This window comes from Copadichromis virginalis, linkage group LG18 (genome assembly GCF_057382275.1).
Source record: "Copadichromis virginalis isolate Kocher_CV1m ecotype Utaka linkage group LG18, C_Virginalis_male_GT1.1, whole genome shotgun sequence".
Taxonomy (NCBI): domain Eukaryota; kingdom Metazoa; phylum Chordata; class Actinopteri; order Cichliformes; family Cichlidae; genus Copadichromis; species Copadichromis virginalis.
This window is the reverse complement of record NC_140635.1, coordinates 18,252,292-18,371,138: the sequence shown is the minus strand read 5'-3', so window position 1 is coordinate 18,371,138 and position 118,847 is coordinate 18,252,292. Positions and strand designations below refer to the sequence as shown.

The window sequence follows — 118,847 nt, the reverse complement described above, 5'->3', positions numbered from 1 at the left end:
TATATATATATATATATATATATATATATATATATATATATATATATATATATATATATTTATATAGTGTGTGTGTGTGTGTGTGTGTGTGTGTGTGTGTATAACCTTAGAATATATCAGATATGCAACAGCAGTCTGAAGAAAGTGCTTGCAGATGGATAAACATCAACATTTCCCATCATAGTTTTTAGATCAATTTTTTGGTTTACCTTTAACTTTGAGTTTCAGTCCGCCTCGTTTTCTTGTGCAATGAGTAATTATTGACATGTTTAGTGTCACATGTGTGGCTATTATTCCATCCAGGATTGCGTTCTGGTCTTTGTAGACATGACAGGCACTTCAATACACTGCAGGACTGTGGATTCTATTTCCAGCAAGACGGCCACAGGCAATTTGGATCTCCTACTAGCCAAGTAGTGTGCTTGGTGTGGGCGCACATGGAAAGCCTAAGTAGGTAACTCTGTCAGGCTTTCATGCAGGCCCAGTGGCCAGTGAAGGTTGGCACATAGTGCCCTCCTCACCGCAAACACTGCCGCAGGTAATGTTTTCCTGAAGTCACGCCAGTCTTTTAAGAATTTCCATGCACTGAGGAAAAAGCCCCAGGCCTGACTTCTGAAATACAAGTAGTCTTTTCAGCCAAGACCAGCACTAATGTAGTCTGCCGTTACAGACAGCAAGCAGACTAAAGCGCCTCCTGTCTTGAAACCAAAGAGGTGAGAGGATTAGGGCTTGCCACAACATTTAACGACACTGAACCTTGTTTGATTCAATCAAGCGTGGTAAAAAACAGGCACAGGCAAATCTGACCTAAACCTCCTGTTTTTGACCCTGCCATCCAATGTGTGGTTGTGTTTGGGCTTCTGTAAGCATGCGTCTGTTTATGTGTGTGTGTGTGTGTGTCTGTGTGTGCCTGCTGAGGCTTCTGGCACCTCGCCACACCATGAGCAAGTTGAGAAGACAGATTTATCTTGAAGCAAATTTCATCATGTTATCCCCTGACAAATCTGACAAATTTACAGGAAAAGCCCATCATTTGTAATCAACACGCACTTTAGGTGTGATTAAAGGTGAGGCACGGTTCTTTTCAAAAAGGGAACCACTCAGAAAAAGTTTTTCTTCCTTTTTTTTTAACTCTCTGCTTAATCTATAAATGTCATCTCCACGATTTCTAAAACCATGTCAGTGGCATTCAGTGCCTGAATGACATGCTATCATTCCCACCATAGCCAAAAGCTAGACCTCAGCTAGACACCAACCAATTCCACTTGCTCCTTTGGAGCGTTGTTCAGTGATTTTACAGGGTCTAAAACTCAATCTGGTCATTCCAGAGATAGGAATGACATATGATAAATGGACCTTATCTGGAAGTTGTGGTGTTGGGAAGCTGACTCTGTTTCCCTCCGATTACATTAGCAGGCAGGAAAATGGGACACTGGGGAAAGACTGGAATTCCATAGAACGAGGGGCAGACACCCATTTTTACTTGTTTGCCGATTGATAAAGAGACCAGAAGGAGGCATCGGGAGTACTAGACACCTTCTGGGTGTATAATAAGTCTGTTTAATATGTCAGTATTATTTATCTGACAAACCACAGTCTAAAGTGTCACAAGTAAAGGCTAAATGGCAGTTCAAGTCCACGTTAACAATTCAACAATTAACAATTCAACTGATGTTCATCTGCAGGATGGTGGTGCACCATATGTGTTGTTATCTATCTGACCTTCCTGGAAAAACAAACTGTTTTAGGCCAAAATACTGGTGCCTGCACTGGTCCATACTGGGTGATTGATTGCTTGATACACCTGCACCACTTGACTACACTTGACTGGAGTGTTTCCTGTTCGCAAACCTTTTCAGGGAGACCAGAAGTGTCAGAAAGTGAATCTGCAGTATGATGCTCAGGAATAAAATAACCCAGTTATTTTTAACAGTTTGGTTCAAATGTTGATAACGCAGCACATTTTGACACTAATAGCAATATTTACCAGCAGATGCATATTACTTTAATTACTGTAGATACTAAAGAGAGCTGTTGTTATATTCTTAAAACATTTTATTCAGTAAAGTTTCATTATTTTGCTATCACTATGTTCAATTGGCTTTTTCTGTTTCAAAATATAAGTCTTGAAGATAAAGTATTTGCCCAAAACTAGATAAACTCCTTAGAAACTGTTTGGGGAACAACATCTGAGGTGTCCCCCCAAAGAATGATGAACAACTGTGCACGTTCCCTCAATATACAATATGTTTTTAGCTACTACTTGTAATATATCACAACCCAGTCTACTTTTATCAATAAAATGTAATGTCTCTACAAACTGGGAGTGTAGATCATTTCATTCCATGTAATTTAATCCATTATCTGTGTGTCAGAGCACCTTTGTAGACATGCCTGACGCCGCAATAGCACAAAGAATAAATTGTGGAATTTTATATATATAAATGACACAGTCAGGTAGTGAATGTGGGCATCTTGACCACATGAAGTCTTCTTTTCTGCCTACCCAGATTTAAAAAGGTCCACAGTTTTCAGTGTAAAACTCGGTCAGCAAAAATATCAGATTTGTGTGTGGACACAATGTGTAAACATAGCACAAGTTTCACATTTTGTGTGGAAAAAGCCAAAGATAGTTATCTGGTGGAAATACTGTGGCTCTTTGTAAACCCACAGCTCAGATTAGTCAGGGTCCATGAGTTGCTAAGTATAATGCAAAGTTATCCCTTATCAGTCATATGTATACAGTATATGCACAAGCTTTTTACAAATGAGGCAGCGGAGCTGAATATTTCTTTTTAAACATTTTATAGCAGTGTTTTGCTTTTAAATATTTCTCTGTTTTTCTTTTTAACATTTTATTACCAAGTGTCCTGCACTTTTTATATTTATGCCCATGAAGGAGTGACAGTTTCCAGGCTTTCCAGATTTTTTGAAACATAGATAACACAGAGATATAATAATATGATATTGAGGCTGAGCTCAAAAAAGGAAGAGAAAGAAACTGAGATAAGAAGTAGGCAGCAGCCCAGACGAACATGGCGTGGCCCTTCCTTACTGACATCCTGAGGAGGAAGCTATGTTGCTCCGGCCCCTCGGCTGCAATCCCAGAGAGACGAGCTCCTCCAACGGGTCATCGGAGTGAGCCAAATAATGCTTATTAACACTTTCCCTTCCGCTTTTCCTCCAGTTCCAACTCACTTTTGTTATTTATTTTTATATTGAACTCAATAGAGAGCAGCCTACCAAAAAGGCTTTCTGTCTGTCTAGATATCTTGGTATCTATACTATATCTATTCAGTTTTCCTGCCTTTTTTGCTCCCACCATTGTCTCTTTTCTACAGTCTGGCTCTTTTTCCACAATTTCAATCAACCTTTCCCCTTTCCCTTCCTTTCCACTCGCCACATCACTTATTCCCCACACCTGCTTGTCATGATTTTATGTGGATATCATATACCAAACAACTGCAGATATCCACCAGACATGCAGGAGAGCAAGCATAGGGAAAATCTTGCTCCCAGCTCCATAAATCACTATTCAGTCAATCAAGCTAATTGCTGCCCAAATGGCTTCTAACGAAGCTCTAATTGAATAAGGTGGCTGATGCAGTTAAGCAGCACAGTGAGTTGAACTGGAAAGAATATTTTGTAGTGTGTGTGTGTGTGTGTGTGTGTGTGTGTGTGTGTATGTGTGTGTGTGTGTGTGTGTGTGCACCAGGCCTGCTGGCACCAGACACACAGTGGTAAACGGCTCAGTTTAGCATTACAGTGGTGACTCCCCACGGGCCTGTCCTCCACTGCAGCAGCAACCTGAGGAATTGCAGGCTCTTAAAGAAAAAAGGCTGGAAAATAAAGAGTGAGACCAGAAGAGAACCAGACTGTGCCAGTAAAATATGTACTCTGCAAACACACAAAAGCAAGCAATATACACATTAATCCAGCAAGTTGTTGTGCAGTTTAAGTCATAGTTTATAGATTTCATTTTATTACATAGACACACCAGGCAGAAAGTAAGTGTTTGTCCAATCCTGTGTTGGCAAAGCACATCTGACCATGTCTGACATGGGTGTGCAACTTCTGGGGTGGGCCTCGGGTTTTTGACACCAGGACTTTGACACAAATTGTTTTGGTCTTGAGACTTGTTAGGTTCTGCATCCACAGATGCTCAAGCACATTGGGTTCTGGAGGTTGGATCCAGATTCCTTGAGCCATTCAAAAGTCGGCTTTGCAGTGTGGCATTGCACATTGTCCTTCTGCGGGCTGTCAGGACATGCAGCTTTATTTTAGGAACCATTCATGGTCTTAACCATGTTTAGGTGGGTGTTAGGCGTCAAAGTAGGACCGCATGAATGCTTGGAGCCGGTGTAATATTGCATTTTAATGAGATAATCAGTGTTATTCACTTAACTTGTCGCTGTTGTGGCTGATGAGTGTATTTCTATCTTGTTTTGAAATGTGTTCCCAGCTATCAAGGATTGGAGTCCACAGACATGTTTTCAACAAGGTGTGGTCGTCCAAGCATACGCCAAAAAACAATGGGAGAGTCACTCTTTTTTTTAAAAAAAAAAAATACCATATTGGGTAAGTATGACTGCCATGGATTGTTATTCCCCTTTCATTTTTTTCTCACATCTATTCATCCTCTATCATGGTTATCGGTTCTCTGCATGCCTGTTCAGCACAGCAGGGTTTCCCCGGGAGAACAAACCCAAACTCAAGGGTATGGAGCAGTCACACAGTCACCCCTCTCCCTCCTCCTCTCTCCCACTCTGTCTCCCACTGTGTCCCTGCCCATAAGCCCCATCAGTCTGCCTTATGACTGCATTGCTGATAAGACCAGGGGCCCCCACAGTGCCCAGCTCCTGGTGCCAGCACTTTCCTCTCATACAAAGTCAGTCCCGCTGTGTCACAGATGTTATGGGTGATCAAAAGCAGCAGCCCTCCTTAGCAAAGACCAAATACTGTAAAACAATAGGGTTTTGCTGATATGGCAGCATGTAGCAACTTTCTCACCAGAAGAGATTTCAGTTTCATTTTATCCAATAGTTCCTTTGGTTTGTGACCAAGTGTAAGCACAGTTAATTACATTCTCATGTGCCACAGCTATACTCCATGCTTAATGCTAAATGGCACTTGTTAGCATGATGCAATGCTAAACTATTATTGTTAACATGGCAAATATTATATTTGACTAAATGTGCAACAGCTGTTTTGTTCGCCAGTGTGGAGCAGAAACAAGATGCAAACAGACATTAGCATGGCACTGAAGAACTGTATCAGAGTATTTCTACTCATTGCCCAAAGGATCTGCTGTGAGAACATAACAAAACTTTCTTTAACCTGCCAGGTGTGCCCATACCCAATTCAGTCATCATCAGTGTTGGGGTCATTACTCAAAAAAAGAAACGTGTTATACATTACTCGTTACTTGTCTTAAAAGCAATATAGTATGTTACGTAATTATTTACCAGAGAAAGTAATTAGTTACACTACTCATTACATTACTTTGTCATTACTACATAAAATAACTTGCAACACACTGTCTCATAATTACCAGTTATACAATAGACCGTCAGCATCACAGCAAAACGTGTAATGCACACACCGGTCTAGGGTCTCGGGCTATAGTTCCACACACCAACACAAATCCATATCCAAAGAGGACACATACAATCTTTCTGTTAGGTTAAACACAAAGTCGAAAACACAAAGCATGAAACCAGCCCTCAGAGCAATCACCACAGTGATTCTACTGTAGAAACATGAATAAGTACAAACAGAGGCTTCTAGTCTGCTTGCACATCACTGCTTTTGTTATCTGTTGAGGATCAGGCTCAGGCTGCTGGGCTGGGTCAAGCTTAAAATCACTCTGGGTTCTTAGCTAGCTTAGCGTTAGCATGCTGTCTGTGCAGACGCTCGCAAAGAGCCAAAGTTCTGTTAGCAGTATAACTGTTTCTGACTTGGATGAAGTTTCTGTGCTCTAGTCCTTTTGGCAATAAAAACAAAAGTCATGTCCATATCTCCACTCCTGAAAAGTTCTAGACCGCTCCACCATTGTCCTCCTCCTGCACACAAGCTGTTGCAGAAGTGCCCAGGAAGAAAAAAGCATCCTTGTTCTATCTGCCCAGTGTGCAGATAACTAAAGAACTTCTTAAATGAAAGTAGCAACTGTAATGTAATTACTGAATTTACTACAGTAGCATGTTGCATTACTGAGTTACTGAAAAAAGTGATTACACCAACCAGTGGTCATGATCAACCTACCATGGATGTACAACTGCAGCAGTGCGAGAACAGCACATTCACAATGAGTGAGTGTGTATCTTGTGACTTTTATCAAGCACCAAACCCTTCTAGGCCTAACAGAGCAGGCCTATTTCCAACTGGGAACATGTGTGAAGCAGACAATCTCCTGTTATGCACTACATGCTAGGAAAGCTGTTTGGAACCAGCACTGTCTTGAGTTCATGTGCTAAAAGGTTATTGTCACCATGTTAACATGATTAAGTTTGCTTTTAGCTCAATTATGCAGCAGTTGCAGCAGTTCATCACTCAAATTCTTTTCCTTTCTCTATTTTGGATTTTTAATGAAGTTGCTTGACCTGAGACAGTGAGTAAAATCTATTTGTCTCCTTGCTGCCACAGGCCAACGCTTAAACAAGGAGGCACACGCCCTCCAGCTTCTCCAAAAGATACATACAACCCATAACTCATCCTCTCACTGATTCAGCCAATAATTCACTTAAGAGCACACCTATTGAAAGAACGTGTGTGTGTGTGTGTGTGTGTGTGTGTGTGTGTGTGTGTGTGTGTGTGTTTGCTGTCTGGCACAGCTGAGTGTAGTCCCTGTTACTATTTGTCTGGACATATATAACAAGGCTCATCAATCTTCTTCAGGGACTGTTCGGAGTTTGGATTAAAAACACCTGGGTCTCGCCAGACTGACTCATGAGGTGGAAACATGCTCCTATACCCTGTCAGAAACCAAATAGTGGTCAGTTTAACACAGCCTCACACAGATGGGCACACATGGGCAGGGTAAGACTGGTGGTGTGGTGCTCTGGGAGATGTCTGAAATATTATATCTTCTTCCAGAGCAACTAATGGAAAGAATAGACAGAGAAAGACAGCATGTGAACCTCTTTGTTAAAACTCATAATAAATCTCTGGGGGGGGGGGAACTATATACCAGGAACAACCAAAACCTTTGCTCATTGATGATAAGTTGATGACTCAGTATGCATTCAGCCTCCTACTGGCTGAAAGTAGAAGAAAAACATCAAAACGCCCAGCAGTGAGAAGGATATTGGCTTGCTTTGTGGCCTGTTTGCCTTTCTTAGCTGTTCTTGGCACTCAGAGAGATTAAGTCAACTATGAAACAAGAAAGGTGAGACCTGAGGTGAGGTAGACTTTAAAGTGCACCCTTATTGAAAGACTGGTATAATCCACAAGAGGAAGGAAGAACAGGCAATCTGAGGGTGTTTCATAAATACATTCCTGTTCAAAGCTGAGGCAGTGCAGACAATAAATTTGTCTAAGTTGACATTCAAGTCTTTCCCTGAAAAGAAAAGATGATGGACAGTGTGTGTATCTGCATACGACTTTGAGTTCTTAGTCTGTGCGCATGCAATCATGGGTGTGTGGCTGACAGGGGTGCTATGACCCCGGTCAAGTCACTTGACTTCTCGGCACCTCAGCCTCCCCCAGCTGTAACAACACATCCCTGCTCTACCCGTACAGGCAGGCAGGCAGTGGGCCGGCAGTGTGTCAGGAGCCTGGCTTCAGCCCATCACATGGAGACTGACTGTTTGTGTGCATTGTAGGTGGAGGGGACCCTTCACCACAGCTCCACTCTGTGGAATTCTAATTATTCCTCTCCACCCTCACCCCCAACTGGCAACCATGCCCTGTGTAAACAAGCAGCTGGGGTCAGGGGCAAAGCAATCAGCACCACTGGGTAGCTCTTAATGGATTGCTGTGTTTGCTGACAGGTGGTTTGGTGGCACTTTGAAATCAATATGGACTCAGTAGAGGCAGGTTTTGGGATGTGTTGTAAGACCAATATGTATGTATGTTACGTGGCTCATGCTAATAACAATAACACTGTTATTGCTGTTATTGCAGGAGGTGCAGGTGGTGCAGTATTTAATAACAATATTAGACGTTAAAGTGTGATAAAAATCTTTGAATTTAATTCGCTATTTTCCACTGAGCCAAAATTTTCTCTAGTCTTGTTCTCTTATTCATCGTTATCCCTACATATGTGGATTTACATGGCTTACTTAGGTAACAGTGAATGACAAATGCATTTTCAAATGTAGGGACCACAAATTAATCAAATCTACATTTTGTGTTGATAATATGCTAATAGATGCATTTTCATCTGAATACATACCTGTAGCATTTTCCTATAAGTGAAGGTCAAAAATTTTATTGAAGTCTCTTGAGATGTAAAACGCGCAAGTGCTCGACCTATCATGGGACAAAGGGCAGTTAGCAAAGTGGAATCAAAAGCAGCCAACAGGATTCTAGAGGACAGTTAAGTTTATGGGGACCAGTGTCTACGAGAGAGAGGAGACGTGAGTTGATCTAGGTGAATCCTCAGATAAGGCTTCCACAGGAATGTATTGTGTATGTACACTCCTGAAATGTATTGTACACAGTATTGCGTTAGATGTGAGTAAAATTGTATATTTAGGTAATCGGAGGAGGATTCTTAGGAGGCGGGCTTTGGCTTCATTTAGTCCTGACAAAAGAGTCATAGGACGGTGGGTCAGCAAGTGAGTTGATGTGCTCTTCAATCCAAAGAGGAACAATAGGAAACAGAGAAATGCAGACATTAAACAAGAAAGGTTTACAGGAATATGATGGAAAGTCCTGATCACCACAGTAACGTAGCAGATGATCAGGTGTAGAATGGACTTAAGAGCTGGTCCTTAAATACTGGCTGACAGTGAGAGTTGATGATCAGTTGGTGTGACGACCAAAGAGCGGAAACTCAGGGAAACCTTCACCTGCGCAGCCCAACCAAGACTTTGGAGACTTCTGTATTGGGTCTTCATAGAGACTATGAGTCAAACATATTTGTCCCTCGAGTTTTTCCATTTCTTTGTACATTCCCTCGCATCCATTCCAATTACTTTTGTGCACAACATCTGTGAGTTCACTTCAAACACTACGGTGTAAAAGTATCCAGAAATACACAGGAGGACTCCATGATAGTGAGCATGCCAGTCACAATAGTTGTGGGCTGTGTTGATGCTACGTGTTGTTACATCTCCAGGGAGGTGTAGCTCAGGTTACAGGGTAGGTTTAACACAGGAGCATAAATCTCCTCTAACACTTGCTGTTGACCTTCTATTATACTTATGGTAACATAATACCTTGTTGTCAACATTGTAAAGTACTATTTCACTTCAGGTGACTGCTGTCAGCTCCACACCTGTGTGCAAGGAGGAGAAAAGGAGAAATCAGTCTTACTGTAAATTTTAGCAATTTGCAGCCTAACGACTCTCACTTTGATCCAAAGTAAGACCAGTGAAAATAAATGAGATGTATCGCACCAGCAAATTGTTTATTCGTTCCCCTTATTCTTCTTGGGCTTGTTTTCATTTATTATTTCACTAATAAATATCAACAGTTTGGTAACTTCATAATTTTTTTATCATCAGTGCTTCGCTTCCCTGCAAACATCTTGTGCAGCTGTAACTTGTGTATCTGTAGGTTCAGGCGCAAAGGTGAATCACTGCATTGTGTTATATGTTTAGCTTTAAGTAATGTGATAAACGTTTTAGGCCCCTTTGTTGTTGAATCCCATGTAATCCTTTCCACTTGCACAAAAAATCTGGAGAGCAAAGAGCCTGAGTTTAAAAAAAAAAATCCTGCTTTCATCCACCTGAGGTCATGGCAGTTTGTATATGTGTTCATATCATGCTTCACTTCAGGCTCACTACGGAAGGTAGCCGGAAGAGGATGTGGATATGGGTGGAGGGATAGAGTAGTCGAGCTACACACTGCAAAGGGTTGTTTGTGTGGACATTGATACGAATACCAGGAATGAGCATAGGGTGTATCTGACCCTGGGATACAAGTGCGGAGAGACGCGCTTTTAAAAGAAATAAACAAACAGGTGGTCTTGTTAACAGCTAAGATTTTTAACACCCTTTAACTATTTGTCTACCTCACTTGGATTTGAAATATTAAACTTCTATAATTATAACAATTATAATTACAGCTTACATTTATAAAATCCCCTATTGAAATGCACAAGGTGCTTAATGAGTAAAATCACAGCTTTAGGGAAAAACATGAAAATGTTTTCCATTTTCAAAGACACATAAGGAAGATTTTCTTTTTAAAATTGCAGCTCTCCTTACGCTGCTGTTAAAATTATAATGCATGGCTTTAAATGATGACGCGCATGATGCATGTTTAATTTCTGCCCATTGGTTTTTATGTGGATTAAAGGATGCTGGATGCCCTCGTAAGTGGCATTTAATTTAAAAAATAAATTAAAGTCTGCCACTTTACTAATCCTCTCTCAATCTCTAATATCATTACGTTGATAAATTCATCTTGGAGCGGGAAGAATGAATGGGCCTCTTGTGTTATTATTATTATTTCTGGCACGGAGCACCACACACACGCCTGTGTAGCACTGACTGAAGGTCTATGCCCAGATGGCAATGGTGCTACAACTTATTGTACAACAAACACAACTTTCAAGTCTCCAGCCAGCACTGGCCTCAATATGGGCTGGGACAAGGGCCAAACAATGCATTACCTCTCACCGCCTAACCTCCACCGCTTCCATTTCACATAGTTAGCCCTCCACTGAACAGGAGCATACCAATCCCCAGGTTGATTTACTGTCCGAGGGATGCTATGGGTTTCCCTGCTCCAGAGTAGCTGAGGAGCTGCTGTAGAACACAGCATGTAGACAAATAGCCTTTAACACAATGGCACAAATGAAGAATAAAAGGGAACATTCATACATTTAATTGGTTATCAAGTTTTGTATGGTTTCCACTGGATGACTAATGACTATTTGGAGTTGAAAGCCTTGGGGCCTTGAAAGCTTGGGTGTGTGGTTCTATACAGTCTGTGTTCTGACAGCTGGTAGAGGGGAAAAAAATAACTTGGCAGAAGTTTGCAATCCACAAAAAAAGTAGTCAATAACAGGAACTCAATCAAACTGCCCTGGTTTCCGGCAAGCTATGTACTCTGGACTGCCTGGTCTGACAGGGGCTGGCTTGCAGAAATACTGTTGGCAGCAGGTTGGCCCCCACCGCAGCACAGAGTGCACTCAGTTGGCTCTGTTGTGTGTGCCACACTCATTTGTACCTAATCTCAGTGAGGTTTTTGTGTTTTATGCCGTATACTGCAAAAGAAAGTCATTGTCAGAAACATATATGACTTGTCACAAGTCAATTTACTGTAACCTGATCTGAGTTATTCTGTTTGCAGGATAAACAACATGTGCTAGAAAAGGAACATTTGTGGAAACAGAAGTTTCACATAAATAGTGGTGTGAGTGTGTACAATACTGATCAGCAGAATGTCTCGAAACCATGGACGTCACGAGCTGATGCCTTTACCCCCTTGAGATGCGTTTACTGCAGCCATCTTTAATTGCTGCTGGTCTGTGGGTCTCTGCGTTTTATATTTAGGAATTGGAAAACATGTTGTGTTGGGTTGAGATCAGGTGACTGTCTTGGCAATTGAAGAATATCATATTTCTTTTCCGACTCTTGGGCTGCTTTTGCAATACGTGTTGGGTTATTATCCATTTGCACTGTGATACTCCACCCAATCAGTTTTACAGCATTTGGCTGAATCTGAGCAGCGAGTATAGCCCTGCACATGTCAGAGTTTATCCTGCTACTTCTATCAGCATTCAAATCATCAATAAACACTAGTGACCCACTTCCTCTGGCAGCCTTTCATGCCCATGTCATTAGCATTCCCTCTACCGTGTTTAACCAATGACGCTCTAGCATCTTCTCATTGACTGGCATCTAAGATTCCAGAGATGATTTCCTTTTATACCACATCCCTGACATAATATGTCATCTGAAACAAAGCTACATATTTATACAGATATAAATACAGTCTTAAAGATTTGGTTTAAAACTTTCCATACAGTTAAGGTTAGATCCAGTGAGCATGAATCATCGTTTAGTTATGCTGCTGTAGGTCTAGGCTACTTGGGCTTACCATGATGTACTTAGCGTTTCTTATTCAGTCGCCTTTTTTTACTCACTGTGTTTATATGCCACTTTGCATTTAATCATTAGTTATTATTTGACTCTGGCTCTCTTCCACAGCATGTGGTTTGTCCTGTCTTCCTTCCCTCACCACCAACTGGTCGTGGCAGATGGCTGCCCTCCGTGAGCCTGGTTCTGCTGAGAGAAAAGGGCGATAATGTTGATGCTCACATTGTATGATTTTGTGGTACACGTTGAAAATAATGTCATAGCGAGTAAACCTCCAGAGTGACATGCAGCGTTAGCTTTCCACACTTGGATTCCACAGCACCTGTCATCACCGCTACCTTGTTTAGTCTAAGTGTCTCTGTCTATCAGCTCACCTAACACAGAAGAGGCAATGCTTTGAAAATCAGATCCAGAAGTGAGAAATAAAAGAGATGTTTACAGGAGAATTTTTAGCATTAGACAGATTTTTATTTTCGTAATAATGGCCAAAATCACAAAATCATGGCTTCAAGTGTAATCTGTCTTGAACTGGTAGGGAGCGAATAGGTACAAATACTGTGCTTAATTTGTACTTTATTGTCGTATTTATCTTTCTGACAACTTTTTACTTTCACTCCCTACATTTTTAAACAAATATCTGTGCTTTCTACTCGTTACATTTTCAAAACACCCTTGTTGCTTTAGGGTCAACGTTCACAGCGTTTATACTCGGAAGTTAAAGTGGGCCGGATGGACTGCAGGTGTCCGTATATTGTGTTTGCGGTACTTATTTATCTAGCCAGCACTACAGAAGAGGTGGAGGGAGTGATGTTTTTTAAGTGGTAGGTAATTTAAAATTCAACATTTCTATCAGACTGAAAACTGTTTGTGTGCAGTTTGTCGCATAGTGTGTTGCTAGCTAAAGGTCTAGCTGCTGTATTTAACAGGAAGAGAAAAGAGTGCGACATAACTAAAGTGAGAGATGGAGAAAGATGTAGGAACACAGACAGGACAGGAAAGGAAGAAGAGAGGTTTGATTTAAAGGTAAGGTCTGCTCATTGACACCTGATAAACTCCAAATTTAAAGCTAAATAAACTAACACAAACTAAGCTGCGCTAACTTTGTGTTATTCAAATGTTGCATGAAAATACTGGGTAGCTTTGTCCAGGATAAACAGGTTAGCTTGCATTAATGTGGTGAGTTCACAGTAAAGCACTGTGTTGGATTGGTGCACGGTGCCTGTGGTGCTCATGACCAGAGGTAGGTTACATCAAGTGTAGCAGAGATGAATTTGGGTTTAAGCTGATGATGCTTAGATTAATTCACTGAATTCCAACTTTACACTGTGTAGTGTAAATACACAAGACAGTACAAACAGTATAGTGCCAGTGTAGGATAGACGTCAGCCATTATAGCTTGTGAAACTACTTGAATTCAGTTGTGTAAATCCACAAAGAGCAGCATCTTAGCGTTTTCCGACCTGCTGAATCTCAGGTTATAGGTTATAGGTGTGGAGGCAAGTCACCCTCTATAACATAGCCAACAGAAAATAGTTGTTTTTTTATTCTCTTTCACTGCTTTTGTCCTACATAACAGATTCAAGTGCAGTCATTAGAATTAGAATATAAATTTGAACATTTTTTCTTTTCATGTACTAATATTATTTTATTGTTATATTCATATAACCAAAGGGTTGCTTTGTACAAAAATTGTTAGAAGAATTGTCCTTCAAGGAGCTACTTTGTGCTTTCTTACTTTTTCACTTTTACTTGAGTAAAAGTTAATTCAGTACCTATGGTATTTTTTAACCTAGGTATTTCTATTTCTACTTAAGTAAAGAAAGTCTGTACTTTTGACACCTTTGTTCAAAGCAGCTTACTGATGACCCATCAGGAATGAGTCACAGCCTATTTTGTATCTTTAATCAAGCTCCTGTAGTTATTTACGCCTGCTTATGAGATGTCATATAGGCGCCACCCTCTGGCAGGAAGCCTCATCTACACTTAAGAAAAAATTAACATTATCCAGCGTTATCAGTCCTCTTTAAAGTTTGTGTCTTCTCCTGTCCTGTTTGGCAAAAAAACAAAAAAAACAAAAAAACATAATCATTGCCAGATCAGAAAACATTTGGGGTGGAGTTTTATCACATATGCCTCACACCACCACCTCCCGCATGTGCAGACCACCACAGTCTATCTGTACACTTTCTCACACTCTCTATTGCCCTACCCCATGTTTAGAGCCATGGCTTCAGACTAATTGAATAAGCAGCGACCCTGTGGACCGCCTCTCTGAGGGATTAGGATATGATCTCAAAAGAGCGCTCCTCTGAGGGCAAACATAGCCAATCTAGAGCCATTTCATGCTCTGGGCTCCAGCATATGAGAGGTCGGCATGGAGGCCCACACACACACCAGAGAAAAGTCATTCATGGGGTCTCAAATCAAACATGTTTTAAATTCTGGTCTTTCTCTTATGAAGCACAGATGTTCTTTATCTTTCTGTCAACCTCCCAAAATAATGGCAACTCTATTAAAAGTCAAAAACTACTCTGGCACTTAAATTCATCGCGTTCATATAGCACTAATTGTATTATAAAGAATTACAAAGGTAATATGTTTTGACACTTTTATTGATCAAGTGTTTGTGATGGCCTGCCTGAATTTCAGATGTCTGGATTTTTAAATCACTGCTGTCACACTTTTGCCTGCGTGCCATTCATCAAATTAACTGTATGAATCTTCTAATGACGCTTGCTTCAATTACAGTGATTAACGTTAGCTCTGTGGAGTGGTTCTCACACGTAACGTTGGCTACAAATCCTCCGATCCACCACTTTATTTTTGAGAAAATGCTGCAGTCTGCGAGCATTCACCTTGAGCAGCATTTCTGTGAGCTTAAGGGTTCAGAGGAAGCGAAGTCAAATAGTGTGGGTTTTATTACATGCCTCAGCAATCCAGGAAAGGGGAAGCACATGTCTCAGTGAAATATGATCAAATTTAGATTATCTGTGGATATTTTTGCCCCATTTTAACCTCTCACATAAAATGAATCATATAAAAGTCTACCCTAATTCTGTGTGCATTATTTGTTACATGGAGCGTCTTCTTTTCCCCGTGGGCAGCCAGTGTAGCAGTTTATTTCTACCTTTCTTTTTCCAGCTGCCTATTAGGATTGTGGCTTCCCTGTTGCCGGTGTATTTCTCCCCTATGGCAGAAAGAGAAGCATGCCATTGGTTCACCAGACCTGCCATTGCTGTCAAAATATGAGTGGGCAGTAAGCATATTAGATACCTATATTTCCTAGTAGAGCAGCCTCCATCGCTGCCTTCTCTTTTGGCACGTGGAAGAGAAAGACAAAACCCAGATGACTGGGTCCAAATCTATGAAAACATGAACTAAGTACACTGCTTTGGATGTGGATTCCGAAAGAAAATAATGAAAAAGCCACTGGTGAAAAAAAAAAAAATGCTTCTCAAATGACAATTCCCCTGAGAAGACAGTTTGCTGTCATGGTTAGCTACAATCCCAAGTGCATTGTCGTGCTTTGTTTACCTGCTTGCTCTTTTTTTTCACGAGTTTGTTTCATGCATTTTGTGCTGTACTGAAAGAAAACGTGTGTTTATTTACTTTTTTTCCAAACGCAATAATTCTATTTTTTTTTTTTTCAAACAGTGCCAGTTGCAAATGCTCACAGTGCTACTTCACCTCATCTATCTTCATCAAGGGACTCAAATAGTCGGAAGCCATTTTTTGCTATTTAGTACTGGGTTTCACTTCCATAGTGAAGCCAGTTTGATTCCTTAAGTAGCAGAGGGAATGGTGCAAGAAAGATTTGTAATAAAAGCCTGCACAGGTAAATCAATTTTCAACCTGTCATCACCCACAAGGGTAATATTATTGGAAACAGGCGGTGTGTATAGCATGTGGATGCTGGCAACTGATTTCATGGTCCCTTATGACTTGGGCACTGTTGAATTCAACACTTCTTTGTGAATTATCATCAAATATTGATGGTTTTTTTCCTCATTTTTTAAAGTTCACTTTTTTGTGCATAGACCCAACTAGCAAAGAAAATCCCACCTTGTAGTAAATGTCTCAGAAATGTCACTCAGAATTTTATATTAATCTTAAATTAAGCATATATACACAAACTAAGACACTGTTATACCTGCCCTGTTCTAACAACAAGCTAAACAAAACAGGAATGTGTTAATGATAAATCATCAATAATGATAATAAAAGTTTAAGATCAGATTATAGTTTAGTTGTGTTAATAATCAAACAGTAATATTTAAATATATATTGTTGTTAATTTAATACTGTATTAAGCAAAAATAATTTCAAATCAATGTATAATCTCAAGTAAAATAAAAACTTTGTAATAGTTCAGTTCAAAACAGAGAGATTTGAAGGTGACTAAATAATAAACTCATTTTCTGGATTGATTATCTTAAAAAAAGGTTAAATATATTTATGTAACTATATATAGTTTGCTTTAAATTAAAAAAAAATCTAATTATTGAGTTTGTAAAAAAAATTTAAAATGTATATTTTTTTCCCGTCACAGGATTATTAATTCTGCAGTTATTTGAATACTCCCTCTGTCTGGCCAAAGCCTTATCCACTAAGCTGAATCTCAGGGCAGTCCACAGTTTGTGTGAGCTCTGAATCTGCAGGCTTTGCAGGCTTTCCTCTTCCCCGGGCAGGGCGGAGAGGCTGCTGACTCCACATTCTCATCCCTCTATCCCTTTTCCTCCATCCCTCCATCCCCCAGTGTCCTGTTTACTCTCTGTAGCCCTGTGGCCATACCACCTCGGAGACTCTCCAGACCACCAAGGCCCTGGCGGCCTCCTTGGATTGGTTGGTGACGGCCCTCACCATGGGAACTGCAGGGAGAGGTGCTGGAGTGGGTGGGGGAGTGGCACGGACAGTGGCTTAGTGGTGGGGATTTTTCATGCTGCGGACCAGGCCAGAGGGTGAAGATATGATTACATGTGGCCGGTCCTTGACATTCAAAATATATAGGTAGGATGTTGCATTGTGTGGCCAGGTGACCTTTTATAATGCTCCTCTGCTGCACTGGAGATTTTTTTTAATCTTTACACTGGCTAATGACTATTTCAAAACCATAAAAACCATTATGAAAAAGAAAGGGGATTTCAGATTATCGTTGGAGAAACTATAAAGATGTTAAAAGTTCCAGTTCGAATGTCTTCTCTCAGATTCTACCATTACATTCAGTCTCGGCTCTGGTTGACAGGAGGTTTTCATACCATCCTTCTTAACTTTCCTCTATTGCCATGAAAGTAATAAGAGATGTTATTTTTGACACTCTGAGAAAACGGGAGGGAGTTATGCTGGCCTGCTAATGTCCTGGGATTCTTTCCAGAGCATTGGTCGCCCTCTGCTGGTCAGAGTCTACAATCTTGTCCTTGTCAGCAATAATGTGGTGTGTTTGCACAAAACCTACGGCCTACCACAAAAGCAGCCACAGCAAGCTCCATTATGACATTTATATTTGCATGGGTGGTCCCCTTTACATTGTTGAACTCAGTGACAGCAAGCTCTTACAAATCTAAAAAGACAGCTCGGGTCCAATTTTAGGCAGTAAAAAAACGGAGCTCCGCTTAGGTCAGTCCGTCAGCGACCCATTAAAGCAAACAGCACGGGCCAAACAGCATATTGAAGGTTTTCTCAAAACGTTCACTGGCAGGACATCGTATTCTCTTCAGGAAGGCCTGCCATGGTGGAATGATGAAGGAGTGAAGGAAATATGGGTTTCGATATATATGAGGTGTTCAGGGCTAGACTCTGGAATAGAAAGAGATGAAAAAAGGAGGCTGGAAGAGGATACAGGTGTGTGTGTGTGTGTGTGTGTGTGTGTGTGTGTGTGTGTGTGTGTGTGTGTGTGTGTGTGTGTGTGTGTGTGTGTGTGTGACATCAAGGCATTCTGCATTAATTTTCTGCTGAGGTTTTGGAAAGCAGGTCCCAGCTCTGAGTTAAAAGTGTGTGTTTTCCCCACACTGGTGTGCTGACGTGAGCTCTGTGGGCCTACAAGTTTCTTGTGGCCCCCTGAGTTCTTTCAGAAAAGAGGGGGAGGGTCTGCTGAGACAGCACATATAGGTAAAGAGTGTGGCTTGCAGTGGTCAGTGATTAAGCAAAATTTTAGGAAATGAAAAACTTGTTTGCGAATTATTGTAAGCAGCTTCTTAACTGGACAGTGCATATGTGTCGTTTCGTGTTCCCTTTACAGTCTGAAAGGGAAGCTCTAGTTATTGATTCTAAAAACAATTATTTGTTTCCAGCTATATTCCTGAAAAATCTCACCAAACCTGAAGCAGTTCTGGAAAATGCACTGGGGGGGGGGGGCTGACTCTAAAGTGTTTGTGTAGGGTCCTCAACATTTTGACAGCCACAGGATATGTGTGGGCCATTGTTAGTCACTCCAAGTGCTACCTCGGTGGTACAGCTTCCTCCTCTCCCACCAACTTCCATGCACCCACACACACTCAGACACACATTTACATGCCATTACACACAACTTTCCATATTACTATCACAAGTTGTTGTTTTTTACTTTTTGGTAAGTTTCAGATAAGGTTAAAGACTTTTCCTGCAGTTGCATTTCATTTACATTTACCCAACAGATACAAAGTGTTGATTCAGACAAGACTGAATAAATAACATAAGAGTAAAAGTACAAGAAATAAAAGCTAGGTTAGTGTTTCAATAAAAACCGTCACAAAATAATATAAAAAGGCATCGAACACGTCATTATTTCTTAAACTTTAGCTATATATGAATGATTTTTTGGGTGAATTTAACTGCTGGAAGAAAAGAGTGTCACCGTTGTCAGAAACATCCACCTGATAGTATTTTCCAGCTGCAATAAATCTCCAGCCTCTACCAGTAAGAGCATGAACATCATCCAAAACACCCCTGAATAGACACAGTAAATCTTTTTTCTGCTTGCGCTGCCTGCCACACAACACATAAAATGTCTCCCTCAAAATGGGCTCTTTGTGTGGTCAAGTGAATATAGCCCGAAGAATGAACCGCAGTGCTGTGATTCTTTTCCTGTTTCCCCCCGTCTAAAAGCAGACTGCCCTGAAAATGAAGGCAGGCACAAAAATGCCAAACCAAGAACAAACCAGGGAGGAATTTTTAGCTTAGGTCAGGTATCAGTGATCCCCCAGCAGTGACCGCCAATCTACGATCAACACCCAAATGGATGTTATTAAATGCAGTCAGCAGCGGTGGACAGTAATATGAGGATATCTGGCTGCTGTAGCTGTATAGTGTTTCTCAAAATATGCAGTATTGCAAATGTTGGATCCATCTTTTGCGCTGTACTAAATGTTTCAACAAGACACAAACTAAGCTGACACCCATTAAATCATTAAATCTTTTGCTTCACCTCAGAGTGACCCTTATCTCTCAGTTTCATTGTTGTGTCATCCATATAATTCTCCTGTCCCATCCTGAGCTTCATCGTGGGAAATATTTCATACTACAATAGGAGCGGCTGTACGGGTTGCCATTTGGTTGCCTCGTGCTGTGTTTTTGTTGGCCATGATGGCTGTTTTTGGGAGTCAGACGGAGAACAGGCTAAGGGTCTTTTCCCCTCTGTACGGTCCCTGCTGCAGAGAGTGCAGCTCATCGATCACTGTGCACTGGGAGGGAGGACAAACTCTGTGGGTGGGATGGGGGAACATAACAGAGACATGTACAATATGGATGTAAGAAGCTTACATACATCTAGTATGCTGTATCCTGTAACATATGAGAGCTCTACAAGTTTTATGTGTGCGCAGGCAAGTCACACACTCACACACACACAGTTCATTGGACTAGATGAAGAGGAATCCAATAAAACATGACAGGGGTATGTTGTGGGAAGGATAAGTAGAAGTTTGGGGGGGGTGAAAGGGTCAAGAAGGGAATCATTTGTGTCCCTGGAAAAATCCAAAGAGTTAAAACATGCGCACAAGCAGCGTGTTCAGACACCCACGCCTGCACACGAGCTCAAGTTAGCACACAAACCTCAGACACCAAGAACATGCGCCTTCGCCCTGCTTGAACAAGATGATCGGCTCCATTTAGTCACTTCAGCAAAAACTCCTCAGCAAGAGCTAAGGCATAAAAGCGCGAAACACATACATACAGAGGCCTGATAGATTGCGGCTCTTTCGGCCACAGAGGCCTCTCAGCGGGGCTGGCAGGATGAACAGAGACCCCATGCAGGCTGAGGGGTGAGTCGGAGGGATGAGTAAATACAAATCTGATGGAAAGGGACCGCCTAACCAGCAGTAGGGCCCAACCTGGAGATGACATGGAGCCAAGCTGATGACCCAACAGCGGGGAACCGCCAAGATCATTTAAGGTTTGAGCGTGACCATTTGATCGAAGCTGAAACCACTAAGTGAAAACACCGGACGCAGCAAGCTGCCATGTTTCTCCCTCGTCTGGAAATCAATCTGCCTGTGGGTGGGAGCTATTTTCATTCCAAGTCATGATGCACTCTCACTGAAAACAAAATTTTACTGTAAATATCTGTCAACCATATGGGACGTCAAGTTCCAAATAGTATCTGGAAAATTATTGTTAATATCAGACTAATTTGATTTTGGCATACTTTAGAACATCAACGTCCCTGATCATTTCTAGCTAAAGCTCTATTAACTGTAAGTGAACTTCTCATTGAAATTATAGCATTTTAGCTGCCTGTTAGAGATCCTGATCACTATTAGCAGCTCATTATCCAAAAGCATAGGCAACAAACCAGGTAAAATCAGGTTTCATTATTTTTGAGGGACATCGTCCATATTTTCTTGAATGTATTAATTATGTTTCTGCTAAGAGTGACCAAAGATGGCAATTAAAGAGCAACAGCAGATGATATAACACAGGATACTTCAGTGTCATTAGAGCTTTTAGAAAAGTCTCTAAAAGCATCTGGTCGTGCCAGATTTAAAGCAGTAGGTGTAAAACCACTGAGTGCACTGAACTAAAAATGAGTGTGTTTTATTGCTTGTGAGTTACACATTGCTTTTTTCTTTCAAACTTAGATCGTTTCGGTTTAACAGGAGAACAGTAGTTTGCAGGTGTGGCTGTTCAGGGTGAAAACTGTGAAGGAATAATTGGACATTGTGTTCTTATTGGTGTCAGACTTCAGCAGAGTAAAAAACAGATCACTCACCCAGCATGTTCCCACCGCTGGACGTGACGACACGTGTACTGCTATTAACTGAACATAAACATGGTCTGTTCCTCCCCTGCACAAATCAGAACCACCTGCCCTCGGGCCCTGAGAACTAGCTGGTCCTCTCTCCGGACCTCCTTTGAGAGAGCGAGAGAGAGAGCACCTCTTGTTTGGACAAACGTCAGAGCCGGTCCAGCGGCCTCCTACATGAAACGAATAGTGGAGAAAAGAGAATCTTAGCCTTCGTGTAGCCTCCTTCAACTCCAGGCTTCCTCTCCACCCCGTTGCACAGAGCCCAATATTTTTTAATTACATACAGGAAACTCCTGTTACAAAGGACACTTTCATAGTCAATCTAATGGCGGGCTGTGAGAAGTGCTGGGGTCACCTCTCCCTGTCTAATTGATTGTGTGTGGGTGGTATTGACTAACAAACTGGAGAGTGTGCAACCTAGAAATTCGGATCCACTTTCTCAAAGCCAAGAAGGCACCAGGTGCTTGAATGCAACATGCTTCTTAAAGACACCAACAGCAAAACTACATGTACAGCTATTGTCTTCACTTTTACAAGCACCTGATCTAGCAGAGAAAGCTGCCTCTGTAGCACCTTCTGTCTTATTTCCTTGTTCGTGTATCCTGGATTAAAATACTTGTCAGTCTTAACAATATTTTATATTGCCAGACAAAGAGTTAGACATGTCAATAAGCTTTTTCAATTCTCAGATTTTTTGCTCTGGTGGTCTCTAACTGACAGGAACTGAGGCGCTATTTGTTATCTTTAGGTCCAATAAGTACATCTGGTTTTGGTTTGGCTCCTCAAGATCGCCCCTGGAGATGTGGATGGAGGGGACTTAGGGGTGAGGTGGGGTAGTGGAGGGGCAGTTCTTGGAGCCTTTTTTCTTCTCCTAAATTGAATTTCTCACCATTCCAACCTGGGCCTTGGACCAGGGATAGAGCGAGAGCTTGCATTTGGCTTCCAGCCCTCAGGCTCCTGAAAAGCTATTCAAAAAAAGAGAAAAGGTAGGGAAAAATCCTTGGCCCAAATCAGTATCACCTGTTTTGCCAAATGACTCGCATGTTCAGAGTAATGGTTATTAAGCGACTCAGATTCTCTCTGCCTGTGTTTGCAATAGAGGAATGTATGAACTCTCTCTGAACCGTTCCTGACATGAAACTTTTAGTGGGATGAAATGATGTGTGAAAGTAAACAAATAGTAGACTAAACAAGACTGTCAGCCTCAGATTGGAAACTATTTGAAATGTATTTTTAGGACGCTTTATGTAAAAGTTTTTTTTATTTTCATTTTGATTTTTCCCCTCAAAATTGGTTATAAATCAGTTGCCAATATTCTAGTTCGGTTCAAGCATCTGTAATATTTATACAATACTGTCAATTGCACGTGTTCAGTAGCCCACAGGAAAACAGCTGTTGTTGGAAGAAAGATTATTATAATAACCCACTAAGGTGGCCTATGTAAGGAAGTGTGTGTTACAGTTTTTTATAATTATTGACTTTAATTATTATATAATTATCATTTCAGATTCAGGGGAGTTTAATGATATAATCAATTTTTTTTTCATTTATGTTCTGAACATTTATAATTGAAAATAAATTAGTCAATTCAGCTTAAAGGAGACATTTGTGCTTCTTGGTTTGTGTCTATTAAGTTTTTAAAAATCTGAAAAAGCAGAAAAAAGGCATCCAAACTGTTTTTCTCCCAGGTTGTTTAACTTTACTGTAAAATTGAGTGTCTGTGGGGTTGCCTTTAAAGCCAGCTTCAAATAGCCATTTAATGAAGTTCAGAAGTGACACTTGGTCACTCCAGACATTAGGATTGCAGTCCAATAGAATGCATAAAGAAATGTGTTCACTGAAAACAAAGCATACAAATACACTGCAGTGGTTTGTCATTTTTCATTTACAGAAATGCTCATAAACTTACTTCCTTAGACTCCATGTGCGACAATATGCTGCTTTATACATTATTTGTGCAGTTCAAAGTCAACCAAATCTTTACATTTAAGAGTATTTAATTGAATAAAAAGTGGATTTAATGGTTCTCTTTAACAAGTTTTATTTATGATTCTTATTGTTCTCTTTTGCAGAGTGCATATATTCAAGTTTTTGTCTTAAAGTTTAATTTATTTTAAGAACAAGAACAACAATAAGAACAATGATGAACATTTACCATCCTTAATATATATTATTGCCACATATTTACCTTATATACTCACTTTTCCAATATATATTGGAATAAAAAGCTTGAAAATTATTTGTTTTTCTTAGTGTTTGTTTTTGAAGTGCACTTATTCATGATAAAAAAAAAATTACATGTTTGGGTATGCTAACAAGCATAGTTTTGCATAAATGCATTTATTGATTGACTGATTTTGGTACAAATGGAGGTATGGGACATTATAGGGTCCCATATTGTAAAATGTTTATCTGCCAGTATTTACCATGTTTTTGACATATATTAGATATTCAGTCCAGCAGATTTTCATGAAGAAACCTGTCAAATAAAAAGCCATTTTAATATGCAAGAAATTTGCATAGGCCTGTTAATTCTGAGAGTCTGGTTTTATGGACAAAGCCAAACTGGAACTAAAGGATCAGGCTGTGGTGTAGAAAGGGCAGTTAAAGAACATCCTGAAATACCCGTTCTTAATGAAGAACAATAAGATTCACAAACTGAAGATAAATCATAGAATTTTCCAGCAAGATATCAAGAGTCGAACAAATATGAAAAATCTTCTTTTCCTATGGTTGTGCCTCATTCTTAAAAATCATCAAACCTTCCATTACAACTACAGAACATTTCATTATAGCTATCATGTTTTCTTTGTATTCAGTTTCGATATGAGATGATTTTTAGTTATTTTCCATGTTCAACTGCACTTTTCACATCATGTTCATTTCCTAAGAAGAAATTCAACCAAAATAATTCAAGCTTCAGCAGATTCCAGGTTTTACAGATGGAAGAAAACCCGTAGCTGTCTAATGCATGCTACGCAAAGCAGAATTGCTATATAAATCAAAATAGTTTATTTTCTCAACTCTTACGATTCTGTAGCATAACAATTTCACACTGTAATTGTACTCAAATACTGGGTTCCTAAGGCTTTGGGGGCAGTTTGCATTTCTGGTATTTCTCTACAACTGAATACATGTTTTCCTGTTGTACTCTCCCATAAAGTCTTTACTTATCCCTGATTAAACCCCTGGGTTCTGTACAATAAGTGCGTATAATGCTTGCTTTGTGGGAAAGTTCTACTTTTCCTCACTGTCATTCTCCTTTTTTAAGACTCTTAGCCTGTTTTTTGTTGTCGGTACAATCCCTGATACCCTGAATCCCATTACTGCAACAGCATCGTCACCCCACACACTCAGTTTATTTTCTCAAGTGACTGTATTGCACAAACTGACCCCTTCAGATTCTCCTGATTTTGCTCCTGGAATCTGCTCTACTTTCATTCTGAGTGAAAGTGTGTGCTCCTGTGTTTCACTTTTTATGTTTATTACATAAACTGAGCCAAGGTTTAAAAAAAAATAACTCTGCCAAAAATAGAATATTGCAAAGTTTATAAACACACAAAGAAAGCTATAAAGGTCTCTGTAATATTATCTTACTAAATGGATTTAGTTTTTGACAACATGCAGTATACTTAAAATTCAAAAGAAGAAAGGACAACAAACGCTTGAAGATACAATTTCAGTTTAATGAGTGTGTGCACACTTCAAAAATACATGCTAAATATGTTAGCAATCAGTGAGAACGACTTATTTTACCAGAACTACAATAATCTGGCATTTAACACGAAGGTAGATGAAAACGTAGCTCTAACTAGAGAGGCAGCAACAGGTAGACGGTGTGTCACTCTCAGTTAGTGAACCTTCACAGAAGGCGTTTCAAATAAACACTTGTTTTCTTTATTAGCGATTTTAGTGCGATGAATATGCAGAAAGAGAGGCTCTGAAGCACAAGGTACAGTTAAAAAAAACTAATGTAAATTATAACTACGTACCAAGTTCAAACTTTAGCTGCAAAGACATGCAAAAAAAAATGTATATACTTTGCTAATAAGACATATACTGTGTTGTCATGGTGTTTATTTTAAGGTGACATGTGTTGCCGACTAGTCTGTCCAGTGGAACCTCAGCAGCATTGTGTGATATTAGGTCATAAAGCGCACATACTACAGCTTGTTAAGCCAAACACACAAATTTCATTGTCTCCAATAAGCACAATGCACATCCAACAGATTCTAATTTGAATTATTAGCACCTATTTACAGCTTACCGTGTTTATAACCAAGAGGGCAGCGCACATAATTACATTTATATTACAACTGTTGCTGTAGCCTTCAAGCAGTAGCAGCTGAGGTATATTTCTAAATGCATAAAGTTGTTGTTCTCAAAAGGACAAAAAAAATCAGCAAGGAAAGGCAGTACAGTGTTTTTGGTTAGAGATAAATAAGGATGAGTCCAAGCGAGAATTTTATAGTGAAATAAAAGAGAAGAAAATGCGAATTTTTGTGCTTTCCACAAGCAAACACTATCATACAATATGTGTAATAGCAATTTGTAATAATAATAATAATAAGTATTAATATGTTTCTATTAAAACTACATCAGATTATGACTTCAGCACCATTTTGAAATGCCAAATAAAAGAATATTGCAAACCACCAGTTGAACATGTATACTTCCCCTGTCACAGTTTCAACAATAACTGAACAGTAGTAGCTTCACAATGATAGCACAGTAATCACACGTCACATAGTAATTCTACTGGATTTTTTAGTGTTATGTGATGGTCTGTTTTTTTTTTTATTTACCCTGTTTTTTTGTGACATCATCACCAGTATTTAACACACAGAACTAGCTACTGTTATACCTAAACTGAGCTATTTTCCTTTATATATTTCATCAGGGTGTTGCTTACAATAACACAACACAGTGGATCACATGTCAGGAAGAGGTTTGCGGTGTAGACAGATTTTCAGTCAGTGTCATGAGTACACTGACTAAAATCTAGGTAATTTACAGGGACAGAAGGGTTGGTCCAAGTGGCCACAGGTGGAGCGTCACCTCAGTGTAGCACCCTGGAAAGAAACATTGCGATGGTTTACTGTGAGAGAACCACATCTGTATCGCAGCATCCATTCTGCTACTCCAAACAAAATTTGAGACATGCTTCCCTCTTGTGGATGATTTGAAAGCATAACTCTGACACTGAATTTTTAAGATGTCGTCCCACAGCCCAAAAAAAACACGTCGGTTCAGTTAACTCATGATTCTAAATTGGGCGTGCATGTGAGGGTGTGTTTCTCTGTGTTTGCCCTGATACACTGGCATCCTGCCCAGGGTGAGTATAAGGAGGTGTGTGCATATAAGAAGGGAACAGATTTAAATATAGAGCAATACTTTCAGACCCACCTCAGCTTTCAGTATTGGGCACACATGATGATCTCCGTGATCTGCACATAGTTTTCTGTGAAACAGACAAAAAACAATAATCACCAGTACAACGGTAAGACAGGAATAAATATCCACAACAAATGTAAAGCACAATAAGATGCATTCAAATAATTTTCTTTACTAGGTTCACATATTTTACAAATTTAAGTACTTTTCCAGCATAAAAAGCCTTTACCCTCACAAACGCATGCTTTACCTTTGTGTGAAGACGATGATGAAGAGCAGGGTCGGCAAGCCAAGGATGCCTCAGAGCCTCACATGCCCCCATCCTCCAACTAATGGGAAACACAAAATCACAATATTTGTTTTTACACACTTCATGTATTATTAGCTTTTGTAAGATCAGAGGTCAGTGTATGTGTACAAAATCCAAATACCTTTTATTTACAATCAGGAGTCTGGAGATGAAGTCTTTGGCTTCTTCTGATGTATCTACAAACTCTTGTTCCTCAAAGTTCCACTGACAGGCCAAGATGTTATTCAGAGTCTCATTGTCATCATCGCCGAGGAAGGGACACAGACCGCTCAGACTAGCAGGGAAAAGGGAACGGATGATCAGCAAAGGTTTGTGGATGTGCATGCATGCTTCTGTGTGTTTACTTACAGCATATATGTAATTACACCAAGGCTCCACATGTCTGTGTTGAATGACACAAAGTCATAGTTGATGACTTCAGGAGCGAGAAACTCTGGAGTCCCAAAATTCACTCGGAGTTTCTCCCTTGGTTTATATCTAAGTTTGAAATATGATTGAAATTCACAAAAATGACATGTTGCATGTTGTACGACCACAGCAGTTCATCCAAGTGGGAATAAAACAGAAGTAAATACCAGTACTTACATCCTGGCAAGACCAAAGTCAATGATCTTGACCTTATTTGTGATTCTGCTCACACACAGGATGTTTTCTGGCTGAAATTCAGCAACAACAAAGTATTACCATTTGACTTTTTGAATGGGATAATCCTGTTATGCAATATATCTACAAAGTAATCACTGCAAACATGTGTGACTTTGTTACCTTCAAGTCGAGATGCAGGATGGACATTTTGTGCATGTGTTGCAGGCCATCGCAGATCTGCCTGATGAACAGCACAGCATCCAACTCCATCAAAGTGTGGTTTTCATCAATAATCCTGTCAAACAGCTCGCCTCCGGCAACGCTGAAGGCAAAGACGAGCACATGAAAAGCATTAAAAGAAATTTAAAAAAGAAAAAAAAAAGGCAGGTTAGATAAAATATGTAAGCAAAGTAAGCTGCATATGAAACCAAATTAGAAAAAAGGTAAATAATAAGCTATAAGTAAACCAAAATCCCTTCTGAAATAAATAAACATGTTTTTTAATAAAGGAACGTACTATTCAAGTACAAGGATGATGTCATTTCTTGACTCATAGGCCGCATACAGCTTGATCAGGTTGGCATGGTCGAGATTATTCATGACTTGGATCTCATTCTTCACGACCTCCTACCAAAGAGACAGAAACACAGACACACGGATGCGATGAGAGGTGTCAGCTGTTCTCTGCTAGGACAGACAATGCTTCTTCTCTTCTAGGTCAAATACTTGTCACCTCGGTGACAAGTATTTCCCTCTATCTCTGTTCCAAGAGCGATCTTGTTTTGTACTAGCGAGTGTTTAAAATTCGAAACCAGGACTCTGCTTTTTATATCATGTGATGTAGCTGTCACTGTACTTTGTAGTCGTGACAGTACATGAGAGGTGTCATACCCTTTCTTTCTGACTCCTGGCTTTGATGACTTTCGCTGCCAAAGTGAGACCGGATGAATTCTCCACACATTTGTGCACCTGGCCGAAACGACCCCTTTGAGGAGAGAAAGCAAAGACAAAAGTCAGATTTCTGTAGCTGGAGAGAAACGTGTCAGTTCCATTATCACATCAAGTCAGACGATCCAGCAGTTGGGAAAGATGGTGCTGTGATAGATGTATTTTCCCACGACGAATCAAAAACTGATCTTCCTTCATACGGGGATGTTTCTGGAGAGTCTTGTGCTTAATCTGTTATTTCATTAAATGTGAGCCAAGCTGTGTCTCCACTTTGAAGACTTGGATTAACACTTTGTGATTAGCTACCAGCTGGCACCGGGGATACAGTTTCACATGCCAGTCGGTTCTAAAGTAAAAATAACTGCCGTGACTCTGAAGTTATGAAACATCAGAAAGGCGGGGGTTGGGGGGACTTTACGCGGTTACATTTTACGGGTAATTAAAACCTGTTCTTACCATCTTTGATCTGTGATAGATCAACTTGTCGATATCTTTTACTTATTTTGCATTTCATGGAGATTTGAGGAGAAGTACAGCACTCACCCGCCCAGGATCTCCTGCCAGCTGATGGTATAGAAGTTTGTAATCAGGTTGGGCTTGGCTGACACAATGCGGTGATTAAAAGGAGCCACTGGAGGTGGAGCGGTGTCTAAAGTCGGATGGGGGCACAAGAAAAAAGATGTAATCTGTTTTAATAAGTTGAGGAATGTGAGAACATACAAGCTTCACTGATAATTAGCTACAGTGAGCCTTTGGAGAGTGTAGATAGCTGTCATAATCAAGTTAGCACATTGTGTACTAAAGTGCTATGATAATCAACAGCTACAGAGTTGCCGCTTTAATATAACAGGTTACCATTTCACTTCATTTTGTAGTATTCCATTTGTAATTATTTTTCTTTTTTTATCCTCCCTCCCCTCACCAAGAACCAGTCATACCAGATGGTCTGGCTGTACCTGCGGTTTCTTCCTGCTAAATGGGAGTTTGTCCTTCCCACTGTCGCCAAGTGCTTGCTCAGAAGTTCTTTTGATAACTGGGGTTTTATCTCTGTTATTGCAGTCTTTACCTTACAGTGTAAAGCAACTTGAGGTGACTGTGATTTGGCACTATATAAATAAACTGAACTGAATTGAATGAAGTCTGCGACTAACTATGCTCAGAGTCCCAATAAAAAGAGTGGGAACGCATATAAATGTATGTACTGATATATAAAGCTATATAAAGACTCTTTACAGATATTTGAGCAGTTCCAGTCAAGCCATTACAAAGACTTCTACTATACAGTGTACTATAAATGATACATACAGAATTTGTTGCTACCTTGAAAAAGCAAACACATTTTCAGTTTAAAAAATGTATAATGCTACAAAGATAAGTATATAATAATTTACTGGTGCTCTCACCGATAAAGTACTGCTCAGGACCATCGTCATCCTCCTTTCCTGCATCATCTTTTTCTCTCTCCTTCTCCACCTGTTGTTTCAGGTTCAGCTGGAGTTCAATTCCATCTGCCTTGAAGACACCCCAACCCTCTGACTCAGCCTTCTTCTCGTCCTTATTTTTGTTTTCTTCCTCCTCTTCCACCTTCTTTTCCAGCAGCTGGCTCTTTGGGTGTTCCTCTACAATAAAGTGTTCCTGGGTGACAAAGGACTTGGTGCTGCTGACCTGTGATATGGTGTCCTGTTCAGCCTCAGGAGATGGTGCTGCATCTTTGTGGTCATCTCTACTGAATGAAAGTCGATGTATTAGTATGTTTTTTGCATTTTTAAAAAAAAAAATTTGTTATGTTTTTGTGCATAAATTTGACCAAAAAATAGAAAAAACACAAACAAACAAAAATAATGTAATAACATATCTAACACTGTTATGAATTGTTATTGAATTAATGAAATGTTTTAGATCTTAAATATATACTATACAGTCGCAATGTGACACCATACAGGACGTTCATGAAATATCATGTTTTGTTCAGCAATTTTTAACAGACACTAAAATGTTTAGTATTATAATTGTAATAATAATAAATTATTACAGATTGTTTTAGTCCTTAAATGTAATAATGGACTACCTGATTGGAGTTGCTTCCTTCTTCTTGTCAGGGGAGGTAGAAAGACCTGAGTCTTCTTCAGCTGCAGAAACACCTTTTTCCTCTTTGTCCTCTTGGACTTCAAGCTTTTCTTCTTCTTTTTGCTTCCCTAGATTCTCCACACTAGGCTTGAGCTCCTTCTCTGTAACATCCTCAGGCACCTTCTCTCCACTTTCCTCCTCACTAACTGCCTCAACATCCTCATTTTTCTCAGCAATATCCACTTGGGAGTCTTCTTGCAGGTAGTCCACCAAGCTGCTGGCAGAGGCATCGGGTTCTTGATCTTTAAGGGGCACTCCAGCTTCTAGATCCCGAAAACCAAGGGTGATCTGCTGACCTGATTTCTCAGCGTTCTCCCTGTTGAGTTTCTGAACCTCCTCAAGGAGCAAAATCTGCTTCTTCAGTGAGATATGTTCTACAAGAATACCAAAGAGAAGTTAGATTTAGTCTCTTAGGATCTGGTTAATATTCATCACTTTAAGAAGAATTAACATTTTCACTCTGAAAAATTCCACTCCGATCTTTAAACGTAGTTTCTATCCCAATTAAACGCTAGCAAGCAACAGCTACGTGTAATAACACTGTAATACAGCCACATGTTCCACTCATAGAAGGTATTTTAGAGTATTTATTTACATTTTGCTGCTGCTGTGTCTCAGATTATTTTGACTTGCAAAGAGACACTGGAGTTTGTAGAAGTAACAGTGTGTTGATCTCAGCACCTGCTGTATCTGGAGGCTTCATCTTCTTTTGTGCTTTCAGACCCTTAGGGCTCAAACGGGGTGTATCTGTCCCATCTTTGCCTTTGTGGTCTTTCAACTGTGAAATGCAAAACAGAAACTGTCAAACCAGAGACCCAGACGAGTACATTAATATGAAATGAATGCATGATCAAAGCTTTATTAGAAAATAAACAAAGCAGTTGTGTCGCCCTGGTACTATTTCTTGTCCCAGAGCGATTATAAAATACAAATGGTCTTCTTTTTTTTCGTATCTCTGGAGTGGCGATGCAAATATTTCACATGTTCTCTAAGCACATAAACGTACAAAGTTTCCACATTTGCGAGAGGTGAGGAAATGCTTTAGTCCGTGAAGCTTTATCTTGGGAGAAGACTGCAGAGTACTGGGCTCGCATGCAGGCGTTATCTCTTGTTTCCCTTTTTTCCCTTTATTAGAGGTAGTTTTCTAGTAAAAAGACAAGAAGACAATGCTTAGAAGGGTTACATGAATGCACACAGAATTGGTGGCATTTTGGTAAGTTAGATTCACACGTTAATGCACAGGATGAATCAAAAATCAAAGACATGTTGGATTTAGTGTCACATGTAAAACGCAACAAGAAGTTAATAAAACGTTAAGTAATTTGATGACAGGTGAATGAAGGATAAAATACGAAGCATTTTCTCTGTTCTCAGCACACAAATTAGCACAGTTAGTGCACATCTTTATTGCACTGGTAGAATTGCATGCCTTTGATTATTTGTGGCAGACTTGGATAGACAGGAGCAGGGCAGTGAATTTATAGCTTATCACTGGTCACACTCAGCGATGGAATGCAATGTCGACCCTGAATGGAAAATATTGCAAGTGACTGCAGGCTGTAGTTCAAATTTCTCAGCTAAGGAAACTCACTAAACACTCTCTGATCACCTTAGCATGGAAAAAAGCCTGCCTTGAACATCAGGTGTCTCACATTTGTTTTCTGTATGCTGTTGGGACATAAACAACAGGGGAGCTATTTCAAGTGCAGCGTCTCCCCAGTGACCACGGTGATTGGAGGGTGAGGAAGTGAATGCAGATGCCGCAGTAGCCCGAATTACTTTCAAGTATGTCACACCTGTGGAGGTGGAGGAAGACGGAGCAGCCACCTGGCAAGTGCTCTGACAACAACAGAAATTCCCTGAAACGTGAGTCACGGTGAAAACATCACATTGGTATTTGGTCATTAATCATCAGGGTATAATTAAGCCATAAAATGTGACACAAACTTTTAACGGGCTTGATATCGTTGAGTCTGATTTTAACGTAACCAAGTATGGGCATATAAAACCTAAGAGTGCACCACTGCACAATGTGCACGTAGGTATTTTTTCCAAGTATGTGATATCGTTATCATGTTACGTCAGAGCCATTTAAGTGAGTTTGCGATTTGCTTGTACGTCATACATCAAGAGAGATACAAGCTGTGTGGCGAACTGATAGGAGTGTGGTGTAAGATGTCAAGCAGCACTCAGTGACCTTTAGTGAGGTTTAACTGGATGTGAGTGGATCCTAAGTTTTCAGTTGGTGAATTGTTTTTCCTTTAAAAAAAAGTCATATAAAAATGCATATTAGATTTTTTCTTTTTCTTCAATAAGTTCAACATTTTGAATCTTGGTAGACTTGGGGGCATTGCCTCAATGGGACTGTATTACTTCCATGAACTTGTAGCAGACTTCTGAAACACTATCTGCAGTTTAAAATAAAGACAATTACTGGAAGCTGTAATTCAAAAATACCTTGGCAGCATTGTAACAAGAACTCTCACCTAAGTTTTACATTTTATGTGCTGCAAGAAGTTTAGAAGATTGCAAGGAATCACAATGACAAAGACTTCAGACAATGACTGTTCATCAACAAAGCAATAATGGCAAAGATATGACTTGGATAGTAACACTAATAGGTCTGCACAAGAGAGCCGCAGAAATGAAATGGAAATGAAAGAAATGGACTGCATGACAGAAAAGGAAAGAAAACTCTACAGTTTGTTAACACCTGGTAAGCTGAAGGGATGCAAGACTATTTGGACCACAAACACTGTAGCCCGCATCCAAAGACAGCATTTCTAAACCAGGCCACTCGTATTTCACCGCAGACCTTGCACTGGCCCTCTCGTGCCCTGCTGGAGGTCCCCCCGCACGCTTCATGCGAAGGAGACCCTCAAGTTACACTCGGAGATCCAACATCGACACGTGTGAGTTAAACTGGGAGTTTATATATGGAATAAGTGACATACTGTCCAGTAGCTTACCCAACACTATAAAACTAGTCTTCTTGCTTACTTTACCTTTAATCAGCAGTTGGCAAGTTTGTACACGCCAAAACTCAGACACTACACCAGTCCATTATATGTGGAATTTCACACACAAGCCAAGTCGCATTTGCTGCTATGATCATTTTCATATGTCCTGCCAAGAACAACAAGATCCCAGTGAGATCTTAAAAATCAAAGTCAGCATGGAAAATACAAGACTTGATGCTCATGGTGATGCATGGGCTATGATGCCTGGGCCACCTTTATATACATCAAAACAAATGCTTGTGAATCTAAATTGGATCAGTAATAAAGGTTGTCCCCTTTTTCTCCAAAACCTCATTCATGACCAAACATCTTACAGTCCTTTTGCAGTATAGAGCAGGTGCACACTTCAGCCTATATGTGCAGTGTCTTACTTCAGCTTGTCTCACCTTGTCAGGCTTTTTCGATACAGTATCTGAAGATGATTTCCTCTTTATAGCTTGCTTCCCTTTACTGTCTTTTGACCTCGAGCCCTTCTTAGCCGTCGGGCCTTTGAGCATCAGCTCCATTATCTTCGAATGTTTCACCGTCTCCCCGATGAAGCTGATCACCTGTTGCATGCTTAGGACCAATTTTTCCATTCCTTCCAGCTTCTGAGCCTGCTGCTCGGACCGCTGGTTCACCACCGACATGATGGAGCTCATCTCCTGGCAAATCTGCCCCACCTCTCGTCCCATGACTTGGGTCTGATTCATTACCCTGGGCGGGAGATGGATCTCCTCCTTGTCGACCTTCAAATTCTCCATATCCTTCTCAATGTCGTCAATGTCGTGAGACATCCCATCTAGTCGGCTGAGGACTTTTTCCTGAATATTGATGAGCTTGTCCATCTTGCTGCTCAGTGTCTCTATGCGATTTTGGATGATATCAAAGCCTGCGTTCTCGCCATCACCCACTGCATTTATTACCAGGGAACTCATGGTTTCCAGTGATGTAAAATTCACGTTAAGACACCAACTTGAGACAAGAATAGGACCAAGAATGCCCTCAAAAATACTTCTGCAAAAATCTTAGCCAGCTCTACAGAAAATGAAATAAAATTCAGAAAAAATATTCTACATCGAAAACTGCCAGGTGACAGATCAAATAAACTATAAAGCTCAATTTGTGTTTATCTCAGTTACTACTGAGTCAGACTTCTGTTCCTCCCAAACCTTATCCCTGAGCGGCTGCTCCTCTCTTCTAGAATTGGTATCTAGAATGGAGTGAGCAGGTGTCCCTAAATGTAAACGGCCAGCCTACGTCAGCAGGGTTTAAGTGATTGGGGTGGGAGCTTGGCAATGCTTGGGACATATGAGACGTTTGAGAGTCTTTAAGTGTTAAGCCCACCACCGTCACTCGCCTGCTGGCTGTCAAAACGTTCACTGTACACATTTCTGCTTCTAAGGACAATGCTCATTAATTTGCACAATTTATCCTATTTAACTGACGGAGGTATTAACTTGTTCCAAGAGACGGATACATGTGGTTCACATTTTTGAATCAACTGCACTAAAAAAAGACAGAGAGCTGAATGTGAAGTCCATGTGTGGCTTTTTAGGCAACGCAAGAGTACGTTTGAGATCATTTCAAAAGAGAAAATGTTCCGTTCGAGTGTTTATTTGTTGTATTAAAATGTTTGTGACATCAAGGGAAGGACTGGGCTGTAAGATATTTGGCACTGATGTATGTGACTGTGCGTGTACTGTTGTGAATGAGAACCATGTTGCAATGCAGATTCCCTCCTTATCTTTTGAATGCCTAAAACTCGCATTCAGTGTCAGGGCAACCTGAAGAGGTCTGTGTTTCTTGGTTGGGTGGAGATAGATTAAAATGTTTATCCCTGACCTGAAATAAGAGATGGGTAACATGGGCGAGTTATATGATGCTTACTCACTGACAGAAACATCCACCGATAACCATCCTTAAGACAGCAAAGGATCCATTTTAACTGAGCTGCTGTAATATGACCGCAATCCAGGTTCACTATATATCAAAATAGGCATGATGTATTCTACCAACAAATCAGAGAAAAAAATATAAACACAAATGCAGCCTCGCTGTCGGTCGGGTTTTTGTTTCGTTTTGTTTTTTGCCTTTCTGAGTTCATTCTGTACCCATAAGTACACGGATGCCAAAATGAAGGAAGGATCCAGCTTTGCTCAAGCTACCATGAAATTCTTTTGACAACAGAGGCACAGAGCACAAATTGAGCCACGGTGACCTTAGCCAAACTCGTTGTGACTCGAGCCAAAGTCTGACCTCACTGGTGCAAAGGACCAGGGAAGGTTCTGAACTCTGCAAAGGAAAGTGCAAGCAAGTGAAGTGGGACAAAAAGAGTTTACCTGTCGGCTTATGTTTCATGACAAGTCACCACACCGGGTTGAACATTTGTCTAATTTTTTTTTTTTTTTTTTTTTTTTTGGTGTAGATACGCTATGTTGAACAAAGCCTTCACAAATCCTTCTACACCAGTGAGACCAGAGAGTGAACCGAACCACTGCTTCCCCTTGTATTTGTATTGTCTCGTGTCTCGCTAAAGCAAGACAGCTGCAGCGGGAAGACCAAGTAACTGTGACAGGGCAGAAACAGATGGAATGAAATGGACCATCAGTCACTCAGGGTAAGACACCAGTGCTCACACCTGTCTTTGAATGCCAGCAGATGACAGACAGCATGGGAATTAACAGCATGTTGTGTCAATTTAATGAGCTCGGACACTTTGCTTTCTTACAGTGTACATGTGCATGTAACAAACACAAATATTAAAGACAAGACAGAGCAAATGATTCTGCAACATGGTGTTGTTGTCATATCAGTGGACATTAAACGCAACCTTGCAACATCCTGGCACAATCTCGGTAGATCTGTCAGTGGTCAGCGGTGGGAGGTTACGAAACCCAGCAGGAGATATAAAGAGACATTAGACTTATGACATAAAGCAAATGTCAAGTTTATATCACTTACACTTTACAGTGAAACTAATACCAAAGAAAGTAACAGCATCACGGCCAGGGCTCAAAGTCGTCTCTCACCATCTCTGCCAAGAGCGAGTATGTGTACACACAATGTGGAAGCTGTGAAATCTTTGCCCGGTCTGCTGCTGCGTGGTTAAAAGTTGTTACGTTAATGTGACAGCAAAATCACTGGGATGTTTAGCGGCATTGTGTAATGCATAAATGATGAATGCTTTATAAATTATTCAAAATAATTCTTTGTTATATTTACGGGTGCGTATCCCAGTTGAACTTGTAGTTCTCGAGTGACTTCTAGAGTGGAAAACATGTGAAGGTAAATTGATATACAGCACAGGGGACAACACCTTTAAATAGTAGAACTTAGAACTTTTGAGATCACCGTGTACCCTTTGTATCCCCAAAGTCATACGTAATAAAAGCACTAAGAAGAATCAATCTAGTTTATGCCACAATCACTTGGTTGCAACTGATGAAGCTGATTTATCACTCAGTGAATAAGTTCTTTGCCGTGTTGCAAAAAAAACCCCAGAAAACAGATGATGTTTTTGAATGTCTTATTTCTTCTACAACCATTCAAAAGCCCAAATATATTTATTTTCCCTGGTAAATTGCAGAAAAATCCTCTGCGAATTCATAATTATGAACTAACTGTGCATAGATTTTTGTCACTGACCTCATTTTTTTAAGCTTCAATAAATTGTCACATTATTTTGGTTATTTATTATACATTCAAGGGACATGCTTTTGGAAAATGAATGCTTAGAGGCATTTTTCTGCACAAATAATTGCTGAAAGACTTACATGTTGCTTCAAATTTCCGATGAAACTATGTACCCCTCATTGTCCTCACCTGTATGCATACATCCATCTACACATACTGTGTACATGCAGCATAGTATGTTTTTTTTTGTTTGTCTGTTTATTCATTTAAGCTTCTGTTGACAGCAGTGGAAGAATATAAAAAATGAAAAGAAGATACAAAAATGTAAAAAAGTTTACCTAAATGCCCTACAAATGTGTTTGTTTGCTTGCTTGCTTGCTTGTTTAGACAGCATTTTTTAAAGGGTCAGTGTGTGAATATTGTGGCATGACCCTCTGCATTAGGTTATTTGTTTGGCACTGAGACAAGATTAAAAATGGGCTGCCCTTACAGAGAACACAATGTCCTGGGAAGCTCTGGGGATGTGTGCTATGGCCACCATCCAGTCACCTCTCCGTCTCCGCTCACACACCGCTTTGTCTGCCAGCTCTGGCTATACTTTCTCTTGGAAACTTGTGGGCTTAAATGTGACTGGCAACCATGAAACTCAACTCCTCATGCTAATGTCTAAGAAGCCTCTTCTTTTCTCCCGCTGTCATCTCAGATTTTGTCTTGGCATGCAAACACGTTTTGCTGCTGCACTTTGACAGACTTTCTGGTTCTGTTTATATAATGTCATGAAACCACACTACACAGCGTCCTGATGATTCAATATAGTGAGACGCACACACTCCAACTTCACCCTCACCCTCTCGTTGCATACAAATATGTCTGTCTTGTTAAATGCAATTGTCACGAGGACGCATTGTGTGCACATTTCTGTATGCAAACTGAAATATGTACATATTTTGAAAGCAGCTTTTGGATCCTCCATCCAATGACCATTTAAGAAAATACAGTCATTTTTTGGGTGCTTTCACTGGTTTAATTTTTCAAATAGAAGGTGTTGTGATTTCCCATTATATTGTTAGTCATATACCACAAGGAGTGCTTCAAATAAAACCAACAAAGTGCCAGAAAACTTTCATACACGACCACCTGAGGGTCACTCCAAAAAGGAAGCTAATCCTGATAGACTCCTGTGTTATAATTTCCAACATCAGGGTAGAAATAAACATACTTACAGCTTGGTACAAAAAATATTTTCCCTTTTATAGCATATTGTCCACGCCAATGACAACTGTACAGTGGTTCCATTTCTTCCTAATTCTACAAGCTGCAAATTCTACAAGCTGGATACATTTTTTTTACATCATCTTGTAATTTTCTTATATTGTGGTGACTTCTGCCTTATAGTGCATCACATAAAGTTACAGAGATTATAAAAAATGACTGACTGAATGCTGCTTCAATGTTCCTCCACATAACATATAATCAGACAATATACATCTACAACTGTATGCAAGTCTATAAACACAATACACCCTCAAAATTTCTGTATCTCTTGAAAATAATTTATTTTTTATCTTTAAACATTGCTTTAATTCCACATTTAAACTGCTTCCATATTTCACACAAAAACTTCTTATGGTTCAATATTGTGCATCTTTAGATTTAACGTATGCCTTAAATTGTACCCATCCAATTTAAAAATTCATAGGCAACGACCCATACAAAGAGAACAGTAAAATTACCTGCATACTGTCACAGTTGTTTGTTGTTGTTTTTTAATCTAAGCACTGCTCAGAATAATTTCATTCATTTGCTTCTACATAGCACAATAATCCTTATTGTAATCCTAATTCACTCCCATTAACATCAAGTGCAGTCCCACTGAGGAATATATTCCCTAAGGCACTATTATTACCAGTATGGAAATGTAAGGAGCGTTTTACACAAGAGATATCAACGTTAGTGACAGACTGCAAAGAAAGCTTGGTCAAATACGTGCCACTCTCCTAGAGTAAATGTCAGCGTGTGTCTCCTAAATGCCAAGGAATGGAAACAAGAGAGGGTGAGAAGTCTTCAGCTTGTCTCTATGGTATACTGCCACAGTATTAAAGATAACTAGAGGATGCGTGTATTTATAAGAAGCGGTGTATATAGGCAGTGTATATATTTACTCTCAGTCAGATTTCCCTCAGTATACATGAGCTTTCTTCAAAATAAAATGCCATGTAAGAGTTCTGATGGAAACAAAAACACATAGGAGACAAAGTGAACTGAACTGTTGAGCTGCAAACAACAAAAGACAAAACTGTTGAGTTGCAGAAAACATTTTTTGCTCTGATGTCAGCCCCTGAATGTACTACACTAAATCAAGGCTGCCAAAAATCACTAAGTCGCTAGATGGCAGCAAAGCCAGAATCTCCTGTCTGTTTCATCATTCAGCAGAGACACTACATTATTGTGTCTGTCATGCTCTGCCACTAGAGTACACTGTACCTTTACAGGTGATTCTCTAATGTGCTCCCACAAACGCCACCAGCTACAGTCCTAAATCAGTCCCAACAAACTGAATGTTGTGCAAAGAACTTTCCAACTTCTAATAAGCATAAGAGGAAGCCAAAGATTGTGCTGACATTCCCTTGTGGCAGTAACTGTTAAAACACAAGAAGAACAAAGCAAGTACTAAACTACACAAATAATCTAGCTCAACTATAAATTCTGCATTTACAAAGTTATTAATCTTCATCTGCTATTGACACTGACAGCGGATTTTTAGTTAAACTACTTACTTGTGATGTACTGTGGCATTGTATGTAACAGGATTTAGGCCAATTGGGTACATAAGTTTGTCTTGTTGTAATGAATTACAGGCAAATATAGTTTACATCTGTGGCACTTGTGTTGTCTGAAGTGTCATACAGACTTGCTGAGGCCAGACTTTCCATGAAACCTAAGGGTACAATAGAGCACAGCATCATTTTCCTGTGTAGTATACAACTTGAACTGGACTTCACCTGTAGAATAAAAACTTTTATTATGCATCAGGTAATATTTATGTATTTTGATCCCAGCAGTGAATCTTTAGTCTATTCCAAGGAACTGAAGACTAAGAGCAGAAGAGAGGTGATTATGTTCAAGTAAGGGGATATCTGCAGAAAACAGCGGTTCTTTTGACATAGTAAACTAAGTAAGTAAAGTTTATTTATACTTTATAGAGCTTTTCATAGACATAAAAGTCTCAATGCACTGTACAATAAAAAAAACAAAAAAAACCACACTTAATACCAATAGATACATGCAGCAAGACATAGCTGTAGGGTTAAAACACTGTATATCACTATCCAAGAATATTGATTTTAACACATACAGTGGTGTAATGTCCTTTCATTTAAATAATAATACTAATAATACTACTAACTTAAAAATCACCACTAGAAACATGAACACTCAAAAAGTGCAAACCTCCACCAAGGCAGCTCATTTTCTTTATGGTACATATATTTCATTTGTTCTTTTTAAACATACTTTGGAAATTGTACGTTTTTATTTCCGTAAAAAGAAGTGCAAAGTGCCGGCTTTTATTATTCACCCTGTGGAAACCCATTTTAATGTACTTGACATTATTTTGATTATAGTTATTGTTTATTTGTCTAACTGATTAGGCAGCTCATTCTCTTGCTCTTGACATACTTTCGTCAAAGATATAACACGTTTTGGGGCAAAATTGAAAAAAAAACAGACAGATATGACAGGTCAAATGTGACATGATATTTGGATGCAAACTATAATGTAATATTTAGAATCCCCATAAATCACTCTAATATTGCCAATATAAACATTTTTTTTAAAAGATAAAAGACATATTATGAAAGCTTGACCTAATTAAAGTTTACTTAAAGAAAACATCAGTGGTCCAAAGCAACATGACATTAAGAATCCTCATAAATCCTTCCCTATATGCCTATATGCTGTCGATATAAACAATGGAAGTAAGAAACACAATTTTAAATAGCTCTGTATAGCATTATTATCACTTTGACCTTCAGATCAATTTATTAACCTTGAAGGAGAGGTCAGAGGTCAGATGTAACATGATATCTTAAATCTTTATATGGTACTTTTTATATGTTAATGATACATACCACACATGTAGGACTCGTAGTTTATACGTTATAAGGGTTTTTTGGTCAATTTATGACTCATAAATCGTGAAGTTGACCTTGATGACTTTGGTGGATGTGCGCCAAATTTTCATAGGTTGTTAACATGCCCCCACTCGGCGACTCTTTAAAGTTTTAGCAGAATTCATTGAAAATTTCTCGAGCCATCGTGTTTACAGACAGAATGACACTCGTGCACGCACGCAAAACTGACAAAGCATAACTTCCTTAGTGGAGGGAATAATTCTATTCTGCAAGAAAAATACAGTCCTGATGTGACAGTAAACACTGTTCTGCCCTTCTTGAAGGACATAGCAATGTGGACGGTGATTACCAGGTAAGAGCTGGTATTAGATGTTGCTTTAAACGCTGCTGCTGTCACCTCTTCTTAACACAGAGTTTTTGGTAGGATTGATACTATTTGTTGTAGGCCCTTTTTAATGATTGCCAGCAAGCAAAAACACAATTAGTGTTTCAGAGTAAAAGAAAACATAACTCACAGTGCAACAGTATTGTTATATGTGTACGTAATAGGGCCATTAACATTCACTTATTAATACCTCAATAAATCAAAGATGTCTTCTTCTAATTAGATTTTAAAACAACATGGCATAGCATCTTACACAGATCCAAAAAAAATGCAATTAAACAAATATGTTTTAGTATTCTGTGCTGTCTCATTAGGACTTATAACAACAAAATGATCCCCATGATGAAAAGACTGGATCTGAATATAATGTTTTTGTTTGCAAAGGTAGAAAGTTTTCTTTGTCCCATCTGCTAGCTCATCAAAGCATTAAGACAATCAAACTCTTCACAGAACAACTGCTGACTATTCAAATGCTTACATTGAAACCCATACAATGAAAAAATGTAAAATACTGATAACCATTGTTTAAAAACACAAAGATATTTTAGCTTTTTACGATTAACGTGTAAATATTGTCCCACATATCAGAAGGTTTTGTATGTACCTGAATGGTGAATGCTCTTTGCTGCCTCCTGTAGTAGAATAAATCATACAGGCTGTGCCAGAGGTAGGAAAGAATCAGACACATTCTGTTGACTAGCCAGATATCCCAGAATGTGACAAAGTTGTCCATGGCTTTCACTTTACCCTTCATCCTTCCCTTTCCGCCTCGCTTTGCCTATATTTAACTACAAACGGCCTTTGAAAGCTCAAGGAGGAGTCTCTCAAGTGAAGCTGATGAGCGTATACTTTCTCAGGATAAGAGCTGGCAGGACATTAATGCTACTTTACCTCCCGCAGCCTCTTTTAATTCAGCCAAGGGTCCTACTTCAATCAGCACTTGCAGCTAAAGGAAGGGCAGTGTGTCCTCATGACAAAAGAGTGACAGGTGCCAGCAAAGGGTGTCTGGGAGATAAGCTCTCTCTCACGCTGTCCAGTCACTCCAGCTGTATTAGGAATCGACCTTTTTTAAATTTTCTATATCACTTTTGTCCCATTGATCTCCACTTTAAAACTGAGAATCACAGAATGAAGAAAAACTAAATTAAATCAGCACAGCATTGACTCTGAAGAGTGAGAGAATTGTTATGGGTTTCCAGCTCGCTGTCAACACAGACCCAGTGTAAACCAATAGCCTGTGCTATGCAATTCCCACTGCAAATGTCACAAAGACTATTACATGAAGGATTAGACTCAATGATTCCAGCTGTATCAGTTTCATATATAATAATTATTAAATGACACTACAAATGAACTTCTAATCAGTACTTCATGGTGGCTCTGAAGAGCTTTAAGCTCAGCACCATATCTTCAGTATATTGTGCAATAAAGACGTGTGTGAAAGGTGTGTGAATATATATAACCACAATCCCAAGAATGTATTATCTGGCTAAGAGTGGTCAGTCACAGCTACACAGCTATGTGTAGCATGTCTGGAAACCTCCTCTGACTTGACCAGTCATTCTGCCAAACACAACACAGAGCTCACTTTTGGCTTCTGGGTGGAGGCATGTCTAAGATTGCTTCTTACAGACAAGACAGAGAAGTGTTGAGGCACATTAGTTATTGGTTTGTTTTTTGGGTTTTTTTTTAAATATTATTACTATTATTAATATTGTGTTTTATTTTTAATATTTGATCAACTGGAATTCCTCAATTTACTGAGGTCAGATTTAAGTTTCTTTTTCCCCCAATGTATTTCAAATGTTTTGTAAAATTATAACAAGTGTTGCTGATTATGTTATTTCTGGATACTGATAGACATTGATCCTGAATATGAGATCTTAGAAGTTTATCATTTAAACTTATGAACTGTGAATTTTCGCAGTGGTGTATTTTTACTGATACAGTTCAATAAACATTTTCTCCATTATAGATATAAACAATTAGATAAAGATGAAGAACAGTTAAATGGGTCATTTAAAAGACATTTAACTGGAAATAAAGAAAGCACATTCAGAATTTACAATAGAGAAATTATTAGAGAATTATTTGAATAGCGAAAACTTGCTGAAAACTTAAAATGCTTGTTCCCACAGTCTTGCAAAACCACAGCCACAACTTGCATGCCTGGGGGCATACAGGTCCTCCCGACTTTTCAGAGGAATTCACACTTTCAAACAAACAGCTCCACAAGACTATAATTAACTTCACCGAGGTTCTTTTACTTTGACATAAAGCTACTTACAAACATCCTGGCACAGATACCTTTCACCCTGAACTCTTACAAAACAATTAAAAAATAATTAGAAATAAAGAGGGATAGAGAAGCTAAAAAAAACTGTGTGGTTCACCTTTTAAGTCCCAATTTTATTTTATTTTATTTTTTTTATAATTAGGTTCTGACTTTTTTTTTTAAACCTATCGACACAATGTGCTTTCCTGGTGACGGACTGTCTAATCGGCACGTAAACGCACACAGGAACGTAATCCGAAAACTCGTCTAGAAAGGCAAAATGTTCATTAAAAATGTTTTTAAATCTACACACCACACCACAGCTGGTTAAAAAGAAAAAATTAATCATTAAAAATGAAAACGTCAAAAGGTCAACGCCTTGTTTTGGTCACGTGATCAAAGGTCCAACGTTTAGCGGGAACCAACATGGCGAACGAGAAGACAGCTGCAGCACCAGACTCGGTGCAATGTCCCGTTTGTTTTAAAGACTTCACGTCCGCCACAATCAACGGACATCTGGATATATGTCTGCTGAAAGGCGTTACCGACAGCAGCCCGTCCACAGCAGACGAGAGCGGACCTCCCGTAAAGAAATCCCGCACTGGTCCCGAGGCTATCATCAAACCTGCAGCCAGCTCCTCCTCCGTGGCCAGCGCGCAGTCACCGGGGATGTTTTCGCTGTTTCAGAGCAACAGGGGGAAACCTCCGGTCCAGACTGAACGGAACGGTTTGTTTGTCGGTAAACAAAGTCCTGGCAGTGCTGCCAGCAAGGGGGTGAAACGTTTACTGAACGAGGAGGCGGATCTTGGAGCGGCAGGTACAGAGACTTTGAGGAGTCAGCAGCCCGCGCCTGCATCCAGCGGGCAGGGCTTGAAAACGGCGAAACGTCTGTCACCGCGGACGTTGCTTGCAGTAGACAAACCTCTGGCGGAGGTGCTGAGACCAGAAACACTGGAGGAATACTTTGGGCAAAATAAAGTTGTAGGAGAGCAAAGTCTCTTCCGGCCACTTCTTGACTCCCAGGAAATACCGTCGCTGATCCTCTGGGGACCCCCGGGATGCGGAAAGGTGTGGAGGTGACCCAGTATGATGCTGCATCTCTCCCCAGCTTTGCTTAGTATTTTCCTGCTGTTTGATATGTGATGGTTAAAACACCTTATTGCCACTGATTCAGCTCCCCTCACTTTATTTGTGGGGGACAAATTAAAGGAAAAACCTGTATCCTTCACCCCTAAGATGATAACCGGGCGGTATTATTGGGTCAATTCCAAAGGTCACTATAAATCAATGCAAAGTATTTCGGCATGATCACGTTTTATGTCTTATTGTAAAGGAGGCGATGAGTTTCAAAATTAAGTGAATCACGTGCTGTGCTGTTTTGTCCTTGTCCTATGCCACGCTCTCCAAACACCAACCGAGATGACTAAAGTCAGACGTGTCGCATCATTCATTAAAGTTTTCCTTTAATTTGTCATTAATGATATGCAGATGATGACAATAAGTCATCATCTGCTCTCGGCAACTAGTACTCAGAATTGAAGATGCTTGAACCGACTGAGTTCTAATTTCTAAAAAAAAAAGAAAATCAGGGATATTGAACAAAAACTTGTACTTTAAAAAATGTCATTATATAAAATTATCAAATGTTAATGTACAGTATAACCATATAAATATTTAACACTCTACCTCATCCATATAGTGCTTTAAAGGTGTTTTTTTAAATATAACTTATAAAGTTTCATCTATTCAGTGATTCTTAAAGCTCTACTCTGATTGTTCACACAAAAAATATTTTAATTTAAGAAGCTTTTATCAGTTTTCTTTTAGTAATATGGCAATTTTCTGTTGAATTAATAATCCACAAATTGCTGAAATTATTGTGGGTAAGAGAAAAAAAATGATTGTGATTAATTATTCGAGTGCAAATTTCTTATATTCTAATAATTACAGTCTCAGTTTTGGCATGAAACTTGGGGCTTGTCCATTTTGCACCTTTTTTCTTGTATGTTTTAAAATAATTATTGTCTAGATTAATGCTGAATATCCAATACAGTGGATTTAAGTGAATTTTCAGCTGTGGTACTCTTTGTTGTATTCAAGTAGAACTGTCGTGTTGAAAGAGTGAATGATGGCATCTGTGGCTGCTCGGTTGGTGGTACAGCTTGTTAATGACTCCTTAGGCATGTTGAGCTGCCAGCGTGGCTCATTGAGCAGTCACTAGCCATTCCCAGACTTTGTCGGCATGCTTTTCTGACACTTTATCTCTTCTTTGACCCTCCTGTCGACTGCTTTGCCGCAGTCAGGTTTCCTCATTGAATAGACGAGTCACAAAATCAGCTCATTTAACTTGATTACACATCACAGAAACTTCTCGATGAAAGCTGCATTACATGTTCTGCCTGTGAGTTTACGTTAAATTACTCTCCATGTGGCTCGCTGTATTTCAGACCACTCTAGCCCACATCATTGCCAGCACCAGTAAGAAGAAGGGGGCGGCTCGCTTTGTAACTCTGTCCGCCACCAGTACATCCACCAATGAGGTCAGAGAAGTGATAAAGCAAGCGCAAAACGAGCTCCGACTGTGCAAGAGGAAGACCATCCTGTTCATCGATGAAATTCACCGCTTCAATAAATCCCAACAGGTGAGGAGGTATTTTAGAGCAGAAAGTTGTACTCTGCTTGTTGCAAACTTTTTTTTATGTTCTTCCCCCTGCTAATAAGATTGTATATCAGCACCAGTGTATATGTATGTATAAACAGCTTACGGGACCATCTTTATCCCTTCAAAAACAGCACGAGTTCTCCAGCTCATGTCTTTGATCTATTGGAAACATACATTTTTGGGGTTTCGACTGATAATAATAAGTAGAAACTATTTATTTACATTTTGTCTCCTAATTCATTGGTAACTAAATGGTTCATGTTTATGTTTTACAGAAATCTTAAATGGTTCTATCAATCAATATAATCCATTGTCCTTTATTTGCAGTAGTTTATTCAGAGGTCTGCTTCACTACTGGTACCAAATATTGCCAAAAGTATTCACTTGTCTGCCTTCAGATGCATATGAACTTGAGTAGCATCCTATTCTTAATCTATAGGGTTTAACATGATAACGACTCAGCCTTGCAGCTTTCACAAATGTTTGTAGAAGCAGTCTGCATGCCTATGTGCTTGAATTTATAGACTTGTGGCCATGGAAGGGATTAGAACACATGAATTCAATGCTTTGGATGGGTGACATCCAATTACTACTTTTGGCACTATACTGTATTTATTCTGAAAACTGAAGCTTTAAATTCTAGCATCCTGTGAAATCCTGTATTATGTGTAACAGTAATATAACAGCCATGTCTAATAGAAACAAGGATTGGTCCAGATCCTTATTGAATGCCCAGTAAAATTAGTCTCACTTGAATCTGTATGTGTTTGCGTCTGTAGGACACCTTCCTTCCACATGTGGAGTGTGGCACAGTCACTTTGATTGGAGCGACCACTGAGAATCCATCCTTCCAGGTGAATGCTGCCCTACTGAGCAGGTGCAAGGTGCTGGTTCTGGAGAAGCTGTCTGTGGAGGCGATGGGCTCGATCCTGAACAGAGCTGTGGCCACACTTGGGATCAGAATCCAGGGACAAGATTCGACAAACCCCAAATATGAAGACCAAACAGATGGACACAGGTAGGTTCCCACAAGCTCCTCGACTGTAGTGTCACACGTGACCAAAAACCTCACTATCTTTGTAATCCTCACATAGTGGGTATCGGAAGATGGAGCCACAGCAATAGTCTCAGCTTTGGTTTTGTTTGATAGTTTGACAGATGAGGTTCAGCACGAGCTATAATCACCTGTTAGCTGCCAGCCGATGATTGCATATAATCTACTATCTGTTTAAGGTAGATTACACAAATCCATCGTTTTAGTTAATTATTTTTTTATGGGGGAAAATAAAAAACAACATTTTGACAAAACTGATGAAATCATTTTGCTGCCAGTCAGAGTGACTTATATCAAGATGTTTTTGAGATGAGTGCTGGTTAAAACGGAAGAGCATAAGACTGAGAATATTCATGATGAAAGGCATTTAAGCATTTATCTGTTTTTTATTTTTTCAATTTTATTCCATATTAAACAGTAGAGGCACTGATACAGTGTATATTTTTAATGTTTTTAGACCAAAGATTTACATTCAGCAAAAAGCCCTGGACACCATGGCCTACCTTTGTGATGGCGACGCAAGAGTCGGACTCAATAGTCTCCAGCTGGCTGTTCAGGCTCAGATGTCCAAAACAAACCTCTTAGCACCCGACGATTCTCCTCAAGAGATACTAGTGACAGAAGAGCATGTCAAAGAAGGTCTCCAAAGGTCCCACATTCTCTATGATAAAGCTGGTAAGCGCAGATGTACTCACATTGACGCTCCTTTCTTTTAAGTTCCTTTTATCAAAGCTGGTCTTTTGGGTGTCACTATGTGCAACTAGGCCTGAATAAATATTCCAGCTCATAACACTGTGACCCATGCTTGCATCATCCTCACCCTCTGTTTTCAATTGTATTTCCATTATTGAAACTGTTAATTTTTTACGTCTGTTTTGCTGGAAAACGTCACCAGAGGTCCTGGGATAACGGTTGTTTCAATAAAAGAAGAGGCTTTGTCTTTAAGGATGTGGGCAGCACTAGGCAGCACAAATCACTCCATACTTTACAAATCCACATTTTTTAAATTCCTCTCGGCAGCGTCATTTATAGCACTCGTCATGAGTACTTTCATGCTTTGAGCTTAACAGCTCTATCATATTACGCCCCAGTGTCTTTGATCACCGTTATATAACGGGGACAAACCTTATTTCTTGCGTTTCTTCACCCCTGCTAGGTATTTAAGTGTGCTGTGTGTTTCTTGTGAGTGCAGTGCAGGTATTTTAGCTGAGCGTCAGAGCAGCGTGTGCTATTCGTTCATACCAGATTCATAAAACGAAGCGCTTTGAGACTTTTTTTTTTTTTTTATTGCATTCATAGCTAACTGATATTTTAATGTTTTTGCTCATTACAATAACTTATAAGGCCCGCGTTTACCTATAATCAGTGCTTTTTTTTTTAGTCTGCTGTAGTTTTAGCTGTTCTTATCACCTTTGCTCATCATGCACAGAACTCCTCAGACTCATTAGTCCTCCACACTGTCCTGTTACACAACACGCAGCTGTCCCAAAAGATGGAGATTTACTGTTCCCTGCTTCACTGGGAGATGAAGCCATCATTCAGCTTGACTAATGACTTTAATGGAGACGGTATTCATCTATTTTTGCCTGATCAGTCTTTGTTTTTTTTAGATAAGGTCGTTTTTTTCAGTATGTAATGTCCTTCAATCTCTTGGTTTGAAAATTGCTGATGGAATGCCACCTGAAGAAAAATCTTCTTATCTGTTTGAAACATTTCGTGTGTGTGTGTGTGTGTGTGTGTGTGTGTGTGTGTGTGTGTGTGTGTGTTACTTAAAGGTGAAGAGCATTACAACTGCATATCAGCGTTACATAAGTCTATGAGAGGCTCCCATGAGAATGCGTCTCTATACTGGCTGGGCCGTATGCTTGAGGGTGGCGAGGATCCGCTCTACGTGGCTCGCAGATTGGTCCGCTTTGCCAGTGAAGATGTGGGTAGGTGAATTTAATTATTGCATTATCTCACCTCTACATTTATATATATATATATTTATATATTTTAGAATTTTCCAGCTGCAATCATCCGGTGTGTATTGACCTTTTTTTTTTTTTTCCCCTGGCACAAAGGGTTAATAAATAGCAAGAAAATCAAAATACACACAGAAAAAAAAAGATACGGGCACTGCTATCAGCCCAATAATTTTTTTAAACATTATCAGTTCATCCCTAAGTTAAAGGCTTCTTACACTTTTTTCCAGTTTTTCTTCTCTACAATCCTAACCACATTTGGCTTTATTATGTCAGTAGAGCTATTTATACTTTTTTATTGTACAATTTTAAGACAAAATAAGGCAATTTTGAATTTGGTGGCAACAATATGTCTCAGAAAAGTTGGGACATGGCAACAAAAGGCTGGAAAAGTAAGAGGTACTACAAAGAAACAGCTGGAGGAACATGTTGCAACTAATTAGTGTAATTGGCAATATTACAGCAACAAGATTAGATATAAAAAAGCATCTTAGAGAAGCAGAGAGTTTCTCAGAAGTAAAGCGCAGAGGTTCAGCAATCTGCCAAAAACTGCATCTACAAATTGTTAAAAAAATGAACTAATTTTCCTCAATGTAACAAAGACTTTAAATATCTCATCATCTATAGTACATAACATTATCAAAAGATTGATGATTAAAGAAATCTCTGTGCATAATGGAGAAGGCTGAAAATCAACATCAGATTCCCGTGATGCTGCATTAAAACCGGGCACGCCGTTGTCATGGAAACCACAGCACGAGCTCAGGAACACTTCTATAAATCGCTGTCTGCGAAAATAGTTCAGAAACTACTGACTGGACTGAAATGCCAGAGAGAGAGAGGAAGCTTGACAAAGTAGTCATAATGTTTTTTTAAAAAGTGCTTCTTATTCTGCAGCGTTGCATCCTTCTTGTCTTTCAGGTATGGCAGATCCCGCCGCTCTTACTCAGGCTGTTTCTGCCTTCCAAGCCTGTCATTTCATTGGGATGCCTGAATGTGAGGTAAGCTCAGTGGACCAATCAGTGACTGGAAGTCTCCTGTCTTGTCAACCCTAAAGTTGTCTTCACCTCAGTTTTCTTCCTTTTGTTTCATCTGCTGATCAACAGGTGATCCTCGCTCAGTGTGTGGTCTATCTGGCACGAGCACCCAAGTCTGTTTCGATCTACAAGGCCTATGATAATGTGAAGACCTGTTTGAGAAGCCACAAAGGTCCCCTGCCTCCCGTCCCCTTGCACCTCCGCAATGCCCCAACCAGGCTTATGAAACAGCTGGGATACTCGAAAGGCTACAAATACAACCCAGCCTTCAGCGACCCCGTAGAGCAGGAGTACTTACCTGAGGAGCTGCAAGGAATCAACTTCTTCACCTGGAAGCCCTCAGACTCATGAGTACTTTTGTAAAAACAAAAAACACAAAAGTAAACACAGCAAATTTATTTTCTCCACATAAGTTATATCCACTCAGCTCTGCTTCACTGCATATTATTCTGTAGTTGTCCAGCTACCCTGCTGTACTGACACACTGAACCACAGTTTGAAAACCACTGCTGTCATGTTCTTTAAAACTGAGGCTGCTACAAGGACCAGTTAAGGCTTATTATATAAGCTGTGTATTTACGCTGGCAGTTAAGATTTTTTGTTTGTGTCACAAACTTGTTAATTACAAAGGTTAGAAAAAAAGAATAAAAAACTGCACTCATTCTATAAACGGTCATTTCTCATGTTATAGTTTTTACATTTGCTTTGTAGTTATACAAATAGATCAATGACACAGTAACTAAATACACCCAACTCACCTTTGTATTTTCATAATGCTAATTCAGACTTTTTAAAACTGTCCATGTTTGGATTTATCTTTGTAAAACATGTATATATTGTTTAAAATGAATAAATGCATTTCCTTATCTGTTCAATCCTGCATGTTTCTTATAATGTGTAGATGCTTAAAGGAAATGCAAGTCAGACATAATACAAACATTTTATTATACACTTTAATGTTCAGTTTCTTCACATGTTATGAAGTCTAAATCAGTTTTGGGCCGTTGTCTGCAAAGAAACATCACCAGAGTTTGTACCTGTCTCGGAGAGAATTTTCTTTACAGGGCAGTGAAACAGATTCCTGTCATCGACTTCCTGATTTGTTCTTTTTCACATATGAAATATGAATATGAAATATTCCAGATAAAACAAAATTTAATGTCAGATAAAGATAACCCAGGTAAATACAGAATGCAGTTTTTAAATAATTTAAGGGAATAAAGCTATACAACCCTACCTGGCCCTGTGTGAAAAGGTAAATGGCCCACTTAAATTATGAATTAACTTAGAAAACAGAGTTCAATTTCACTAACCACACACTGACCTGATTACTGCCAGGCCTGTTGAATCAAAAAGATTACTTTAACAGAACCTGTATAACAAAGTGAAGTATGCTTAAAGATCATGCCACGATCTAAAGAAACTCGAGAACAAATGAGAAACTGTTAAGTTTCCAGATTGATACAAGTGGATGACATCTATCTGTCTGTAAAGGTTACGTCACATCTAAGGCTTTGGGACTCCAGAGAGTAGACAGCCTACCAAAATTACTCCCAAGAATACATCAGCACCTCATCCAGATCACAAATGAACGCAGGACAACATCTAAAAAACAGCAGGCTTCACTTGCCTCAGTTAAGGTCAGAGTTCATGATTCAATAATAAGAAAGAGGCCAGGCAAAAATGGCATCCATGGGGGAGTTCAAAGGTTAAAACCACTACTGGCCTCCAGAGTCACCCTGAACCGTAACACATACACTGAACAGTTTATTTTGCAAAAATATAACAAAGTTCTGTTGTTGTTTTTCACATGGCATGCTGACTTGCTTTCACCTCCTGCACAGACCATTGTTGTCTTTACTGAACCACCCCACCAGTCACTTTAACTGCAGACGCTGTGATCCACCACCTGCTGTGGTGTAGCAGGGGGCTAAAGATCACAACACCAATCAAATCGAATGCATAATAACTGAGTATTTAGAATTTAACAAAGATGTGCCACACTTGACAATAGCAGTGGGTCTTACTGTAGAGACGACCCCACCCTGTGATGTAGCAGGGCTGGTTGTGGGTGAGAGTAGCATCAGGCAAGCCAGCTGAACCTCATCCCTGATAGTGGTTCTCTTCTCCAGTTTTAGTAGGGCAATGTCATTCCTGTGAACAAGGATGAGGAAAAAAATAGACTGTGTCATTGTTTTCCTACAAGTTAAAGAGTAGAAAGCAACACCATATCCACACGACACACAGTTCCATTTGGGGTGTATGAATTTTTCAATGATAATGAACTATTCAGGTCCCTCCTCTTTGTTCATGTCATGCTCAGCAAGAACCACCCTGTATGTGTAGAAACTGGAATTGAAACGAAAAAGGCTTTCAGTTCATCTTCATGACACTTTTTTTAGTATTCAAAATGGCTGCTTATATGTGATCTGGCCACGAAAACACCAAGAACAAATTCGCTCTCGTGTGATGCAGTGTGCTGCTGTCAAGACCCAGTTAGGTGCAATTATTGTCCCTCCACAAGTGGGTTAGAAGGACCGCAAAGAAACCTGAAAGTAAAGGAAAACTTTGATTGATTTGGATCAGAAATCACATTCACAAGGCTCAGATCCTTCAGCGTTAGCAGCAAGATGCTCTATATGTTTTATCAGTCGGCTGTTGCAAGAACCGTCTTCTTTGCTGTAGCATGCTGGAGTCCAGGCATCAAGGCAAAGGACACAAACAGACTGTACAAACTCATCTGGAAGGCAGAGTCTGTTTTTGGCATGAAGCTCGCCACCCTGGAGGAGGTGAACAGTGACAGAATGCTGGCAAGACTGCTGGCAATCATGGACAATGACTCCCACCCCTCCATAACACACTGGACAATCTGAAGAGCAGTTTCAGTAATGGGTTCCTTCAACTTTGCTATCTGAGGGAACGTTACAGGAGGTTGTTCCTTCCTGTTGCTATCAGACTCTTTAATTTATCCCCGTGGGTCACTTTTGTGCACCACAACATATATTTTCACACATACTTGTCCTATTATATTTATATGTATATTTATATTTATACCTATATCTCTATATTTATCTATATGTCTTAATGTTTATTTATTAATATCGCCGTTTCTACACTCATTTTGTATGAGTGCTTGATGTTTGTTGTATATCTGCTGCTATGACAACTCAATTTCCCTCTGGGATTAATAAAGTTTTTCTGATTCTTATTCTGATCTGCTCATGTTTTTACGAGGCGCTCTAAAAGATGCAGTTATACTCCCTGCCACAAGAGGGCGTTTCATGAAAACAGCTTGTAGAGGAGCCGAAGAAGAAACTTTAATTTAAAGATGGCGCTACCCGGTGTTTTACTCGTGCGTTTGAGAGCGCTATGCAACATTGGCAAATGCGTTCACAGTGGCTGTAAAACGGCGTCTGACTTGAGTAAAGAAATGCGGTGGTATGGGACCAAATCTCCAAGCTTTCAGATGAATGCGACATCTTATTTCCAGAGTAAACGAGGTGAGTGAAGATGCCGGTTAGCTAACGGGTGACAGCTCGCCAGCAGCGGCGCTAAAAACTCAAGGGCACGTCATTTAAAAGGTTATGGTTTGTGCTTGTATTTCGCAGTCTTGCTTCTTTTATCTCATATTTGGACTCCCATGCATCCACTGCCGACAGTCACCTTTTACAATTTTTATTATATTTACTATTTAGTCGATAGCAGACGCCACCTCCTGAAGGAGTTTCCAGATCCTAAAAGCCTCCTGCACAACACCATCTCACGGTCACTGGGAGTCAGCGACCTCTCTCAGCTCATCCAGTACAGTTGCATGGAACATGCTGGTGTTAAGGTCAGCGCTAAAGTCAGAGCGAGACAGCATTATTGCTTTCACTGTACATGTGACAAAATCCGTTGATGGTGTTAAGCTTTGTGTTGTGGCTCCTCTGTAGAAGGCCACTGTCACGCTGCAGTGGCCCTGCAAGATAGAAGAGGAGGGTTACGGCTCAAAGAAGAGCGAGGCAGAGCAATTTGCAGCAGCTGCCGCTTGTCAGAAGCTCAGAGTAAGCTGAAAACCAGCATGTGAGTTTGCAGTATATGATATGTCTCTTTCTCCCCTCTCACCGTTCTTTGATTGTGTTTGTTTACAGGAAATGGGTGTGATAGGGCCAAACAACCAGCTCCCCAGGAGGAGAGCTGGCCGAGGGAGAGGAGGGCTGCATACACCTCTTCATGATAATGAGGATAATTCCTGGACAGGTGATATCTACAGAGGCAGAGCAAATGACCGGGCACCTGCTAAAGAGGATGACTCCAATGTGTCAGAAGCTCTTTCCTTGTTTCCACAACCTAAATCTCTGTTGAATAGGGTTATCCAGGTGGCCACATCGTCCAACAATATCTGGGTTTGTAGTTCACTTTGTTTTGGGCGGTAACAATCTATCCTCTTTAAACTCAATGTGCATTGTAAGCTACCATGTGACTTATTACTGCAGGAGCTACTGCAGTTCAGAACAACAGGAGGGAAGCTAAAGACGTGTGAACTGACTCTGCTCTGGCCCGAGGAGATGACATTCACAGCCAAAGCAGGCAGCCGGGCGGCAGCAGAGGCGAGAGCTGCTGCACTTGCCTGCATGAAGCTAAAGGTGAGTATTTGTCGAGAACTACTGTATCTTAACAAGTCAAGATTGTACTTAATATATGCATCTCACCTGCTGGTTACAGGAATTGGAGCTGCTGGATAAGGACAACAACCCACTGACACATGCCAAGTATCATCGAGAAAAGGTGAGGGAGGCTGGAGAGAGGGAGAGGCGCCCACTTCCATTGGAGATTCCAAAATATCTGGAGCAAAGCGTGAGAGAGTACCTCACCCAGGTGAGTCTTGGTACAAGGAGGATTAGTGGTGTTTGACTGAGTTTTGACAAAAATGTAAGTTTCTGAGTTTGCGCATTTTTCTAACAGTACCCAGTGACAACAGAGGTACAGAAACTATGGGAAGAGGAAGAGGCAAAAGAACAGCAGACAATAAACCGGAATGATGAGGAAGAGGAGGATTTTATAACAGATGCCATCACAGGCAGGCCGTACAGGCCTCTTTCTGAATCTGAGGCTCAGCAGCTCAGCATCCACCTGCAGGAGAGATGGAACAGAGCGAACCCCGAACTGAGCCTCGAGCTCCCGGTCGACGCCCACCGTCAGCGTGTGATCTCAGCTGTGCAGGCCTCCAGGGTAGTTGTGATTGCTGGAGAAACAGGATGTGGCAAGACAACTCGGGTCCCTCGTTTTCTGCTGGAGGATCGCGTGAGAGGGGGCAGCGGGGCTGAGTGCAACATCTTGGTAACCCAGCCTCGCCGGATCAGTGCTGTGTCGGTGGCCCACCGTGTTGCTCAGGAGATGGGTCCAGCTCTGAAACAGTCTGTAGGATATCAGGTTAGGACAGCTGCATAGATTATACAATATCTTAGTTGAACACAAAACGATTTGTTTTGATTTCTCTAATAAGAGAAATGTATTTGCACAACTTCAAAACTTCGTCTTGTGCTTTTAAAACTTTTTATTCAGTAAACGTATTTGAAATTCCTCTCGGCAAAGCTGTTTTAGGGCTCACACAACAAAGTGCTCTAACTTTAATTTCAGTCATCACCGGGACATAAAATTATGTCATAGGTGTTTTTGTTATTTTTGATTTTATGAAGCTATCTAGATTACAGTAAAATGTTTGATCTGCCTGCACCTCTCTCTAGAAAACTTGAGCGTTGCAGCTCATGCAATGACTACAGATTTATATTAAAGTTCTAATTTTTGAGGGCCTTCCTCATATCTATTGTTTTTAACTATTTTCTGACATAAAGAGTAAAAAGTAGAATAAAATAAACTGGCAGTTTTCTCATTCTACCACATTGGTTTTGTAACTGAACCCTTGAATTGTGGCTGGTAGCATCGCAAGGATATGAAGGGTTGAGTAATCTTTTCCATAGTAATGCATAATATTTGTATTATCTTTCTCCTGTAGGTGAGACTCGAGAGCCGACTCCCAGAGCACAGTGGAGGAGCGTTGCTCTTCCTCACAGTGGGTGTCCTGCTGAGGAAGCTGCAGTCAAACCCAACCCTGAAGGGAATCAGCCACGTGGTGGTTGACGAGGTCCACGAGAGAGACATAAACACAGACCTGCTGCTGGCTCTGCTGCGCACAAGCCTGAATGAGAACCCTGACCTGAGGGTCGTTCTCATGAGTGCCACTGGGGACAACCAGAGGCTGGCACAGTACTTTGGCGGCTGCCCGATCGTAAAGGTGCCAGGGTTCATGCACCCAGTACGAGACAAGTACCTGGAAGATGTACTAAAAGAGATGGGGCGTCGGTCTCAGGTCCCAGAAAGGGCGAAGACGGACAAAGAGGTGGAACTCACATCTGCCACATTTTTGTTTTTCACACATTTTCTTTTTCTTTTTTTTTTTTTTTTCCAAACTGATGAGTTGCTCTGCGTCTTCTTCTTGTTTAGAACGATGCCACACCGGATCTCGATTTAGTCGCTGATGTCATCGAACACATTGACAGATGTGGAGAACCAGGTGCCTATTTTACCAAGCTGTTAATTCACTTTAAATAATAGTGTTTGAAATTTTGGGCAGAGTCATATTTTACAACAACTCCTCTCCCCTCGTTCTTCAGGTGCAGTGCTGTGTTTCCTCCCGGGATGGCAGGACATAAAGGCTGTTCAAGAGAAGCTCGAGGAAAAACCGCGCTTCTCCTCTGGCTCCCAGATGATCCTGCCCTGTAAGTAAGGCGATGGATTTCCAGAGGCCAAAAAGGAGGCCTCTGGAAAAAGGTTCCCCACCTATAACCAGTTTATAATTGGTTCTGCTTTTCTTTTAGTGCACTCAAGTTTATCAGTGGCTGACCAGCAGGCTGTGTTCCAGCGCCCCCAAGTGGGACAAAGAAAGATTGTCCTGGCCACAAACATTGCTGAGACCTCAGTTACAATAGATGACATTGTTCACGTGGTGGATGCAGGAACTCACAAAGAACAGAATTATGACCCAAGGACTAAGGTTAGTATTGACATTTGATTTTATTCCAGGAAAATGTCAGCAAAAGTAATCTCATTTATTTATTTCGCCCCAGGTGTCCTGTCTGGATACAGTTTGGATTTCCCGTTCAAATGTTACACAAAGAAAAGGGAGAGCAGGCCGGTGTCAGCCGGGACAGTCCTACCACCTTTTCTCAAGAAAACAGCTGGAATCCATGCCTCCCTTTCCCATCCCTGAGATCCTGCGCATCCCACTTGAGAGTTTAGTAGTGCAGGCTAAAATCCACAGTCCAAACTCAAAGGTACAGGAATAATTTTTTCCCTGTTCTTTCTTGTATCTGTATTTACATTTTTCTTCTATTTTATATTTATTAATGGCTTATCATTTTTGGTGCTTGTAGGCTGTAGATTTCTTATCCCAAGTATTGGACAGCCCAGAGCCAGAGTCTGTGAGAGACGCTGTCCGTAATCTACAAGATATAGGTAAGCGCGTCTTTGCTCGTCTTTGCTCGTCTTTACTTGTCTTTACTCGTCATTTTGATGCACTTTTGTTTTGCAGGAGTCCTGGACAGGACCGAAACACTGACTCCATTAGGGGATCGTGTCGCCTGCATGTCATGTGACCCACGGCTGGGCAAAATATTAGTCCTGAGTAGCATGTTTAGATGTGTTATGCCTATGTTGTCTGTAGCTGCCTGTCTCACTAGAGACCCTTTCCACAACAGCTTGCAGAACAGAGCACTAGTCAACAAGGTGAGATGTCTTCACCATAATAAATTTTGCCATATTTTTGTTTGCTAAGCTGTTACTGAGTCGTCTGCTTTGTTTGTTCAGGCCAAAGAGGCTCTGAGTGGCTCAAGCTACAGTGACTATCTGGTGGTCAGTAGAGCTGTTCTGGGCTGGAGGAAAGTTCAGCACGACGGCAACCGAGAGGACAGGGATGACTTTCTGGAGAGACACACCCTGTCCAAGGCCAGCCTTCGTTTTATAAACGGTCAGTCTTTTACACCCTGTCTCAGTCCACTTTTGGAAGTTAAAAATCCCTGCCCTCTTGTTTTTTGCTAAATTCAAATATTTCTGTCATCTGATCCTATTGCAGGTCTTATATCTCAGTTCAGTGATAATCTGCATGACGCCGGGCTTGTTTCTCATCCCAGTGACTGCCAGCGTTACACCTCTCTCTACAATGAGCACAGCAACCAGGATGAGCTGCTTAAAGCTGTGCTGCTGGCTGGGCTGTATCCCAACCTCATTCAGGTACATGGCAGCTACCCAGACTGACTTTCATTGCCTATATCCTGCTATAATCCCCCCCAGGGACTCATAATTAACTCATAACAGTGATGTAACGGTTCTATAAATCTACTTGAGCTTTTCTAGGTTAAAGCTGTATAGGTGTTTGTGTTGAATCTGACATTGCATTGCATTTAAATTAGACCTGGTTTGTTTTGTTCTTTTGTTTTTAGGTGAAGAAAGGTGTTGTGACTAAAGGAGGACGCTTTCGTCCCAACAGCATTTCTTTGCGAACACTCAGTGGGCCAGTGCTGCTTCACCGCTCCTCAGTGAACCGGTCAGAGCATGCCCTAAATATTGAGTTGCATCACAAACAGACTTGATGTGCATGTAAAGTTTGTTTTCATTTTATATTGTAGTGGGAAAGAAGACCTCCCTAGTCGGTGGTTGACATTCTTCAGTGCCATCAAGTCCAACGGGAATGTTTTCATCAGAGACTCTTCTACAGTCCATCCACTCGCTCTGTTGCTGCTTACAGACTGCGATATCACAGAGATGGGTAAGATGTTTTCTGCTCTCCCTAAAGAATGCATTTGTAGCACAGGTTGGAGGATGGTAATCTGACTCAAGTCCGTTGTTTGTGCACGTCTCTGATCAGCTGAAAATCTTGTTGGTTTAGATGTGTTCAAGTGCTGACTAATGCTTTTGGACTGTTATGGAGTGCTACAGTAAAAATGAAATTATTTCAACTGTGCAAGTCTGTCTACATGTTTGTAGTTTGCATTTTAGACAAGCACCAAAAATGAAATCATCCCTCTGCATTAGTAGACTTGAATACTACTCTTCTTTTTCTTGTGACCAGTGCATGGCGACAAAATAGAAGTATCATTTTCTGGACGATCTCTGGTGCGCTGTGAGCTGCAGGTTGAGACGTGGGAGCTGCTCTGGGAGCTACGCACTTCCATTCAGACCATGCTGCACCGAAACCTCAACAGCCCCAGTAACACAAACGCTTCTCAAGATGGAAAGCTCATCTCTTTACTAGTACAGCTGCTGAACAATACAGATTCAAACCCTCTTGTTCACAGCAGTGACAGTGAGGTGGATTGATAAGACTGAGGGTTTTCTACATGTCTGCTGGCTCAGACAGATTAAGTGGCTAATGATTTGCTGTTTTGACATCACTTTTTTTCTTTTCTTTTTTTTTCCCCCCCCTATTTTAGTGCTGGATTCCATTGTGAAAGCACGGAATTTATCAGGAACTCTTTAAAGAACACACTACTATTTTTTTTTTATTTTTTTTTTTTTTAAATTTAATTTTTAATGATTGCTGATGTAAGGCCTCATTTGAATTTGGAACTTGTAATAGACGGTTAGTTGCTTTCTGAAAAGCTGAAGCTGTATCTTACTCTAATGGGTAGTGACAAAAGATGGCTGACCAAAGATTGTATGCAATAAATGTCATATTTATTAAAATCAACATCGCTGTTTCAAAAATTGGTTTGATTTTCTATATAGAGTTATGGGATTACAGAAAAAAGAGACTCCAATGGGAACTTTGTCTTTAAGAAAAATCCTTCATAAATGTCATGTGGAAGCTGCTCAGGCGTCTCAGTAATTCCTCCATGACGTCCTGAGGGACCGCGATGCAAAATCTGCAGAGACAAAAAAAAAAAAAAAAAAAAAAAAAAAGACTTTGAGACTTGGACCATGAAATGAATCCATCTGCAGTCTAAACACAGACTTCTTTTAACAATAGAAATTATTTTTTGTTTTATACCAAAAATAAAATTGCTTTATATAATATCTATAATTTCCTAATGATGTACTTTGAAGAGTGCCCGACTTGTGTTGTACCTGATGTGGTAGGTGCCCTCCTTTTGTCCGTACTCCCAACCAGGACCGGTAAACACTCCACCTTCTTCTAGCAGTCTCGTACAGTAGAATGTGTCTGGCTGCAGTCCTAATTCCTGAAATATCCAAGGAAAACAACAAACACATTTCAGGAAAATGAACCAGGAGAAAGTTCAAAGGGCTTCAACACAGATTATGTAATACATCCTCTTGCATTTCTGCTGTAACCTTGGCTTTCTGAATAGCTTTTGGTGTGAGGTGCAGTCTGGGGAACGCAAACAATCCTCCTTCAATGGGTGGGCAGCTGAATCCCGGTAGGCTGTTGACAACCTCGTGGACTTTCTTCACGTTATGAACCAGCACAGTCCTGATCTGCTCAATTTCCTGCAGAAGACATCAGCTTGTAGAAAATGGCAAATTCTTTATCAAAAACAGCTACAGCGCTACATGTAGTTGGTCATCCTCAGCTAAACAAGAGTACAGTTCTCAGGTCCAACCTGTTTATAGAGCAGGTACGAGGGGTCTCCTGGCTTTGGAGGGTCCGTCATCAGATCCAGGGCAATCTGACCTAAAACTGGTGAACAAGAATCTTTGGAGAACAGCGTGTGGATGTATTTCATGACAGCAGGATCCAGATTTACCAGCTCGACATATCCAGCACGGAGACCACACCTAATGAAAGAGACTTGCATGTAGAAACAACAAAAATGTAGCTGTTCTGGAGCTTTGCTTCTCATGATCACTCTCAGTGGATGACCAGTTTATCACTGAATTTCATTGTTTTGTTTTGTTTTTTTCATTTCACACTATTCCTACCAACCCTCTGCACGCCCTTCTTTACGACATCCTATGAAGATTTCTTCTTTACTTCTTGCCTGCCAGCTCAAGGGGACTGGTACATCAAAGCTCAGGTTGAGCAGGTTGGAGACATAGTTTGAGACCGAGATGGTTTGGACATGTGCAGAGGAAGGATAGTGGATATACTGGACACACAACCTTCCTTTTCACTCTTGCCATGAAATGCATCCCTATCCTCTCCACCCTGCTTGCACTCTTAAAAATATCACTGCTACACCTGTGATACTTTTAAGTTCTGCATTTTAGCTTGTATAAGAAGTGTTTAAACTTACAATGAGACTCTGGTCAATGATCTCTTTGTTCATACCAGTCTAAAGAAAATGTCCAAAGCTATTTTAGCACACTTGGCACTAATTTGCATGAATTTCAAAAAGACATTTCTACAATTAACACCGAAAATATATGTTAAACACAAAAGTGTAATTGTCACGATGCAAGTTGTGCAATGCAATCAACTTTGGAAGATTTTACCTGACAGCCATAAAAGACTGACAGACAACATGGGCACCCAAGTTTGTGAATGTGATAACTCGAGAACAAACTGATGTAGGAGTTTTAAATTACATCATAGGTGTATCTACTAGAAGGCTGAGAGGTGCCACTAACTGCCGCCAGTATCAGGGTAACCATTGCACTGGTTAGCATATTAACTTGGCTGCAAGGAGGTTCAGGGGTCAAACCTGCTGACCAGCTGGAGTCTCTCCCTGTGCATATGTGGGATTTGTCCAGGTTATCTGGCAACCTTTCAGAGTCCAAAGATTGCATGTTAGGTTAATTGGTGACTTTAAATGTGAATGTGTTTATAAATGACTGTCTCTCTGTGCTGGTCCAATAACAGCCTGCCAGCCTGACTAGGGTGTATCTCACGCAGTGACGCTAAGGTACCCAAAAATCTCCTCAGAACTTGTTTTTTTTTTCACTAGTATATCCAGTGTTCAGATTTCTCTTCTGAAAAAAGCATAAACTGTAGAGAGTAGCTTATGTCACATTTGTGTTTTTCAAGATAAGATTTCTTAAAACTCAACAATACAGAGAAATAATATTTGTAATGCAGTTAACAAACTTGAGAAGTTTGGTGTATAAGTTTTTAAAAATCCTGATCATCTTTGTAGTTGTGCAAATAATGCACAATAGCACTTATAAGTATCAGTGAGCAAACTAACGTCTTCATCTTTTTGATCTTGTAGTGAGATTGCTTATTTGACTGCTTTATTTCTTTAAATTTCAGTTAAATTTTTGCCTCAAGCTTTGTGAGAATCATCCATTACAAACCAGATACATATCTGGACTGAACACATACTCTCCCGAGAAGCCTTTGGACACTGAGTGAAAGGACGCCAGCTCCACTGTGCCTGAGAAAGGAGGCCCCATCTCGCTCACAGCCCTTTTGTAGGAGACAAACTCACAGTTTTCCCCATAAACACAGTCCTGATAGAGCTGCAATGCAACATGTAAACATCCATAAGTTCCTTTATACAGATGCATTTGGTTTTTAAAATATGCTTGCATGGATGATAATAGCTTCTCCACCTCATCAACCAGAAGAAAGAGCCTCTTTTCCCAAGCAAACCGGATCACCTCTAGCACTGATTTTTGACTCTGAACATAACCTACAGGCAGTGTGGCATAAAAACAAGTAAGGGTATAATATTCATCCTGTAACACAAAGAACAAACACTTACAGTAGATGATCCCCACACTGGCTGGAATAAATACCTGCTGGATTTCCGGGGTTGATGACGTACAGAGCCACAGGATTACAGACTCCCTTTGCAGATTCGTGCGCTCGCTGCAGCTCTTCCACCTGCAGCGCCCATCCCTGCTCCTCACTCAGGTAATAAGGGACGGCGACTGCACCCAACTGCGTTATGGACAACACGGTTTTGTTGTGGCATGGCACTGGAATCAACACACCTGTTCTTGGTGAAGCCTCACGGTTCACTAAGACATTGAGAATGTTCTAGAAAGCACAGAAAAGAGAGATTGTGATGATCCATTAGAAAGCACATACACATGGCCTTATGGCCTCTGACAGTGAACTCATCTCTGTGCTTGTCCTGGTAGACCTTAGTGCAGCGTTCAATACTGTTGACCATAATATCCTATTAGAGCGATTAGAACATGCTGTAGGTATTACAGGTACTGCACTGCAGTGGTTTGTATCATATCTATCTAATAGACTCCAATTTATGCATGTAAATGGAGAGTCCTCTTCACACACTGAGGTTAATTATGGAGTTCCACAGGGTTCAGTGCTAGGACCAATTCTGTTTACATTATACACGCTTCCCTTAGGCAGTATCATTAGAAGACATAGCATACATTTTCACTGCTATGCAGATGACACCCAGCTCTATCTGTCCATGAAGCCAGATAACACACACCAATTAGTTAAACTGCAGGAGTGTCTTAAAGACATAAAGACCTGGATGGCCGCTAACTTTCTGCTTCTTAATTCAGATAAAACTGAGGTTATTGTACTCGGCCCTGAAAAGCTTAGAAATATGGTATCTAACCAGATTCTTACTCTGGATGGCATTACCTTGGCCTCCAGTAACGCTGTGAGGAACCTTGGAGTCATTTTTGACCAGGATATGTCCTTCAACGCACATATTAAACAAATATGTAAGACTGCGTTCTTCCATTTGCGCAACATCTCTAAAATTAGAAATATCCTGTCTCAGAGTGACGCTGAAAAACTAGTTCATGCATTTATTACTTCCAGGCTGGACTACTGTAATTCATTATTATCAGGATGTCCAAAAAACTCACTGAAAAGCCTTCAGCTAATCCAAAATGCTGCAGCAAGAGTCCTGACAGGGACTAGAAAGAGAGAGCATATTTCTCTTGTTTTGGCTTCCCTTCATTGGCTTCCTGTTAAATCCAGAATTGAATTCAAAATCCTGCTCCTCACATACAAGGTCTTAAATAATCAGGCCCCATCTTATCTTAATGACCTTGTAGTACCATATCACCCTATTAGAGCACTTCGCTCTCACTCTGCAGGCCTACTTGCTGTTCCTAGAGTATTTAAAAGTAGAATGGGAGGGAGAGCCTTCAGTTTTCAGGCCCCTCTTCTGTGGAACCAGCTTCCAGTTTGGATTCGGGAGACAGACACTATCTCTACTTTTAAGATTAGGCTTAAAACTTTCCTTTTTGCTAAAGCATATAGTTAGGGCTGGACCAGGTGACCCTGAATCCTCCCTTAGTTATGCTGCAATAGACGTAGGCTGCTGGGAGATTCCCATGATGCATTGAGTTTTTCCTTTCCATTCACCTTTCTCGCTCACTATGTATTAACAGACCTCTCTCCATTGAATCATATCTGTTATTAACCTCTGTCTCTCTTCCACAGCATGTCTTTTATCCTGTCTTCCTTCTCTCACCCCAACCGGTCGCAGCAGATGGCCGCCCCTCCCTGAGCCTGGTTCTGCCGGAGGTTTCTTCCTGTTAAAAGGGAGTTTTTCCTTCCCACTGTTGCCAAAGTGCTTGCTCATAGGGGGTCATATGATTGTTGGGTTTTTCTCTGTATCTATGAAGCGCCTTGAGGCAACTTATGTTGTGATTTGGCGCTATATAAATAAAATTGAATTGAATTGAATTGAACATGTATGCAGGATGTCGGTAATCATGGAGTTACCGAGATTGACCACTGTGAGCCAGGGCTGATGTAAATGTTCTCGGGGTGAGATGGAATTCCTCCGTCTCGTCTCTTTATGAATTCAGAGATGCTGTGGATGATTTCTGGTATGCCAGGTACAGCAGAATATGAACCTGAAGAGATTGAAAACAGACTTTAACTCACATAAAACACACCAACAACTTGATCCTGCAAAACAAAGCAGACTTTCGGTATTATTATTTCTGCCTAGATTTGAATTCATAAAATGGCTTTTTTAAACCATTTTATAAGACATATACATTTCATTGTATTTATAATGTTTGTCTATATGAGCCTATAGTTCATTAAACACTATATTGGAATAATTTTTCTTTTTTATTATTGCTTCCTGCTTCTCGTATAGAGACTTTTATGTATATAATAAGCATAGATGCCAGAGTCTCGTCTCTTTATGAATTCAGAGATGCTGTGGATGATTTCTGGTATCCCAGGTGCAGCAGAATATGAACCTGAAGAGATTGAAAACAGACTTTAACTCACATACATTGGGGGCGATCGTGGCTCAAGAGTTGGCAGTTTGTCTTGTAATCGGAAGGTTGCCGGTTCGAGCCCCAGCTTGGACAGTCTCGGTTGTTGTGTCCTCAGTGTTGGGGAGTAACGGAATACATGTACCGCCGTTACGTATTTAAAATACAAAATATGAGTAACTATATTCCGTTACCGTTTAAAAAGGTGGTATTTAGAATACAGTTACTTTGTTGAAATAAATGGATTACACGGCGGTACTTCCCTATTTCATATTGTGGCGGGTCAGGACTGTTTGGGTTTTGTTTGACAGCTATGTTCTGTTGTTCCAGGCGGCAGCGTTACGGTTGCCATGGTTACAGGGTGACGCTCTCTCTGCTGTTTCCTGGGTGAGAGAGCGCCTTTTTGTTGTTGTGCTAAGCTAATAGGCAGAATGCTACAGGTACAGGGAGTGGAGAATTATTAGGCAAATGAGTATTTTGTCCACATCTTCCTCTTCATGCATGTTTTCCTACTCCAAGCTGTATAGGATTGAAAGCCTACTACCAATTAAGCATATTAGGTGATGTGCATCTCTGTAATGAGAAGGGGTGTGGTCTAATGACATCAACACCCTATATCAGGTGTGCATAATTATTAGGCAACGTCCTTTCCTTTGGCAAAATGGGTCAAAAGAAGGACTTGACAGGCTCAGAAAAGTCAAAAATAGTGAGATATCTTGCAGAGGGATGCAGCAGTCTCAAAATTGCAAAGCTTCTGAAGCGTGATCATCGAACAATCAAGCGTTTCATTCAAAATAGTCAACAGGGTCGCAAGAAGCGTGTGGAAAAACCAAGGCGCCAAATAACTGCCCATGAACTGAGAAAAGTCAAGCGTGCAGCTGCCAAGATGCCACTTGCCACCAGTTTGGCCATATTTCAGAGCTGCAACATCACTGAAGTGCCCAAAAGCACAAGGTGTGCAATACTCAGAGACATGGCCAAGGTAAGAAAGGCTGAAAGACGACCACCACTGAACAAGACACACAAGCTGAAACGTCAAGACTGGGCCAAGAAATATCTCAAGACTGATTTTTCTAAGGTTTTATGGACTGATGAAATGAGAGTGAGTCTTGATGGGCCAGATGGATGGGCCCGTGGCTGGATTGGTAAAGGGCAGAGAGCTCCAGTCCGACTCAGACGCCAGCAAGGTGGAGGTGGAGTACTGGTTTGGGCTGGTATCATCAAAGATGAGCTTGTGGGGCCTTTTCGGGTTGAGGATGGAGTCAAGCTCAACTCCCAGTCCTACTGCCAGTTTCTGGAAGACACCTTCTTCAAGCAGTGGTACAGGAAGAAGTCTGCATCCTTCAAGAAAAACATGATTTTCATGCAGGACAATGCTCCATCACACACGTCCAAGTACTCCACAGCGTGGCTGGCAAGAAAGGGTATAAAAGAAGAAAAACTAATGACATGGCCACCTTGTTCACCTGATCTGAACCCCATTGAGAACCTGTGGTCCATCATCAAATGTGAGATTTACAAGGAGGGAAAACAGTACACCTCTCTGAACAGTGTCTGGGAGGCTGTGGTTGCTGCTGCACACAATGTTTATGGTGAACAGATCAAAACACTGACAGAATCCATGGATGGCAGGCTTTTGAGTGTCCTTGCAAAGAAAGGTGGCTATATTGGTCGCTGATTTGTTTTTGTTTTGTTTTCGAATGTCAGAAATGTATATTTGTGAATGTGGAGATGTTATATTGGTTTCACTGGTAAAAATAAATAATTGAAATTGGTATATATTTGTTTTTTGTTAAGTTGCCTAATAATTATGCACAGTAATAGTCACCTGCACACACAGATATCCCCCTAAAATAGCTAAAACTAAAAACAAACTAAAAACTACTTCCAAAAACATTCAGCTTTGATATTAATGAGTTTTTTGGGTTCATTGAGAACATGGTTGTTGTTCAATAATAACATTATTCCTCAAAAATACCACTTTCCTAATAATTCTGCACTCCCTGTATAGCTCTAAAGAATGTAGCATCATGGGCAGTGTAGTCCGTGCTGCAGGGAGAATGGACTGCCATACACGTTATGTGTCTGTGAGCGAGGGAGGGAGAAAAAGGAAAAGTACGAGTTGTCATTGAGGAAAAACGGGAGTTGGAAGCATGTAAATATAATAACAACCACTGCAGCCAAGAAGAGTGCCTGACGAGCCAAGTTGTAAGTAAGCTATTAAGACTCGACTGTACACCGTGTTCGTGTTTTCCTCCAAAAACAACAAGTTCCGTTGGAGCAGTCTTTCAACGCCTCTCTCTGTCTCTCGCAAGCAAAGTTGACCCACACAACAAAGTAAAGCTATTTTTCGGCTACGAGCCCGACACAAACCTGACGTATTAGCCAGAGGTCTCTTTACTACGGTTCAGAGCCGCGAACCTTCAGTAACAGTAATAAATCACAGCAATAGTACATTCACGTAGTTGTAAACAGCATGATAATATATTAAGTAATCCAAAGTATTCAGAATACGTTACTCTCATTGAGTAACGTAACGGAATACGTTACAGAATACATTTTGGGGCATGTAATCTGTAATCTGTAATGGAATACATTTTAAAAGTAACCTTCCCAACACTGTGTGTCCTTGGGCAAGACACTTCACCTACCGCCTACTGGTGATGGCCAGAGGGGCCGATGTGCGATATGGCAGCCTCGCTTCTGTCAGTCTGCCCCAGGGCAGCTGTGGCTACAACTGTAGCTGCCTCCACCAGTGTATGAATGTGAGAGTGAATGAATAGTGGAATTGTAAAGCGCTTTGAGGGTCTCGAAAAGCGCTATATAAATGCAATCCATTATTATTATTATTATTATAAAACACACCTACAACTTGATCTGGCAAAACAAAGCAGACTTTTTGTATTTGTATTTCTGCCTAGATTTGAATTCATAAAATGGCTTTTTAAAAATGTTTTATAAGACATATACATTTCATTGTATTTATAATGTTTGTCTATATGAGCCTATAGTTTATTAAACACTTCTATTATTACATATGCTTCCTGTATAGAGACTTTTATGTATATGATAAACATGGAAGCCAGAGTATGACAGTATTTCTGCGCAGTTTATTTGTAATCTGTGGAGACCTGTTACTGTTGTTTTAAGTGAATTCAATTCAATTCAATTCAATTTTATTTATATAGCGCCAAATCACAACAAAAGTCGCCTCAAGGCGCTTCATAGATACAGAGAAAAACCCAACAATCATATGACCCCCTATGAGCAAGCACTTTGGCGACAGTGGGAAGGAAAAACTCCCTTTTAACAGGAAGAAACCTCCGGCAGAACCAGGCTCAGGGAGGGGCGGCCATCTGCTGCGACCGGTTGGGGTGAGAGAAGGAAGACAGGATAAAGACATGCTGTGGAAGAGAGACAGAGGTTAATAACAGATATGATTCAATGCAGAGAGGTCTATTAATACATAGTGAGTGAGAAAGGTGACTGGAAAGGAAAAACTCAATGCATCATGGGAATCCCCCGGCAGCCTACATCTATTGCAGCATAACAAAGGGAGGATTCAGGGTCACCTGGTCCAGCCCTAACTATATGCTTTAGAAAAAAGGAAAGTTTTAAGCCTAATCTTAAAAGTAGAGATAGTGTCTGTCTCCCGAATCCAAACTGGAAGCTGGTTCCACAGAAGAGGGGCCTGAAAACTGAAGGCTCTCCCTCCCATTCTACTTTTAAATACTCTAGGAACAACAAGTAGGCCTGCAGAGCGAGAGCGGAGCGCTCTAATAGGGTGATATGGTACTACAAGGTCATTAAGATAAGATGGGGCCTGATTATTTAAGACCTTGTATGTGAGGAGCAGGATTTTGAATTCAATTCTGGATTTAACAGGAAGCCAATGAAGGGAAGCCAAAACAGGAGAAATATGCTCTCTCTTTCTAGTCCCTGTCAGGACTCTTGCTGCAGCATTTTGGATTAGCTGAAGGCTTTTCAGTGAGTTTTTTGGACATCCTGATAATAATGAATTACAGTAGTCCAGCCTGGAAGTAATAAATGCATGAACTAGTTTTTCAGCGTCACTCTGAGACAGGATATTTCTAATTTTAGAGATGTTGCGCAAATGGAAGAAAGCAGTCTTACATATTTGTTTAATATGTGCATTGAAGGACATGTCCTGGTCAAAAATGACTCCAAGGTTCCTCACCGCGTTACTGGAGGCCAAGGTAATGCCATCCAGAGTAAGAATCTGGTTAGATACCATATTTCTAAGATTTTCAGGGCCGAGTACAATAACCTCAGTTTTATCTGAATTAAGAAGCAGAAAGTTAGCGGCCATCCAGGTCTTTATGTCTTTAAGACATTCCTGCAGTTTAACTAATTGGTGTGTGTTATCTGGCTTCATGGACAGATAGAGCTGGGTGTCATCTGCATAGCAGTGAAAATGTATGCTATGTCTTCTAATGATACTGCCTAAGGGAAGCATGTATAATGTAAACAGAATTGGTCCTAGCACTGAACCCTGTGGAACTCCATAATTAACCTCAGTGTGTGAAGAGGACTCTCCATTTACATGCACGAATTGGAGTCTATTAGATAGATATGATACAAACCACTGCAGTGCAGTACTTGTAATACCTACAGCATGTTCTAATCGCTCTAATAGGATATTATGATCAACAGTATCGAACGCTGCACTGAGGTCTAGCAGGACAAGCACAGAGATGAGTCCACTGTCAGAGGCCATAAGAAGATCATTTGTAACCTTCACTAAAGCTGTTTCTGTGCTGTGCTGAGCTCTGAAACCTGACTGAAACTCTTCAAATAAACCATTCCTCTGCAGATGATCTGTTAGCTGTTTGACAACTACTCTTTCAAGGAATCACTGAAAGTAAGATATTCTCACCCAACTTTATGAATTAAAAAACTTTTTTAAAAGAATTCTTGCAAACCTCATTTTTTTATACATAAACAGCTATCTTATTTTATTTTAGATTTGAATTGAATTTAGATTTTTTTTTCTATTGCACACAGTGGGCGAAACGCATTTCAGTGCTGTGTATGTCCTGTACATTGCAGAACTGACAATAAAGTTTGATTTGACTTGTTTGATTGTAGTAACCCTAAGAACCTTAAAGGTATTCTCCAGTTCCATTTTTACCAGTTGAAGCTCTCTAGATCTGTATCTGTAGATAGTTTTGATGCCATCTGCCCTGTTTTGGGGGTTTTAGTCTTTTGCTATTTCTGCCACCACACGGTTACTGCAGATAAAGCCTTTTGGCAGGGGCATGGTCTCTGGCCTGCTGCAGCGGAGAAAACGTCACAGTGAGCTCATGGGGCGGTGCTGAGGCGGGGAGAATAGGTGCGCAGGTGCATCAATTGACTGTGTGTCTGCTTTTTGTCAGGGAAAGCTAGCTGGGAAGGTGTGGCAGCGAGATGGGGTGCCTGTGTCCGGAGCCAAGGGCCGAAACCACAGTAGTAGTTGTCACACAATAAAGATTGTGTGACAACTACTACTGTGGTAGGTGGAGTTTATGCGCTCCACCTTGGGGGTCCTGCACTACAAGCATTTTCATTTTTTTCCACGTCATTAGACCGCATACGTTGCCCTCACCTACACTCCCTCCAACACATCTCCCCAGCTCCTCCTGGGCCCTCTGTCTTACATCAAGTGGCAGATTGCTGCTGTTGATAAGCGGCGGGTAAACACACGCTGCAAGAACCTGTGAAAAAGCGCAACACGGGCAATCCTTACTCAAAGGAAACGTAATGAGTTTACACAGTGTGTAAAGGTCCAAGTTTACCTGTCTGACAAATGTCAGAGGTTTCATTCCTGCCCTGTGTAAATCACCCTGGAAGACATCGATCACTTCTTTGTAGGGTCTTCTTACTCCCTGTAGAAGAGGAATTGAAAGCAAAGGTTAAAGATATTACAACAAAGACAGCATGACTAACTCTGGTTTATGCTTCCTTTATTACAACTCTGTGTAAACATAGTTTTTCTTGCCTGTCTGAGCTCGTTCTTGATCTGGTTTGCTCGTCTTGCCAGGGCTCCATACTCTAACTGCTTCATGTTCCACATGTTTGGATGGATGTCCTGCTACGCAGATATTACTGTAACCTTCTTTACTTTGTTCAGACCAACAGAAGTGTGGAGGAGGTGAGCTGAGTCTTTTCTTCCTTCACGGCTTGATGTGAGAAGAATCATTTACCAAAGGACTTGTTTTTTAGTCAGATGTGCACAGAATTAGGCAATATGTGCCTTATTAACAGACCCTGTGCTGGAAGGACAGACTTCTTGAATTGACTCCAGTGCACAATTCGATGCTTTACTTCTGCATTGTGTATAAACTTTTGGTCATGACCATGCATGACAGAGCCCATTAAAGTATCTTCTCTTAGTGCCTCTGTGTGCGATCTGTCAGTCTTATTTAGAGAGAAGTTTTAAACAAATAATTATGATTTGTTTTTATTTATTTATTTATGTATTTATTTAGATCTCCATAAATAGGAATAAACAACTTATGTGCCATGTGGTATGTGCCACTGAACAGCTTTCATTATGGCACAAAGGTTAGAAGGAGGTTAATACTTTCCTTAGAAGAAAATGTCTAAGAAAGACTCTCCCTCTCTGCTGTTCAAGGTTATCAGTGCTTGTACGTTCATCTACGTTTGCAGTACCACGCAGAAGTTTTGATCCACCCTCATTTCTTTATATTTTGCTCACAAAATGAAAAAATAAGTGCATCAATTTATTGAAATGTGAAAATATACATGGAAATACAGAATACAAGGTAAAATTGAGCTTTTATAGTTCAAATGTGCTTGAAAGTCGATATTGTGTTTGACCACCTTTATTCTTCAGCACAGTCTGACATCTCTTAGCCAAGCTTTCTGATCATTTCTTTAAGTAGTCTTAAGGAATAGTTCTTCCTTCTTGAAGAACATCCAAAGCTCTTCTTTGAATGTTGGCTTCCTTTTTGTTCTGTTCTAAGTCAAGATGATCCCACACTGCTTCAATAAATGTTGAGGTCCGGGCTCTTGGCAGGCTGATCCATGACTGTCAGTGCTCCATTGTGTGGTATGCTTTTACTGCATTGGCAGTGTATTTGGGATCACTGCCATGCTGAAAAACGAAACCCTTGGAAATCAGATGTTTTAGAAATAGTGTTTCATGGATGATCAAAATCTGGTGGTACTGTTCTGCATTAATAATTCTATCAATTTTGACATGATTCCCACTGGCTGAAATGCGGACCCCAGACAAAACCCAAAACATCCTCCACTGTGTTTTACAGATGGCTGTAGACACTCACTGTTGTACATCTTCACTGATTTTCTCTGTATACGTTGATAATTTGAACTACACGTTTCAGTTTGGATTCATTACTCCATCAGATCAGTTCATGTGAAATGTGGCATACCTCAGCCACAAAGAGGAGAAAACATCTTTCCCTTCATTAACAATGGCTTCTTGACAGCCACTCCTCCACTGAGACCATATCCGATGAGGTTTCAGTGAACAGCATGAATTTAGCTGAAGGCCCAGATGCATGTCTCAGGTCCTGTATTAGGTCTTTGCTGGATTGTTTCCTATTTTTATAAGGGCATAACTTTCAGATTCTGTTCAACTGTTTTAGATAGTTTTTAGGCCCGACACTCTTTTTTTCCTCCATTTGTCCAGTTTCCTAAATTGTTTTTAGGCACACAGTTTCGAGATATGTCAGGTTTTTGACTAACAGCTCTTTGGGAATCACCTTACTGGTACAAAAGTATTTCACTCTCTCTCTTTTTTTGTCTATCAAACCATGTTATGTTTGGTATTTTTCATAGATCCAACCAAAGAAACTGGAACAAGTTATATGTTTTGCACTAGGTTCAACCCTTTGTTATGCTGCTACAACAATGTGAATTTCCCAACTCTGGGATTAATAAGGGGTTAGTAAAGGGTGTTAACATCCATGTCTTACCATCCATAAAGCTTAAATAACTTATAGCCTACTGGGATGACTGTTTCTTTCATTTTCTTTTTCTGAACAGTGCATATAAATAACATGAAGCAAAGGCAAGTATGATTAATATTAGAGATATAATTCTTTATTAGAGATGATTAGAGATTAATATTTTTAATTTTTAATCCGAGTGTGTGTTTTAAATCTTTCTTATATTGCGCTGTTTTAAAATTGGAGTCGCTGTTTCTTTACGGAGAAGATTTACAGTCGTACTCTTCAGCTTCCTGTTTTGTTTTTCTGTCGCTCGGCTTCGGGTAGACATGGAAGAATTTGCGAGGCGCGGAGACAGCCAGAGCCTCCCCGTGATAAAACGCGCTCTCTTTAAACACCGGTGGACCTGTTAAACCCCGCAGAAGACACGGGCAGCAGTACCGAGCCTCACCCGTCCGTGGTGTCCGCGACATGGCTCTCAGCTCGGGCGGCTGGGCTCCGCCAGCCCCGATTCCTGCCTCGTCCCCACAGGCTGCATGCGGCGGCCCTGCACCTACCGCCTGCTGCAGTACAGTCTTAATGTCCGTCCGTGTTTCGGTGTGCCATTCCGGGATCCGACCGCTGTACCTCCCCGGAGCGGGCAGCGAGGCTCTGCGCCTGCAGCTCAGCATGGACCCGAGCCGGGCCGGAGAGTTCCGACTGGCTTTACGCGATACGAGCGGAAACCGCAGTGTGGTAAGCGTAGACACACACACACATCTGTATGTTTAGAACAAATGCTTTTGTTATCAACCTAAACGTGTGTGTGTGTGTGTGTGTGTGTGTGTGTGTGTGTGTGTGCACGTGTGTGTGTGCACAAACGCCTTTTTTAAGTGACATTTATATTCTTAACTAACAAAAGGCCTTTACGCGCAGTTTTACGGATCTCATAGCACGACATGTGCACCTTGGTGGATTCAATTTGAGGCACGACAAATCTCAGAACAACAGAAACTCTTTCCTCCAGTTTACACCAGGATCCACTGTGACAATCAAGCGCCTGATAGCAGAGCCTTCAGACTCCCTCCCCGGTGTCGTGCTTATTACCAAACAGTATGTTTTTAAAAGGGGGGTCTTAAAAAGCCTCACATTGTTGTTTTAACGGAGAAGTAGTGTAGTTACTAAAACTTTTAGTTTCGTTTTCATTTTCGGCCCTTCCACGACATAACAGCATCACGGGGGAAGTCCTTTATAGTGGTAAACTCTCCAAATCTTAATGGCAAAATGGCAGGTGGGAATTTCCACGATCCTCTTGTCATCTGAACAAACATGCAGATTTCAGCCTTGTACTGGCAAGTCATTTCTCATTATGTGTGTTGTAGGAAGTCTGTATTTATTCACTGGTATTCTACACCAAATGATTCAAACAGTGGCTTAAGCAGAAGAAGAAGCTTTAGTCATTCTGTTAGCCAGTTAATGGCGTGACTAACCTTAGTGCTCAAGCCCTCCTGTGATTGGAGAGTTGGTAATGACAGATAAAAATAACAGCATGGCTTATCAGGAAAACCACACTGAGCACAGAGGTTCATTTACCTTAGCGCTTTACCACTGTTTCCATTTAGATTGTTGACTGTGGCTCTAACAAAAAGACAGCAGGCAGAGTTGAAGATATATTTGATTTTCATTGGAAGTGACCAGGAATTAGAAATGAGTACAACAGAAGGACAGCTCAGGTTGAGCGGTTTGGAGACAACGTTAGAAAGGCAAGGCTGAGTTGGTTAGAACATGTGCAGAGGAGGGAAAGTGGATATATTGGAAAAGGGATGGTGAAGATGGCGGTGGGAAACATCAGGCACCCCAGGATATGATAGTTATTTAACGTTTTATAATATGAAGAACTGTGTCACTAACAGATTATACTTTTGAACAAGAGAAACAGTGTAAGGGTTAAACACAGAATTATGATTCATTTGTGAGTTTGCAGGTAGTTAATTATGCACAATACTGATCAGAACATAATCAGAAAATATAAAAGTGTTTGAGTTTGGCTAAAATGATGAATAAGAATAAAGGTAAGAAAAGAAAATAATCATTTTAGAGACAGGCGTAAGTCAGGCCTGGATCGCAGTCGGTCCAAGTCAGACTGCGACTGTTTGCACAAAATTTGTATCCTATCAGGTGAACTCTGGGCAACCATTTAATCACAACAAGTTACCATCCGTCACAAAATGTGAAAAACAAAAAACAGTACAGTCTCCAGGCAACCACCAGTTTTTTGAAATACATGGAAGGATGTTGCTATCCTGTTTTCACTGAGCTTTTAGCTTTGTCGAGCTAAGAGTGTCCACTGTTGGATGGTTCTTTGGTTGACCCGATTAAAAAGTAAGAGCCAGGAGGATTGCTGTGGTTTATACAATCGAACAACCTCTGGCTAAGAGGATGGCACAATGCAGAGCCCACAACTACCTCTTCAGGCCAGGACTCTGCAGTCTATTTACTCCTGTAGGCCAGTGGACACTTTCAGTGATGTGGATGTACACATATTGGACAGGGATGAGCATTGGGGAGTCTAGGAGGCCACGCTCAAGAAGAACATAGAGGAGATTGATGGATGTATGGTGGATGACGGATGTGACAGAAGAAGATGGTAGGGATAGGGTGAGATAGAGGCGGGTGATGCGCTGTGGTGGCCCTTAAATGGAGCAGCAGAAAGAAGAAATGAATGTTTACAGGCTGTATAAAACACCAAATGTAAGCGTAGTACTTTCAACTTCTAATGTCGGATTAGTTCTTGCATCTTTAGTGCTTCTCATTCGTGAAGTGTCTCCATACTCTTTCCCATGGTTCTTGTGTGGTTTGTGGCGTTTGAACCTGTTGTGTTTGGCATAATTTGCTGTGTTTGTGTGTGTGTGTGTCTATGTGTGTCAGCCCTTCGTTTAGGAGCAAGCTCCTCGATTTGTCTCGGATGGTCCTGCTGCTGTTCAGAGCTACCTATGCAAGCCTGCACACCGTCATCCAAATAATTAAAAAGTATTGCTGCAAAATGTAACGTGTGACACCATGAAATAAATCATGGAGCCTAATATGAAACTGTAGATCTATGATATGATATTTAGACACATTTTTCGGACAGTTTTTGCCCATGCAGCAAAGGGCCACCATTCAGACTCGAGCATGACATACGGTCATTTTTCAAATTTACTGCTTGTTTTTATGTTTTATTGTCTCTCTTTCAGTAACAGCAACTTGTTCAGTTTAAATAAAGCTTTGATCTTAAATACTAAATACTTAAAAACCGACCAATTCTAAGCAGTCTGTGAGACTAAACGTGTATTTTTGCACAATTAATCTGGCAAAGCAAGCCATTTAAAGCTGTTTGGCTTCACATAATTGTGCTTTTTTTTTACTACTTTTTGACGATCAAAGGATCAATTAGCAGATTGTGGCATGCAAAAGACATTTCAATACAAACACAAGTTTAATCTTCTCAATACTGGCAATAAAATAAACAAAAAAGGCACACATGCTTAAGCTCACCTCACTTTGCACAGTGTCTGACTGGCCAGATCATAACTTAACTCCCAGATCTGCCCTTTGTTTGTCACATTCACTGTGTGTCATCTTCCTGAACTCTGACAGGCTCTGAATTTGCTTTTGCATCTCCACTCTGACAGATTTCCCCCTCGACTACCGAAACACGTCTTGATTCAACTTCTTTTAGCTCGTCTGTCTCAGCTCAAAGACTTGACAGCCACCCCGCGTTATCGTATCAGACAATGTGCATGCATTCCTTCCGGCAGAAGGCAAATCCATCTTCCCGGCTTTTGTCTGTGCCCTGAAGATCCCACTGCCACAGTGAATGTTCCAAGACGGATTGTGTGTAAAAGAAATCTCTGCTGCCAAATTCACTCACTGATGACACGTCTTTCTCTGTCAAAGTGAGGATTTCACATGCTTCATTTTGCCATGTATCAGGGGATTGTTTCCTTTCTATTAAACTGTGATAGTCCTCCAAAGAGAACTGCAGTTTGGATTTGTTGCATCTACTGTTTGTTTTTTTTCCTCCCTCAGCTCTTGTTCAGTGCAAAGGAGGGTCTTCCTTTTTAATATGCTAAACATTCGTTAGCTTTTCAGGTTTGAGGTGTTTTTTGACATATTAAACAATTAGTCATGTGGATGCAAACGAAAGTGATTTGACTTGTTGGTGTTGGAACTGAGTTTTTGGCTCTAGGATTCATTTGTCACACTTCAGCTAACGTATGGGGAAGAAATTTTCTTACATCACTTTGTGTTTTTACCTGCAGTTTATCGCAGAGTTTGACCTGCGCTCTGTGCAGTATGAGGTCAAGTCCTCTCGCTGCCATGAGATGCGTCTTGTTGCTCCGCCTCACGACTGCATCCGCTTCAACTTCCGCTGCGACCGAGAGGCCGAGGAGTGGGCCACCGTGATGATGTCTTCACTAAGAGAGGCACACAGAGGTCAGTTTGACAATTTTGTTTCTTTATTTCCGATAAAATGAAAAATGGTTTATATCAGTCAAATATAAATGTAACACTCATTAAACAACATTGTACATCCTTTCCAAAAATCCATTTTAGTAAACATTAGGACTAAAGACTCAGTAACTGAAACCAGGCCTTTTGTTGGTTGTTGTTCTGAGATTTTAAGGTCCAGGTCACTAAGATCACCCTTCTCCCCTGTTGTGATACTCTGTTCAGCAGGGCATCTCTACCATGTCTACATACCAAAATGTGCCGAGGTCCTGTCCTGTGATTCGTGTTAACAAGCAGTTGAAAAAGGTGTAGCTAACAAAGCAGCCAGTGAGCATACAGTCACTTGACTCCTTCAACTTCAGCAGGTCGTCTTGACCATGCCTAAAAACATGGAGCTGTGGATTTTAAACCACAGCTGCTGCACAATTCTACTAAAGCAAATCCAGCAAACAGCAACCTATTTTAGTCGATTTTAGTTGCACAGTTTCTGCCATGTTTGCTGTAACTAATTAGATATTTGTTAACGAGTGGTTTGAGAGGACGTAAAGTGTATTTCACAATTCTGTTCCCTGTGACGCATTTTTTTCCGCTGTGTTGCTTCAATTTGAAAACTCAGTTCAACTTTCACCCAAATATCTGCTGAGTAAAGGATCCTCTTCTGCGTTTTGACTGGCAACGGTCCATTTTGAATCAGCTTTGATGAACTGCAAATCTCTTGAAAGCACAAAGCATCAGCGTCCTTACTTTGTGCATACACAGCAAAACCGTTTCTTACTGGTTCTTTTTTACAATGACGCAAAACTTTTTGTCTTAATCTGTGTTGCACTCAGTTTTTGCTGTAACAGTTCAACAAACAAAATGCTTTCAAGCCTCCACCCAAAGGGAGAGAGTATGTAATCGGTCTGTTTCCTAACAGTCTAGCATCCTGAGTTTTCAAGATATCGTTTTCAAATTTCCTGTGATGGTAGATGCCAGAATCAGGTCAAGTTAAAGGTCATACCAAATGTGGAAATCAGTACAAACTTTAAATTAACCACAATTTTTCATGGATCATCTTCAAATTTTGCAACAACATAGTAGGCCTTGGGGGACATGAGTACCTAGGTTGGTTAAGCATTTGACCTTGACCTTCAAATGACCGTGAAAATAAATCCAAGAACACATATGGAGTAATATGTCATATGAAAGGGCATGGAGACCCTGCGACGTCACAATGACGCCGTAAAGCTTTGCAAAAGTCACACAGAGCATGAATAAATGTTTTTTCAGCTTACAGAAGCCAAAGATTTCAGTCAGTTAGGTTCCAATCATGTGGGTGAAGATGATAAAATACACTATTCGAGTATTTAATGCTTCAAGGTCATAGGTCAAAGGTTAGGGTCACACCAATTAAGAAAAAAACTGTAAAGCAATATATTGGTCATTGGGGGACATAAGCTTTTTTTTTCTTCTTTAAAACATTTTTTCAATATAAGATTATATAACTTCACAATGACTCAAAAAGATTAATAAACTACACTTGCTACCCATATTTACAATGCTGACGTCAGCATGTTGTAATAAAAACATCATAAAACATTAAAGTGTCAGTGTAGCCCGCTGAGAGCTCTTGTTTGTAAAGAATTGATTTAATGTTGATAATCCATCAAAGAAATAAAACCTGAGGCGCCCTCTGGTGGCGGCATGCTGATGAACAATCTATTTTTTTGCTCTACCCGTTTTGCCTGTCTCTCTCTCCCCTCATACTTTTGTTTATTACATTTTTCTTTTCATAAAAACGTGAAAATAGGGTTTGCCTCAGGTTAAAGGGGATGAATAAAACCATTTGTTAAACCGTTAAAAAGACTCTTTATAAACAAACTGAGTAAATAAGGGCAAATTACTGACCCTTGTTATACTGTAAACGTATTGCACCTAAAAAAAATTTGTGTCTGCGAAACGTAACTCACGCTGTGAGAAGTCAAAGAAAAAGCACTTTAGATGTTTTCTATCTGAGGTTAATGGTAAAAGCTGGAATCAAATCAAAGCAGCGTTACACATGTTAGTTGGAGGAGATAAAGTATCGTTTGGTTTGGGTCAACTGTTATAGGGCGTTAGTCTTTGTATGCTTTTGCTTTGTTGCTTAGTGATAAACGTGCGCAGACGTAGGACCTTTATCAACCCGGTGCAGCAAGTGTAAACACTGATATCGGCTGAACTTGGTATGTGTTGACTTCAAGGCGTTGTAAAGCACTTCAGTGACAAACTTCTCCATCTCTCCTCTGACAGTTGCAAATGTGGATACATACGAATCAGACAGCAAACAGAACAACACGGCAGTGGCGAAGGAGCAGTGGAGCTCAGCCTCGCTCCCGCTGAGCGGTGAGCATCCATGTTTGTCGCCATGGTTTTTTTTTTCTCTCTCTCTCTCTCTTTACTCACAGTGTAGTTTAATAATGTCACGTTTAATTGCTGTGCTGTGCTTTTCAGAGGAGCTGTGTTTGGAGCTCACCAGGGCAATCGAAGCCGGTGACACGCAAGCTGCTTCACAGCACGCGTCCGCGCTGGCTCGACAGAAAGCGGCGCTGACGATACAGCTGTCGGAAAAAAACTACGCAGATGGGGAAATCAGGTGAGGAGGTGGAGAAACGTTTGGCTGCGCAGGGCTATTCAAGGTCATTATTATGACCGCTGTGTCTTCCAGGGTTTACCCGTGTGCCATGTCTGTGTTGCAGTTTATCTGTGGTGGTGGAGGATGTCTCCTCGTCCTGTTGCGTCACAGTGAAAGTGTTTCCCTACATGACTGTGGCTGCACTCAAGCAACAGGTCAGAAACCTGCTGGTTACAACAGCTGGAAATGTAGCTGATCTTAAATTTGCACTCACTGACTTCCTCCTCCTTTCTTCTTCTTCTTCTTCTTCAGGTGTTTCTCGAGTACGGTTTCCATCCTCGCGTCCAGCGCTGGGTGATCGGTCAGTGTTTGTGCACCGAGCCGAGGTCATTAGCTTCCTACGGGGTGCAGAAGGATGGCGATACAGCGTACCTATACTTGATCTCTGCCCGGCAAGCCCGGATTACCCGCCAGCTGTTCCAGCAGGACCTGGAGAGTGCCCTACTCACCACACCTCTCCCCCCAGGCAACGGGCCCACCTCCCAGGACTGGAGGGGTTACAACACCCTCCCTTCAAGGCTTCCCCACAACAACCAGGGTGAGTTCAAGGTACATTGCGATGATGATGTTTCGGTTGCATCTGCAGTGCACTGCTGCGGTCCTGCTAATTAACAACAACACTTGTTAGCAGAGTCAGTCGCAGCCACCTTAACCATCCTCAGTACTCTAGAGCTTTTTGTCACTGATGTGCTGAGATAATACTGATATAAACTGAACCTTTCCTGCTGCTGAATCAGGGGGATGTTGGAAGTTATTGCATAATTAGTTTCATTTCATTAGGTAAAGAAACCCTTCATGGAGGAAGCGTTGCCGCCGAGCAGCCAGCACTCTGTGACCGAACACCGGAGCAATGTTTGCTGACTCGATCATCTTTTAGATTTACTGCGTCTCAAACTCGTGGTCAACGAAGCATAAAGTCTAGTAGAAAGTCACCTGTGTACACATTAAAGTCTCGTGATTTCCAGATTAGTTCCTGACTGCAGAAGATTTGCACCCAGTCTTTAACTGTCCACGTTTTTAACTGCCAGCCTGTCTTATCGTCTTTCGTTGGTGTCCGAAACACCAACATAGACCTTCGTTTCAAGAAGGATGAACACCTGTCCACACACATGGCATCGACCAAATCGAGTGCTTCCGAGCACCAAGATACAGAGTCCCATTTGTAAAACCGATGGTGCCCTGGGAGGAGCAGATAGAGGAGCATGACAGGAGGAAAGGGGAAATAGATATGATGGTACTACGCTGAAATCCAAGCCAGACTGCGTAACGGCTAAATTCCTGAAAAGCATGATGACCGCTGATACTGATGAGCATAAAGTGCTATTAGATTAATTATTCTAATTACTCGCTGTCTTTTGGGGGAAGCTATGTGGAGAAAATACAAGAATCCGGACAATCCCTACGGTTTGAGAGTCATCAAACCTGAATTAACACTGCAGGAAAACAATTCCTAATGTAGGAATTATACATGTTCTGTCAGGAATTTGTGAGTGGGGCTGCTAAATAACCTTAAGATATTATTCAAAAATTACAATTCTTTATTTTGGGATTTTTGTAGGCGTGTGAAAGTCTTTCAAGCTGGATGTAGATGCAGCCAGTTTAACATTGTGTTGTCCGCAGGTACAGGTGGAGGGAGCGACAGACCAGGTGACATCAAAGATGTTCTCGACATTGAGAAGCTGCAGCTGAATGATCATACCAGCAAAGCGAGTAAAACACAGGTATGTGTTTAGTATATGATGCTTCTAACATTGCAGGGACACAGGAATGCCAAACTTGATTAACTCCCCTGCACCCTAATAACAAGGACATGTTTTGGCTCTAGTACGCTGTATAAACTGACCCAGTCATTTTGTCCTGGAAGCCAGCCTACAATATGAAAGAAACTGCTCTGTTCAGAAAAGAGAAACAAGGGTTACCCCTAGTAGGCATCCCAGGAGGGAAGAGTTAAAGGATAGATTATGCTTGGAGTGAATTAAACCTTAAAGTAAACCTGTTTGTAATGCAGTCATAGGTCAGTGTTGGTGGGCTCTGGGCTCTTAATCCCCACAGACAAGAGTTAATGCAAAATCTACCTAATTTTTCAAACCATAGTTCCCAGCAAGAAAAGTAATGGTGTATTTGTTAATTACGAATAATGAACACCTTGACAGCACAGACATTATAGATAAGCAGTATTATTACTTTTGATAGAGCTCTAAATGAACTCCACATGTTTGTGAACTCAGCAGACAGAGTGGGCGTGTCCCTCGTGCACTTTCATCAACAAGCCATCTCGTCCCGGCTGCGAGATCTGCGCTACAGCCAGACCTGACACACAGAGCTTTATCCAGCAGGTACTATAACAGATACCTAGGAATCAATATTTGTTTTACTCTCCTGGACCTTCTCCCCCTGCTGACAGTGATCTTTTTTTCATCTCACACAAAGGAGAAAGGAAGGCGAGAGGATCGGGGAGAGTCTGGTTTAAGCAGCAGCTGACTGCCCTTCATCACTGTCCTGTTTTCACTTCTCACTCACTCGCACGCACACATACATACACACAGAGTGAGAAGACTAATTCTGCCACTTACATGTTGACAAAATACTTACACGAAGCCTGTCAAGTGCACTGAGAGTCCTCTGACAGCTGGCTGGCTGCTGAAGACGGGGCCGTTTGAAGCGCTGTAGCATGACGCAGAGCTGCACCCTTCGCTGCTCAGACGATGAACTGCTGACGCGAAGCTTTGACAGTTTATATGGACATGACCTGACCATGACATACATCTGCATCGAGCCAGATCTCCTTGCTATTTATTTTCCTGTGTGCGTGCGTGGGTGTTAGTGAGTGTGTGTGTGTGCGTGCGTGTGTGTGTGGAGCAAGCAACACAGACAGCCTAATATTTATTTTAGGTGGGAAGAGAAGGGAGGTAAATTTGATTGGAGCTGAATTTGTGGAAATGTCAAACTCCGGTGTCTGCCAACTGTGAAGTGATAAGAAAGGTTGAAGCCTTGTGCAATACCCTATTCTGTCTGTTAATATGACATCTGTTGGTGCCAAAAGAATATTAAAAGTGTTTTTAAAATAAAAAAAGAAGCAGCAGTGGCTGTAAAGAGAAGGATTTGTGATGCATTTACAGGGTTGTTGAGTGCTTTTATTTTTGTATAACATTGTATTACTTGTATTATTTTTACCAGAGGAGCATTGAGTAATTGTACATTTAGCAGCTGATCTAATTTGTTTCTTTGAGATGTGACAGCAAAAGAATGATCTGTTTTCAGTACATAATACTGTAAAAGCTCACATTATCTGAATAAACAAGATGGAATTAAAATAAATGCTGTTTCTTCTGTTCTTGTGAGATCTACAAATGTCACGTTATTAGGCACAGCCTGCTAGTAAGAGGTTGGACCTCTGTTTGCCTTCAGAATTAACTTAATTCTTCATGGCGCAGATTCGACAAGGTGCTGGAAACATCCATCAGAATGGCATGACGGCATCGTACAGATGCTGCACATCTGTCAGCTGCACATACACATACATGATGTTAATCTCCTGTTCCACATCATCCCAAAGGTGCTTTGTTGCCTTGAGATCTGTGATTGTGGAGGCCATGCGAGTAGAGTGAACTCATTGTCATATCAAGAAACCAGTTTGAGATGATTTGAGTTTTCTGACATGGTACGTTATCCTGCAGCCATCAGACGATGGGTCCACTGTGGTCATAAAGGCATGAACACGGTCAGCATCAATACTCAAGAAGGCTGCAGTGTGAATCATAGCCTCAGCTTCCTGCTCCTAGGTGAACAGAATCTGGTGCGATCTTCTGCTGCTGTAGCCCATCGGCTTTAAGGCTCAAGATGCTCTTCAGCATACTTTGCTGTAATGTGGTTATTTCTGGGTCTTATCTTGAAGCAGTGTGGTCTTCTTCTCCAACCTCTAGCATCAAACAGGCATGTTTAACCAGAGAACTGCAGCTCACTGGGTATTTTGTCTTTGACCGTTCTCTGTAAACCCTCCAGATGTTTGTACAGGGCCTTTGTGGAAGTCCTTTTAATCTGTGGCAACAGGTCTGAAATCTTTCTGTAGGAAAAGTATCATTTCACTCTTTTTTTGTGTTTTTCTACACTAAAAAAACTATTTTTCATCCATGTTTATTATATTACAGATTAATGTTAAATAATTCTGTGACACGGTAAATGATATCAAATTCGTGAACACCCCTGTCCTAATGGAACGTTTTTATGTATTTGCCGCAGTAAATAAGATGTACGTATGTGCAGTGATAATACAGGAAGGTGTCAAAATGTATTTTATTTTTGGCAGCCATAAATATGAAATAAACACAAACCAAAATTTCAACAAGTATAAAAATATTAGATGTAGTGATGGCTTGTTCCAATGCAGACAAACATTTTAAAAAGAGGCAGACGGCCAAAGTGGTTTCTACCATTATATCACTGTTTTATATGTTGGTACCGAGTCAATGTTTAGCATCCTGTATGATTAATAAAAAAACTGTATTGTTCTTTATGTATCCCCCCAAAAAACCTTTAATCAAAATCTCCTTTTACACAAATCAACCCAACGGTGACTTTTATAGTTATTGGGAAACTCATCCCCTTCATGCAGCTATACTGTGTAATTCTAAGACTGATGTTAAGTAGAAATCAGTTCATTTTGCTCACTTTCAAATAGTTTTTGGTGACTCAGAAATGCCTCTGATGTTTAAAGTCTGAAATATTTTGAGTAAACGTAATAACCAAATGTCCAAACATGGAGTTGGAGTTGCTGCGTCTTCTCCAAGGCAACTACAGTACATTGTTTTTTCCTCTCCAGTGGATTCAACTGGTAATTCTTCACATTCACCCAGCAATGACAGTCCTGAGTACATTTCGGAGGGCGGTCGCACTCACGAGACCCTTCAGTGGACCTGTGGGCTACTTCCAGAAGAGGATGTTCCAGAAAAGCAGCCAGCATGGATAAACCAGCAATGCTATGAGTGGGTAGACTAAAGATCCGTACAGGGAGTGGTCCAGGATCCCCTGTGAAATGACTGATAGATACAGCAACCAGCCATCTTGGAAGCTGACAGGCATGTCTTGCAGCTCTTGAAAGAAAAAGACTGAAAACAGGAGCGTGCAAGCTGGGCTGAGGATGACCAAGATGAACGCTGACAAAACCCTGGAGAGAGAAAAAGAGCAGAACACGGTTTTAGTTCTGTATAGTGATAGAGGGCTATGAAGGCCAAAGTGTCTGTGCAGGTGTTTACTTTGGAACGTGGGGTGTGACAAAGGCAGCTAAGGGCACCAGAGTGAGAGCCAGAATGAAGCCTAAGGAGAAGTTGATGAGGGCAGTGCAGCCCAGCAGCACAGCCAGGTACAGCACCGCGACGAGCTTCAGCACTCTCCAGCCCTGCTCCGTGCCCTCCCCCGACAGCAGTCTGCAACAAACAACACAACAGCTCACTTAATCTCCTGCGTCAAGTTAGCCATTGTCTGATAATCAACTAAAAGTTATGTTTTGACATGTTTACAATTTAACTTTATGTACTGAACTTTGAGGGGTAATCCACACAGGAAGCTCACTTTAGTTGATCGACTCATTCGGGCCCCACAGATTTTACGTCGCCGTCCCCTTTTTAACTTAAAGTTACCAAGTGCTACTGACTTTCTGTGGTTTCTGGTCACTTTGAAATCACTTCCTATGTGGATGTCTCTTAAGTGTGTGCACTGATGCATACATAACTCAGTGTGAGAACCCTGAATGATTTGAATTTGTGCTCATACTGAAAACTCAGTTTCATAGTTTGTACATTAATGTTTTGCCCTCCTCGAGTCACTCTACTCTGACATCAGGAACTGTCGCTCACTGGATATTTTTCTCTCTTTTTCTGATCATTCTCTGTAAACCCTAGAGATTGTTGTGTGGGCAGTTTGTGAAATACTCAGACAAACCACTTCTTACTATCATCTGATTGATTGATTAAATATTTGGGTTAACAAGCAGTAGGACAGGTGTATTTAATAAAATGTACAAGGAAATAAACAAGGAAAATCAATTTACACACACACACACACACACACACACACACACAATGTAGTACCTGTGTGTGTTATGCGGCAACGCCAGGCCTGCTGTGTAAATAGCAATTGCTGTCAGAACCACAGCCTCGGTCTCAGACACAGGGAAATGTTCGACAGCAGTCTCCTGAAAACGGATCGGCAGCGCGTACAGAGCAACTCCTGTCAGGTGGCTGATCACCAGAGGAGTCAACACCGACAGCACTCCTGGACTGGACTGCTGGAAGGAAGCAGATTTTTAATAAAGTGTTGCTTAACCAGCAAAATTCAGGTTCAGTTTTGATGAGTTTGTCTTAGCACGTGTGTGTAACCTGATCAATGTCAGCAACTCCATCCTCTGTTGTCGATGGTGGAGTATTGAGTTGAACCCACAAGTCTAATGCCTGTATTACAGTCAAGGAAAAAAACTGAAGGTTGAATTTGTTCCCACCCTGCTCTCAGCTGTTATTAGGTTTCTTTTATACATTTCATTTCATTTTTATTTCAGGATACACGAAGCAGCAGAATAACGGCGAGCAGGCCGAAGGCTGGCATGTAGTATCCAATAGAGACAAAGTGAGAGAGTGACGGCATGAGGTAGAAGAAGTAGGACTGGTGTAGGCGCTCCAGGAGGTTATTCAGCTTACGATACATTCCTTCCAGCAGCCTGCAGGACATTCATTTAGACAAAAAAAAGATCATAAAAGTGTCAAATTACAAGCAGAACATAAAAGCCTTAAATATAAACAAAATCAGTATACACCATCTCTGACCTGCCGATGGTAGTGGCGTCAGTCTTGTACTGCCGGAAGCTGTTGACACCCTTGATGGTTGCAGCTTCGATGTGGTAGCGCAGAAACAGGCCGTGGTCTCCCCAGGGCCGCCCACTGGCCTGCTTCATCACCATCAGCATCATAGTCTGCACAGCGTGGTTGTACCCTGACACGCTATCCCAATCGTTCCTTTGCAGCTGTAAACACATCCACAAAGAAAAGCTACATAACGACTCTCCAACACATAATCTTAGCACTCTGCTAACCATGCACAGAGCAGAGTGCGTCTGTTTATAAGCATTTACCTTGCCCTGGATGGTGCAAAGAACTCCTATCTTCTGACAAAAGGCATAGAAGAGGTTTGCTAAGTCCAGGTTGGGTAACTGGCCATTGAGGCCTTCCAGTACCAGGTCCAAACTGGTGATGACATCACTGCTAAGCTCCAGGGACAGTGCTGCCTGAATTGATCCGCCACGGCCTTGTAATGGAGACCACGACATACCTGGATGAACCATTTCAGCAGTAAAGTTAACTTAGTTGTACATCTCTTTCCTTTATTTTACTGTACTGTAACTAGATACACGTGTTTGATCACCTGTAGTGTTGGTGTGATGGTAGCCCTCCAACCAGGCCTGCATACCAATCAAATCATGCTCATTGACAAGGAAGATGATGTCCTTTGCCCAGTAAATCTGATCTATTAAAAAAACAACATTCATTAAACCAAGAAAAGCAACTGCAGCATCATTCAAATTGTGGAGGAGGAGAGGGGAATGAGTGTTGTACTCACTTCTGAAGTACTGAGCCAAGCCGAGAAGCAGTCCCACAGCCTGGTTGTTGTTATCACCTGGGCTGCAGGGAGCACTCAGCACCAAGGCTTCAGTTCGTGGAGCTCTAGGAGCTCGAAGGATACCATATACATTTGTGCCTTTTACAATCTGCCAAGAAGAGGAGACAGCACCAAAAACAAAGTCATGAAATATTCATAAAGATTATGCAAACACCAGTCTGTCTCTTGCTGAGAACAAAATCAGTTTTCCACGATAAACGTACATATCGCTCTTTGTTTTCATCAGGGAAGGGTAGTGTGCGAGAGAAGCTCTGAGTAAACACTTCCAGTCCTCGATCCTGCATATTCTTCACAAGCCAGTCCACTGGCATCCCACTGCAGAGAAGCAAATAGTCAAACAAGATTACACTAAAAACGATCAGACTTCTACCTAGACTTGAGTTTGAAAAAACAACAAAAAACTAGGAACAAACTGCATAAAGACCCACAAGCTTATAGTAAACCTTACCCAACTTTCTTCTTATGGGCTGCAAACTCCCTCCCTGTGGCCAGCGCTCTCTCCCCAGCTGGAAAGCGCTCCTCCACCATGGTAGAGCCCATGGCATTCTCTGACATGTATGTCCGCAGAGTGAACGGCTCAAAGGCCAAACCCATGAACCAAGCCACACCGGCAAAGTAGCAGACCACACTAAAACAAGACAGAAGTAATATTAATAGAGAGAGAGAGAGCTAAACGAAAGTAGGCAGACGGTTCGCACTGACTAAAGCTCACCAGATTGGGGCATTGAGGCGAGTCAGCATGCTGATCAAAGCCCGTCTTCTGTTTGGGTCAGATAGCAGCCCCATATTATCAGCTGTAACGTTACTCCAAAGCCTGGGTTTACTGGCGGATCCTGAAGGAAACACACTAACAATCCGTCAGGATAGCTGCCGCTGAGGAATAAACATCGATATGAAGACATTTATGACCATTCGACGCTGCGGTAATCACGCCTTTATATCGAGCTAAGAAATTGCTTCCAGGGATCCATTGTCAGAGCATCTACTGACAGCTGAGGTTAGCCAGGACGATTTCGCTAAATGGTAAATGTTTAAACCCGCTATACCCTGCAAACGCGTTTTTAAGATGTTTAACAATAACTTTGTATTATTTTGCAGAATGTATATGAAAAACCCACCTGTGTCCACTGGTCACATCCACCTTCAGAGGTGGGGCTTTATCGCAGAAGCCGCTGCTGGACGTTTTCGATTTCCTTGTTCCTGCGGGAACATTACTGCGGCGCACCGACTTCCGCTCAACCAAGTTAAAAATAAAAGAAAGTAAAACAAAATAAAACGACACAAAGAAATATTGAAAATACTCGATGAATAACCTGTTCCATCGTTATTTTAAGGTACATGTTTAAAACTTCCCATAAAATTTTTCTTAAATGCCTAAAGCTCGTAGTTTTCATTTAGCGTGTGAGTTTACGCGTTTATTTAGTTTTAAACATCTAAACTTAGTTTTTTTTTAATTATTATTTATTGCTATAAAATGTAGAACATCAATGTGGTAGCTTGTGGTAGCTTGCCAGTGGAAATATATATATATATATATATATATATATATATATATATATATATATATATATATATATATATATATACACACATACACACACACACACATATATATATAAAACACCCAGCACGCCCCTGCGGGCGGTTTATCCTTCAAGCTCGGGTCCTCTACCAGAGGCCTGGGAGCTTGAGGGTCCTGCGCAGTATCTTAGCTGTTCCCAGGACTGCGCTCTTCTGGACAGAGATCTCCGATGTTATTCCCGGGATCTGCTGGAGCCACTCGCCTAGCTTGGGAGTCACCGCACCTAGTGCTCCGATTACATACACACACACACACACACATATATATATATATATATATATATATATATATATATATATATATATATATATATATATACACACACACACACACATATATATATATATATATATATATACACACACACATATATATATATATATATATACACACACATATATATATATATATATATCATCTCAAAATGTGTGAGCTCAGAAGTAAGACAAAATTTCAAGAACTTAGTAACTTAAACTTTTGAGAAAAGGTTAAAATCGCAAAAAAAAAAAAATGGAGTTGGACAAACAAGCTTCCATCGTAGACAGTAGGGAGCAGGTGGGGAAGATAACCGGGAGTGATGGAGGTGTGTCCTGGAGAGAAGGTCAGTAGAAACAAGAGAGGATACGTGTTTTAATGGCAGGTGGAGAGGTGAAGCTGCAGGAGCAGATGTCATATAAGTAGACAAGTTTGAATACCTCCCTCATAAATAAACAACCAATAAGGAAACGATGCATGACTAACATATTTATTATTACATTTATCACATTCATACAAAAGTATTCAGTGACTGATATAAATGAATTAAAGGTTAATATCATTTGTAAATATTTAAAGTCCAATAACACTTTCAAGCTGCACTTGGAATCCACATGTTCCCGCTGCCGTCCCACGTCACTCTCCGGTGAGCACCGAGGCTTCTTGAAGATGCTGCCTCACCACCTCATCCAGCACTTTGCTCACACCTTTACAAGCAGTCATTGCAGCCTCAATCAGAGTCTCGAGGTGATCCTGATGCAGTCTGGCATCCATCTGCAGCAGAGCGATCTGTCCACCTCGGGGCAGAAGCGCTAAAGCCAATGAGCTCACGCCTCCATTTTCCTCCGCGTAGCACAGGTCAGCAAGGGGGGTCTCATCCACAAACCCCACAGTGCAGGCACACACATAGTCCCGCATGGGGATGCCAGCGTCAATCACTGCCAATGTGGCAGCATTCACGCACACGCTGTAATTCCCTCCGTCTGACTGCAGAATCTGTTGAAAGACGATGGAAACGTGCTTGTGAACAATTACAAAAAAATCTATTTCTGCAATAATACCTCTCACCAGATGAAGCGTCAGTCCAACACGAACCTTGACATAGATATCAATTTGAGATCGAGGGTACAGCTGGGTCATCACAGCAGCCTCAAACGTCTGCTTCAGGTGGAGGCTCATCTCAGTGGATTTGCGGTCTCCGTGTGGTCGTCTCTTCCTCTCCGCTGTGCTGAACGTGGCCATGCTATACTGGCAGTTGATAACTGCTCGATCATGAAGAGTCCGACTTCGAGAACCTCGCATCTGGAGGAAAACGACAGGTAAGAACTGATGTACAGCTTGGACTGGACGTTACTGTGCTTACACACTGGAACAATGTTAACTGCACCCAACATAAATAAATGCTGCAATATACACCAACTGGACACATTTTTTGGTGCACTTGTTCGACGGCTTGTTAACACAAATGGAATATAAACGTATCATTTGCACAGAGTCAACCTGATTATTGTTGCTGACTGTGTTCATCCCTTTATGATCACATCTTGGGATGTTTGCTTCCAGCAGGATAGCACCCCACGTCACACACCTCAAACAGGTTTCTTTAATATTCTCAAATGACCTCTACAATTACCATGTCTCATTCCAAAGGAGCACCTTTAGGATGTGGCGTAACAGGAGATTAATATTATGGATGTGCAACCAACAAATCAACAGCCACTGTGTGATGCTATTATCTCAATATGGACTAAAAAACTCAAGTGGAAAAGTGTTGTTGAATTCATACCATTAAACAAGGTATGAATTCAACAACAAGTGTAGAGAATGTATATGCTATCATAACTTTGATTTCAATTCATACTTCATGCTGTTGAGCCTTATATAAAACTTACTACACATCCCGTCTGCTTTGAGCAATAATTTAATAATGATACCACACTGTGCAAGTACTGCTACAAGCAAAGGGTCTCGCTGAAAATGCCCCTTTCTCAGGTATTTACACTATATTATATCAAAATGTGGCGACTTTATGTTACTGGTGTGATGACCATAATCAAATGCATTTTATTGTTTATCCCCACTAACCCTCTCCTCCATCCGCGGCACTTACTTCGTGGGGACCGTACACCACGGCCAGAGCTTTGGTGTTCCCCTGCTCTAAATACGCAGAGCCGTCGGCCTGAGTGAACACACCCATACGGGCCTGAAGCTTCCGCAGCTCGGTGGCTTTCCTTCCATCTAAACGGTATCCTTGATCAGACAGCAGTTCCAGGCCCGCCATGTTTCCGTAAACTTCGAATGAACGGCAACGCAGCGTCCCACGTGTCTCCTGCTACACTACATTACCCATACGCCGAGTACCTAATAGAAATACGGCAACAGCATAGGTCCAAACCGAACGACAACTTCCGGAAAAGAAAACCAGGCAGAACGGAAACCATGAGAAGCACAGTTAGTATCCACAGTAAACCGTTTTCATTGTGTTTAATACTCTGGTTTCACGTCACTGGTGGCTATGGTCGTCTTTTATATACACTGCTGTGGTCCAAGTTGTTCATACCAAGATGCCAAATCAGGAATCCGTGCTCATTGTGACGATTGTGATACAAACTTGCTCAAAACGTCTAAAATAAAATATCTTCTCTTGAGGCCTCTGGACTTTTGTTACTACCCAGATCACACAGTAGGATCCGCAATCCACAATGGAAGAAAGGGTGCAAGAAAATTCCAACACTTTTAAAAATAAAATTTATTAGCATCTCTAATGTGTATAAATAAAAACATATATGAAACAATGCATATACGTATGATGTAATGAGCTTAACAATAACAGGGTTACATGTGATACAAAGGAGCAGTCTTCATTTTAGCCAGTGTATTGTGAGGAAAACTGAAATCAAGCTTTCAAATATGCATACCTATAAGTTGCAAATCTACATTCTTTGACAAGAATGAAATAAAGAATCTCTTTGGGGCGATAACAGGGAGAATATGGTAAATATCCTTTTTATGCATTCCTGTTCAAAGATTTTAAAACATCTTTCATTGAGTACATTATACTTCTTTTTTTTTTTTTAAGGTTCACTAAATGTTGAGGCGCGGAGATGCAACACTATTCACACTGACCCTCTCAGCTTTACATAAAAGTTAAAATCCTAAAAGGATTTCTCTTTACTCCCTTTTACCAAGGTCACGTTGTTCCACAGACTTGTAATGAGGGTCTTTATAAGCAGGCCCGATGGGAACAATATGACTATAATGTTTGACACAGCGACAAAATATTGGAACATATCAAACTTTACATGTAACTAGCGGACCCAAGCAGATCAAACAAACAAGTGGATTTTACATTTTTACTAATGTAACAAGGTTTGTCATTTTCTGCATGGCTTGCTGTGCCTGGGTCACGATACAAAGGAGACAGTGAATATGGGGGTGAGGGGGGCTCATCTAAGGATTTGGCTCTCTAAGGCTTAAAGCAAAGAATGGAAAGGACCTCTCTTCTTGTGTCACTTAGCGTTTTCCCATTTGGTCATCCTTTAATCAGTCAAAGTTGTCAAATGTCTGGACAGATTTGCACCTAAGACAAAATCTAAATGTGATGCACACTCTTAATTTACATTGCTGACAACTGGACGGGAATCCCTACAACCCAAAACGTGTGTATCATTATTGGCCACTGTCAGTTTTTCCTCATAAATTGAAAAATATCACATTTTTATAGGGGATAACAACATCCAAGACTAACTGCTTCAAAGTAAAAAAAAAAATGGATAAGTACAAAAAAAAAAAAAACAAAAAAAAAAACAAAAGAAAGAAAGAGAAAAGTGATGTGTCTGCTTTAATATGCAGGTGTACGTGACGGTGACAGGTTATCGGCACCCAAGGATCATGGCGACCTCATTCAGCCTTGTGGAATGAAGGGACTATGTAGTAGATCTGAAAAAGATGGTCTCTGCTCCATCCCAAGTCTTCAGAAGAGTGCAAAGATCCCCTTATTTTCCCTGATATATCCATGTTCTCACGTCCTAAAACTCTGCGAACTCCTTTGCGCATTTTTCCGTTAAAGAAACACGGATTTCCTCCTCCTCGTAGTCGTCGAAGTTGCTGGTGTCCCCCGGGCCTCTACACTTTGGTATGAATGGAGCTTCAACCTGCAGAAGAACAGAAGGACTTGTTTTACTGGGTGAGATTATATTATATTTATGCCTACACTGGCTTGTCAGTAGAGCAGGCAAGACTGTATTGTATTACAGTGAATGTAGACAGCATCTGTTGTCCTGGCAAACCCCGAATGCTGTCAACTTAAATGATGTGCCTGTCAGATAGCTAGTGTCTGAAGCCTCTCCCTTTACAATGGAGGCAGTTTTTAATAACTTAACAAAAACTGTCAACTCTGCAGTTTGTGTAACAATTCACCAGATGTGCAGATACGAGAGCACACACATCTAAATTTCCCTCTAAAGTCTGCTTTTCATTCCTAAAACTACTTTATTCACGTCCTATGAGTACAACAAAGCACAAAAGCATGAATCCTTTGATTAGACATCTTAATCCCATCTTAAAAATCATCTTCAAAGCATCTGATCTGAAGAGCTTCCACACCACAGATATAGACACTTGTGCCTTCATACATAATCAGACACACACTGTACAAACCAGCTGATGCATAGCAAAGAGTTAACCCTTTAAAGCCCTAACCAAGAAATCATTCAGAGAATTTGTTCATTGAATCTTCTGACAATTTTTGCAATTTATCGTTTAAAAGTGTGTTGTCCAATTTATTTAGGTTTTATGGGAGAAGAAAAACCCAAAAGAGCAGAATCAAAGATGATGAAAAACTGTATGTATCAAATATGTTACAGGTTAATGGGTACCTCTGGTATCGCTTGTACTTTCATCTTTGTCCCCTCTAATTTAACAGGATTTTGTATAGCTACATTTTAACTAGGGCTGCACAATGACTCAAATTTTAATCTCAATCATTTGAGAATTTGACTTCCCATAACTGTTCAGCATCACATTTCCTGAAAGCACTTGACTGGGGTGATATACTCCAGGTAACAGCCATCGAAACAAAATTTAAATGTCTGGCGCAGCACGACGTGGAGCTTGTCCCTAGAAGCGGATCATCATTCATAGTTTGGAAATACTTTGGATGTAGGGCAAGCAACGTCAGCCAAGTCATATTATGTCTGTGCCACAAAGCAGCACAAGTACCTTATTGAAAACACATCACAAACTGCAGGATAATTAATGCATGAAGGCTAAGGAAAAACAATGCAATGGCTGCTAACAAGAATTTTCCAACATCAACTCAGACGTTTGTAAAAATAAGCCAATGCAACGCCTTCGTATGCGTATCCGTCTGTCTCACAAAGACACGCTGAAATCAAAAAAGTAGCCACATTAATTTAACCAAAGATATGAGAGTTTAAAAAAAACAGGGTGAGTAATGTAGGCTTCTGGAAAATGATCGACAAAAGAGCCGTTATCCCCAACGGAATTATTTTTCCAAAGTGGTAATACCTGCCCTGTATGCAAAACGTTGCAGGGGAAATGGCAAATGATCTCACAGCTGTCGGGCACTTGGTACTCCAAGCTTAGGTCACTTAGGTCACTGAAATATTTGTCTGCAAAGATGTTTTAATTAACAGGAATTTTAGAAAATTTTTAGAAAAGCTAAAAGTCGCTGACTCAACTATGCGTTAAGTTCTACTTTAATTTTTATAAATATTTATTTTTCTTCTAAATGATGCACTGAATTTAGTCATTCAGTATGTTTTATTTGTTTGTTTACATCTGGCTTGTGGACAACAGTTAAAAATTAGCCATCTGGCAAACATTGTATATTTGACCTCTTCGGACAAAGCATTATCCTTGATAAAATTAATATAATTTATATGATCTATATTTAACTTTCTTTTAACTTGCTCTTTGTACTGTGTTTGTACATTAATTTTACCCATTATTTAACAGAAGTCATATGATTGCAGCTTATTCAAATACATAATACACATAACTGAGACTAAAGACAAACTGTGATTGGATGATTTTCTCAAACAGCAGAGTTGCATCTGTAATGCTTCAATACATCACTTACTGAACACTACTTTCAAAGATGCACTCAGTACAACACAACGTGTATATCTTAAATACAAAAACTGTGGCATTTTTTCAGAGTTGCCCGTTCAACTCCCTCTGCTCTGGATTTACTACATGTCAGAGAATAACCTTACACGCAGAAGCATGTGACATTAGCCAGGATCCAGAAACAAATGTTATACAATTAATCTGATCATTTCGTCGTAGTCAGATGTCTACTTTTTTTCCATAATTATTCCATCCTGAAAATACATATTAAAACAAAATGATCAAAGAGAAGAAAGGACCTCTGCAAATATAACAAAATATGCTTATATGAGCTGGACTAGAATATTCAAATAGGATATTTGTTCACGGGGACTTTATAAAATCTCAGCATGGGTGCCCGCCAACTTACAGTGAGACTACACAGTGATTGGCCCAAGATATTACATTCTAACACTGTCATACAGCAATATACTAAAGGCAACTGTCCACAAAGAAAAGGTTCCAACTTCACTGTAAATACAAAACGGCTTCTCTTCCTTTTTGCAGCTCTTTATCTTACTTTTACTTCATAAAACCCCAGGAAGCAATTCTGCTCATGAGGAACTACTCTGGAGTTTTACTGGACTAACTTGAACAGAGAACGCTGCTTATTTTCATCTTATAGCAAATCACAGGTAGAGTGCAAAAACAAAGTTAATAAAAAAAACCCCATAATGATTCCATATTAAGCTAAACTAAAGGAAGTCTATAAGATTTAAGCCCAAGCTAAATAACTAATTAGATTTATCCAAACAGTCCATTATCACTGTCACGCCTGCAAACTGGCATGTGGCACCATGTGCAGTAAAGCTGGGTGATTTCCAAGTGAAAAAACCCCACACCTTTACTGGCCAGTTAAAAAATAAAATAAATATATTAAGTAAATACTGTGCATGCAACAGTAACGACAATCAGAAAGGACCGTGTAGTAAAACTGATTGAAGAGTATTTAGAAACTTTCTAGAAAATAAATAAATAAGTATGGGTGTAAATCGATATGTAATTAACTCTACGAGCTAATTCTGTATGGTGTCACTTTAATGTGTGTTTGGTATCTTGCCTTTCTCTCATAAATTGCGATCCAGTCTGTTGTGGCGAACCATTTGTGTCCTTTGATGTCATTGACTCCATTCTTCAAGTTGCCGTAGCGTTTGGTCAGATCCACCTGCAGCAGGTTTCTCAACAGGTCCTTTAAATCGGAGCTGAAGTGAGACGGGAACCGAACCTGAAAAGGCCACAAGTGTTAGGATTTCATTTCTAGTAGTTAATCGTTAATCGTGCACATTTAATTTAACTTAGCTATCATGCATGACCGTTGCTCCTCATGCCATCATGTTTGCATTTCCAAAAGAAGCAGCTTCTTACCTTTCCAGACACAATCTTCTCATAGATCTGAATAGGCTGATCTGCAAAGAAAGGAGGGTAGCCAGCTGCCATTTCATAGATGAGGACTCCAAGGGCCCACCAATCCACAGCTTTGTTATAGCCCTAAAATGAACATAACACATGTTAATGTAACAGAAACACACAAGAAGAAAAACACTTCTAGTATATAAGTGGAGAAAAAGTAGGCTGTTTTTAAGACATTTAAGACTTTCTCATTATAATTTATCACTTGAGAAAACTTCCAAATGGCTCCCGCAGCTGCACTTGGATAATAACACTGAGGAGCTTTGGTTAGTTGCATTGTAAGAATCTGCACGTCACCACTAATTTTACTCTGACCTGCAGTTAGAAAACTGGAACTTTGTATATAGAAATAAGACATTTGTATAGCAAGCACAGACAATTCTGTTCCCTCTCTAGATAAATTCCTGCAACAGTTCTTTTCTTTTAATGATGATTTTATTTTTTGGTCATAGAAACTTTTGTAAAATATGACTCATCTACAGACCAGTGTTTAGGCTTTACAAGCATCCATTAGCAGAAATGAAACTGTACTCATAAACGCAATTAACGCAAATGTTTAATCACCCAATCATACTGCACATCTCAATTCATTTATGCACGGTCAGGACAACCTACTGAAGTTCAAACTGAGCATCAGAATGGGAAAGAAGGGTGTTTTAAGTGACTTAGACCTTAATATAGTTGTTGGTGCCAGGCAGGCTGGTCTGAGGATTTGAGAAACTGATCTGCTGGGATTATCCCACACAACCAACTCTAGGGTTTACAGAGAATGGTTTGACAAAGGGAAACTATGCAGAAAGCAGCAGTTCTCTGTGTAAAAATGTCTTGTTGATGCCAAAGGCCAGAAGAGAATGAGAGGTCAACAGCAACTGCATTCAAAACTCACTGAACCTTGAAGCAGATTGGCTATAACAGCAGAAGAGGACACCTGGTGCCACTCCTGTCAGCTAAGAACAAGAAACTGAGGCTATAAATCACACCGGTTCACCAAAACTCAATAATAGCAGATGGAAAAATGTTGCCTGGTCTGATGAGTCTCGATTTCTGCTCCAAAGTTTGGTCAGGTTTTAGTGAAAACAACATGAAAGCATATATCCGGCTGCTGGTGGTGGTGTAATGATGTGGGGGATATTTCTTTGGCACACTTTGAGCCCGAGTACCAATTGAGCATCATTTAAACATCACAGAGTATTGTTGCTGACCATGTCCATCCCTTTATGAGAACAGAATCTATATAAAATGAAGAATTCAGTCAGTTCTGAAGCCAAATGGAGATCTGTACCTAAAGTTGCCCGGGAGTTTTTATTACTGTATCACCTATAACTAAAAGTTTTGTGTTGTTAGAATGTGCCCTTCTTATTTACACAGGCAGTAGGTCCACTTCCATTGAGCTGCAGCGGACACTTAAAGCTCACCTACATGTCTAGAAAGGAACCAGTGATGAGGTTGCTTGCAGTCCTACAGACAAGCTGTTTAAAAGATAAGCTGTAAACCTTTTCTTCCTATGTAGTCACACAATTCTTGATGTTATTTTGCTTCAACATTTCTGTGTGGCATCGCTGATTTTCAATATTAATCAAATAATGACTAAAGTAAGAAAAAATGCTTTGATGCAGTGCAGAAAAGTAATGAAAAAATAAAGTTACAAAATGACGTCCATACTTTGCTGAGTATGATTTCCGGAGCCAGGTACTCCGGTGTCCCACACAACGTCCATGTCCTGCCTTTTACCCGCTTAGCAAATCCAAAATCTGTCACCTGGAAGTCAGTCGCACATTGTTTATTCAGCAAGTGTGGACACACAGAAAACACAGCAGAATTGTGTATTGATCTGCGTTCTGGCTCACCTGAATGTAGCCGTGGTGGTCAATGAGAAGATTCTCGGGTTTCAGATCTCTGTATATGAGATCTAGTGAATGGAGGTATTCAAATGTCAGCACTATCTGGGCGGCATAAAACCGCGCATGTGGTTCACTGGAACGGAAGAAGAGATAATTCTGTTTAGAGTCGTAAACAAACACGCGCGAGTAATATCAGAAAATCTATATGACGAATCAAAACCGCAGGAGACTGCAGACGAAAACTAACCTGAACCTTCCAATTCGTCTTAGGTGTGAGAACATCTCACCACCTGGAACATACTCCATTACCATGTACAAATTGGAGTTGTCCTAAAACAAGAGGGGAGGGGCCAAAAAACACACTTTAATTTTACTGAGACTCAAATAAAGGAATTTTAATTATATAATGCCAAAAATCATACTGTACCTTAAATGCGTACTCAAGTTTGACGAGAAAGGGGAAGCTCACTGCCTGTAATATCCTCTTCTCATTTAATGTGTGTTCTATTTGCTTGAGTTTCACCACCTGACAGATAAAGAGATAAGATGACCTTGCCGGGCAAATCTCACTAACATTAGCAACAGACACGGCTGAACACTGAAAGCAAAGGCAGCTTTTAGTTATAATTTATTTTACTTGTGTCCCCCAGTAACCCTTTTAATACAACAAGAACAGGTTATAATGTCATTTTTTTAAGAAGATTAGCAGCCATTTGTTGGATGTGTTTAGCGCCACCTCACTTTCATCGTCATGCATGGTTCCCGCTTATGTCAACACTACTGTCTGTTTGACAGTGTTGCCACTGACCTTCTGCTTGTCCAGTATTTTCATGGCGAAGTATTGCTCTGTTCCTTTGTGCTTCACCAGCATGACTCTACCGAACGAGCCGGTACCCAGCGTCTTTAATCTGTCAAAGTCATCTAGGCACGTCGTGCTCTGTTGAAACAACATTATGTTAGCCTGCTTCGTGTGCCAAGTCTTTAAATAGCGAGTTCAACTTTTCGAGATTCTGACCTGTGGTGGGCATTCCCATTTCCGTAAGAAATCTTCTTTGGCTTTGGCTAGAAACTCTTTAACTAAAAGATAAAGAGCACAGACAGGCGGTCAGCACACACTTCTTTATGCCAAAAGAGCTTGGCTTATGAGTACAAAAGTTATATTTGGCAAAAAGAACGAAGGGCATTGTTATAGAAGGGAAAGGAACAAATGAGGAGAACAATACGGGCAATCAACTCTCATCTGGATATGAATTAAAACATATATTAAAAGTATCACATACTTTAGTTTAAAGAGGGGGACAAAATACAAACACAAGACAGCAACATCCACAACAAGCAGACTAGTGATGCATTCCAAGACACTCAGAACGTTCTCTGTTATTTTGTAGCCTTACTAAAAACGGTAAGAGGACCACAGCACTCAGAAATGAGAGGGAAAAGTGTATCTGAGCAGCTTGTGCATCACTTACAAGGAGTTTGTGGGAAGGCTACCAAACAAAGCATAAAATGGTAAGCATAAACAAACCAATGTATGGGACACACAGCAGATATCCAGATTGAGAGAATGCAGATAACAAAAAACACTGAATTATTTTCAAAGCAGGACAAAGTAAAAAGCAAGCACGTTTAGCAGGTTTTCACAATAAGACCAATTCTGTTTGCCATTCTGGTCATCTTTGGAGGAATTTAGCATACCAAAGGTCTCTATTGATCACCAAGGTTTTTCAGGAACAATCACCCACACGGATGACGTGATAGAAAAGAGAAGACAGAGAGAAATATAGAGTTCATGTACATAAAAACAAGTATAACACGTCAACAAACATGGAGCATGTGTAGTGAATAGAAGCAACAGGAATGAAAACAGAGCTGAGAGTCACGTGAGGAATCGAAGAAGAGACTGACTGCCTACTATGGTGTTTTAAAAAAAAGCTGTATCAGAAATTCAGCCATGCGTGCTAGATCAGCCTGAAAAGATCATCTGTAGCAAAGATAAAAACATTACAAATCTAATCTGAACTACAAACTTTTTTTTATTTAAAGCATCTTCTTTCTTTTTTCACTCCCACTGAAAAAAAGAACAGCTATGGTACAGTAACAAGTGGCTACCTCAATGTCGGAATTGAAGGTTTTTAGCAATAACTTTTTGTTGATAAACTCTATGGACACCAAGACATTTGGGTGTTTTTGTCTTTAACATGAGTATAGTGATTTTGTCAAATGAGGTTCTGGTTTCTAAGAATCAGACACGTGCAATCTGAGTCACTTCCAGCACCCTTTCAAAACAACAGCAGTTCCTTAGTTCCCAAACTCTTCCATTGGGCTGTGAAAACAAAGAGGTGATACAATACAGCAGTAAACATCCTCCTTCACCAACTTTTTAAAGCGTGCTGTTGGTATCAAGTTCAACACAAGCATTTTTATGAGGGAAAATAATACAGTTTTTCAGTTTCCATTGGATATATTGACTGGCAGGTCATAGCATACAGATTTTATTTGCATTTAACAGTGCCCTGTATATCATCCATTACACATTTTCACAGCAGATGCTGTTGCAGATGCAACATCACTTATCCTGCTGAACCAATGCGCAATATTTTTGTACTATTGAGTGATTATTGTTATCGTTTTGTGTTTTTTGTTACCATTTATATGCATTTTTATACTTTTAACTAAAACATCTGTAGAGCTGCAAAACCAAATTTCGTTTCACTGCATATTCTGTTGTTGCCAACTTGTATCATCTATTCTCTTAATTACTTTTCTTAGCTCTAGTATGACCTTTTATAAACTTTAATCTGTTAAAAATAAGAAAATAATGCCCCAAACTGCAGAGGTCAAAGTTAAAGACATATTTTTACCCTTGCTTAAATAACCCATCACAAACTAAACATAAATTCCAATTCCAAGGTCTGCAAATACATTAGAAGAAAATATCCAGCTTGTTAGAGAAATAAATGAAGCATCTAAAAATTATATCAAAAACTTGAGGAATATACTGTCTCAAGTCTAATTCAGTGCGGGGGTTGGAAAAAACAAACTGTGAGGTTTAGGCTTGTTCAGTTTAAATCTTCAATACTCTTTGCAATGCTGCGTGTCTATAGAGTAAAGTTAGCACAGTCGACAAGCCCTTTCTGAGATCAATGCCAAACTCCACACAAGCAAGACATGGTTGAGTTATGTTGGCTTATCCAGTTACACTACAGTACACGCGCACTGTGATATAAAACAGGTGTCATGATGGCAAGTGTTTAATCTCTCCGTCCAAGTGTGACCGTGTCAGTGCTCTTCCAACCGGTCCAGCTTGTTGCATCAATGTACAGTAAACACAGGTAACGTGCAGCTCTGTGGGTAACCAGGTCGTCTTATCAGGGCGGCTACACTCCAGACAAATCTGCCCCTCGGAGCACAGTGTCAGCTTAAATGGGTTTAACAGTTAGCTATGGCCCAGGATCTAGGGATCATAGTTGCATTCAGCGGAAATGCTTGGCAGTATAGATAATATAGCTGATCTGATCATCTCCATCTGCCTGAGTACGTCTGCTTGGAACTGTGCACAGGGCCTGTCTGGTGTCTCTCTACAGGTCAATAAATCTCAGCAATCACTGCATCATAAAGTGGCATTACCTTAAACAAACTCAGTGTACAACTCAACACAGATGGTTCTCTGCTTTGTGTTGTTTTTTTTAAGAGTAAGAAAATGCACTGGGCGTGTTTTTGTTTGTAGCCAAATACAGGAGGATTTCTTTTTATTATTTAAGAGCAAGGGGATGCTCAATGATGACCAGCTGCACACATAAAAGCATATGAGCACAAAGTAACACTGGCCTAGTCTGAGCTACGTCAAACCTTTCAAAGCTTGTAATACCCCTTATCCTCTGACGAAGGTCTGATGACAAGCTGCTCCAGTCAATGACACTGAGTGTGAGAAGTGAGCCCTGATGGACCTTTACCACAGTAAGATTAGCAAAGGGACTCTAAACAAATGAGTGACACGATTAAAGTGTGCTTTCTGGGGAGCGTGCGGCCCTAATGCTGGGAAGACGGCAGCAGGTCCAGGCTTTATGAATGGAAAGAGGGCATTTGTCATTTCTCCACCATATTTGGTCATGCTGCTGTTTATGCAGCCCAGAATAAAATGTGGCAGTGAAGAGCCCGGGGCAGGAACAATCCTACGCTGCCTTCAGATAAAATTTACTGTCTATTTATTTAACAATTACCCAAGAGCCTGCGGTTTATTGCCGCAGATTTAAGACCATCTGTGAAAACTTTCTGTCTTCGTACAACTAGCTGCTGTTGTTATTGTTGAGAAGAAGCCTGCAGTCAAATATGCAGCAAGAGCCAAAGAATTATAAAGCTCGAGATGACACAACAAAAGAGGTGGCGAGGTGATGCTAAGGCTCAGGATTTTTACTCATTAAGCAGGGATTTTGACATGAGACAAATACAAGTCGCTGATGAGTGTGTCAGTGTATGAAGGCCCTAGAAAGCTACAACCATCAAGAGGCAATGAAGTGACAGGGGCCTTCTGAGGGCTAATCCCCCCACCACTACCACCACCACCACTTAAAGCTAAAGTTAGCAGACTAGCTGCTCTTCCAGGCTCTCTTGTGCTCCAGTTTGCATGCAAATCGCCTTTTTAACATTTGAAATTACCATAGAGAGCCATTAATAGACACGCACTGTTTTCCTGGCTACTTAACAGGCTTTAATAGTCTCCTAACACTGCCAGAGCTCCCCTTCCCCACCCCCCTGAATGCCAAAAAACCACAACAATCCGGGGGTCTTCTTGGCGCTATAGCTACCTTCAGTAGCCCCCCTACTTTAAAAAAAAATGGATATATATACGCAGAACCACAAAAACAATACTTCATGCTCATTTTTCTATCTAAACGCAGAGTGCTTTCAGCGTCGGTGCAATGTGGGAATGTGCGGGGGGCGATGACGGACGGACGGCCCTCCCTTGCTTTACTCTGGCTGGTAGTTTAAACAGTTTTTAGTTATAACAGGCTAGCTGGCTGCTTCGTGGCATCTTGTTGAGATGACTAAACGCAACACAATAACACTTCTGAGTTCAAACGACAGCTCGCACTCACCGCTCTCTAGCTCGTTGCCCTTCTTGGCGGTGGCAGCGTTCCCCATGGTGTGGAAGACACGGCGGTCGCTCCGACTGAGAAGAGATGGCGGCGGCTAGCTAACCTTCCAGCTTATGTTTTCGAGGTCTTCAAAAGAGGCTAGCCCGAAATCGATGTAAGTGTTTACTCGGTTTAAAAGGCGAGGAAAGCAACGTCCAGTAGCCGCCCCCTTTCCTTCCAGCTGCCCCCTCGCTCTCCCTCTGTCTCTCCCGCTCCTTCTTCCCTGCGAAAGATGTTCCGCTCCCGCTAGTTCACTGATGTCTGCACGGCTGTCATGAAGCTAGCGGTCACTCCTGTTTCTGACTAAGCTGCTCCCGAGAACCGTCACCAGCACTCAGCTGCGTTCACGGAGCGCTCAGGGGCTTGGATTGGCCACAGATGGCTCTGAGCAGATGCCAAACCAGGCATGCTTCCGCGTTTTTGGAGCATCGCGGCGATTGTATTTCGCAGATGTGGGATACCGTTAGAGTGCTCTTTTGTCTGACTTTAGAGGAATGAGTCTTTATTTCATTTGTGTGTTCAGAGCCAAACGCTATTAGTGTTCCCTTACACCATGTCAGCTGCACATCTGCTTTGACAAGTTCATTGCACAGCTTCAAATGTTTATTTGTATGCCTGTGTGATTTATACATGACAAGTACGCGATAGACAGATATAGTATCACAAATATAGTAGTAATAACTCATATATTATCATTATTAGATTTAACTGAAAAGGAAAGGGAAAATTATGTTAAAACCATGTTGTTTTTCTATCAAAAATAACCAAGGTTTTTATAGTTAACTGAAAGTAGACAAAAAACTAAAACTAGATTTGTTTTTATTTAACTGAAAAAATAATAAAAACTACAAATGTAAAAAAAAAAGTGCAAAGTAAATTTCAAAAAAGTAAGTAAAGTAAGTTAAACAAAAAAAAGTCAGTGAAACGATTTTGTGAACTTGGAAAACAAAACAAAAAAATATATATATATGAAATATCCTGAATTTTGGTATTTGTTCAGTCTACGGCCTTTGTCTATAGACTGAAAGTCAACTGCTTTTAAAAAGTTCTGTTTGTGATTTTTATAAATCTTGTCTCTGGCATTTGTCATACATAAAATAACAAAAATTAAAAATAAATAAATAAATGATATAAAATACTCTGAAAACAGATAAAATAAAATAAAATATGCAGAACGTTTCGTTTACATTTTTACAGATTTGGTTGTATTTATTTACTAGTCAAGTACATAGAGGACTGTTTGTAATCTACTTTAAATTTTATATTTCTATCTATCTGTAAAACATTTCAGACTAGATTTCAGGTTTAAAAACTTTCTTAGAGTAAAGTATGTTTTTCTATCAAACTAAGATTTGGTACATAAAGGAGTTTTAAAGCGATTTAAAAACCTTAATTTAGACACCCCAAGCTGTCTTCATAAATTTTTGTATTATAAAATCTAGTTTAAACCTTCCTCAAAATTCCCATATTAGGACAGGGTATTTATTTTATAAATAAAATAATAATACCATAAATACCGCAAGAAATAGAGTAAAACATAACACAAAACAAAAATGCAAGACTAAAAACATAGTATTAATGTTTCTAATAAAAATATTGAAATTATTTGTCTGCCAATCTATCATCACAGCTTTTTCTGAACTGCAAACAGTAAATAATCAATAATAAGTTATTTTGTAAGTACAAATTTAATAAGCATACCTGTAGTTACAACCACTGCAGCTGCCTCATTCTTTTCTGACAAGATGTGGCTCGCTTTGCTCCATTCAGCTACATGTGCCTCGCAGGTAATACCATGTGGTAGATGGTATAAGACCTCCTTGATCTTCTTGCTTCTTTTCCCTCTGTAACATCTGTGTCAGGGTTTTGTTCTTTGCCTGCAGATCTGAAGGGAGGCAAGTGCATTGTGCTTTTGCGAGGCACAGTGCAGCTTGGCTTTAGGGTGACAAATGAAAAAAATTCCTGCATTTCTTTTTTGTTTTATTCCGTTTTAATTTTTAGTATTGGTAACTTCTGGTAACTACTGAATCTTCCTGTGGTAACGTGAGTCTCATATGGACTTTCTAATATAGGAAAAATGCCAAGGGTGGAATTGTGGTACTACAGGAAGAAGTCTGGAGCGGCAGAGAAGTATGTGAGGGTGATGTAGGAGGTGAGGACAGCGTAACAGAGGTGAGATGTGTGGTGTGGTCGGTTTAGGGCAGCTGTGGCTCAGGTGGTAGGCAGGTCATCTACCAATCAGAAGGTCTGCGGATTAGTAACTGTGAACAAGATACAGAATCCCGAGTTGTCCTTGATGTACCCACTGGACTGTGAGTGGGTGAATTTTAGATAAAAGTCTTTATGTGTGTGATGTTGCTGTGGTTGGGGTGAAAAATAGGTTCAAGGTGGGGGTTGGAATACATCAGGTGGTCAACCATACATAGCAACAGATAGTTCACAAGAGAGGAGAAAAAGAGTGTGAATGCTGGGTGGAGATGAGTGTCTGGGGTGATTTGTGACAGAAAGATAGCAGCAGAAGTGAAAGGGAAGATAGTAGAGAGATCAGCGATGATGAATGGTTTGTAGACAGTGGTACTGACAAAAAGACAAGAGGCTGAGCTGGAGATCTTCATTGACTAGAATGGACAAAATCAGAAATGAGTACATCTGTGGTGAACCCAAATAGAGCAGCTGGAAGAAGAAGAAGAGAAAAGGGCTAGATAATAACGTCTGGCTTTGCTTATTTATCTGTGCTGTGAACTAGCAGAATGGTTGGAGAATCTGATCCAAGCTTTGCAGTTTACCTCAGGCCTACATCAGCTTCAAATCCACACTGGGTATTCAGTCTGACAGACTAACTGTATGGTGATGTTCCTATTTAGATGCGTATCTGTGTGCATCTTTGAAAGTCGGTCTGCTTGGAGTTTGGATCATTTCTTGTGGCTTGTTCACAGTTCAGATTTCCTGGTTTTCATACACGCGACCTGGATCAGTGTCTTGCATCTTAGGAACAAGCCTGTTGTCTCGTGCTTTAATCTTTGGTAAGCGATAGCTTTCTTTAAATAATTATGGCAGCGCTGCCAAGAATGTCACAACTACAGCATGCAGGAAGATTATTAGAGGAAGTGAGGAAGTAATCCATGCCTTTGGAGTGATGACCAGCGAAGCAGAGCATTTGGTATCCAGCCTTGCTGTCATATGACATCATGGGTGTCTGATGATTGCTATCAAACATTGGCTGGTCAGTTATTTTGAGGGCAGAAGCTGAAAAAGCATTTTATTCGACATATATTCTGACACAGGAAGAAGAAAAGATCAAAATGTTTTTAGGTGTTTATTTCAGGCTAGTGGTTTGCCTCCGTAGATTAAAAAAATATTTTATACTTCCATTCTTCCAAAACACAAGGAATATGTTTACATTGTCCTTCAAGGACAAGCATATCGCCTTGCTGTCCTTCATTTTAGTCTGTCATAGGCAAACTACGTCTTTACAAGATGCATGAGCACTAAGGAGATTGTTCCTGAGGAGTGCAAATATCCCTTACTTGGAAGACTGACTCATTTGCACCCCTTTACCTCAGGAAGCAGAAGGAAGAGAAAATCCATCCTCATCAAGGTATCAGGCAACTCTGCGAAGGGCAAGAGGTCTTTTGACCCAACCCACCTGTCCATGTTTGTTTGTTTTGATCTTCACATCAGCAGCTGTCATCTCGCTGATATTTATTTATTTATTGTCATTGTCAAGAACAATGAAATTGCGTTTGGGGCTTCCATACAACCCAAAAAAAAGAAGAAAATAATAAATACCCCTTAAAACCCAAGTGTACATATTTAACCCAGTGTGACTCCAATGCAATAAGACAATCCTTAGCAATAATGTTCGTAGAAATTCAGACAAAGACCTGAGAAACATGACAAAATACAACAATGCAACCCATTCAATATTATTGTACTGTGAGATATGATATCAGATATGATAGTTATCTATTTAAGAAAGAGGGGGGGGGGCAGGAGGGGGAAGAGAATAAAGATATGATGCACCAATGCAGACCAGTTCATTGCTATTAAGAAGTTGGATATGGTTATTGTCCGTGAGAGGGGGGCAGAGAGTTCAGGAGCCTCACAGCCTGTGGATACAGGCTGTTGGCCAGTCTGGATGTTCTGGCCTGTATAGACCTGTACCTTCTCCCTGAGGGCAGCAGATGGAAAAGGTGGCGCGCATGGTGATGTTGGTCCCGCAGGATACTGTGCACCCTCCTCAGACAGCGAGTGGGGAAGATATTACTGATCTCTGGCAGACTTGTTCCAATAATTCTGCCAGCTTCTTTCACCACCCGCTGGAGTGCTTGCTGATCGGCCTTGGTGCAGCTGGGGAACCACACTAGAAATCCATACGTCAGAACGCTGCTGATGGCACAGTTGTAGAAGTTCAACATCAGAGATCTGGGAATGTGTGCGCTCCGCAGTCTCCTCAGGTAGTAGAGGCGCTGTTGGGCCTTCCGTACAACTGAGGTGATATGGTTGCCCCAGGACAGGTCCTCGGTCACAGTTACCCCCAAGAATTTAAAACTGCTCACCCTCTCCACCGCCTCACTGCCAATGAAGAGAGGCAGATGGTTGTTATGACCCCTCTTCCGGAAATCTACAATGATCTCCTTGGTCTTTTTGGTGTTTAAGACCAAGTTATTGTCGTGGCACCATGACTCTTTGTATCACTGGATTCAGTGGAAATGTTAGCCTTTTCTCACTTTCTTGGGGGCAAGTTTGTGTTTATTGTCACACTAGAGGTGGATCTCTAGGGAAGAGGGGATACAGATGATTTGGCATTGTTATGGGAAAGCCCAGCCCTTTGTTTCACACACAAAGATTGCTCTATGTTGTTTTCTCTGGCAGAGACCAGCATTCCTCAGGGGATGGATGGCTTTTCCAACAACTGCCTGAAGGGTCTTCTCTTCTATGCATTTTCTTCACTCTCCTAACAGCATCTTGGCGAGATCATCTTCTCACACGAAATCCCCTGAAGGCCCCCAGGTAGCCATCAATATGATTGTTGGACAGAAATCACCTGGAAGCCTCCAATCAGGATAGAGCTTTGGGTGTGGCCACCAAAAGCTTACAAAAGGGGTTAGTGACATTTAGGTGTCCTTCAGTCTTGAATTTAGCAGACTTTCCGTTACCCAATGGCGCCAAAAGAGCTGTTTACTGTAACAGACACCAGACTACAGATCCAAAATGACTGCTCTTTACAGCACATGCAGTAGCTTTAAAGAATTTTTGAACTTAAATATAAATTACTTTATGCAACCCTGAAGAATAACCTCGGAGGTGGTTGATTAAAACCTTCTGCAAAAAATGTCAAAGAAAAGCAAAGTAAGCTCCGAGGAAAGTTCAAGGATTGCTTGTCTGCACACTATTATTCAAATCATATGCAAAGCAAATCAGTCCTCCATCACATTTACTAATCCTGATCAAAATTCATAAATGGAGGACTTCTGTCGAGAACAGAAGGCAAACAGGAGGAGCCAAAAGGGCACAGCAGTAAACTGAGCCATATAACTGTGCGTAAAGTCAAGACGATGACACACAGAGATCACAGAGAATTACCAGTTCACCAGTGTTAGGCCCAAAATTCATCAAAAGCCCAAAGAGTAAGAAATTTTCCTTTGCAAAAGAAAAACAGCAGCTTTTAGAGACTTCTGCATTCCACCTGCGCGTCTCTGGCAGCAGAGATGTGACGTATTTATGTTAGGGTCCCTGGGTCGTTGACCCAGTGTTTTTGTGTTTTTGGTTCTTTGATTTTGTTATTTCATTATATTCTAGCTTTGCTTTATGGGTTTTAGGATTATTCTTAGTTTAGGTTCTCTGGGTGGGGTTTGGTTAGTTTTAGTGTTCTGGTTTTCTGTCTGTGTTCCATGTTGCTGTCTCCCCTTTCTGCTGTATCCCCACATCCAGTCAGTGTCTCTGTTCCCTTTGTTATAGTGCCTGCCCGTGAGTCTGTTATGTTTCCTGTTTTACTTTGAAAGTCCAGATTGCTCCCTCTGTGTATTTTAGCCCTGTGTTTCTTAGTGTCTGTGTCGCGATCTACCGTTTACTTTGCTGTGTGTTTTGTCATTTTTCTAGTTTAAGTTTGTTTTGAGTTTTTTCAGTCATGTTATATTTTGAGTCTTAAATTAAAGCCTTTTTGAGTTCACGTCTGTCTCCGGAGTCTGCACCTTGGGTCCTATTCCTGCTTGCACACAGCCTCACCTAACAATTTAAAGCTTTACAAGTCACCTTTTATACGCTGTGATACTGTATGTGCAATATTACTTTTTTCCACTTCTGCAGTGTTGCTTACTGTTCTAATGATCACATCCCAAAACCCTGCCCGCCCTGTTGTTTTTAAGACCAATAGCAGAGGTGGTTGAGATAGCAGAACTCACTGCTTGGCTTAGTGCAGATATCAAGGGTCTTATTATCGCCAGCATGTGGGGTGGGAGGTTCCCCCCTTCACTGACAGACTCAGCCAGCTGTCATATTTTGATAAGGTGTCTGATGATTGGCTTTTCCTGTTCGACTGCAGCCTTCCTGCATACTGTAACCAGATATCCCCACCATTTGTTGTCGCTGCACTGATCCACAGTTAGGTTTACATGTATTCACCTTTGGATTGCATTTCAGGGGGCTGTTATGCAACTTATAGCATATGTTAAAATGCTGAAAAACCTACAAACCAATTTTATTCTGGCATTTTAATGAAATCAATTATTGCTAGCTAAGTGATTAAGACAGGTGATTTTTGCTATTAACAACACTACTTATTTTATTACTGACAACTAAAAGATTAGTTTGAACTCTTATCCCTGTGTGGAATTTATCCTGTTTACATTTACACTGAAATATTTGTGCCGTCTTTGGCATTTCAAATGCAAATTTCATCCATCTATTTTCTTACGCTTATCCGATTCAGGGTCACGAGGAGTTTGGAGACCAGCTGCTGTAGGGCAAAAAAGTGCGGTAAATTTTGGACATGTTGCCAGTCTACTGCAAAGGTAGACCTATAACCATTCACACCAACATTCACATCTATCACCAATTTAGAATCACCAGTTCTTCTAATGGGTTTACTGAGCTTGGACTGTGGGAGGAAGCATAAGTACCTGGGTGAAACCCAGGCAAACACAGGGAGAGTGTAAAATTCCACACAAAAACACACACACAGCCAGCTGGCTGGTGGATTCAAATCCAAGACCTTGCTGCCTGAATTGTTTGATTTTAAATATATCTTGGACACCTGGAAATGTGAACGTGTGCATTATTTTTGCAAGATGAAAACCAGATTTATGTGCTTTATCTCGCAAATGTGTTCAAAGTCGCTAAAGACAACAGAATGACTGACATAAGAATACTGATAATACTGTGTGAGTGGCTCCTAGGGCGGTGTATTGCACGTTTGCCCATTGAGTGAAAGATCCTTGCTTTGATCCTGGGAGGGGACACAAATCCCTCGGGGTTTGTTGCAGGAACAGCAAAATAATGGGAGCTACCTGCTGGGGTGACCCCTTGTGAATGAGGGGAGCAGCCAACAGTAGCTTTTACTGTGTGACATTAAATACAGCTTTTACTGTGCTCCCTCTCTCTCTCTCGGTATTGCATCAGGCCAAACTTTGAGCTGTAGTTATCTTTCACTACACAAGAGGGCAGCAGACCTCTGCCGCATAACCTGTGATAAACACCCGAACCAATTCTCTGTGCACTCATGTTTTGCCTTGACCGCAGTCAGAGGGAGTTGATTTAATTTTTTGATTTTAGTTCATTGCGGTCAGCTTTGCAAACTCGGTTCAGTGAGTCTGCTTATATTGCATTTGGCTGATGTAAAGTTTGGTGCTTGTCTGCTGTGTGAATTTAAGACTTACAAACAAGGCTTTCTCTTGTGGCCAAAGTAAGTTGCACTTTCTGCAACAAACATGTGACAGTGTGTCCTTACAGAGCTGTGGCGTGTCTGAAGGTTAAAAAAAGAAGTGTTTTTTGTGGATTGATAGCTATCCAAGAGTTTTTCTCTCTGAAAATGTGGTGCCTCATCGTGTTTTTCACAGAAATTGCGTGCAAGCACGTAAAGAGATATTTTGGTTATTGAATGGAACATTCATCTGTTTTCACTCTTTTACCTCCTCGTTTTTTCCCTTTCTTTCTCTTTTCTTCTCAGCAAACAGCAGGTCATATTCATCTCGATTGACCAGCTGCTCTCCATATTGGCTTTCTTATGTTTCTTGCAAACAGTCTCGGCTGCGCTTCAAAGGGAATGATTTATGCCCTTAAATGAATGAATGAAAAGCCATATCTTCCATGTTTTCAGATTTGATCGCCTCAGACCTGTGACTGGAGAGTATGCTGCATTCTTTCAGCCTTCTTTTATCTTAATCACAACAATAGCCACAATGATGATTGTAATTATACTGTAACCGCGACTCTCGACTCATTTGATGACATTGTAAAACAATGATAATTCTATTCTAGGTGCTTATTTGTCCAAGCAATTGAAATATTGGGTAGAGTGGCTGTATTTCAGACACGCCCTGCTACACATTCACACAGGAGCTGCCTAGTACAACCACAGATTTCCTCTGTTGGCAACCGACCAGCTCTACTCCAGTGGTTGAGGCTTGAGTGCCTTCATCCACAGCACATCAGCTGAATTTATAGGGAGTAGGGTGTGTGATATTTGCAGCTCTCCAGCTCCTGGTTGTCACTGAATCCCTTAATTTCCTTCCACTTGCTGGGATTCAAACCAACAACATTGGAATACCACATTCACTGCAATCATTTTGTGGCCGCTAAAACCTAGGGAGTGAAGTTATTGGACCCATTTTGCTTAAAAATCGCCTATTCTTCTTTAGGCAGGGGGCATGAGTGGTGAGCTTGGGAGTGATTGTATGAATATTGCTACTATTAAGCCTCACATGAAACGAGGGCAAACTGATCAACGTGTATGCTTAAATATGTTCAAATCTGCATTATTCTAACATTGTGAGCTGTTCTGGTTATCTCCCTCTTATCAGTCACCAGCTCCTATTAGGATGTTGCATGTGGTTCCAGGACATTACCCATTTCCTCCTCTGTATATCAAAGCCTCGAGGTGCCCCTCCCTCTAACCCCCTAATTTACTCCAGATGAGCACAATGGGACATTTGATTTAGTGTGCAAAGACACATGTATACAGCTGTGTCAGCTTGCCTCAAACAGCTGGCGCAGAGCTTCGGTACAACTTTTAATCATGCATTTGTTTATGTAATTAAGATTTAAAAAAAAAAAAAAACAGCGCCAAAGACTGTGTTGTATTGTGCTCAGCTGCGGTCCGATCAGATATTTCAGTATGATGTAGGTCCTGTCTCTACTGTAGCTCACATTGCTAGCAAATGCTCATGGTTTAATGACATGCAGGTGATACAAATCAAGTGCAAACTGCCGAAGGTCTTCCAAGAGTGTGTCAACAAACGTGACAGAATATATTTTTGCTGAATATGTACTTTGGACCCCAAACAAGAGGCTTAAATAACCTGTTGCAAAGACCGCTTGTGAGCTAACATGTGGTCCTTTTTTTTTTATCAGCCTTTATTTAACATTTTTATTACAGTGATAAAATGTCAGACATGAGCTGCAAGAATGCAGGACACATTTTGTATATTCACTTCCCGTTTTAGTTTTACAGCCATCAAGTATTGATGCTTGAATTTGCTGCTTGGCACCCTAGTCCTGTGTTAGCTCCAAGCAGGGTGAGCACTGGGCATGAAGAGATATCATATATTTACAACACGTCTGTCTGGGAATGTTGATCTGAAAACCATAAGGGCTTTTCTCTATTGGTTCTCTGTTCACTGTGCTAAGTCTCCTTTGTGTCTTTATGTGGGAAATAAGTTTTTTGTCCTTTAGCAGCCTTCATGGTGCACTACTACACAAATGCCTGTAATTTCCCAACCGCAAGATAATGTATTCTTACCAACAGAGGATGGTCTCAAAGTGCTCAGACAGTTGCAAAGGCAGCTAATTTGGGATAGATGCACAATATCCCTTTGAAGTTCTGCTTTAGCGCTAGCGCTCTAAAATTTCCCCCTTAGAAAGCAGCACATAAGAGCTCCTCTGTTGTGCACTGTTTTAGTTGCTGAAGGGAAAGCAATGTTGCATTTGATTAAGTGGAAGGTTTATTCATTAACAAAACAGGGCGTGCACGTGGAAGTCCAAGTGCAAAGTAAGAAAGTGTTCTGGGTCACCTTGCCAGAATCCTGCTTGTTTCATTTCAAATAACTGCAATATTTTCTTCTTCAGATGAATAAACTATATTTTTTTTTCCAAGATGTATCCAGGGTTTCCTCAGAACTGTTTCTTCCCTGAGCTTTTATTAATAGATAAGGTGTTTCATGCTTACTGTGCGGGGTGAAAATATTGCCCAGTGCAGAGACACAGAAACCCTGTCAGTGTTTTTTTCCACTGCAGTGTTTCAGCGATGGCAGAGATTATGGGAGGATAACACTGCACAACATGGCCGCCCCAAAACCAGATCAAAGCAAAGACAATCAAAGCCAGAGTGAAAGCTACAGCAGTAAGCTCTTTTAAATGTCTGGCTCCCCCCACTCCGCCCCGACTGAGCAAAAGTGTTACCCTCGACTCAACTGTTTCCATCCCCAATCTTTCCTCTTCTGGGGCAGACATAAGCCCCTTTGACTGAAAACTGGACAGTGAGTAGGCCGGACGTAAATCCTTCAAAGCAATGCAAACAACACAGTAAATGACCTATGATAATATTAAACCTGAGCTGTCGCGCTGTAAAGCCTGTGTAATGCCAATACTGATAAGACATGACACTGGTCATAATCATTTATGGTTCAGGATTTGGCTGTACAAGATTGTCATGACAAACGATTTATCATGACTCATGTATGGTTTTACATGAAAGAGTGTAACCATGGGGCTCGTGCAGGCTCCATCATAGCAGAGTTGTCTTGACCCACTTTCCCACAGAACAGATTACGCTATAGAGGATTGGGTTACTTCTCAAATGTAATAAGTCACCCTTTAAAAGTGTAATAACTAATTAAAATATTTTAAGTTCATTTCTAATTTCCTTTCTTCTTTCAAACTGGTATAAAAGTATAAAAGTCCTCTACAGGCTGCAGATGTTGGACATTGAGCATTTTGTGAACTTTTATGTTATTCGGTGTTTTAGCCCTTTTCAGATTTTAGAAGGAAAATAGTGAACAGATACCCACCTTAGTGTGGTCAGCTAGTACAAGTGTAGTAGTCATATTATAAGGTTTTTAAATAATATATGTTTTTAAGCCATAAATACATATGAAAGAGTTCAAATATGTCACAAAATCTAAATATTTAAATAAAAATAGAAAAAAGTCAATATGTTGAAATTAAAGACGGATAAAAGAAAAAGACTCAAAATTCTGAGCTTAAGGTTTTGTTCATTTTATTTATTTATTTCTATCTTAAAAGGGGCTACATAAATAAATCTACTTACTTTTTTTTTCGCAGAACACTGAAAAAATCAGGATTCAGAGATTAAAGTTTTGTTTTCTCCACACTCTGAAAAGTCACAGCAAAGTCAGAATTCACCTTTTCTAAGATAAAAGTCAAAAATTTTTTTTTTTTTAAAAAGGTCAGAATTGGGAGATTAAATTTATATAGATAATAAAATAGATAAATGTACATTTTGTCAGAAATGTGTCTTTTTCTCAGAATTCAAAAAAAGAAAAAATTCACAGCCCCCAAGTTGTTGTTTTTTTTTTAAAGTGGCCTTAATCCTTCTCAATAAAGTAAAGTAATGCATTTGAAATATTTAAAATGCATTACTAAACTGCGAAAGTTGCGCTTAAACATTTGTGAGAAACATGTGTTTGCATTTTCCTGTGCTTTGTCATTATGAGCAGCAGGGAGGCGACCGCAGTGATCTCTTTTCCAGACACAGTCTTTTTCATTGCTTTGTTTTGATCGGTTATTACAGAAAAGGAGGCCTTACATAAATAAGTGGGTTGCTATTTTTCTCCGTGTTTTGAGTCGCACTGCTACAGTGAAGCCATTACATGAATCCGTTTTGAATACAGATATGAAGGAATTACATTTGTTGCTTTCTCTTTTTATGCGGTTTTATTGCAGTTGAATTGCTTTGACAAGTAGAGACTGCATCAAAAGTGGTTACATGTGGTTTGTTGAACTTGCAGAATTGAATTAATTATTGTTTCGGTATTTTTAGGAATTATGCAGGACTGATATCATTTTTCAATTAACTTTTCTTTTCTTTTTTAAATTGAGCACGAACTCTATTACTCCAAATTTCCTCTAGTGGTGCTGCTACCTCCATATGAGAAATGCAGACAAGAGCCAGTGCACATTCAAACAAGAGAATCAATCAATCAGTCAATCCCCACTGATACTATATAACGGTGGCTACAGAAATCTATTGATGCATCACCATATTTCAAAAGTCAGGCCTCCTTAACTTTTCAGCCTTTGACATTTGACCTCCTTGACATTTGCCCATGTGGTTTTAGATTGATGGATGCATTTTTTCTTCCTCGCAGACAGCTACTGGTTTCAGTTTATTTCAGTGTGGTATGAAAATCTATATCAGAGCACGGAGCCTTGCTTGAGAAATTTAATCCGCCACCCTGGGCATTCAGCTTTCTTTTTAGTAGCGGTTGCATTAATGATAATGTATTCTATAAACCTGAATTGTTTTTGGGATGTGTTGAATTGGATGTTACATTAACGAATATTGTATTTTTCTTCTTTTTCATTTCGAATCAAAGGTTCCTGCCAGCATCGCCTAACCCTCACCGATCCGCAGGTAAATAATTTGTATTATCGCACCGCGATACAGTACAATGGGTCAATATTCATAAATATCTAAGAGTATTTGCTCCTATGGATTAACTGTCCAGAGCAAGATTTTAAGCTCTGCAAGTTCATTTTCAAACTGCACTCGACAGTAAACAGTGGCTCCACGGAAAGAATGAAACACATTGATCGGTGTTTCATTCAAGAGTTAGGCATTCACCTTGTAATCGGAAGGTTGCCGGTTCGAGCCCTGGCTTGGACAGTCTCGGTCGTTGTGTCCTTGGGCAAGACACTTCACCCGTTGCCTACTGGTGGTGGTCAGAGGGCCCGGTGGCGCCAGTGTCCGTGCGCCCCAGGGTGACTGTGGCTACAATGTAGCTTGCCATCACCAGTGTGTGAATGGGTGGATGACTGGATATGTAAAGCGCTTTGGGGTCCTTAGGGACTAGTAAAGCGCTATATAAATAAAATACAGGCCAGAAAGATATAGACTCTGCATATGACCTCAGCCTCACCCGTTTCCATTTGCCTCAGAGATAGAGGTGACAGGTACACCGGGAGACCTCTCAGGGAGAGATTTACCGTGTGGATCAAATGTTTTAAGTGGACTTGCAGCAGCAAGGGACAAACTTGTATCAATTAGGAGCATCGCAATGATTACGAGTGAGATCAAACAGCCGACCTGGCCCTGCTTGTCAATTCCACAGACAGCATCTTTTCGAGTGCTTATAATGTCTGTGAGAGCAGAGATGAGCCCGCTGAGGGGGAACTTTCATTTTTGATGATGTTTCATCAATCTGTTTGAAGTTTTTTTTTTGGTCCCTTTTTTCTTTTTGGCTGCACTCTTGCTTGGTTTGCAAAAGCTTTCACTCCAGGTGACTCATAGCAGTATTTTGCTATGTTTGCTGTCCTTGAATATCTCCATG

General features: G+C 40.6%; 8 protein-coding genes and 1 pseudogene across 14 annotated transcripts; 3 read left to right on the top strand and 6 right to left on the bottom strand.

The window, feature by feature from the left end:
• Positions 1-25,094: 25,094 nt before the first annotated feature.
• Positions 25,095-35,018, bottom strand: mylk4a (myosin light chain kinase family, member 4a). Of its 3 annotated transcripts, none has more exons than XM_085438276.1 (15): positions 34,200-35,018; positions 31,800-31,937; positions 31,475-31,571; positions 30,735-31,167; positions 30,070-30,392; positions 29,210-29,315; positions 28,610-28,703; positions 28,236-28,345; positions 27,899-28,040; positions 27,719-27,789; positions 27,482-27,610; positions 27,255-27,407; positions 27,074-27,152; positions 26,836-26,890; positions 25,095-26,501 (listed from the first exon to the last, which is right to left on the bottom strand). In XM_085438276.1, the coding sequence occupies exons 1-14, from the start codon at positions 34,728-34,730 to the stop codon at positions 26,837-26,839; spliced, it is 2,460 nt and encodes an 819-aa protein (XP_085294402.1). In that variant the 5' UTR covers positions 34,731-35,018; the 3' UTR covers positions 25,095-26,501; position 26,836. The 3 variants fall into 3 exon arrangements, with proteins under 3 accessions (XP_085294402.1, XP_085294403.1, XP_085294404.1); XM_085438277.1 differs by having other exon boundaries at positions 30,070-30,389; XM_085438278.1 differs by lacking the exon at positions 31,800-31,937.
• Positions 35,019-44,548: 9,530 nt separating this feature from the next.
• wrnip1 (WRN helicase interacting protein 1) lies at positions 44,549-51,813 on the top strand. Its single transcript, XM_085438279.1, has 7 exons — positions 44,549-45,289; positions 46,669-46,863; positions 47,663-47,901; positions 48,395-48,612; positions 49,713-49,868; positions 50,823-50,902; positions 51,008-51,813. Exons 1-7 carry the CDS (start codon positions 44,648-44,650, stop codon positions 51,287-51,289), a joined length of 1,812 nt encoding a protein of 603 aa, XP_085294405.1. The 5' UTR covers positions 44,549-44,647; the 3' UTR covers positions 51,290-51,813.
• Positions 51,814-52,656: 843 nt separating this feature from the next.
• Positions 52,657-53,460, bottom strand: LOC146687644 (chymotrypsin-like elastase family member 3B; annotated as a pseudogene).
• A 785-nt stretch (positions 53,461-54,245) lies between these two features.
• On the top strand, positions 54,246-60,634 carry dhx30 (DEAH (Asp-Glu-Ala-His) box helicase 30). The gene is made up of 19 exons (XM_085439772.1): positions 54,246-54,438; positions 54,634-54,770; positions 54,871-54,981; positions 55,069-55,323; positions 55,414-55,563; positions 55,643-55,795; positions 55,883-56,350; positions 56,934-57,317; positions 57,422-57,491; positions 57,592-57,696; positions 57,796-57,971; positions 58,045-58,251; positions 58,351-58,432; positions 58,509-58,702; positions 58,784-58,943; positions 59,049-59,206; positions 59,416-59,519; positions 59,602-59,741; positions 60,045-60,634. The coding sequence occupies exons 1-19, from the start codon at positions 54,267-54,269 to the stop codon at positions 60,290-60,292; spliced, it is 3,474 nt and encodes a 1,157-aa protein (XP_085295898.1). The 5' UTR covers positions 54,246-54,266; the 3' UTR covers positions 60,293-60,634.
• On the bottom strand, positions 60,628-72,135 carry LOC146687642 (alanine aminotransferase 1). The gene is made up of 11 exons (XM_085439779.1): positions 72,042-72,135; positions 71,839-71,928; positions 71,649-71,757; positions 65,535-65,668; positions 63,611-63,854; positions 63,425-63,504; positions 63,195-63,331; positions 61,534-61,708; positions 61,265-61,420; positions 61,040-61,152; positions 60,628-60,837 (listed from the first exon to the last, which is right to left on the bottom strand). Exons 1-11 carry the CDS (start codon positions 72,114-72,116, stop codon positions 60,747-60,749), a joined length of 1,404 nt encoding a protein of 467 aa, XP_085295905.1. The 5' UTR covers positions 72,117-72,135; the 3' UTR covers positions 60,628-60,746.
• A 2,123-nt stretch (positions 72,136-74,258) lies between these two features.
• Positions 74,259-84,403, top strand: sharpin (SHANK-associated RH domain interacting protein). Of its 3 annotated transcripts, none has more exons than XM_085439778.1 (9): positions 74,259-74,712; positions 78,261-78,435; positions 80,719-80,811; positions 80,920-81,061; positions 81,165-81,255; positions 81,353-81,638; positions 82,727-82,821; positions 83,329-83,436; positions 83,531-84,403. In XM_085439778.1, exons 1-9 carry the CDS (start codon positions 74,449-74,451, stop codon positions 83,579-83,581), a joined length of 1,305 nt encoding a protein of 434 aa, XP_085295904.1. In that variant the 5' UTR covers positions 74,259-74,448; the 3' UTR covers positions 83,582-84,403. The 3 variants fall into 3 exon arrangements, with proteins under 3 accessions (XP_085295904.1, XP_085295903.1, XP_085295902.1); XM_085439777.1 differs by having other exon boundaries at positions 82,721-82,821; positions 83,332-83,436; XM_085439776.1 differs by having other exon boundaries at positions 82,721-82,821.
• Positions 84,404-85,376: 973 nt separating this feature from the next.
• gpaa1 (glycosylphosphatidylinositol anchor attachment 1) lies at positions 85,377-89,971 on the bottom strand. Of its 3 annotated transcripts, none has more exons than XM_085439774.1 (13): positions 89,884-89,971; positions 89,478-89,638; positions 89,214-89,393; positions 88,969-89,080; positions 88,706-88,853; positions 88,511-88,612; positions 88,221-88,417; positions 87,916-88,112; positions 87,656-87,809; positions 87,475-87,546; positions 87,187-87,383; positions 86,353-86,523; positions 85,377-86,264 (listed from the first exon to the last, which is right to left on the bottom strand). In XM_085439774.1, exons 2-13 carry the CDS (start codon positions 89,549-89,551, stop codon positions 86,021-86,023), a joined length of 1,848 nt encoding a protein of 615 aa, XP_085295900.1. In that variant the 5' UTR covers positions 89,552-89,638; positions 89,884-89,971; the 3' UTR covers positions 85,377-86,020. The 3 variants fall into 3 exon arrangements, with proteins under 3 accessions (XP_085295900.1, XP_085295899.1, XP_085295901.1); XM_085439773.1 differs by having other exon boundaries at positions 89,478-89,598; XM_085439775.1 differs by having other exon boundaries at positions 87,187-87,380; positions 89,478-89,598.
• Positions 89,972-91,078: 1,107 nt separating this feature from the next.
• On the bottom strand, positions 91,079-92,970 carry exosc4 (exosome component 4). Its single transcript, XM_085438986.1, has 3 exons — positions 92,713-92,970; positions 91,698-91,904; positions 91,079-91,598 (listed from the first exon to the last, which is right to left on the bottom strand). Exons 1-3 carry the CDS (start codon positions 92,881-92,883, stop codon positions 91,239-91,241), a joined length of 738 nt encoding a protein of 245 aa, XP_085295112.1. The 5' UTR covers positions 92,884-92,970; the 3' UTR covers positions 91,079-91,238.
• Positions 92,971-94,566: 1,596 nt separating this feature from the next.
• Positions 94,567-105,520, bottom strand: prkacbb (protein kinase, cAMP-dependent, catalytic, beta b). The gene is made up of 10 exons (XM_085438538.1): positions 105,082-105,520; positions 101,001-101,062; positions 100,794-100,922; positions 100,413-100,511; positions 100,233-100,315; positions 99,992-100,118; positions 99,807-99,902; positions 98,100-98,222; positions 97,795-97,959; positions 94,567-94,756 (listed from the first exon to the last, which is right to left on the bottom strand). The coding sequence occupies exons 1-10, from the start codon at positions 105,125-105,127 to the stop codon at positions 94,631-94,633; spliced, it is 1,056 nt and encodes a 351-aa protein (XP_085294664.1). The 5' UTR covers positions 105,128-105,520; the 3' UTR covers positions 94,567-94,630.
• Between the last annotated feature and the right edge of the window lie 13,327 nt (positions 105,521-118,847).

What these genes read in the sequence shown, in the direction of transcription:
- dhx30 (XM_085439772.1), top strand. Translation starts at nt 54,267, where the DNA reads ATGGCGCTACCCGGTGTTTTACTCGTGCGTTTGAGAGCGCTATGCAAC. An exon ending in CCGTAATCTACAAGATATAG is followed by an intron (nt 58,433 to 58,508) that starts GTAAGCGCGTCT and finishes TTTGTTTTGCAG; the next exon opens with GAGTCCTGGACAGGACCGAA. An exon ending in CAGCCTTCGTTTTATAAACG is followed by an intron (nt 58,944 to 59,048) that starts GTCAGTCTTTTA and finishes ATCCTATTGCAG; the next exon opens with GTCTTATATCTCAGTTCAGT.
- mylk4a (XM_085438276.1), bottom strand. Translation starts at nt 34,730, where the DNA reads ATGAGTTCCCTGGTAATAAATGCAGTGGGTGATGGCGAGAACGCAGGC. An exon ending in GAAGCCTCCAGATACAGCAG is followed by an intron (nt 31,168 to 31,474) that starts GTGCTGAGATCA and finishes GTATTCTTGTAG; the next exon opens with AACATATCTCACTGAAGAAG. An exon ending in GACTTTGGTCTTGCCAGGAT is followed by an intron (nt 27,611 to 27,718) that starts GTAAGTACTGGT and finishes TTTCAAACTTAG; the next exon opens with ATATAAACCAAGGGAGAAAC.
- exosc4 (XM_085438986.1), bottom strand. Translation starts at nt 92,883, where the DNA reads ATGGCGGGCCTGGAACTGCTGTCTGATCAAGGATACCGTTTAGATGGA. An exon ending in TGGTGTACGGTCCCCACGAA is followed by an intron (nt 91,905 to 92,712) that starts GTAAGTGCCGCG and finishes GTTTTCCTCCAG; the next exon opens with ATGCGAGGTTCTCGAAGTCG. An exon ending in AAATTGATATCTATGTCAAG is followed by an intron (nt 91,599 to 91,697) that starts GTTCGTGTTGGA and finishes GTCTTTCAACAG; the next exon opens with ATTCTGCAGTCAGACGGAGG.
- sharpin (XM_085439776.1), top strand. Translation starts at nt 74,449, where the DNA reads ATGGCTCTCAGCTCGGGCGGCTGGGCTCCGCCAGCCCCGATTCCTGCC. An exon ending in AGCCTCGCTCCCGCTGAGCG is followed by an intron (nt 80,812 to 80,919) that starts GTGAGCATCCAT and finishes TGTGCTTTTCAG; the next exon opens with AGGAGCTGTGTTTGGAGCTC. An exon ending in GCTTCCCCACAACAACCAGG is followed by an intron (nt 81,639 to 82,720) that starts GTGAGTTCAAGG and finishes TGTTGTCCGCAG; the next exon opens with GTACAGGTGGAGGGAGCGAC.
- LOC146687642 (XM_085439779.1), bottom strand. Translation starts at nt 72,116, where the DNA reads ATGTGGAACATGAAGCAGTTAGAGTATGGAGCCCTGGCAAGACGAGCA. An exon ending in TCAAGAACGAGCTCAGACAG is followed by an intron (nt 71,929 to 72,041) that starts GCAAGAAAAACT and finishes CCTCTTCTACAG; the next exon opens with GGAGTAAGAAGACCCTACAA. An exon ending in CTCTGACATTTGTCAGACAG is followed by an intron (nt 71,758 to 71,838) that starts GTAAACTTGGAC and finishes GCTTTTTCACAG; the next exon opens with GTTCTTGCAGCGTGTGTTTA.
- prkacbb (XM_085438538.1), bottom strand. Translation starts at nt 105,127, where the DNA reads ATGGGGAACGCTGCCACCGCCAAGAAGGGCAACGAGCTAGAGAGCG. An exon ending in AACTTGAGTACGCATTTAAG is followed by an intron (nt 100,316 to 100,412) that starts GTACAGTATGAT and finishes CTCTTGTTTTAG; the next exon opens with GACAACTCCAATTTGTACAT. An exon ending in CGGAAATCATACTCAGCAAA is followed by an intron (nt 98,223 to 99,806) that starts GTATGGACGTCA and finishes TGTTCATTTTAG; the next exon opens with GGCTATAACAAAGCTGTGGA.
- wrnip1 (XM_085438279.1), top strand. Translation starts at nt 44,648, where the DNA reads ATGGCGAACGAGAAGACAGCTGCAGCACCAGACTCGGTGCAATGTCCC. An exon ending in GCTTCAATAAATCCCAACAG is followed by an intron (nt 46,864 to 47,662) that starts GTGAGGAGGTAT and finishes TTGCGTCTGTAG; the next exon opens with GACACCTTCCTTCCACATGT. An exon ending in CATTCTCTATGATAAAGCTG is followed by an intron (nt 48,613 to 49,712) that starts GTAAGCGCAGAT and finishes TGTTACTTAAAG; the next exon opens with GTGAAGAGCATTACAACTGC.
- gpaa1 (XM_085439774.1), bottom strand. Translation starts at nt 89,551, where the DNA reads ATGGGGCTGCTATCTGACCCAAACAGAAGACGGGCTTTGATCAGCATG. An exon ending in GCCCATAAGAAGAAAGTTGG is followed by an intron (nt 89,081 to 89,213) that starts GTAAGGTTTACT and finishes GCTTCTCTGCAG; the next exon opens with TGGGATGCCAGTGGACTGGC. An exon ending in GAGTTGCTGACATTGATCAG is followed by an intron (nt 87,384 to 87,474) that starts GTTACACACACG and finishes GCTTCCTTCCAG; the next exon opens with CAGTCCAGTCCAGGAGTGCT.